A 144,179-nucleotide genomic window follows, 5' to 3' on the forward strand; every position below is an offset into this window, starting at 1 on the left:
TTCCGTCCTGGAAGTTGACTTCGGCGGTGAGAGGGTTTTTGGTGAGGGAGAGTATAAGTTGGGTGTCGTCGGCGTAGGAGATGATGTTGATGTTGTGTTTGCGGGCGATGGTGGCGAGGGGGCTCATGTAGATATTGAAGAGAGTTGGGCTGAGTGAGGAGCCTTGGCGTACGCCGCAGATGTTCTTGGTGGCCTCGGAGCGGAAGGGAGGGAGGCGGACTCTCTGGGTTCTGTCCGAGAGTAACAATGTGATCCAGTCCAGGGCCTTTCCTTGGATCCCAGTGTTGTAGAGGCGGGTTATTAGGGTGCAGTGGCAGACGGTGTCGAAGGCTGCCGAGAGGTCCCGGAGGATGAGAGCGGCTGTCTCTCCGTTGTCCATCAGGGTCCTGAAGTCATTGGTGGCTGCGATGAGGGCGGTCTCGGTGCTGTGGTTGGCTCGAAATCCGGACTGGGATGGGTCGAGCGAGCTGTTTTCTTCGAGGAATGCAGTCAGCTGTTTGTTGACGGTCTTCTCGATGACTTTGGCCGGGAAGGGGAGCAGAGAGATGGGGCGGAAGTTCTTGAGGTCTTTGGGGTCTGCTGTTGGTTTTTTCAGAAGAGCGTTGATTGCGTGTTTCCAGCTTCCATGGAAGGTGGCTGACGTGAATGAGCTGTTACTGACGTTCCGGAGTTGGGGTGCGATGGTGGTGTCGGCTTTGTTGTAGATTTGATGAAGGCATGGGTTGGAGGGGGAGCCGGAGTGGATGGTGTTCATGACGCGGGTGGTGTCTTCAGTGCTGATGTGGGTCCATGCGCTGAGGGTGGTGGTGGGGGTCGTTGGTTTGGTGGCTGGGGGCGGGGTCTGGGGTCCGAAGCTGTTGTGTATATCTGTGATCTTGCGGTGGAAGAATGTGGCGAGGGAGTTGCAGAGGTCTTACGACGGTGTGATGTCGTTGTTGCTGGCGCTGGGGTTGGAGAGCTCTTTGACGATGCTGAAGTGTTCCTTGCGGTTGTGGGAGCTGTTGTCCAGCCGCTCTTTGAACGATGTCCTTTTGGTGGTGCGGATCATCTGGTGGTATTCGCGGGTGGCGCTCTTGAGGGCTGTCAATGCATAAATGGATATTGCCATTAGCACGTCTGGGAATAACAACAGGTAAAACCCACTCTAATGATTCAATTTTTTCAATGATGTCTTCAGAGACTAAATTATCTAATACTTTCTGGACATCACCCCTGACAGTAATGGGAATATTTCTAGCTTTAAAAACTTTAGGGCAAGCAGCATTTTTAGAACAATTGTGTGAACAAAGTCATTCAGCTTACCAATCTTCTAATTGAAAACATTTGGAAATCTTTCAAGCATGTCTTGAGCAATAACATATCTATCAGCAAGATCCATAACAGGTTCAGGACTGTTGGGGTCTAAAATAATACCACGATTACCCTGGTCGTACCACCCCAATACGGAAGGACCCTTTTTTAAAACATAATTTACCAAGTGTTGCACTACTTTTGAACCTAAAAACGAATTTTCTGAAACCCAATAAGTCAATGTTCTCCCCAGAATACCCCTCAGGAGAAATGTCAGGATCTTACAAGTCAACACCTAGTTGTGGGGAAAATAAAGCATTCCAAACATTTTCGTTCACAATTGAATAGGGAGATCCAGAATCAGCATAGATTTGAATACTAATACCACCAATAGTCATGTCGTAAATAGGTTTCTTTTTGTTCGAAACACTCAACACATTCACAGTCTCTTTATCCTTGATATTGAGAACAAATCTTTCATTCACAGCGGAATTTCTTTCCTCATCACTGCATTCACCATCTTCAACACCCTTAACTTTAGATTTAGGTTTCCTATTGTAGACTTCTGTAAAATGCCCAACTAAACCACAAGAGGAATAATTTTGCTTAAGGGCAGGACAAAATTTGTTGTTGGCAAGATGCGAGGGACTGCCACACCTGTAACATTTAAAATTATCTTTAGCACGAGCATTATCTGTTCCTCTAGTGCTATCAGCCATAGAATCTGCTTTACTCAAATGTTTTACAGGACGAAAACTAGGGTTAACTTTACCAACAACATCAGCCTGTTTGGATGTGGATGTTCTCTGAATTACACTTTGGCGCTTCTACTGGACATTTCAGCTTTTCTAACTAAAGCTAGAATATGCTGTAGGTTAGAGTCTCTATTAACCCATAGCCTTTCTTGGATAGATGAATCCCTGATGTGCATGACAACGTTATCCCTAATTAAGTCTTCTTGAAGAGAACCAAACAGACAATCAAGTGACAAAGTTCGTAAAGCAGCAACATAGTCTTCAACACTTTTGTTGGGTTCTTGTTTTCTGTGTAAAAATTTGAATCTGGTAAAGCCTATACAAAATGTCTATCGAAATCAGCAATAGCACAATCAAAAACATTAGCATCCCCACCAATAGCTTTTGACATTTGACTGAAGGCTTTCAACCCTTCCGGACAGATACAATGCAGGACAATCCTTTTCTTTTGCTCCGGAGACATTTTTCCTTGGTCATCCAATGTGTCGATATAATTAATAAAGAAGGCCTTCCACTCAACCCATTTTATACATGGGCCACCTCCAGCCAAGCAAAACGACTGTGGAGGATTGAGAGAGTAATTTTGTGCACACATGGTGAAAATGAAGCAAAACGTAACTCCTTGAAAAGTTGTTAAATCAGAGAACAAGTGCACAATAAAGTTATAATAGAAGGCAAAATGCACTCTTTAAAAAGTAGCTAAAATTTGACTAACGAGTGCACAAAATTACTCTCTCAATCCTCCACAATGGAAAGGAAGCAGGCCGTGGCGACACTTAGAAGAAGTGAGGAATGGCTCGGATGGACAGCAGATCACCAGAAACGTGTGAAGATTCACAACACAAGATTGCGGAGTCCCAGGAAGCGGAGAAAATCACTGCCGTGATCAACAAACGAAAGACTTTCAGGACAGGAATCCAGACATCGAAATAGAAAATGCAGCAGGAAATCGAAGTATCCAGAACTGCGGGGTCCGTCGAGTGGTGTGGAAGCTCGTCGCCAACTTTGTAAAGTAGGAATCCTGACACTTTTGGAAGAAGCGTGAGATTCTTTATCTAAGAAAAAACACCCCAGAGAAGGAGCTGCTGTCCAGCTTCAGGTAAGGCAAGTAACTGACAAAACCCCCCAATATTCTAAATCAAATACACCTACGTAGAACAGCGCAGCTCGAGTCTGCCCACATAGTACAAGACAGCTCGAGCTGAATAGCCTACAACACTACGCTCTCTAAATTCATACACATGTTTTTTTTTAAACCTGGGCTCCTGCTTCCCACCCTCCGAGCCAGCCCCAGCCACTCCCGCCCTGCCCAGCCGGACTGACATGAAGTAGCAAAGGTGGGACTGCTACATCAGAGAATCTGGTATTCACTCTAGGGGCACTCAGTGAGAGCTGTACATAGTATAGGATTATACACAGGATAAAGCACACCCTGCCATGCATTATAATAATATAGTAAATCACAAAAGAGTAATAGGGCCATATGGAGGAGTGAAGCTGAAGGTCAAGACGCTTAATAAGGCCATGGAACTCTGAGGTAACTTGCAATATCCTTAAAATGTACAGCAGGGTCTATTCCATTCCGGTAACTACACAAAATATTGAGTTAAAAATATCGACTTCAAAATATAGAATGGACAAAATATCGAATGGACAGAATATAGTCATCAAAAATATCGAATTTAAGGTAAGTAATGTAATATCGATTTTTATAAATATAGACAGTCAAAATATCAAAGTATATAATATAGGTTATTAAAATATGTCGAATTTTTAATAATATCGAATTTTTGGAAGTGTTTTGTATGTTAGTATATGTGTGAAAAGTGTATATTGTTTTTGTAATTTATTTTAAGTAATTAATTTTATGTTATTTAATTTTTGCGTAATTTAATTCTGTAGCGGGTTGTGGGTTTATAGGGGAATAGGGTGGGAAGTAATTTAATTATATTAAATAAATTATTATTTTTAAAAATTATTAATTATTTTTAATTTAATTTTGCGTTTTAGTTATGTAGCAGGTTGTGGGTTTATAGGGGAATAGGGTGGGAAGTAATTTAATTGTAATTAATTCAATCTTCTTTATTTATTGGTATTTATTTTGAAAGATTTGTTAATTTTTTTTTATTGGTAATTAATTAATTTTTGATTGGTAATTAATTTTTATTAATTGATTAATTGATAATTATTTGAATTGTATTAATTTATTTTCCATCGCGGGTTGTGCAGCCCCTCTCAGCCAATCCTGGTGCTGCAGCAGCGCCAGGATTGACTGAGAGGGGCTGCCAGTCACGACCAGTGCCAAGGCGCCAAGGGGAGCAAAGATGGCGCGGACCCGGACCGGCGGTGAGAGGTAAGTTTTGCTTTTTTTTAATATTTAATTCCCCCCCGCGACTGACAATACCCGGTCGTGCTGCACCATGAATCACAGCAGTGTGCGAGCAGCAGGCCAGGTCACGGAGCTAGTGGCAGCCCGGCCTCCAGAGACATTAGAATATTCCCCGAACATGGTCGTGTCTGCGACAGGCATGCACGATTTACGGGAGTGGCACTCCTAAACCCTCACAAAATATGCAATGCAGTTGGTATTTGCGTAGCACGTGCCTTCTTTAAGCGCTGCCTCTCAGCCCTGCTGCCCCGGTAAAAGTGTGTTGTGTCGTTGTTCTGGGCTGTTTGGAATAAGTGTTGGAATACATCTACTTCCTGCCTTTGCAAATGTGTTGCCACGTGCCTCTGAGGGGCATATTTGTCAGACATATTTGTCAAACACCAGTGCCTCGATCAGCAACTCAATCAATCATATCATTTGTAAAGCGCGCTACACACCCGTGAGGGTCTCAAGGCGCTAGGGGGGGGGGCTGCTACTACTCGAAGAGACAGGTTTTGAGGAGTCTTCTGAAGGCCAGCAGGTCCTGAGTCTGTCGTAGGCCGGTGGGGAGAGTGTTCTAGGTCTTGGCGGCGAGGTAGGAGAAGGATCTGCCACCGGCGGTGGTTTTCCGGATGCGTGGAACTGTGGCGAGGTTGGAGGAGCGGAGGCTGTGGGTGGGGGTGTAGAAGCTGAGACAGTCATTGGGGTATGTTGGTCCGGTGCTGTGTAGGGCTTTGTGTGTGTGGATGAGGAGTTTGAAGGTGATCTGAATTGTAATGTGCTGTAGGGTTCCTGGAGTCGGCGTACCTCTTCCTGCACAGTGCAAGGAACCTTAAACATTAAAAAGATCTCCTTCTGTCAGCCTTTTCCTATTTTAACATATACATATTTACAATTATTTGGTCTATAAAAGCCATGAAACTACGGCCAAGATTTACTGACTTTTTCTCAATGCAGTGGTGTGTGAAAATCTGCCGAACTGCATTGAGCGAACATTTAAAAAATGTGCAACGCTGTGTTTTGGGGAAGTAGGGCAATTTTAGCGTGGTGCTACTTCTTAGCATTGTGCTATGCTATGGCATAAATATGAACCAGTGCTAAGCCTCAACCTATCATGAAATGTGCCGGGCTGGTGTGAACAGATAAATGCCCCAGCTTGATTAGATATGGAACTGGGGTGGAGTTTGGGCCGTGTGGCTGCCTTCATGTGGGCACCTGCGCTTGATTATTTGCACTGATGTCTGAAGAATATTCTTTTTATAATCAGCTTTATTTTTTGCACTGGGCATAATGGGAGAAAACAATTTCACAGCACATTGGCTAATCCTGTGCATGGTTGTAAATCGTTCCTCCTCGCATCACGATGGGGAGCATTTTCATTTTCTGTGTCAGGCAGTGTTGCGATTCTGGGGTTTCTAGAAGTGCAGCAGCTGTGTTAAAAGAAGATGAATTTTTAGTTTTCCACTGCCTCAGGAAGTTGTCAGGTTTCTTGCTTTCAGGAATGCATTACATTCAGAATGAAGCCTCTTTCTGTTTGGTAAAGTATAAATTAACAAAGGGTACACAATTAGTATCCTAAGTTTGCACGACCGCTGCAGAGTGAGATGCCTAGACTTGATTTTAATTTGTAGTGTCATTGGGTGACCAAAATTTACTTTAAATTGCTTGTGAGTCACGAATACATGTGCTGAATAATGAGGAATGTGACCCCTGCGCTGCACGGCCCGTGGGCATGCAAAATATTCTTCTGTTAAATCTTGAAATCCGCAAGCCATGGCGAATGCTATTACACAATGTTGCAAGAAGCAAGTCATTATTAACATGCATGCAGGCGCACAAAGCCCATAGGCTAACATTGAAACGGCTGCGTGTATTTGGTGGACTTGTGACTACGCTCCACATGCTCCACGTATCCATTGTAAATCACTCGAGAGTAACTCCCCACCGTTCCTATAGTCATATATTGGTATAGTCTAGTCTACTCTCAAACTACATGAACTTAACCGAACCATTTAGTTCTGTAATGGGATTGCTTTATTAACCTTCCTGCTTCCTCAAATTTGCTTGAAAATGCACCATTTGTCCACTCTTTTTAAAAAAAATTCTAGGGGGGGGAATTCCCCCGAACCCGCTGTAGGTTGTTCGGGCTCGCTCTCTACGCTGGCATGCCGCAGTGCAGTAAGACAATAATTTTCCGCCCCACCACTTTCAAATGTCACCAGCCACCACTGCATCAACGACGACGACACCATCAAGATCATGAACACCATCCACTCCGGATCTCCATCAGACCCATGCCCACACCACATCTTCAACAAAGCCAACACAGCCATCGCACCCCAGCCAGCATAGCCATCGCACCCCATCTCCGGAAAGTCATCAACACCTCCTTCGAGACAGAAACCTTCCCGGAGAGCTGGAAGCACGCTGAGATCAACGCCTTACTCAAAAAACCCAAGGCGGACCCCAAGCACCGCAAGAACTTCCGGCCCATCTTCCTGCTCCCGGCAAAGGTCATCGAGAAGACCGTCAACGAACAACTGACCCGATACCTCGAGGAGAACATCCTGGACCCTTCCCAGTCCGGGTTCCGCAACAACCACAGCACCAAGACTGCCCTCATCGCCGCCACCGATGACATCAAGTCCCAGCTGGATAACGGAGAAACGGCTGTGGTTCCGTGAATTCTGAACCCGTTTCATGAAGGTCGTCGTATCATGACGATTTTGATATCAGCGGACCGCAAATGACGAGTGCGGTATGTACGAGTGTTTTCGTTATAACCGACCAATGGAAACACTAAGTATTCATGGATTCCGTCCGAACCTTCGGGTTCCATTTTGTGTGCGGCAGCCATTTTGTGTGGTTGCCCTCACAAAGGCCGATGACTATGGCCGAACGAGTCTTTGGGACACGTACATCCTTAGCCGACTTCTTTGTGACCTGGACGAACTGACTCCTTGCCCGAGGCTGACCTCGTTGAGCCAGTTCCTCGTTAAGCAGCTGGTCAGATAGAGATCAAAGAACAGGACATTGTTGAGTTTATGGTACACGCACACACCCTTCTATCTTGCTTCTCATATGTTTCTGTTTCTTCCTTTATGGCTTAATCATTGATATGGGTTGAGGTCTTCATGATGGGTTTGTCCGGCCCGTTCGAACAGGAATGTTGGTTTTTGCTTGGTCATGTCTGGTGGGCTGGACAACGGAAAGTGGAACTATTGTTATGCGATATGTTTGAAATGTCACCTTACAATTGGTCCATTTGTATGTATCTGATGCTAGCCAGGAATGTTGCCTGAAGCATGATTTTTGGCATAAAAGACGATGTCTCGCTCCATCAATTTGTGCAGTCTCTAGCAAACCACCCGTGTTGTGATTCATAGATCTCTGTTCCTGGTTGCAGCCAATAAATGTGGTCTTTGACGTCATCGAGAAGTGTCCCGTGTCTCTGTTTGCCAAGGCAGGGGAATCCGAAGACATTGGGCGTTATCCCTGACGCCGCTGGGTTCTAAAACCTGGTTCTTCAGTTGGTGCCCAACATGGGGCGACTTCAGCGGTACCGGTCCAAGCCTGAAGATCGTGAGGAGCTTCGGGTGGAAATTCTGGAGGAAGGCCTGCCACTTCATCGACCCCTGTATGTCGTCGTGGTCCGAAAGTCTTTGCTGCGAGGTTCCCCGCTTTCTGACGGCTACAAAGGACTGCTGCCCTGACTGTCGCCCTGTCTTGGAGCCATTAGACGATTTGTAGAGCGAGACGATAGACAGGTCTTCTGGTGACGCCATCGACATTTCAGTTAAGTATGAGCGGAGCGTCTCCCAGTCCTTAGTTTTGTTTGGTATCCCTTCGGGATCGCTTTGATTTGGTACCTGCAGGCCTCAAAGCCGAGGGACTCGTGTATTCACAAGACTATCGTTTTGAGATTTCCCTTGAAGTTTGAAGCTAGACCAGTGAGCGAAGATGCCTGGTCTTAGCAGACTTGGAAAGATATTTTGTTGTGGTTGTTCTAGGGATTCCCGATTGGAGGATTCGTGTCCGGTTCCTCCAATTGGAACTCCGACCTATGAGCTCTACGTAAAACATGGAGTGGGCCTCTTCACGTATAATGAGGTATGGATCAAATATACCAGGAAAGACGGTGTCCTACAGTGGCCCCGTTATGGTAGCTTTGAAACTGAGATTTTAGACAATCTTGAAGGTAAATTGTTCAAGAAGAAAGCCCGGCCGGCGATGTTAGACTCTTTCCGCTTATGGCAAAAGGAAGCCAAACAGAAAGAAATTAAGTTAGCGAAGTGAAATAAATGAGAACGAGGTCTGTCGATGGTGCAAGCTGCTATACAGTTTAGGGATAATGAAGAAGAACAAGAAAGCGAACAGATGCTTAGGCAGCGTAAACTTGCAGTAGACAAGTGCTATCCAGTTTTGCCACCTCAACAGCAAGAAGGGAAGAAAGATCTTATGAAAGATCCTTTAATGTCGCATTTATTGAATTTGCCACACCCTTATGTGCAGAGTGCTACGGCACCTCCACAAGTTGTAGTTGCGCAACCTCCGGTTGCTTTGCCACCTGTGATTCCTCAACAGCCAGCTTCTTTTCCATTGGCTTCTACTCCTTTGGTGCAGCCTTCTCAAGGGCCGCCGACTTTGCTACCCCCTTCGTCTGCTATTCCTACACCTGTGTTGCCTGTTCCTTCTATTACTGTTCCAACGTTGGTTTCTTCTCATTCTGCTTTGTCTCCTGTTCTTTTGTCAACTTCTCCTTCTGCTCGACAGAGAATGACTGATGTTGTTGCTGGTCTCTTTTCTCCTCTGTTGGGTTCATTGGTTATATCTCCTGTTGTAGAGCGTAAGCAATTGCGTAGCCAGTTGCCTGGTCCTGATGAACGGACAGTGTTAGATCATTTAGCGCGTAAATGGGTTATGTATCCTTCGCGGTATGATCTTGAGGGTCTTATGGATGTTTTCCATCAATGGGAAGCACCGAAACAAAGATATGTTTTCGATGTGATGTGTTTTTTCCTTCGTGAACAATGGGAAGATGGTGAGGTAGGACAAACTCCGCATACGTTCTGAGTTTGCGAAAGGGACTATTGTGGGTCTTGAGGTTGAGAAAGCAGTTGCGACGTTGTTGTCGTTTAGGAGTGAATCTCCTTCTTAGCGATTGCTTGAGCCTGATTCTTCAGTTAGGAGAAAAGCACGACAATATCCGATGTGTGAGGTTCCTCCAGTGTGGAGACCTGGTGATGCAGCAGCTGTTCCAGCTATTCAGCCACACTTTCAGCGAGTTTGGGTACATGTTCCATGGAAGCGTGCCGAGGTTTTAGCTCTTAAGCAGACCTTGCCTGATCCGCGTAAGAATCCAGCAGGATATTATAAGGAGCTATCTCAAACTGCGGATTCATGTATCATGAATCTAGCTGATATAGACATGTTGTTTGGGAATGTTGTTCCACAGCCTATATGGGGAAAGATTCATCATACGGATCATGCACCGGAATTAGGTGATACTTGGGATAATCTTAGAGCTGCAGATGCTAGACAAGTAGGTGGTGCTAAGCCTGAGGATGTGATTACTGAACTTCCTGGTAGAATTATTGATTACATGAAGACTTTAATACCGGCTCTGCGTGTTAATTGGGACAAATTGTCCGCATGCAAGCAGAAGAAAGACGAGACTGTGTCCGACTTTTTCACGAGGTTCGAAGAGACATTTGTAGACCACAGTGGTTAGGAGATGAGTACAGAAGGTGGTCAACGGTTGTTCGTTGACAAATTTGTTCATAATTTGCTTCCAGAATTGTGCAATAGGTTGAAGGATTCTGAAAGTGCTTGGGCTGTTTCTACGTCAGCGCAGATTTTGGCTACTGCCCAGTACTATGAGAATAGGAATAAGGATGAGATAGAGAAAGCGGATAGGAAAACTAAGGAATTGAAGACTAAAGCTATTTTACAGAAAGCTTATCCGCCTGATAATAATCAGCGTGATTATCAGCAACCTCAGCAATATCAGAGAAACTCGCAAAGGTTCGAGTCTTCTCAACCGCGTTTTCCCGTAGGCCCTAATCAGTGTGCGTATTGCAAAGAAGAGGGTCATTTCAAGAGTAGTTGTCCGGTTTTGTTACAGCGCACAAATGGTGCTTCTGGTGTGAGAGGTCGAGGTATTCAGCAAGCTCCTAGAGGTAGAGGTCGTGGTCAGAACGTACGTTCTTTGCCTCCACAGAATTCTATGAATAGCTTTGATCAGCAGAATGGTGCGTCTGGTAGGACGCCACAGTATTATGTGGACGATTACTATGTTGAAGGTGAGAATGTGGATGGTAATGATTGCTAGGACAGCCATGGACAAAGAGAGGGAGTTGTTTCAGTTCCAGTAGATCAGAGTGGACCTTATGTTGAAGTGATTGCATCAGGTGTGTCAGAGCCTTTTCTGTTGGATACTGGTGCTGCGAAGAGTTCTATTATGCACTCTAAACTCCCTGGCGCGCCTTTGTCTGGCTTGACAAATGTTTCAGTAGGTTTTTCTGGCGCCCCAGTTTCGAATCCGATTTCTAGTCCATTGTCTATTTCTGTTGGACCTTGTGAATTTGAAGCACCCCTCATTCTGACGACAGGTTGTGGTGAGAAATTGTTGGGATTGGACTTGTTAAAGAGATTGTATGCGACGCTATATTGTTCTCCGTCAGGAGTACACCTTACCTTGGGTAAGAGAGTGATCTCTCCGATGTACTTGTCTAAAGATCGACTTCCACCTGAATTGTCTTCTCTCCCTGATTCTCTTTGGGCTACTGGTCCTAATGACGTGGGTCTCTTGGAGATTCCGCCATATGTTGAGACGTTGAAAGTGAATGCTAGATTACCACGCATTCCGCAATACCAAATTTCCAGTGATGGTGAAAGAGCACTTTTGGCAATCATCTATGACCTGATTGAGAAAGGTGTGATTGAGGAAACAAGAGGTAATGTGTACAATAGTCTGGTTTTGCCTGTTCTGAAAAGAACTGATTCTTCACAACCTCCTGTATATAGGTTTTTGATCGATCTTCGTGAGGTGAACAAGATTGTCGTTCCGCAATTCCCTGTTGTACCTGACATCACCGCTTTACTGACTTTGATCCACGGCTACAGCCACGTGGTTTTCGGTGATTGACTTGTGGTTCCGTGATTCTGAACCCGATTCATAAAAGTCGTTGTATCTAGACGATTTCGGTATCAGTGGACCGCAAATGACGAGTGCGGCATGTACGAGTGTTTTCGTCATAATCGATCAATGAGAACACTACGATTTCGTTTTGAACCCTCGGGTTCCATTTTGTGTGCAGCAGCCATTTTGTGTGGTTGCCCTCACATAGGCCGATGACTATGGCCGAACGAGTCTTTGGGACACGTACACCTTAGCTGACTCTTGTATGACCTTGCCGAACTGACTCCCTTGCCTGAGGCTGACCTCACTGAGCCAGTTCCTTGTTAAGCAGCTGGTTAGATAAAGATCAAAGAGTAGGACATTGCTTATTTTATGGTACATGCACACACCCTTCTATCTTGCTTCTTCATCTTTTTCTGTTCCTTCCTTTATGGCTTAATCATTGATGTGGGTTGAGGTTTTTATGATGGGTTTTGCTCGGCCCGTCCGAACAGGAATGTTGGGTTTTTGCTTGGTCATGTTTGGGGGCTGGACAACGGAAAGTGGGATTGTCATCATGCGATATGTTTGAAATGTCACTTGCTCATTGGTCAGTTTAATGCTCGCCTGGAATGTTGCCTAAGGCTTGATTTTTGGCATAAAGGACGATGCTCCGCTCCTAAAATTTGTGCAGTCTCTGGCGAACCACCCGTGTTGTGCTTCGTAGATCTCTGTTCCTGGTTGCAGCCAATAAATTTGGTCTTTGACGTCACCAAGAAGTGTCCCGTGTCTCTGTTTGCCGAGGCAGGGGAATCCGAAGACATCGGGCGTTATCCCTGGAGCCGCTGGGTACTAAAACCCGGTTCTTCAGTTAGCGCCCAACGTTGGGCGACTTCAGCGGTACCGGTCCAAGCCCGAAGATCGTGAGGAGCTTCGTGTGAAAATTCTGGAGGAAGGCCTGCCACATCATCGACCCCTGTATGTCGTCGTGGTCCGAAAGTCTTTGCTGCGAGGTTCCCCGCTTTCCGACGGCTACGAAGGACTGTTGCCCTGACTGTCGCCCTGTCTTGGAGCCCTTTAGATGATTTGTAGAGCGAGACAATAGACGGGTCTTCTGGTGACGCCATCGACATTTCAGTTAAGTATGAGTGGAGCGTCTCCCAGTCCTTAGTTTTGTTTGGGTATCCTTTGGTATAGCTTTGATTTGGTCCCTGCAGGCCCCAAAGCCGAGGGACTGGTGTATTCACGAGACTATCGTTTTGAGATTTCCCTTGAAGTTTGAAGCTAGACTAGTGAGCGAAGATGCCTGGTCTTAGCAGACTTGGAAAAATATTTTGTTGTGGTTGTACTAGGGATTTCCGATTGGAGGATTTGTGTCCGGTTCCTCCGATTGGAACTCCGACCTATGAACTTTATGTCAAACATGGAGTGGGCCCCATCACGTATAATGACATATGGGTAAAATATACGAGAAAAGACGGTGTCCTACAGTGGCCCCGTTATGGTAACTTTGAAACAGAGATTTTACACAATCTCGAAGTTAAACTGTTCAAGAAGAAAGCCCGGCCGGCGATGTTTGACTCTTTCCGCCTATGGCGAAAGGAAGCCAAACAGAAAGAAATTAAGTTAGCGAAGAAAAATAAAAGAGAACGAGGTATGTCGATAATGCAAGCTGCTATACAGTTTAAAGATAACGTAGAAGAACAAGAGAGTGAACAGTTGCACAGGCAACGTAAAATGGCGATTGATAAATGCTATCCGGCTTTACCTAAAATGCAAGATGAAAAGCAGGACCTTGAGAAAGATCCTTTGATGTCCCATCTGTTAAGTTCGCCGCCACCCTATGCGCAAAGTGCTACACCACCTCCGCAACCTTTAGTTGCGCAACCTCCGCAACCCCCGGTTGCTTTACCTCCTGTTATTGTACCACCGCCGCTCCTCTGCAGTTGGCTCCTATTCCTTTGGCGCAGCCTCCTCAAGGGCCGCCGACTTTGCTCCCAACTTTGCTTCCAGCCTCTACGACTTTGCCTCCTGTATTATCCACTCCTTCTGCTACATCTTCTCACCCTGTTTTTCCCCCTGTCCTTGTGTCGACTTCTCCTTCTGTTCGACAGAGAATGACAGATACCGTTACTAGTCTTTTGTCCCCTCTTTTTGGGTCACTAGGTATGACCCCTGTTTCAGAGAGTAAACAATTACGTAGTCATTTGCCTGGCTCCGAAGAGTGACAAGTGTTGGATGATTTAGCTCGTAAATGGGTTACTAATACTTCGAGGTATGATTTAGAGTCTGTTATGGATCTTTTCTGGCTATGGGAAGAACCAAAGCAGAGATATGTCTTTGGAATTATGTGTACTTTCCTTCGTGAAGAATGGGAAGATGGTGATTTGGGACAGACTCTGTCTGAGTTGTTCTGGGTACAGTCCGAGTTTGCGAAGGGAACTATAGTGGGTTCTGATGTTGATAGGGCAGTAGCGACACTGCTGTCGTTTAGGAGCGAGTCTCCTTCTCAGTCGTTATTTGAGCCTGATCCGTCTGTTAGGATGAAAGCGCGCCAATATCCAATGAGGGAGGTCCCTCCGGTGTGGAGAGACGCGGTAGCTGCTGGTGCGGGTAATAATCCACCAGCCGTGCCGGCTCATTTTCAGCGGGTTTGGGTACATGTTCCGTGGAAGCGAGCCGAAGTTTTGGCCCTTAAACAGACTCTACCTGATCCTCGTAAAAATCCTGCAGGGTACTACAAGGAGTTATCGCAGACTGCAGGTTCATGTATCATGAATCTAGCCGATATTGACATGTTGTTTGGGAATGTTGTTCCACAACCGTTATGGGTGAAGATTCGTCACGAGAATCATGCACATGAGTTAGGTGATACATGGGTTAATATTGCTGCTGCGGATGGTCGACAAGTTGGTGGTGCTAAACCTGAGCCCTTAATTTCAGAACTCCCAGGTAGAATTATTGATTACATGAAGACTTTAATGCCCGCTATGTGAGTAAATTGGCATAAATTGTCCGCGTATAAGCAGAAGAAAGATGAAAGTGTGTCTGACTTTTTCACTAGGTTTGAGGAAACCTTTATCGACCACAGTGGTCAAGACATGAGTACTGAAGGTGGGCAACGGTTGTTCGTCGATAAGTTTGTACATAATTTGCTTCCCGAGTTATGTACTAAGTTGAAGGATTCAGAGAGTTCTTGGGCAGTTTCGTCGTCGGCACAGATATTGGCTACTGCACAATATTACGAAAACAGGGACAAGGATGAGAGAGATAGAGCTGACAAGAAGACTAAAGATCTGAAAACGAAGGTTCTTTTGCAGCAAGCGTATCCGCCTCGTAGTAATCAGCGTGATTCCCAGCACCCTCAGCAATATCAGAGAAACTCGCAAAGGTTCGAGTCTTCTCAACAGCGTTTTCCCGTAGGCCCTAATCAGTGTACGTATTGTAAAGAGGAGGGCCATTTCAAGAGTAGTTGCCCGGTCTTGCTGCAGCGTAAGAATGGAGTTTCTGGTATGAGAGGTCGAGGTTTTCAACAAAATTCTAGAGGTAGGGGACGTGGTGCGTTCCCTCAGAATGCACGTTCCTTTCCACCACAGACTTCTATGAATTGTTTTGATCAGCAGAATGGTGCATCTGGTAGGACTACTTAGTATTATACTGATGACTACTACGTCGAAGGTGAGAATATGGACGGTAATGATTGCTAGGACAGCCATAGACAAAGAGAGGGAGTTATTTCAGTTCCAGTAGATCAGAGTGGACCTTACGTTGAAGTGATTGCATCAGGTGTGTCAGAGCCTTTTCTGTTGGATACTGGTGCTGCGAAGAGTTCTATCATACACTCTAAACTCCCTGGCGCACCTTTGTCTGGCTTAACGAATGTTTCAGTAGGTTTTTCTGGCGCCCCGGTTTCTAATCTGATTTCTAGTCCTTGGTCTATTTCTGTTGGACCTTGTGAATTTGAAGCACCCCTCATTTTGACGACAGGTTGTGGTGAGAATTTGTTGGGATTGGATTTGTTAAAGAGATTATATGCAACGTTATATTGTTCTCCTTCAGGAGTACAGCTTACATTGGGTAAGAGAGTGATCTCTCCTATGTACTTGTCTAAAGACCGACTTCCAGCTGAATTGTTGTCTCTTCCTGATTCTCTTTGGGCTACTAGTCCTAACAACGTGGGTCTTTTGGAGATTCCGCCGTATGTTGTGACGTTGAAAGCGAATGCTAGACTGCCTCGTATTCCACAATTTAGGATTTCCAGTGATGGTGAGCGAGCACTTTTAGCGATCATCTATGATCTGATTGAAAAAGGTGTGATCGAAGAAACGAGAGGTAATATGTGCAATAGTCCGGTTCTGCCTGTTCTGAAGAGAACTGATTCTTCACAACCCCCTGTATATAGGTTTGTGATCGATCTTCGTGAGGTGAACAAGATTATTGTTCCGCAATTTCCTGTTGTGCCTGATATCACCGCTTTACTGATTTGATCCCGGCTACAGCCACGTGGTTTTCGGTGATCGACTTGAAGAATGCTTTCTTCAGCATCCCGATTACCGAGGAGAGTTGGGATATTTTCGGCTTCTCTTTAGGAGGACGAAGTTTCCGCTTTAAGCGCGCTCCTCAAGGTTATTGTGAGAGTCCATCGATCTATAGCCAAGCTTTAAAGACGCAACTTGATTTGTTGGTTTTACCTGATGGTGCTGCTCTTATACAGTACGTTGACGATCTGTTAGTTGCTGCTGACAATGAAGAGCTTTGTAGAGAGGCTACTTTGTTGTTGTTACGCCATCTGTCTGATTTCCATCATAAGGTGTCTCTTTCGGAGTTGCAATATTGTCGACAAGAAGTGTCCCGTGTCTCTGTTTGCCGAGGCAGGGGAATCCGAAGACATCGGGCGTTATCCCTGGCGCTGCTGGGTTCTAAAACCCAGTTCTTCAGTCTAGGTCACCTCTTATCGAAGGAGGGAAGGAAACTGACCCCAGAAAGAATTCAAGCGATTGTGAAAATGAGTGTGCCTACGACACAGAGAGAAGTATGTGCTTTCCTAGGTATTACGTCGTATTGTAGACAGTGGATCCCTAATTTTTCGTTGTTAGCGAAACCTCTGATAACTCTTACTGTTAAGGATACTCCGAATCCTATTCCTTGGACTGACGAATGTCAGAAGAGCTTTTCAGAATTACGCAATGCGTTGTGTTCGGCTCCTGTGTTGGGTACTCCCGACTATAGTAAACCTTTCACATTGTATGTCCACGAGAGAGAGGGATGTGCATTGTGAGTTTTGACTCAACAATTCGGCGATAAGCAACGTCCATGTGCTTATTTTTCGTCGACTTTGGATCCAGTAGCTAGAGCATTACCGAGTTGTCTGAGAGCTACAGCAGCAGCGGCTGTTTCGATTCGACAGTCTGCTGGTTTGGTGATGGACAATACATTGATTGTGATGGTTCCACATGCAGTGGATACCTTGTTGAATCGTACCAAGACACAGCACTTAACTACTACTCGGTTGTCGGGTTACGAATTGACCTTGTTAGCGAGTCATGTGCATATTAAGAGATGCAACACGTTGAATCCAGCTACGTTGTTGCCGATTTCAGCTGACACAGATAACGATGAAAAACATGATTGTTTCCTTAGGACTGAGGAAGAAACAAAAGGGAGGATAGACCTTAGGGATACTCCTCTTCCAGAGTGTAATGGTATTTTGTGGGTTGATGGTTCGTGCTTTAAGCTTCCGAATGGTGATACGACTGCGGCATATGCTGTTACGACTTTGCATACGATACTTGAAGCTGCACGTATCCCACATAATTCAGCACAAGCAGCAGAGTTGATTGCATTAACGAGAGCGTGTGTGTTGGCGAAAGATAAACAAGTGACTGTGTACACTGACAGTCAGTATGCATTTGGTGTGGCTCATAGTTTTGGACGTTTGTGGAGAGAGCGTGGGTTCCTGACTTCGCATGGGACGAAAATCCAGCATGGTCAGTTGTTGAATGAACTTCTTGAATCACTTACTTTACCATTGCAAGTAGCGATTGTGAAATGCAGTGCGCATAAGAAAGTGACGGATGATGTTGGTCGTGGTAAATCGTTTGCAGATGAAGTCGCGAAAGAAACTGCGAGAAATGTGATGAGCCGAATGTATGTTGCAGGTCCGGCGAGATGGGTTCCAGATAGAAGTATGTGTGAAGATACGATTGAGAGTGTGAAATCCATCCAAGCTGAAGCTACAGAGAAAAAGTTGAATGAATGGAGAGAAAGCAAGGGTAGATTGGATTCGAATGGTTGTTGGATTGATTTATCAGAGCATCAAAGATGGTTGTTACCCGATGCGTATGTGCTTCCAGTGGTTACAATGGCTCATGGAATGGCTCATATCAGTACGAAAGGGATTTGTAAGTTGTTGGCTCCAGTATGGCAAAATGCTGGAATTCCTAAGTGTGCAGAGAATTTGGTCAAGAATTGTATGGTGTGTCTGATGAACAACCCTGGTAAGGGAACTCCAACTCCAGCTGGTCATTTTTCTCCTCCAACGTATCCGTTTGAGGCTTTGCAGCTAGATTTCATCCACATGGAGAGGTGCAACAACCTGAAATATGTGTTAGTGGTTGTTTGCTCTTTTTCTAGATGGGTGGAAGCTTACCCTTTGAAGGACAATACTGCCTTGTCCACAGCGAAAGCCCTTATCAAAGAGTTTTTCCCTATATTTGGATTGCCGAGAATGGTCTGGAGTGATAATGGGAGTGAATTTGTGGGTCAAGTGATGAAGAGAGTATGTGATGGATTAGGAATTCGGCAGAAATTTCACGCTGCAAATCACCCCCAATCAGCTGGTTTAGTCGAGTGCTATAATGGCACTCTTAAATTGAAGCTTGCCAAGATTCAGGCGAGCTCTGGCCTACAATGGCCCGATGCTTTGCCATTAGCCCTTCTGTCCACAAGAATGACTGTGCATTCATGAATGGGACTTAGTCCATATGAGGTCGTGTTTGGTCGCCCGGCAAATATTTGGGGAGTGCCGCGGCCGACAAAATTCAGTGAGATTGAACATCCTGTACTACTTGACTATTTGTACGAATTGACGGCTAAATTGCGTGTTTTGCACCAACAGGTTCACGATACACTGCCACAAGCATCTGAAGATCCAGGACATGCTATCAAACCTGGTTCCTGGGTCCTGATCAAGAATTTTCAGCGGACCAAGAACGATCAGCCCCGCTGGACAGGACCCTTCCTCGTTTTGTTGTCTACACGTTCAGCAGTACGAGTGCACGTTAAAAGGAACTGGATCCACGGTGTACACTGTAAGAGGGCCCCTTTGCCTCTGCCGTACGACCAGTGGGTCCAGAAAGGACTTCCTGACTCTGAGACTGAGACCGTGCCCCATTTTATGCTTTTAGCGATGCACGTTTGATTGGAACAAACTCTGAACAAGAAAGCGACAATCTCCTTCAAGAAGCCGTGCCTCCTTTGAATCGTTTGGACACTTCTGAACCTGAACTCTTGTTTCGTGAACAAACATTGCCTGGCAAAGATCGTTATAATTTGCGACCAAGATTCACAGGACTAATAAAGAAATACAATTTACTTTTTATGATTTTTACAGGTTAACTCTCCTCCGAGGAACTACTTTGATTTTTGTTTTTCGAACCGCCATCCGGGTTCAGCTGTAGGGTCGCGGTTGCCGAAGTCTTTGGAGTGCAGCCGAAGACGTTAGGTCGACGGTTCTGGTTGGTCTAAGGGAGTTGCCCTGGACCGACAGAAGCATTCCTTAGCATAGAACACCCTACCACCGCGAGCAGCAATTAGAGAGGATGGAGTTTTTCGAAATGGAGAGCCCTGTTAAGACAATAAGTTTTAAGAGAAAAATCTGTAAATTAATCACTCAGAAAAGATTTTTAATATTGTGTCTATTTATGCTACTTAGTTTAATGATGTTTTTAATTGGTTATGTGACATTCTCATTTCAAGTTACGTTCATGCCCACTGTGCAACCTATACCTCCTCCTACTGTTCCTTCTCATTCTTTTCACCCTCTGCCCGAACATGAAACTGTTAGGAGAATGGAATTTGCTAATAATTCTTTTGTTCAGCTTCTGCACCAACACCAACTAGTAGTAAACACAACTAATTGTTGGGTGTGTGGTCTTATGCCCCATACTACAGATAAGGGTATTCCGTACTTGGTCCTACCATTCAGCTACAATGGTTCTTTGTGGGCGTTTCAGACGATGTTCATATATGCCATTGAACCCTATCCCCCACGTTCCGCGAAAGGTAACTCGAGCAACAAAGCATTGGTAGTGGGAATCACAAATATGAGTAGAGACATTGACTCGTATAGAACTATTCCCAGAGATGAGTTACAGGCATACGCCAGATGGAACTTGACTGGATATGGAGTTAGTTTGAGCATTAGTCAGCGAGCGAAGAGATCCCCTCTGATTTGGATAGTGCCCCAGCAGGGTCATTATTGTCTGCAAGGCAATGGCAGGAATCCAAGAGCTCAGTTAGGGAAGAGTGTCTGTACTGAGACATACGTCTTCACGTCCCGAAATTCTCCGTTGTTTCTGGCAGCTAAGGGTACCTATTTTGTCTGCCATGATAGAGCCTACGAGAGTGGTTGAGTCCACCATAGTTGAAACTGCCGGTGCCCTTAGTAATTTGACTGCTGAGCTCCAGTCGGATCGCCTTATGACACTTCAGAACAGAGTTGCGTTAGATGTCATACTTGCAGATAGAGGTGGGGTTTGTAAACTAATCCAATCAAGCTGTTGTGTTTTCATCCCAGACAACGCTCCGACAGTCTTCCAAGCCATTTCCAAGCTACATAAAATCTCCGATTCTATACATATAGACAAGGGAGATTGGTCATTGATGGGATGGTTATGGGGATTGTTATCCATGTGGGGATGGAAGATTCTGATGATCATTGGGATGGTCTTAGCTATCCTTTTCCTGTTCTGTCTCTGCGTGCAGTGCGCTCCTGCTATATGTGGTCTTTGTGCTACTTCGTGTGCGAGGAGACCTGTCCAGAGAGAGTTGCTAAGTACTAGGATGATGCTACAGCAACATCTTGATGATCTGATGAATATAGACCTGGATTCAGACTGACGTGAGTTTAGGTTATTGCCTATGTAAGGGCAAAAGGAGGGGCTGTGGTTCCGTGATTCTGAACCCGATTCATAAAAGTCGTCGTATCTAGACGATTTCGGTATCACTGGACCGCAAATGACGAGTGCGGTATGCACGAGTGTTTTTGTCATAATCGATCAATGAAAACACTACGATTTCGTTTTGAACCCTCGGGTTCCATTTTGTGTGCTGCAGCCATTTTGTGTGGTTGCCCTCACATAGGCCGATGACTATGGCCGAACGAGTCTTTGGGACACGTACACCTTAGCTGACTCTTGTATGACCTGGCCGAACTGACTCCCTTGCCCGAGGCTGACCTCACTGAGCCAGTTCCTTGTTAAGCCGCTGGTTAGATAAAGATCAAAGAGTAGGACATTGCTTATTTTATGGTACACGCACACACCCTTCTATCTTGCTTCTTCATCTTTTTCTGTTCCTTCCTTTATGGCTTAATCATTGATGTGGGTTGAGGTTTTTATGGTGGGTTTTGCTCGGCCCGTCGGAACAGGAATGTTGGGTTTTTGCTTGGTCATGTTTGGGGGCTGGACAATGGAAAGTGGGATTGTCATCATGCGATATGTTTGAAATGTCACTTGCTCAATGGTCAGTTTAATGCTAGCCTGGAATGTGGCCTAAGGCTTGATTTTTGGCATAAAGGACGATGCTCCGCTCCTAGAATTTGTGCAGTCTCTGGCGAACCACCCGTGTTGTGCTTCGTAGATCTCTGTTCCTGGTTGCAGCCAATAAATGTGGTCTTTGACGTCACCAAGAAGGGTCCCTCGTCTCTGTTTGCCGAGGCAGGGGAATCCGAAGACATCGGGCGTTATCCCTGACGACGCTGGGTTCTAAAACCCGGTTCTTCAGACTTGAAGAATGCTTTCTTCAGCATCCCGATTGCCGTGGAGAGTAGAGATATCTTTGGTTTCTCTTTAGGAGGACGAAGCTTCCGGTTTAAGCGGGCTCCACAAGGCTATTGTGACAGTCCGTCAATCTATAGTCAATCTTTGAAGACACAACTTGACTTGCTTGTTTGCCTGATGGCGCTGCTTTGATTCAGTATGTTGACGATCTGTTAGTCGCCGCTGACAACGAAGAGATTTGTAAAGAGGCTACTTTGTCGTTGTTACGTCATCTGTCTGATTTCCACCATAAGGTTTCTCTTTCGAAGTTACAATATTGTCGACAAGAAGTTACCTACTTAGGTGTTCTGACCGACTTTTTCAGCCTTCCTGTGAGAGAAGATGATTGGAGGTGACTCCAGTCTATTATCATTCTAGTGCAAGGATTAGAACCATAGACAGGGCCTATTCACAGGGCACAGTAATGCATTTTCGTACCCTTTTCCTTAGATCGGGGCTTATAAACTTCTGTTAGGGGATAGATTCATTAGTACTAGTGATAATCCGTCCTTTTGCAAGAGTGTTAGTATACATTCTATGGAGTTATGCTTATTTCGGGCCTTGTAGGCCTCAAACGGGAGAGACTCCATCTTGCTTTCTGCCCCTGCAGCTTGAGATGCTTCTAGGTCAAGGGTAATGTTTTAGTTACGAAGTGTTGTTCGCTTGGAGAGAACCGGCTCAGGCTGGCCCTTATCGAAAGACTGTATTTTTCTCCATTCCGAAGACACAACATCAGGCCGGCCGGCTGGGAACGTGTCCTTGGTACGGGGAGGTACAAGAATTTGGTGGGCGGCAGGTTACTGGCCGTAACTTTCCATGAAGGGACAAGCTTCCATATTAGTGAAAGCATGAGGCAGTGAATCAGTCAGTCTGTAGGCGGCAGCTAGCCGTTAGCATCAATGCCATTAATTATTTCCAATGAATTTGGAAGGGCATGTTATTTGCATATTATCTATAGAATGTAAATAGGCAGGAATGTTTATATAAATTGTATTATAAACTAGGAATAATACATTGTTCACAGTGAGGTACATGATATAAATATGCGAGAGGCGAGAAGATCCGACATTCTTGAATAACCAGAACCCAGCCAAACGTTTTACAGTCTTATTTTCCTCCCATCCTCCACTCGTTTTGTTTCTCATATTTTCTTTCATCTTATTGTATTAATTATCGACCCGTTGAGCTTTTAATTAATCTGTTTATCTTATGAAAGGTGCTTTCAGCGCCAATACACCGAGCTTATACACCACTCCAAGATGGCGACTAACGCTATCTACACCTTTGCACAACTTTTGCAAACAGTCAACCACATGAAGCATGACTCTTTTCCTCAGCATTTCATCCAGCACAAGAACCATTAGGAGTCAGTAATTCAATATTGATACGGAAAGTAACCATTTCAGTAAAGGAAGGAATAGTCGCCTTTATTTTTTATGATCATTAAAACGCCGAGTCGGGACCTCCGTAGTCCGTTATCGATAGTTACGCGCTAGACGATTCTCGGAATAAAAGAAGGACTAGATGCCTTCACGTTAACATTCGAAAAGACGCCGAGACGGAAACACTGAGCACCTCGCTCCAGTAAGATCTTTCTTCCAATCATTAACAAAGCTTTGTTTTTTCCGCTTTGTGATTTGATCGCATCACACGCTGGCCAGCGTCTTAAAAATATATCGTCTTCACTTTATTGGCAGATCTTTTCCATTTCCTTCTCGAGCATTTGCTGAGTCCGATGTTCACCGAGTAGGACTCTCAGGTAAACATCGACATTTATAGTACTTTTACTCACCGCTATTGCTGCTATTTCGCAGCACTCATCAGTATCTCATTTATCCTCACACAGGCTCCTTGTTATAAAGTCAGCATACACAAGGTGAGCACTTATATATATACAGAAACTCTACAATTAATTCTGTTTTCAGGCTCTTGCAATATAAACATTCTGTACACCTTTTTGTCCCTTTTCTGTCCCCACAGACTATCACAAGCGCACAGGTAACTCTATACCTTATTCAGAGTTCTTTTATATATGACACCGGCTTCATTAATCTCACATGCTTAGATTCAGTCTTTTTTATCATGTAGATTACACCAACATTCAACCAGGAGAATTTTGCAATAGATATCACCCAGTTTGCGGTAAGAAGTATATATTATAGAGAGATTCTTCTTTTTTTCATGATAGTGCATCAATAGTAATAAGATTCCTTATTCTTTCTTTTTCATTTATACACAGACCCCTGACGAAGGGGCTCGCGCCCCGAAATGCATTGGGTGGACACTAAATGTATTGATATCACGATGTATGTTATATGCTTGAAGATAGCAATGTATATATTGACAAATGAACATGCGCTTTAACAAATGTAACATGAATATAAATGTTATGCTGATCTAAATTAATTTGTTGATGAAAATGAAATAAATGTACTAACGTCTAAATTCAAATTGAGTAGTGCGTACTGGTGTCCTGGTTCTCAACCAGGCCAAATTTACCATTAATTATTTCCAGGCAGACAGTCGCCATTTTGAAGTCCGAGAAAGACCAAGAAGCTGATACTCTCTTAGACAGATTAAAGTTATTTTAGTTGGAGCAGCTGGCGAGCTTTGACCTATAAGATCAGAGCATTCCAAGTGAAGCAGTTAGTCGAGAGAACGAATACCAGGGTGGCTGAAACTGAGTTATAAGATCGAAGCCGAGAAGTGAAGATGGTCCGTGATTGAGAGGAGAGAGGAGTAGCGCAGAACAGCCAGAGAGAAAGCAGCTAATGAAAGGAAGGTTCCAGTGACTTGGAGGGAAGCAGAGAAGACAGAGCATAGCGGCGCAGACGTGTACCCGTGACTGCAGAAGTGTGACCCTAAAGATGAGCCAAGGCACAGACGAGAAGGGAACCTAGATGACTGCCGAATCCAGACTTCACATTAATCAGGTGACGTCAGTCTTTTTCTTATAGTGTGCACATTCTAACCTTTCACTTTCCTTTGCAGGATATATGTTATAGTATAGTATTGTGTTATTATAATTATTGTAATAAAGTACCCCAGTTCTTAGTGAACCAGCATGTGCCTCGTATTCTTGTTCAATCAGGGTAACCTGTTCTTCTAGTCAGACATTGTTTTATGAACGGATGTAATTCCCGGTCAGGTAAGTAGTGACTGAGCAATGAGGGAGAGAGGGGCCCCTTGAGGAGTAGAATAGATTGTACATCATCTAATTCGGTAAACTGTTGTATGCTATAATATTGTAGTATCATATCCCTAGTAGCCAATTAAAGATTCCTTCCAAGGGTATTCATAGGAAAGTGATCGTCGTTGGTAAGCGGCGTTAATGAGAACACCAGGCGGGAAACTGGTGCTGATACCCGCAGGATTGCGGCTTGGGATGTAAGTAATGAGAACACCAGGGAGGATACTGGTGCCTAGATCCGCAGGATTGCGGCTCGGAATGTAAGTGAGAGAACACCAGGGAGGAGACTGGTGTCTAGACACGCAGGATTGCGGTTTGTCGGGCGGGCACTGACTGTGTTCAGTGTGTAATGGTAGCCAATCAGAACTGCCCTAGGGTAGACTAGTCTGGGCCCAAGTTGCCGCGAGACTAACTGGTGTGAGTGTGATATTGTAGAAAACCTATGCATGTATATTGCTAATTCCCTATCCTTAGGTACAAGGTATAGATACCTATTGTAAATACATCCTGAGGAGGGAGGTGATTACGTTCCGGCTGGGTTGGTGGTGCTCTGAGGAGCTGATCCTATCTGGTCCGAGAATCCGACCGTTACATTAGGTCACCTCTTATCGAAGGAGGGAAGGAAACTGACCCCAGAAAGAATTCAAGCCATTGTGAAAATGAGTGTGCCTACGACACAGAGAGAAGTACGTGCTTTCCTAGGTATTACGTCGTATTGTAGGCAATGGATCCCTAATTTTTCGTTGCTCGCGAAACCTTTGATAGCCCTTACTGTTAAGGATACTCCAAATCCTATTCCTTGGACTGACGAATGTCAGGAGAGCTTTTCAGAATTGCGCGATGCGTTGTGTTCGGCTCCTGTGTTGGGTACCCCGACTACAGCAAGCCTTTCACATTTTATGTTCACGAGAGAGAGGGATGTGCATTGTCAGTCTTGACTCAACTGTTTGGCGATAAGCAGCGTCCATGTGCTTATTTTTCGTCGACTTTGGATCCCGTAGCCAGAGCGTTGCCGAGTTGTTTGAGAGCTGCAGTGGCTGTTTCGATTCGACAGTCTGCTGGTTTGGTGATGGACAATACACTGATTGTGATGGTTCCACATGCAGTGGATACCTTGTTGAATCGTACCAAGACACAGCACTTAACTAGTGCTCGGTTGTCGGGTTACGAATTGACCTTGTTAGCGAGTCATGTGCATATAAAGAGATGCAATACGTTGAATCCAGCTACGTTGTTGCCGATTTCAGTTGAGACAGATGTTATTGAACAGCATGATTGCTTCCTTAGAACAGAGGAAGAAACGAAAGGGAGGATAGATCTTAGGGATACTCCTCTTTCAGAGTGTGATGGTACTTTATGGGTTGATGGTTCGTGCTTCAAGCTTCCGAATGGTGATACGACTGCGGCATATGCTGTTACGACTTTGCATACGGTTGTTTAAGCTGCACGTATCCCACATAACTCGGCGCAAGCAGCAGAATTGATTGCATTGACAAGAGCGTGTGTGTTGTCAAAAGGGAAACGAGTGACTGTGTATACCGATAGTCAGTATGCGTTTGGTGTGGCTCATAGTTTTGGACGTTTGTGGAAAGAGCGTGGGTTCCTGACTTCGCATGGGACTAAGATTCAGCATGGCCAGTTGGTGAATGAACTCCTTGAGTCACTTACTTTGCCGTTGCAAGTTGCGATTGCGAAATGCAGTGTGCATAAGAAAGTTACGGATGATGTTGGTCGTGGAAATGCGTTTGCAGATGAAGTCGCGAAAGAAACTGCAAGAAATGTGATGAGTCGAATGTAAGTTGCGAGTCCAGCGAGATGGGTTCCAGATGGAAGTATGTGTGAAGATACGATTGAGAGTGTGAAATCCATCCAAGCTGAAGCTACAGAGAAAGAGTTGAATGAATGGAGAAAGAGCAAGCGTAAATTGGATTCGAATGGTTGTTGGATTGATTTGTCAGAGCATCAGAGATGGTTGTTACCCGATGCGTATGTACTTCCAGTCGTTACAATGGCTCATGAAATGGTTCATATCAGTGTGAAAGGGATTTGTAAGTTGTTAGCTCCAGTATGGCAAAATGCTGGAATTCCTAAGTGTGCAGAGAATTTGGTCAAAAACTGTATGGTGTGTCTGATGTACAATCCTGGTAAGGGAACTCCAACCCCAGCTGGTCATTTTGCTCCTCCAACGTATCCGTTTGAGGCTTTGCAGCTAGATTTCATCCACATGGAGAGGTGCAACAACCTGAAATATGTGTTAGTGGTTGTTTGCTCTTTTTCTAAATGGGTAGAATCTACCCTTTGAAGGATAACACTGCCTTGTCCACAGCGAAAGCCCTTATTAAGGAATTTTTCCCTAGGTATGGTTTGCCGAGAATGATCTGGAGTGATAATGGAAGTGAGTTTGTGGGTCAAGTGATGAAGAGAGTATGTGATGGATTAGGTATTAGGCAGAAGTTCCACGCTGCAAATCATCCGCAATCAGCTGGTCTAGTGGAGTGCTATAATGGCACTCTCAAACTTAAATTGGCCAAGATACAAGCGAGCTCTGGTTTACAATGGCCAGATGCCTTGCCTCTAGCCCTTTTGTCTACTCGAATGACTGTGCATTCACGAATGGATTTGAGTCCATACAAGGTAGTTTTTGGTCGCCCGGAAAATATTTGGGGTGTGCCACGGCCGACGAAGTTTAGTGAAATAGAACATCCTGTGTTGCTTGACTACCTGTATGAATTGACGGCTAAATTGCGTGTTTTGCATCAACAGGTTCACGATACATTGCCACAAGCTTCTGAAGATCCAGGACATGCTATCGAACCTGGCACCTGGGTGCTAGTAAAGAACTTTCAGAGAACCAAGAACGAGCAGCCCAGGTGGAGCGGACCCTATCAAGTGCTTTTGGCTACCCGTTCCGCAGTACGTGTGCACGGTAAAAAGAATTGGATCCACAGTGTACATTGTAAGAGGGCTCCTTTGCCTCTGCCGTACGACCGGTGGGTCCAGAAAGGACTTCCTGATTCAGAGACTGAAACCGTGCCTCGTTTTCTGCCCTTCAACGATGCCCGTTTGATTGGTACGAACACTGAGCAAGAAAGTGATGATCTCCTTCAAGAAGCTGTGCCTCCTTTGAGCCATTTGACACTGTTGAACCTGATTTACTGTTTCGTGAACAGACATTGCCTGGCAATGAGTGTTATAATTTGCGACCGAGAGTCGCGGGACAAATAAAGAATTGAAGTTTTCTTTTTCTGATTTTTAAGGTTAACTCTCCTCCGAGGAACTACTTTGATTTTTGTTTTTTGAACCGCCATCCGGGTTCAGCTGTAGGGTCGCAGTGTCAAGTTTTTGGAGTGCAGCCGAAGACGTTAGGTCGACGGTTCTGGTTGGTCTAAGGGAGTTGCCCTGGACTGACAGAAGCATTCCTTAGCACAGAACACCCATCCACCGCGAGCAGCAATTAGAGAGGATGGAGTTCTTCGAGGTAGAGAGACCTGTTGAAAGAATAAGCTTCGAGAACAAAATCTGTAAATTAATGAGCAGAAAATGTTTTTTAATATTGTGTTTGTTTATATTGCTTAGCTTGATGATGTTTCTAATTGGATATGTGACATTCTCCTTTCAAGTGACGTTAATGCCCACTACGCAACCTACACCTCCTCCTACTGTTTCTTCTCATTCTTTTCACCCTTTGCCCGAACATGAAATCGTTAGAAGACTGGAATTTGCTAACAATTCCTTTGTTCAGCTTCTGCACCAACACCAGTTAGTAATGAATACGACAAATTGTTGGGTTTGTGGCCTAATGCCCCATACTACCGATAAAGGTATTCCCTGGGCATACAGAACAATGTTCAGCTATGCTCATGAAGCCTATCCCCTATGATCCGTGAAAGATAGTTCGAAGACTAGTGCTCTGGTCAAGGGTATAGTCGACATGATTAGAGGGATTACTTCCTATGAGACTATCCCGAGAGATGAGACATTAGCATACATTGGTTGGAACTTTACTGGATATGGAGTTAGTCTGAGTGTTAACCAGCGAGCGAAATGTTCTCCACCGATTTGGATAGTGCCCCATCGGGGTCATTATTGTCTGCAAGGATATGGCAAGACTCCGAGAGCTCAGTTAGGGAAGAGTGTCTGTACTGAGACTTATGTATTTGCGTCTCAGACTTCCCCAGCGTTCCTAGCAACTAAGGGTACCTATTTCATCTGTTACGGTAAAGCGTACACATGGTTGCCCCCTGACTTGTCGGGCACATGTTTTGTTTCTTTCTTGTTACCTCCCACTTTTACAGCTGCGGCAGATTACCATAAGTTAAGAGAGTTGCTAGAGGTGTCTTCAGGAAGGAAGATACTGCAGGACAAGAATTGGGAGATTTTCTGAAGGGTTTTCTGCCGTTCTGAGGACCTATGGCTAACAGTAGGAACATACGAAAGTTGACGAGAGTGGTTGAGTCCACCATAGTTGAAACTACCGGTGCCCTTAGTAACTTGACTGCTGAGCTCCAGTCGGATCGCCTTATGACACTTCAGAACAGAGTTGCACTTGATGTCATACTTGCAGATAGAGGTGGGGTGTGTAAACTGATTCAATTGAGCTGCTGCGTTTTCATTCCAGACAGCGCTCCATCAGTTTTCCAGGCCATTTCCCAATTACATAAGATCTCCGAGTCTGTACATATAGACAAGGGAGATTGGTCGTTGATGGGATGGTTTGGGGAATTGTTATCCACGTGGGGATGGAAGATTCTGATGGTCATTGGGATGGCCTTAGCTATCTTTTTCCTGTTCTGTCTCTGTGTACAGTGCGCTCCTGCTATATGTTGCCTTTGTGCTACTTCGTGTGTGAAGAGGCCTGTCCAGAGAGAGTTGCTAAGTACTAGGATGATGCTACAGCAACATCTTGATGATCTGATGAATATAGACCTGGATTCAGACTGACATGAGTTTAGGTTTATTGCCTATGTAAGGGCAAAAGGAGGGGCTGTGGTTCCGTGGATTCTGAACCTGTTTCATGAAGGTCGTCATATCATGACGATTTTGGTATCAGCGGACCGCAAATGACGAGTGCGGTATGTACAAGTGTTTTCGTTATAACCGACCAATGGGAACACTACGTATTCATGGATTCCGTCCGAACCTTCGGGTTCCATTTTGTGTGTGGCAGCCATTTTGTGTGGTTGCCCTCACATAGGCCGATGACTATGGCCGAACGAGTCTTTGGGACACGTACATCCTTAGCCGACTTCTTTGTGACCTGGACGAACGGACTCCTTGCCCGAGGCTGACCTTGTTGAGCCAATTCCTCGTTAAGCAGCTGGTCAGATAGAGATCAAAGAACAGGACATTGTTGAGTTTATGGTACACGCACACACCCTTCTATCTTGCTTCTCATCTCTTTCTGTTTCTTCTTTTAAGGCTTAATCATTGATATGGGTTGAGGTCTTTATGATGGGTTTGTCCGGCCTGTTCGAACAGGAATGTTGGTTTTTTCTTGGTCATGTCTGGTGGGCTGGAGAACGGAAAATGGGACTGTCGTTATGCGATATGTTTGAAATGTCACCTTACGATTGGTCCATTTGTATGTAAATGATGCTAGCCAGGAATGTTGCCTGAAGCATGATTTTTGGCATAAAAGACGATGTCTCGCTCCATGAATTTGTGCAGTCTCTAGCGAACCATCCGTGTTGTGCTTCGTAGATCTCTGTTCCTGGTTGCAGCCAATAAATTTGGTCTTTGACGTCATCGAGAAGTGTCCCGTGTCTCTGTTTGCCAAGGCAGGGGAATCCGAAGACATCGGGCGTTATCCCTGGCGACGCTGGGTTCCAAAACCTGGTTCTTCACGGCGGGCCTCATCCTCCTGGACCTGTCAGCCGCCTACGACATGGTCTGCCACCACACACTACGAACACGCCTCCACAACATCGGGATTCAAGAGAAGGCCCTGGACTGGACCACCTCCTTCCTCTCCGGCAGAACATAGAGCGTCCGCCTTTCCCCCTTCCGCTCCGAAGCCACTGAGATCATCTGCGGCGCACCCCAGGGCTCATCCCTCAGCCCAACACTGTTTAACATCTACATGGCACCGCTTGCCTACGTCGCCCGTCGGTACGACCTCAACATCATCTCCAACGCAGATGACACCCAGCCGATCCTCTCCCTAAACCAAGGACCCCCACACCGCCAAAACCAACCTTCACGAAGGAATGAAGGCCGTCGCTGAATGAACTCGGACAAGACGGAGGTCCTCATCCTCGAATCCACCTCTTCGGCCTGGGACGACTCCTGGTGGCCGACCGCACTGGGAACCGCCCTAATACCCACCGACCATGCACCCAACCTAAGGGTCATTCTCAACTCCACCCTCTCCATGACTAAACAGGTCAATGCCGTCTCCTCCTCCTGCTTCAACACCCTCCGCATGCTCCGCAGGATCTACAAGTGGATCCCCACTGAAACGAGAAGAACGGTCACCCAGGCCCACGTCAGCAGCAGGTTGGACTACGGAAACGCCCTCTATGCAGGAGCTCGGCCAAACTCCTGAGACGGCTCCAACGCATCCGGAATGCCTCGGCACGCCTGATCCTCGACATCCCTCGCCACAGCCACATCACACCCCACCTGAGAGACCTGCACTGACTCCCTGTCAACAAGAGGATAACCTTCAAGCTCCTCACCCACGCACGCAAGGCACTTCACAACACCGGACCAACGTACCTCAACAGACGACTCAGCTTCTACACCCCCACCGCCAGCTCCTCCGCTAACCTGACCTCGCCCTCACCACCGTCCCCCGCTTCCGAAGAGCGACCTCCGGCGGCAGATCGTTCTCCCACCTCGCGGCCAAGACCTGGAACTCCCTCCCCATCCACCTACGGCAGACCCAAGACCTGCTGACCTTTAGAAAACTCCTCAAGACCTGGCTCTTCGAGCAGTAGCAGCACCCCCCTAGCACCGTGAGACCCTCACGGGTGAGTAGCGCGCTTTACAAATGGTATGATTGATTGATTGATTGTGGTCACCTGCAGTCAGACCTAGCATTTGCACAGATTGCGCCTTGGGCGAAACCAAAGCTGGCGCCTCCTCCCAGCTGCCGTTTTGGATTGTCTGAGTGTTGGACAATGGGGGGGGGGGGCGGGAAGGTGAGTGGGCCGGAGTTAGGAGAGCTGGCAGAAAGAAAACATGTAAGGTGTAGACAGGAGTGCCGGAGCCTTCGGAAGTGGTGGTAAACACCCTTTTATTTAGCACCAAGACAGAGGGAGACTGCTGCAGACAGCTCCTGTGAGGCTGCGCCCCTCCGAGCGTTGCGCCCTAGGCGGGGGCTCACCTCGCCAATCCCAGTGGTCGGCCCTGCCCACCCCAGGCACACAGATGTACAGCAAAGAGGGGGGCAGTGCTCCCGGCTCAGACTCTCGGCTCTACGCAGACGCACAGACAGTGTTTCTCGTGTACAGCAAGGAGGGAGGACAGTGCTCCCGGCTCATCCTCAGACGCACAGTTTATGTCAGATGTACAGCGGGGAGGGAGGGCAGCGCTCCCGGCTCAGCCTCAGACGCACTGTCCGTGACAGAGGAACAGTAGGGGGGAGGGGCAGAGCTGCCGGATCAGAGACGCACAGTCTGCCCATGCGCAGATGCTCTGTAGGGGGGGGGTGCTCCGGCTCAGACACACAGTCTGTGCGAAGACGAAGCTCCCAGCTCGCCTCAGACACACAGTCTGCCCCTGCACACATGACGCGTCACGGCTGGAGGCTGGGATTGGCCGAGGCCTGGACTGGAGGAAGCAGGTGTTGGGGAACATCTGGACTAGTTGGGGCAGCAGAGCCCAGCACTCGAGTGTCCCACAGCGACCCAAGGACCAGAGCCAGCCGGCCGCTACTGCAGGCGGGGGGCACAGCGCCTAGAAGCCCTGCGGTCCCATACAGCGCTGCACGGACCTGCAGACCAGGACGGCAGGCTTTGGTCAGACCGAAGCCCCTGGACCCTAAACAGGTAGTGGGGGCGTGCCCCACCGGCACTACAGACGGGCACAAGTGTCGGAAGACACACTGCCCTATACCGACCAGAGCCTTCCAACCTCTGTAAGGGTCCATGGTGACGACCCGAGCGGGCACTAGAGCACCAGGACTTACCGGGCACTAAAGGACCAGGATTTACCGGGCACTAGTCCACCAGGACTTACCGGGCACTAAAGCACCAGGATTTACCGGGCACTAAAGGACCAGGATTTACCGGGCACTAATGCACCAGGACTTACCGGGCACTAAAGCACCAGGATTTACCGGGCACTAGTCCACCAGGACTTAGCGGGTACTAAAGCACCAGGACTTACCGGGCACTAAAGCACCCGATTTTACCGGGCACTAATGCACCAGGACTTATCGGGCACTAATCCACCAAGTTTACCGGGCACTAATGCACCAGAATGTACCTGGCTCTAATCCACCAGGACTTACCGGGCAGAGCAGGCACCAATGCACCAGGACTTACCGGGCACTAATGCACCAGGACATATTGGACTGAGCGGGTATTAATGCAACAAGACTTACCGGGCATTAATGCACCACGACCTACCGGACAGAGCGTGCCTTAATGCACCAGGACTGGCCGAGCAGTGCAGAGTGGACACTAATGCCCAAGGACCGTGCCGGTCAGAGCGGGCACTAATATACCGGGAGTGACCGGGCAGAGCACCAAAGGAGCGGGCCGGGCAGAGCTGGCACTAGTGCACCAAGACTCACCGGGCGGACACTAAGACGGGCAGAGCGGGCACTAATACACCAGGGCTGACCGGCCAGACCTCCTGAGGACCAGGGCAGTATCGGGGCAGGACGGCCGGCACCATGGAGAGGGTCACCAGAGCCCACGGCTGCTCCGGACTGGCACTGCTGCTGCTCCTCGCCCTGCCCCACACAGGTAAGGACTCGCCCCTTCTCGGCCCCATGAGCTTCATGTGACGCCACCCAGGATTCAGACGGGCTGGGGCAGAGCCAGGCAGTGTTGAGGGTTGAGGGAAAGGGGAAAGGGAGCCAGCTATATTGTAGCGCCTCTGAAAGGCTACACAGGGGCGCTAAATAACCCCGCCACGTATCTACTGTCCCTCTGAAGGCTGGGAGGGTCGGGGAAGAGTCAGACATGCTGGTCTGACATGCGAGAGACCCCACCCCCGCCCTTCCACCCTCCCTGGTTTCCCGGTAGGCAAGCTGGAGGGGAATCCCTGGCCTCGGGTTCCCCATCCAGGGCTCACACTTCCGGGCCCTTTATTTCCGCCCCCCTCTGTGAGTAGCAAACACGTCCTGTATCCACAGGGGACACACCTGCTGTTCACCCTCACCTTTATAACAAGAGCAAAGCATGGAATAAAAGGCAAACCTTTATTTCAAAGCTCGCTCCAGGCCTGTGAAGTGCGAATCCGCCTTGAGTATTCGGCGCCGCTCGCAGTCTCGCTCTTTATATCTGGCAGGTTTATGACTCACACAATGTGTTTCCTTGGGCACACTGATGCCATTTTTTAAATTAAATTATTTACATAGTTTTATTAAGTGCCGACCTGGCCTCACAGGCTTCGAAGCGCTGTGCACCTGTTGGATATAGCTATACATTACATTGTAAAGTCCTTCTTCTCCCCCACAGGATACTCTGAGTCATGTGTAGTGAAGCACTCACGTTTATTCAATTACAACAAATGTATATATGAGCTAAGGGCGCCGAGCGTCTAACTGCCTCAAGCTCCGGTCGCCAACTGCCGTTTCTATTCTTCGCGCCTTCTCTTTGTGCCTGGTGCGCATGCGCGCCTATCCGCTCTAGCCTACGGCGTTACGCGTCATCGCGTATGCGCCCGTAGACTAGAGCGCATACCACATATCTCCCCCCTTTAATGAAAACAAAGTTATAACATTTCCCCCTTAGATGAGTGTCCTCCAGCCGTGAACATTGTCTATGTGGGGCACCGGGGGTCGGCACCAAGCTAGTGTCCATCCATCACAAAGTCACTATAACGAGAGGGCACTACAATTGCCCTTCCGCTGCGGGTGTGTCTTACCGGCACGTTCTCTCTCGCCTCTGTCTCTTCTTGGGACACCCCAGCTTCTCTCACTTCTGTTCTCAGCTCTGCATTCGCTTGCACTCCTCCTCCGTCGGTCGGCCTGGCTCCCAGGACAATAGCTTCACTGTCCTCACCTGCACCTTCTCCTTGGTTGTCTATGCCGTGATCTGAATGGGTTGTAACCTCCGGCTGATCCATGTCTCTTCCGACTTCCTCGGCTTTGGGCCAGACTAATATTTTATTGACTCTGGCCATGCGCTCTTGTGACCAGACTCTGCCATCACTGAGGAGGGCCGCTCTGCCACGCACTTCCCTGACTTGTAGTGGCTGGCTGAATTTGCTTTCGCCCTTCTTTTGTAGAGTGGGGAGTTTGATCCTAACCCACTCCCCTTCTTCCAGCGCCGTTTCTTTCGTGCTACGTCGCTTGTCGTAGTGCGCTGCATAGATCTTCTGGGCCTTCTCTAGATTGTGCTGCACCACCGCTGGGGACCACTTGCTGGTGAGGGTCTTCTCCCTCCATGCTACGTTGTCCCGGGTGAAGGGGTGCCGTCCTCTTAGCACTTGGAACGGACTATACCCCACCACCGAGGGTGTTATCCGATAGGCCCATAGCATGTTCATTACTTCCACCTCCCAGTCTTTTCCTTGCGATATAGCTGCCTGGATGGAGCCCATGAGCACCCTGTTGAACCTTTCGACCTGGCCGTTGCAAGAGGGATGGTACACGGCAGTGTGTTTCCCTACTATTCCGTTTCTCTTCATGTATCTCCCCCACTTGTCCGACACAAACTGCGGTCCATTATCGCTGAGGATGGTTTTGGGTATTCCCTCTCTGAGGAGCACCGAGGTTAGAAACTTCAAGATCGTGTCCGTGTCCATTGACTCTTGTATGTCCACTTCTGGCCACTTGGAATACTTGTCTATTAACACACAGATGTACTTATTCACACCTCTACTGTCCAGGACGGGCCCCAGAATGTCTATGGCCACATCCTCCCATGGGCCCTGCGGGGTGTCGAACTTCCCCAGTGCTGGTCGGAGTGGGCGGAGCACCTTGTACGCTCCTTGGCATTGCCCGCACTCCCGCACTTGTCTCTCGATGTGGGCATCCATTCCTGGCCACCAGTACATCTGTTTGACCAACACCTTGGTTTTCACTATGCCCAGATGCCCCTCGTGAAGCAACTTCAGCAGTCGGGGTATTATTGTCACTGGGGGAACCACTCTCTCTCCTCTGTACAAGAATATCCCCGAGTCACTCAGGGATAATTCTTCTCTTATCTCATAAAAACGTCGGACCCCCTCCGTTAGCTTCTTCTTGTCCGGCCACCCCGACGTGAGATGTTTCCTTACTTCCTTCTTCTCCTCATCGAGCTCATAAGCCGCCTGCCATTCCTGCGCACTGATCGGTGTCTCGTGGTCCTCCATGCTGGCAACCATCTCCTCTGTGTCCGGTGCCTCTCCCGGCGCCTCTTCCATGGCTGATGCCCGGCTGAGGTAGTCAGCTACTTTGTTCTGCGTGCCAGGAAGATATTCTACATCGTACGTATAATCAAGCAGCTTCAGAGTCATTTTCGCTATTCTCGGGGTGGCAGTGTCATGGCCCGATGACGTCAACACTTTGATGAGTGGCTTGTGGTCCGTTTGGAGCTTGAATCTCGTGCCCCATAAGAACTGGCGAAACTTGTTCAACGCCCATGTGACTGCCAGCATCTCCTTTTCAATTACGCTGTACCTCTGTTCCGTCGGGGACAGCGCCCGGGATGCGAAGCTGATAGTTTCTTTGGTTCCATCCTCCCTTTCCTGCGCCAACACAGCCCCCAAGCCCTTGTCGCTCGCATCGGTTGTCACAATGGTCTTGCCCATGGGGACGTACCCTTGCAATGGGATGGCATGGCTGATACAGTCTTTAATGGACTCAAATTCGGACTGGGCCTCCCTGTCCCATTCGAATTTTGTGTTGTGCCTGATTAGTTCTCTCATCCTGTACGTTCTTGTGGCAAAATGTCTGACAAACTTACTGTAATACTCGGCCATTCCAAGGAATGACCGCACTTCCTCTTTAGTTGTTGGGGCCTTGGCGTCTTTTATCGCCTTCACATTTTGCTCCTTTGGCGAGATGCCATGCGTTCCTATCTCGTGCCCTAGGTAGGTCACTGAGCGAGACCCAATTCTGCACTTGCTCCATTCCGCCGTCATTCCTTTGCTTTGCAGCACTCCTAGCACTTGATGTAGTTTCTTGTCGTGCTCACCCTTGTCGGAGCCCATCACTAGGATGTCGTCTTGGAAATATTGCACTCCCGAGATGTCTTTAAACAACCTGTGCATCAACTTCTGGAAAACGGCCGCAGCGGATGCCAGGCCAAAGGGCATTCTCTTGAATTGGAAGCATCCAAAGGGCGTTATGAAGGCTGTGTACTTCCTGCTCGACGGGTGCAATTCTATCTGGTAGTATGCAGACGTGAGGTCTATGGTAGAAAAATGGTTGATGCCTTTTGTCCTTGCTAGCATCTCCTCTATCCTGGGGAGCGGGAACCTTTCCACGATGAGATTTTTGTTGAGCTCCCTCAGGTCCACGCAGAGCCTGACCTTTCCATTGGGCTTTTTAACTACCACCAAGGGCGATAGCCATTCCGCACTGTCCACTGGCTCGATGATATCTAGTTCTTCTAACTTCCGTAATTCCTGGCGCACCGCCTCACTCGTGGATATCGGTATGTTCCGGACCTTATGCACTACTGGTACTGCTCCCTCCTTAAGAACCATTTTATGCACGAACTTGTCTAGTTTTCCTACCGTGCCCTCGAAAACTTTGGGGTATGCTGCCTTCCAGTCTTCCTCCTTCGAGAGGGGCCATTCGTCCGTTAGTAAGATCTGTTCTTTCCCTCCGGGATTGAGTATGATGCCAAGATCACCTGCGTCTCTCCATCCGAGTACCGATGGGCCCTTCTCCGCTACATACATGGTGCACGTGGCCACCCGTCCTCTGAATTCGAACTCCAAGTCTCTGCATCCTACCAGTGGGATGGAATTTTCGGTGTACGAGATGGGTCTGATGTCCGGTGGCCACAGGTCGGGTCCTATGACTGGTGCGAAGTCCTCTTCCCATATCGACCTTTGCACGATGGTCCATGGGGACCCTGAATCCACGGCTACATGTACTTTGACGCCCCCGATGAGCATGTCGGTGCGGGGCTTATCCCTGCGCTTCCCGGATACATCCAGCACTTGATCCTCAATGCACAGCACCAGGTCATCCTCCTCTGGGTCTTCTTCTTCACTCACGTTGGCCGTGGCTGCGTCGATGCACTTGACCGTGGACTTCGACCCTTTCTTCCGACAGACCTTTTCGAAGTGACCAGTCAACCCACAGAATGAGCACCTGGCGCGAAACGCGGGGCAACGCCTGTCCTGGGCCGTGTGCGCTGCACTGCCACATCTGTAGCATGCGAATTTCGTCCCCTGGTTGGGGCGAGACATCTGCTTCCCAGACCCTCTTGTGTCCTTCCTCGGGTCTCCGTAGGCGCTTTTGGGCTTGCTGGATTGTGGTGCCTCGTCGATCTTGTTGATCATTTGTCTCGGCCCGCTTTCCCTTTTTGCCGCGTCTGCGCCTCTTTTCGACATTTCCGCCTTCTTGACCATCGCCACTACTTCTTTCAGGGTTGTCTCATTCATCGCCCATAGCTTGTCTTGGACTGCTCTGCTGGTGGTGTGCATTACAATTTGGTCTTTGATGTATTCATCCTGCAGGTTTCCGTACCTACACGTGATTGCAAGCCGGCGAAGAGCTGCTACATAGTCATCAATGGATTCTCCTGCCTCTTGTTTTCTCTGTTGGAAGTTATATCGGTCTATCGAGACGCAAACTGCTGGGCGGTAATGGCTGTCCAGGTCGTCCAATGCATTCACAAAGACATCCGTCTCCGCTGCACCCCTATCTTTGGGCACCAGGTTCTTAAACACCCTTACCCCTTCTGGGCCTAAGTTGTGGAGCAACAGTCTCTTCTTCCTTTCGGGTTTGTATTCTCCTTCACTCTCGTCTTCAAGAGCCTCAATGTAATTGAGGAAATATTCTTTCCAGTCTTCCCATTTTAATTGGGGTTCACCAGGTCTGGTTAGGAACGGGACGGGCGCCATTAGGGCTGACGCTTGATTCGCCATTCTGGCTTCGCCTCTAGGTCCTCCTTCCTGGGCCCTTTGGGTAGGCTCACCGGACGCTCCTGCGTTCTCTGCCGTGTCACCTTGGCCCCTTGGGCTACCTGGGGTATTGTCCCTCGTAGTGGGCGCTGTCAGTGCTGCCTTCCCCCCTTCCTCTAGCTTGGGGGTGTCTCCCTTGGTTGCCAGGTTGCTGCCTGGGGGCTCCTGGGGTCTTGGGTCGCACTAACCTGCCTTGGGAGGCTGGGGTTCTGTTCCTTGCCGTGCTGCTGCGCTGCTGCCACGCCCTTGCTCTTCCTTGTAGGACCTGTGCCTTGCTCTGGTTTATTCTTATTTTCTATTCCAGTACGCTGCACCTGGTAGAGTCCAGATCTCAGCCTCGTCGCCACTGTAAAGTCCTTCTTCTCCCCCACAGGATACTCTGAGTCATGTGTAGTGAAGCACTCACGTTTATTCAATTACAACAAATGTATATATGAGCTAAGGGCGCCGAGCGTCTAACTGCCTCAAGCTCCGGTCGCCAACTGCCGTTTCTATTCTTCGCGCCTTCTCTTTGTGCCTGGTGCGCATGCGCGCCTATCCGCTCTAGCCTACGGCGTTACGCGTCATCGCGTATGCGCCCGTAGACTAGAGCGCATACCACATACATCAAGAAAAATAAACTTTTGGGCGGATTTCCTCAAAGGGGAAGCGCGCTGCAGCGGCCTGGGCACCAGGGAGGGACCGAGGAGGGCGGTCATGAGGGCGGAGCTCAGTCTGCCAGGGGGGAAAAAAACAACATTTTTAGGTCTCGCCTGCGACAGCATGCACGGCTAGGGTGACCTACTGGCATGGGTGCAAATTCAGGAAGGTGAGTGTAAAAATTCAGGACAAAGGGGCAACATTCAGGACATAAATTCAGGACAAAACTTTGGGACAAAAGGAAAGCATTACAGACACGTCAGAAGAGGTCGAGCAATAGTATATAAGTAAGTAAATAAACAACCACATAAGTACAAGTCAAAATAAGTTTATATTAGGTTGAGACAATCGGGCACTTCACGGTTTTTCAGTATGGCCGCAGCTCGCTACCTTTGACGATTCAAAACTTGCATCTCACTCCAGCAGGTGCATTAGTCACCAGACAATGGTGAACCACACCTGAATATAAGTGAGGCCGCTTTTATTGTTGATTAAAAACTACTGGATATACAAGGAGCTTTGCAGTGCCAGCCCCCAGTAACAAAACTGTCCCTCCCCCCACTTTTCAGCCTCCCAGGGAAACTCCCGATGCCCGGTCCGGCCAGTCCTGCCTTGCTATCACCCTTCAATGGTGCTCCTCATCTTCACTTAGACCGTCTCTCATGTGTTTTTAATTTCTCTTATAGTGCTACTCATCCCAAGTATGTAGCGCAGAGTGTCGGAGTGCGTTACATCACACACATTATATAGAGACAATGACTTATATAAACGTGAAAGTCAATGTATAGGAAATGTTACTTAAGATAATGGGTGCTACAAGGTGTAATCATTCTTTTATCTTTTATTCAGTCTTTCATCATTCATTCTGTCCTTCCATCTAGGTGCCCATCCATACCCAAACATATTCAACCATTTGCAAACCTATCCATCATGTATCCTTCCATCCATCATTTCACTCATCCATCCCTCCATCCACCCTTTCACCCCATTCACCCTTCATCCATCTACCCTTTCACCCCATCCATCCGTACAGTCATCCATCCACTCTTCCACCAACCCAGCTATTCACTCATCCATCCAGCCATCTACCCTTTCACCCATCCAGACATCCTTTCACTTACTCATCCATCCTTTCACTCATCCTGACATCCGTTCTCCATCCATCCACCCTTTCAGTTCTTCACTCATCTATCTATCCTTTTGTCCATCTACCCCCTTTCACTCACTCATAAATCCTTACATCCACCTTTTCACTCATCCATCCATCCATCCATCCATCCTTTCACTTATCAATTCATCAATCCATCCATCCTTTCACACACCCATCCACCCATTCACTCACCCATTATCTACCCTTTCACGCATTCATCCATCCTTTCACGCACCCATCCACCCTTTTGCCCATCCATCTACCCTTCCACCCATACATCCATCTATTTACCTTTTCTCTCATCCATACTTCCACTAATTCACTCATCCATCCATCCTTTCTTTCATTATCTGCCCATTCCCCCTTTCATTCATCTATTCATCCTTTCAGTAATCCATCCAGCCATTCGCACATTCCTTCACTTATTTACTCACCCACCTTTTCACATTAGGAGTTGAGCCTTTGTCGGCAGAGTTGCAGACAGAAGAGGCCCATCAAGAACTTCACCTCACTGTAGTTCCTAAAGCGTGGGGTGGGGGAGGGTTCACTATGCCCCTGCACATAGGCAGTCTGAAAACGTAGAAGTCATAAGTGATGCATGATGCACAGTGCCAGGACGTGAGGTGACTTTTGGTGTTGTTTCCGGGGCTTTAAGTGGTGTAAAAAAACTGGGGTGTCTCTTCAAAGGGGGTGTTCTATGTAATTAAGGGCGTGGTTTAAAACAACTAGGATAAAAATCTGTGCTTAGCATAGTGTTCCGCCCGACTGGTATTATTTTGTTTTTGTCATTGCATCCAGATATATAATACTGCAAGTATCATTAGACCAACAACAAGCCAGGACTATTGGCTTTGTCAATGGTTGTTAGTTGCTTAAAATAAAAAAACAGCAACCATGGCCTTGTTGAATATAATATTGAAACTACTTAAGTTCTAAAATGATGAGACAGTGAAAGAACAATAACCTGTCATTTTTAACTTCTTTTACAGGCTTCTTTAACTGTTTTCTAACGTTGCAGCATGGGCGTTTTACCTTTTATCTAACAGAATGCCCTGCTGTACGCTGAGGCAGGAGGAGGCCACCACATGCTTTAACACCCCAGACTGCCCCCTTGTCTTTCTGTATGTGGCAATTACCCAGCACACAGAATGACAATGGGGGGGTGGGGCTGCTCTTGTGCTCAGAGGAGTGCGAGGTGCCCCATCGGTGGGGGGGGGAGGGGTGAAGGGGGGGGGGGGGGTGCGGCCTCTCACACGGGAGCAGTGCTGCTCCCTGTAATGGACATAATTACGGACAAAAGGCATCCGTAAAAGGGATCCTCACGGACATGAGGTCCAAAATACGGACTGTCCGTGAAATTCTTGATGGTTGGTCACCCTGTGCACAGCAAGAGATATTGGGCCAGATGTACGACCAGGACAATTTGTGACTCGCAAATTGCCATGTACAACAGTGTATGAGACACTGTTAACGATTCTCAATGGGGTCGCACATTGCATGCCTCATCAATATTCACGAGTCACTCGCAATTTGTGACTCCATTGGGAATGGCTGGGCCTCCCAGGTATGGTGGCCTCCTGGGCTCAGCAGACCTTCATGTCTGGGACTGCTTTTAAATAAAGCAGTTTTTTTTAAATGCAGCCCGTTAACGGGATGCATTTAAAAAAAAAAATGAAGAAAAAAAATATTTTTATTTCATTTTTTAAGGGCAGGCAGTGGTCTCTGGGTTCACTGCCTGCCCCTACAAAATATTTCCCCCTGCATTTCCAAAGGGGAAGAGGTCCCCAGGGGCCCCCTTCCAAATTGCGACTGCATTACCACCCACTTGAAGAGGGTGGTAAATTATGAGTGTTTTGTGACCGCAGTTACGGTTGCAAAACATTCACACATGGGGCTGAGAGTCGCAATTCGGAATGGACGCCCTTTGAACGCCCCTTCCGAATTGTGAGTCGCAAATCCTATTTAGCTAGTTCGCAAATAAATTGCAAATTGCTAAATAAGGTTTGTACATGGCCCTGTATGTTTTTGCATGCGCAAATGGGTCGCAAACCTGTTTGCACATGCAAAAGCGGGTTGTATATCTGGCTGTTAGATTTGGAGGTCTCTAGTTGGCACAGGTAGGTACTTGTGACAAATAGGGACCCTCTCCTCTAGTCAGGGAAAGGGGATTACACTCCTAAAATAACCCCTGCTCACCCTCTAGGTAGCGTGGCGAGAGCAGCCAAGGCTTTATTTTAGAGGCGTTGTAAGTTAAGCAATTGTGACCACAAACAGAAACCCAGTGGCAACACTACAAATGGACACCACACAGGTTTTATATAAAAAATAAGTAGACTTTATATAGAGTTACCACAAGACCATAACAACAAAAATACACGCTATGATTACTTTAAGATGGTAGTTTTAAGCTTAGTTCAGTTCAGTTCTTAGATGCGACACTCTGCGTCAATGTACCTTAGGTTGCGTTGCGCTTCCACGACAAGCAATGTCGCAGCGATGGGAAATGCGGCAAAGTTCAGATACAAATAAATAAAGACATGAAGATCTTCCAGATGCGGCACGCTTCTCGGGGATGCGAGGAGCTTCTCGGATCGATAAGTGGACTACAGCGGCGACATCCAAGATGCGACGGCAGCAGCTCCGACGGCGACGCTCTTCTCCCACGATGCGTGAAGCTTCCGCTCAAGGTGACAACCACAGCGGCGCCATCCAAGATGCGACGGCAGCAGCTCCAACGGCGGCGCGCTTCTCGGGGATGCGAGGTGCTCATGGTCAATGTAGCGCAATGCGACAGTTCCAGCGGCGGCACCCTCCTCTGGAGTTGCGACGGTAGGCACAGCCTCGTTGTGAGATTCTTCTCCTGATGCGGTGCAGTGCGACAACCACAGCGGCGACACCCTCCTTCTTCGGAGTTGCGACAGCAGCAGCAGCGACGGCGACACACTTCCTCTTCATTGAGGCACACTTCTCTCCGATACAGTGCAGTGCGACAGTTCCAGCGGCGACACCCTCCTTCTCTGGAGTTGGGACGGCAGGCACAGCGACGGCGACACGCTTCTTCTCGTTGAGTCGTGCTTCCAGCTCCTTGCGACACGCAGTTCCTCAGAAGGCCCAAACAGCAGCATGCACTTCCACAAGAACTCTGGGGAGCTGGGGGTTGAAGTCTGTTGTCCCTGAGACTTCAGCAGGAGGCAAGCTCTTTTCCAAGCCCTTGGAGATCCTTCAAAAGTTGAAAGCTAAGTACACAAAGTTCCTTTCTCCTTCCTTTGGCAGTAAGGCAACCACTGCAGGCCAATCCCCCGAGCAGCACTTCAGCTTGGGAATAGTCTCCCCACAGTTTCTTCAGGTTCCTCTCCTCAGTAAAGGTTTCTTCTTGTATTCCAAAAGTGATCTAATTTCATGGGAGCAGGGTCCCAATATTTATACACCAAAATTCTTTGTCCTCTGAAGGCAGAGGGGCCTTTGCCCAGTTCAAACTAGTCCTGAAGCACCCTGTTTACCAGACTTCTCCTTTCCTTTCACAGTGCAGGGCAGAAACATCAGACGCCCCACAGGAGGTGGAGCCAGCATTGTGGAAGGCAAGTACAGTCCTGGAGCACTTTGTTGACAGGACTCCTTCTCTTCTTTCAGTGTTCAGGGCAGAGACATCAGCCGTTCCCCAGGGGGTGGAGCCAGCGTTGTGGAAGGCGGGCATAGCCCTATTCAGAGTTCAGGTGCACTCCTCCCTCCCATCTAGATGCAGATCTCTCTATTCACCACTGGATGACTCAGCCTGTCTCCTGGAATTCCCCAGCCCTGTCACTCACAGAAACCAGACATAGGAATACACAACCTAGCAGAGGCAGGTTTGACTGGTTAGACAAGCAATTACCTACTTTCTAAAAGTGGTATTTGCAAACACAGAATATTAAAATAAACTTCACTAAAAGATGTATTTTATTATTCTGAGTCCAGACACACTAAACTCGAATTCCCACCATGTTCTCTGAGCCTGTTAGGATTATAAAATGTAACAATTCTAACAGCCCATTCTGGCCTATGGAGAACAGGTAGCCTTGCAATAGTAAAAAACGAAAATGGCTGTTATTCAATATTAGGACATGCCACACACACCAGGGCATGTCCTACCTTATACTTACAATGCACCCTGCCCTTGGGCCTACCATAGGGGTGACTGACATGAAGAAAAGGGAAGGTTTAGGGACTGGCAAGTGGGTGCACTTGCCCAGTCAGCATGGCAGTACAAGACTACACGCAGGCTCGGCAATGGCAGATCCTAGACACATTTTACAAGGCTGCTTCTGTGGGTGGCACAACCAGTGCTGCAGGCCCACCAGCAACATTTGGATTACACGCCCTGGCACACGCAGTGCACTAGACTAGGGTCTGACCAGTAAACCAAATAGCCAAACATGGACTCCCTAATCCATACATCAATTTAGAATAGGGAGCACTCGTACTGTGGCACTGGACAGCAGTGGCACAGTGCCCAAAGCATCTAACACCAGCAAAAATACATGAGGCAACAGCAAAAATGGAAGGGAGACCCACGCCAATGGTGCCAGGTCTAACACTGGCCCATTGTGTACAAGGGGCTTGCAGCCGCCCATTGCTTACCATTCGCTGGCTTCAGTGTCATTTTTATTTGCTGCCTTCTAATTGGCCAGCGCATGCTGGCTTCCCTTCCTCTTGTCATGGCTTAACACATTAATCTCCCCTGCTCCAAGAATTAAGAACAAAGCACTAACCTTGGATGTCAGAGATATTTACTCGTCTAATGGCTGAACTGCAGAGGGTTAAACTGGGAAATTGGGGTCAATCCCGTCCAAACTGAGTGATCCATCTCTAGTGCGTGTAATACAAAGTATGCCTCTCTATTTGCTTCGTTGGTGCAGCCGGTGAATTGGCACCAGAGTCCAGAAACTGGGGGGGGGGAGGGGTGGGGGGGGGGGGATCCACCAAAATCTGATTATTGCTGTATTTTACAATTCAGGCGGCTGCTAGTGGGCCCATTTCCTTCCTTGCACTAAGGTCCATGATACACTGGCTCCATCGTCGGAGCAGACGTTAATCTTTGATTCGATCTCAGCGGTGGATTTTATAGAAGGATGAATTCATTGTCTCCCCGGACAGGTTTGATGTCAGTATCTCACTCACTTTGAGAAGTGGTTGTTTCCTTCTTTATTTGGTATTTCCGCTTGCCTGTCCCTGTTAGGGGGGATTGTCCCTCTTCTTTGTTAGTAGTTGTATTTATGGGCCAGATGTAGGAAGGCTATTACCGGTCGGTAACGGCCGAAATCGGCCGTTACCGACCGGTAATAGGCTTTTCCTATGTAGGTGGTAAATTTACCAATTCGGTAAATAACGAATCAGTATTTACCAATTCGGTATTTACCGAATCATCATTTACCGATTTGGTATTTACCGAATCGGTAAATGAGATGTAGGAAGCACCTAAAAGAGTGCTTCTGTGCTTTAAGCATTCATTATTTACCAACAACTATTTGGTGGTGGTAAATAAGGAATACCTCTGTAAATGCAAATGTGTGCATTTACACCAGTGCCATGTGGCAGACACACATGCCCTTAGGGCATGTATGTGTGCCACATGTGCCCACCAGCACTAATCAGGGGTGCAACAGGGTGTCAAAGTGACACCCTGCCACCCATGACTCTTTCCCAATTTTACCGAAACGGTATTTACCGATTCGGTAATTGACATTCATTCATGAATGGCAATGAATGTCAATTACCGAATCGGTAAATACCGATTCGGTAATTACCGAATCTTAACGGGCCGAAGTTAAGGGGTCATCCGGCCTACTTTTGTTTGTATATACTGACTGGGGGCCGCCTGGAACCTCACATTTAAATGTAAATGCCACAGAGGGAAACAAAGGCACACAGCTTGCCTTCTCTTCACAGGTACTTAAGAGAGGCAGCTTTTGCCTTTGTTCTGTCCCTGTATACAAATGCAGACACTGAACGACTGTCAGATGGGTTCGTCTGTCCCAGTATTCGCCATCCGTGATGCAGGTTAGTAGCCTCCATCCCAGATGCGCGGTCCTTGGAGGTCAGCTCACCCACTGTGTGTTCTTTGCTGTATCCTAGCCTTGACTGACACTTGGCCAGTACCAGGTGAGGGATGGAGAAAAGAACAGATCAGGGAGTTTGGTTTATTTATTAGAGGCTGGAAGTAGCCTCCTTAGCCACTACGACAGTAGCCCTCTTGTTTGCCCGTCCTTCCCGGCTGCATTTTTTGTGTGCCTCAGTCTGTTGATGAGATGCATCGCGCCTGTACCGGTGTGGGATGAGAACCGAGCAGAACAGAGAGTTTGCGCTACTCGATTATTATTATTATTAAAGGGGTTTGTAAAGCGCCTGGTGACGCCTCCCGGCGTGTCCCCGCGCTGAGGAGAAAGAGTCAGAGTATGAGTGGGAGAGGAGCTAAGAGGCGAATAGGTAGGTTTTTAGCAGTTTTCTAAATGTGGACTCATTATTCGCTAATCGTATGTAGGTGGGAAGGGAGTTCCATTTGTTTGCTGCCAGCAAGCGGAAGGAGCGGCCTCCCATTCTTGCTTTTTTTATACGAGGGATCTTGAGCAGACCCATTCCCATGGAGCGAAGGGATCTGTTAGGCTCGTTGGGGAGGGCAAGGTCAGACAAGTAGGCTGGTGCTTTATGAGAGATAATTCTATAGCACCAAAGAAGTGCTTTAAATAGGATACTCTTCCTAATAGGCAGCCAATGGAGGGTAGCCAAGATAGGTTTAGAAGGTGCTCTTCTGGGAAGTCTCATCACTAACCGTGCTGCAGAATTTTGTAATACCTGCAGTCTCCTGATGTTCTTTTCCGAGGTTCCCAGAAGAAGCACGTTACCATAGTCAATGCGAGAGGTTATTAGTGCCTGATCAAAGCTGGAAGTAGCCATAGTCGCTATTAGCTGCTCCGATCTCATCTTGGCACATCTTTTACATACAAGGTCTCCTACTATTTATATATATGATGGGGAACCAATAACATCTTACACCTGAGGACCTGGAGGTCTGGGTTGAGCCCCTTTTCCCTCACATTACAGCACACATGCATACTCAGAAAAGGTTTTAAACAAGAATAATTCCCTCATACTTTCCTTGCGGAAGCAAACTTTTTGATGCAAATCTCTGTCTACCTTTTTTAGCAGATAGGGATTTGAGTCACAGACCATAGGTGGTTTCATGGGAATGCCCAAGTTCCACCCTTGGTACGCCCCCTTGAGGCTAAGTAAAGCATAGCACTACTTTGCATTACCATGGAGCTACTTTTCAGTGCAAAACATGTTAGCATTGGAAAGTAAATCCCTAAATTGAGGCTATGTGCTGGTTTTATCACTTTTGTGATGCAAACCTGGTGCAAAGTGTTGACACATTCGCCCCCTGTACTTTAGCACCTCTCTGGACAGGAAAGTACACGTTTTAATACATGATACTTATTCTGTGGAAATGTTCTACATGAAATACAAAGTCATTTGTTGTATGTATTCAGAGCTGGGACTTGCAGCGCACCCAGACTGATAACACGCGTAAGGTGCATGTTAAATAAAGGTCCTGCACGGGCAGGGCTTTCAGACAAGATTATACTGCGGATCCCTGTCCTTTCCCTTTACATCGCTAACATTGATATGCAATATTTGATATAGAGGGTAACCTTATATTAGTATTGATTTAATGCAGGATGTACATGTAAATTCTTACCCGACTACGGCTAGTACAAGCCGACAGCTGCAACGAGCCGCGACTGTGGTATAAGTGAGATCACGCGCCCCTGTTCAGGTCAGGCGCTTTTAATCCACTTCCTTGATTGGATAATACGGGAAATATTGATTGGGCAACAGCTGGAACTTGGAAGTAATCACATCACACACCTCCAAGGGGCGAAAAAAAAACAAGTATGTTTGTACTTTCAGAGACAAATGGCAAAATGAATTTCCAATCAATTTGAAATCTAGAAATGGGCCATGCAGTGCTTTTTGTGAACTTTGTGCATCACATTCCAGCATGACCCATTGTGGCAGGAATGATATATTAAAACATGTCAGTCCACCAAAACACAAAAAGAATGAACTGTCAGAAACATACTAGAAACAATGATAGAGTGGGTTGGAGGCCGGGCACCAGAGGATATTGATGGCAAGGTGATAAAAGCTGAAGGTTTGTTTCCTGGCTTCGTAATAGAACATAACATACCCCTGGCAGTCGATGACCACACCGGCTCGCTTTTCAGATGAATGTTTCCTGATTCAAAAATAGCTGCAGAATTCTCCTGTACAAGGACCAGATCCAGTCTCATTGTTAATGGAGCGGCTGCCCCGTGCAGTATTGATGAGGTAAAAAAGGCTCTGGAGAAGAAAGCGTGGTTTGGCCTAGCAACTGATGGAAGAAATGATGAAAATCACCTTATTGTAGTGCGCCGTGAAGATCCAAATATGGGGCACGTAGTTACCTCATTGCTTAACATGTCTTCTATTTTTTGCTTCTTATTAACATTTTGACGTTTCGCTTATTGTTTACATACAGTTTGACAGTCCTGTATGCCAATTTCTCGGGGGTCGGGAAGATATGTAGTGATAGTAAATATTATGGTAAATATGTAATATATTACCTTTTTTATTAAGTGAACTGATGTCTTGAATACTACTTTCGACTGCCTTACATGTGTAATGTTTTATTTTATTTTATGGATTGTAACATGTATTGTGCTTTTTCGGCAGTATGGCCGAAATAAAGTATTTTTGACTGACTGACTGACTGACAAATCAAAAACAGCGTGCCTGTGGATAATGAACAACGTGATAAGAGGAGCGGATGCATAATAAGTGTAGAGTACATGACATCATTCACGGAACAGTTTCACAACATGCATTATTTGGACTCTTTCACATTACGAAAGCAGACATGTCACAGTACTGTCGAATGATCAGATCTGATAAACATGTAAACTGCGTCACACTCAGCCTGTGTAAGCAATAAACGGTTGTGCAAGCCCGATTTCGTGACATGACTATTGGGATGAAAATTCCTGGCTCAGCAAGAGGGGGATGCTGTGTAAGGTCAGTTTGTGGAGCGGAAAACAACCTTTACAACGCAATCATTATATCGCACTACACTTACAACGCAATCATTACATCACAACATCCTTTACAAAGCATGTCTCTACAACGCGGGCATTACAACGCATACCATTACAACTCATGACACTACATCACATGTCACTCCAATGCAGGCATTACAACGCATGCCATTGGAGTTAGAATAGCAATTTTTAACCCCTACACTATCCAACACTTACCCTACTGTTGCACCCCCTGGAGTTGGAATATTAATTGTTACCCCTACACTATCCAACACTTACCCTACTGTTGCACCCCCCTGGGAGTTAGAATAGTAATTTTTACCTCTTTACTATCCAATACTTACCTTAAATGAATTGGTATGCGTGGTAATGTTATGCATTGTAAAGGTAGTATGCGATGTAATGGAATGCGTTGTAAATGTTTTTTTTAAAAATGCGATGTAGTGTCATATGATGTAATGGAATGCGTTGTAGTGGATGTTGCGATGTAAAAACTGAATGTAAGTGTATGCGTTGTAAATGTATGCATTGTAACATCATACATTCGTTATCAGACGTAAAAACGTAGTTGTAAAAACGATGCAACATATTCCTCTGATACCGCTAATTGCACAAATGGTAAGCTGAACAGTCTACTCAGCAAACTCAGGAGCGAACAAAAGGATGAAAAACAAAAGGTATATGATTCTGGGCGTCCATGGCATTTATGCCATTTGAGTGCACAAAAAGGCTTCAAAAGCTGTCTGTCAAAGTTGGTGTCAAGGTCCTAGACACATATTACCACTTTGAAAAAAATATGAAGCACAAAGGTTTACTCAGAATGTATATGCATTTTACTGAGACAGAAGTCAGTAAAGTGATTAACCATGTCAGTCCTAGGTAGATAAGTTTGGGAAAGCCTGCAGAGAGAACGCTAAAGCAGTGGGACTCACTGAAAACCTACTTTCTTTCAAACTTTGATGAGGCTGTTGAAGGAAATACGAAACAGGGAAGATCTGGTGAATGAGAACAGCAAAATTTGTAAAGCTTTTCAAAGTCCCAGTGACAAAACTTTATTTCATGTTTGTTCAGGCTGTGCTTCCAAGTTTTGATTATTGTAATATATTACTTCAAAGTGAGGCCCCAATGATGCACGTTTTCCCCTCTTCAGCATTGCATCTTTTCCACAGTTTGAAGGGGAATTAAAAAAACCTCAAGTTATGGCTACAACTGCAAATGTGCTGCACATTGATGTTGAAAATCCAGACAATCATTTGCCACTACATGAACTTTATGTTGGCCTAATGACCAAACAGGTGGTCAGGAAAGTGGATCTTCTGGGCTCATCGGAGTGCAACAAATTTCTAAACGAAGCAAAGTATTTTCACATAAATACTGCAAAATACCTGATGATGTCAAGGCCTGCATTAAAAGATGACACCCTCACACCTCTCACATTCTTGAACCCTGACACCAGACTTCATGCTACCTCTGAACAAATTGAAATTCTAGTATCTCGATTTCCAGATGCGATTAAATCGAAGAGTCAGAAAGACTTCATCAATAATTTCATCAATATCAATGCACGTCAGGCAATAATATATCAAACACTAAAATAATTGGTGAGGTTTAGGGCAGTCTATCTAAATTAAAAAAATGTGTTACTAATCTGCCTTTATTTCTAAACCTTGCAAATTGGCGAAGTTTCTTTTGTTATTGACACATAACAATGCCCAAAGTCAAAGTCAAAGTCAAAAGTTTTTATTTGTATAGGTACTCAACAGAGGACCACAAATTTACATTTTACAAAATTTTAAGAAGTAGTTACACATTTTAATCAATACAGTGTTAAAAAGGATTTAAGAAATTTGTAAAAGTTAAAACAAACAAATTCATTTGGTGGCTGTTTACATAAATCTATTAGTTCGCTCACTCGGGTAATTCTGCAAGATCGATAAATAGGGGCAAGGAATCTTGTCCGTGCAGTAATTACTTTCATGTTGGGACACACGAACAACAGGTGCTCTAGGGTTTGTTCTCCTCCTTCACACAGGGGACATATCGAAGAAGAACCCTCTGGCAGCCATCTTACTGTGTAAGTTAGAATGGGTAAGATGCCCAGTCTTAACAAGGTGATTGTCCTCCTTGCACCATGAGTCAGTGAAAACCCAATATATGGTTGATTTTGTTTATACTCCAAAGAATCTACGAAAGATTTGTATGTTGACAGTTTTTTACAGTGTTGGTGATCTAGTTCGTAGCTTAACTTTGGAGTGAAGCATTTTAGGAAAAGTTTCATTTGAGCGATTGCCCAGCCTTTTAGCATTTCCGGGGTAATCTCTGCCATTTGAAAAATAATTGTCATATTTTTTAAAAACGTCTGATTTTTAAATGCTCCCTCGAAGATTTCTTGTTTCAGCAAATGTCTTAATGTGCCCTCCTTTGCATGGAGAAGATTGTAGCTCCACCTGATTACGTTTGATACCGCCGTGGCATAGGAGCTGGTGATCGAAAATTCCATACGTAACGCTTGGACTGGTGTGGAGTCAGAAACTTTCATTATCCTTTTTAGGATTTTGCCCTCTTTGCGGTCCATATAGGTCCATTGTTGCATTGGAATGTATTCTGTTGCATATGATAATACAGGAGGAATTTTTGCCTTATATATTTTTATTAAAGAGGAGAAATGTTGATTCCCAGTTGTTTGGTATAGTCTTAGGAGGGCCTCAGTATGTACCTCTGACTTCCTCATTAAATTTTCTATATGTTTTCCATTTGTAGTATTCTTCGAGAGGATCCTGCCTAGATATGGATATTCGCTTACTGTTTCTATTTTCTCTCCTCCTAGACTCCAACTATATTTAACAGTAGATTTCTTCCTTGTAAAAACCACAATTTTTGTTTTTTTTAAATTAGGGATTAGGAAGTTTGTTTTTGAATAGTCATGAAGAATGTCCAGGGATTTTTGCAGACCATAGGGAGTGAGATCAAGCATCACGATATCATCGGCGTAGAGTAGTACTTGTATGCTTTGTTTAGCGATTTTAGGCGACAGATTTGAGCCTTGATGTAATTGTTTAGGTAAGTCGCTAAGATAGAGGGAGAATAGTAGTGGGGCCAGAAGACACCTTTGCTTTAGGCCGTTAGCTGTTTTTATCCTTTCTGTTAAGCCCTTTTCGCCTCCCATTTGGACCTGGCACCAAGTGTCGGTGTGAAGGTTCACTATGGTTTGGAGCAGTAAATCTGAAATGCCAAGATCCTTGAGTTTGTGCCAGAGAGTAGGTCGATCCACTCGATCGAACGCAGTCGAATAATCTACGAACACTGCGTATACCGCCTGAGATTTACCTGTTACGTATTTGTCTATTATTGTTTGTATTATAGCAATATTATCCGTAACTGAATGTTTTGGCCTGAAGCCAGATTGGAACATTGGAATTTTGTTCAGTGAAAAGGCCCAATCTTTCAATCTTTGTAAAACCTCTGCTGCAAAGATTTTTCCAGCAGCATCCATTAAGGCGATTTGCCGGTAATTTCCTGCGACTGTCTTACTTCCTTTTTTGTGTATTGGGATGATGGTACTTCCCTGCCAAGATATAGGCATTTGTCCAGTTTCAAAAATGTAATTAAATAATTTTGATAACAACTTACTCCATTCCCTTGGGTTTGCCTGGTAGATCTTTATTGGAATCTGGTCTGGGCCAGAAGCTCCTGTTTTCCTTGCTTTTCTTATGTTCCATTCCACTGAGATAGCTGTAACTCTTTGTATTTGTGGGTCAGCGTCTCCTTTATCTTGTTCTGAACTTTTCACCTCAAAGGTAATCGGGTTCGCTTTATATAGGTCTGTTAGATAAGTTTCCCAGTCCTTTGGTGTAACAGGTATCGCTTGTAGCTTCTTTTTCGTGCCGGTTAGTTTAGCTACAAGGGACCAGTATTTACGGGAATTCATATCTTTTGCAGCTTCTTGTATGTCCACCCAATTACGGTCTTGAATTTCTTTTTTTTATTTTTTGCTTTTCTCTTCTGAGTTTGTTTTTTAATTTATTTATTTATTTCTTAATTGACATTGAATGATTCAGATATTGTGCGCGTACCAGTCTGTTCAATGTTTTCTTAGTTATAGAATTTTGGGTATTTTGTGTGTTATTTTTATTACGGCTATTGTTTCCATAATTCACACCTTTAGGGGCACATTGCAGTTTGTTCAATAGAAGATTTTTTAGCTCATTAATAATGTGTTCAAAATTTTCTATTGGGTCATCCGAGATTGTTTTTTGTAAAAGATCATTCTGTTCAATCAGTGTCGATATTCTGTCCAGTGCTTTCGAACTCCAGAAGATTCTTCTTTGGGCACTATCTGCCACGACAGTACTTCTATGAAATATTAGCTGCCTGTTAGTAGCTGTTTGAGGCCTCCATTCAGAATTTAATATCAACAGAGCATGGTCGCTCTCTTGGCTTAGCTGTATTTTTAGGTGAGTAACAGTCTCCATTATATTCGTATTGCAAATAATATAGTCAATGATGGATGAGCTTCCATTACCCCGTCTGGTATTTGTTGCCGGAATGTCTCCTTCTATGTTTCCATTCAGAATTACGCCTCTTAGGGAAGGTAGTGTCGATAATAGTAATTTCCCTCTTTTGTCACATTTTGCACCCTGGGGAAATTGCGGGGCTGAGAAATCGGCAAATTCCTCTTCATAAAGTTGCATCCATTTACCAATTTCTGAATTTGAAATTTTTCCGTTTAGATCACCTGCTATTATGTATGGAATACATGATTGTTCTTCAACGATTTGTGTGATGGATTCCATGATTACTAGAAAAGTGTTATCATAGTTCTTGCCCGGAGGGGCATATACATTGAATAGCAGGAATGGCTGTTTAGTTGCTACATTATGAGTTTTTAAAAGGACCTTTAAACATTGCAGATATTGTGATTTGGTCTGGATAATTTCCTGGGCCCACATGTAATCCACCTTCAATAGAATGGCCAGACCACCCTTTGCGTGGCCCCGAATGGATGCTTTGGCTGGGTTGTCATATACATAGTAGTTATTTTGCGAAAATGTTTTTGTAGCCCAGGTTTCCTGTAGCATGAAGAGATCCGGATGGTTACTTATGGCTTCCGTCAATTTGGTCTTAGTAATTCCCGCTATATTCCATGATATTATTGTTAGACCATTGCTAAACAGATTGTCCCGAACATGATGTGGATTTGTTGCTGTTCAAGTTCTCAGATACCCAGGACCAAGATCTGATGCTTTCTCTATACTCCTTTCCCTTTAGGTCTTGTTGCCATACTAGCCTTTCGCCATTTTCCACTTTTACCTTCAGTGTGTCTTTCCCTGTATACTTGATTCCTGAGTATGTTGCTCGGGACACGTCAGTTTCTCCCAGAGGATTTTTGTATTGAGAGTTAGAGATTCTCCATATTTGTTCATCATATCTTGGGGGAAATCTGTTTTCGTTAGAATCCCTTCTTATGTAGACATCGTATCCGTGTTTGTGTAGTGTTTCCTTTTCACTGATTATGATGCCAGGTATAACATTTGACCAGAAGGTTACTGTAGCTATTTTATTATTATCTTGTTGTGGAAAGATTACTAGATCTATCTTGTTGCTATTCAAGGATTCTAAAGGTTTGATGTGGTGAAGTAGATTGATGATTCTTCTTCTATTTAGTGGTGCTTGGTCCATTGGAAAAAGTTCTTCAAGTTGTAGTGTTCTGGAGTATGGTGTTCTTGCTCCATGTTGGTTTTTTCCTTTGTTATTACTTTCGGTCATATTTTGGTGTTGTATTTCTTCAGGGACTTTATACAAGACAAAATCCTTTGCAGCCGGATCTAATGGTTTCAATTTCTCTTCTCTTGTATTTGAACTAGATTCCGTATTACCAGTAGTCCCGAGCTTAATAGGTTCCATTTCTTGTACTTCTTGTTTGTTATTGACAGATGTGGGCTTTTGGAATTTTAGCTTGCGATTTTTTTTCCTATGGATACGTCTTATTGTTTTTTTCCTCTTTCTTTTTCCTTCTACTTGCTCAGTATTTTTATGCATTTTTTCTCCTTTTTTGCTTTCTGGTGTATTATTAAAAGTGACTTTTTGGGTGTTTTCATCCATATCTACATCTTTTGGTGTATTCGATTTCATTACCTTTGTGAAAATTGGATATTGTTTATCATCAACGGATTTTTCTTTGAAAAGTTTTTTCAGGGAGAATATTGGTGTTTCATGTTGTCGTACTAGCTTCTCCTTTTTTTGTTTTGAAACTACTGATGTTTGCGTACCACAAACATTCTTTTCAATATCTCTTTTGCTGTTTTGGTAACTTGTATTGTTCCTTTGTTCATTGTCGTTGACCTTCAGTTGGTTTTTTTCCAATTCAGGGGGTTCTTTCCTTTTCTTTTTTTCCTCTACTAGATGCTTAAGGATTCCAATTTGAACATCCAGGGTTTGGTCTGAATTTTCTAATATATTACCTAGAAAGGAAAGGACCGACTCAAGTATTTCATGCAAGGAGAACAAGGCTTTTGACATAGGTGTAGCTATGTTAGCTGAGAAGTTGGTTTTTATGAGAAAAGGGTCTACAGATGATTCAAGTGTTTGAGGTTGTACTTGGTTTTTTTGTAAAGGGGGACTATTTGTTATTTTTAACTCAGGTTGGTTTTGTGTGATCTTGGAGTTGTTTGCACAAAGATCTTCCAGATGACAGGTATTTCCAGGGCCTTTTTTTGGCGTTGAGGATGTTAAGTGATTTTCCTCATGACCCTGGTTTTGAAAATTTTTAGAGTTATTAAAAGATTTTTGGATATTGTCAGAAACAATGTCACTCAAATTTAGGTTTGGATTTGACCCAAGTTTGGTGAGCGTACAGTCTTCTAACCCTGTATGCAGTAGTGAGTTGGGTATTTCTTCTGCCACGTGAAATTCTTTGTCAATTTCACCTTTAGATGTTAGAGTAGAGAAATATTCAGTGATGGCCGGGGTCCGTGTAATGCGACCTTGTTTTATTGATTTGTCTGATGATTTACGAACAGCGTCCTCCGTACCCATCCGTTTCATAAAGATAGTCCTGGATCGTAATTTTTTAAGCCCCATTTCTTTTTGTTACCACGATTTCTATTGGTATTTGCTTATTTCTAATCCCTCGTCGTTTTAGAACAAGGATTAGCTCCAGTAAGGGGAACAAGTCGGAAGAAAATTTGGCTTACCAAGAGCAGTTGCTTAGTAGGGTGGCCCGTCCCGTCCTAGTACGACCTCGGACGGCCTAAACGGCCCGCCCTTTGCCCGGGCTTATCCCCGCGCTTGGTCCCGCGCGCGTCCCGCGTCGCGGGGAGCGAGATGATTTTTATACGTTTCGTTGGGGGCGTGTCCGTGGGCGGTTCGCCTGGGGGAAGAGGAACCAGCTGATCTCAGCTAAGATTTCTGGTCCTCCCAGTCCCCCAGGCTAGGTGCGCTCGCAATTAACACCCTGGCCTCAACCCCTCTGACTCCAGCTGGGAGCGACAGGCAGAGCGTGCAGAGTGCAGCTCACGCTCACACCAGCGAGTCAGGGGGAGGCAGCGCCACGAGACGATGTTCAGTGAGCGTCAGCTTCAATCAGGCAGCACAAGTTGCAGACAGTGAGGGAGGATTCTTGGCACAGCAAGACAAAGTACAGCACCAGTTCCAAGCTCCGGTGAGTTCCAATGCTCACGTTTTAGAATAGTTAGAAAGATGTGTTCAGATTCAATGCACTGCCTAGGGATGTACATCGGAAAGGGGCATGCACCAACCTCTGTTTACTCCAAACTAACAGGAACAAGAAACACCTTCTCTGGAATCCAAGCTACAAATATGAATGTGTTGAAGTCGCAAAAAGCTGCCTGGTATCAGTGACAGCCACCAAAACCTCTCTTTTAGGCGGCAAAAAAGGCACATACACAGCCCTCACTAGAAGGTCTAAGAACTGTATCAAAATACTTTCAGTAAGGGCTTCTGCATCTTCCATGAAGCACACTTGAGCAAAGGTCTGGTCCACCAGGCACCTACCAGAAACTGGCTCCACACATGCGCCCATCGAGTCACCCAAGGAATATTCGGGAAGCACTAAGGAGGATCACGAAAGAAAAAGTGCCTGTGATGACTTGGCACTTCAGAAGTTTGTAATTGCGACAGGCACTTTCATCACCAGGAAACAAAGTGCCTGTCACTGCTTGGTGCTGACGAAGGATCACATTTTAATTTTCCCAACCTCAAGATCATGATTCTGACCTGGGTTCAAAGCCGGAGATACCAAAACACCCAAGCCTTGAAGGTACCGTGTGCAGAGCCCCTACCCACAAATAACTCTTACGGACACCGGGTAACCGGTAACGACAACCTCTCAACAGGCTCAGCTTCCAGCCTGATCCTCGCATGACTACTACTCTACTGTGGGGGAGCCGGTGACAGGAGACGGAGCCCGTAGGGCCACCAATTGTGAAGTTGCACTGGTGCTGTGATGTTACCCGAGAGAACCTGGGGTATTCTCAGATAATACTAACTCCCTGGTGTGTAATATGTACTACTGTATGTGTGTATCTACTACTGGCCTCTGCATTTTTAATATATGTGTTGTGAATAATGTAATTTTTTTTAAACTAAAAGCATTAGACTTAAAATTAGTTATTGAGTTCTGTTACATGTTAGCAGAGTTCTCAGTCACTGCCTCCACAAATAAGCCTGGGTCTGCTCAATGTCACTACCCTGAGAGCTGAGTGCTAAAGGGCTGTAATCAGTTTGGGGTCCAATAGTAAGGTAAAGCCGTAGGACATGTTACTGTTTGAGGCCAGTAATGCCTGGTTACCTTGGGAGTCCTGAAAGAGTTCCCACTCTCAATGTCGTTCTCCCTACCTCCTCGTCAGCTCTTGTTCTTTACCTCCCTACCTGCTTATCAACTCCTGTTGACTGTCTCCCTACCTCCACATCAGGTTTCGTTGTCTGTCCCCCTACCTCTTCATCAGCTCTTGTTGTCTGTCTCTCTACCCTCATCAGCTCTTGTTGTGTGTCTCCCTACCTCCTCGTCAGCTCCCATTGTCTGTCTCCCTACCTCCTCGTCAGCTCTCGCTCTCTGTCTCCCTACCTGCTCTTCAGCTCCCGTTGTCTGTCACCCTACCTCCACATCAAATCTTGTTGTCTGTCTCCCTCAATCAATCATTCATGAGTTGATAAAGCATGCTACTCACCTGTGAGGGTTTCAAAACACTGGGGGGGAGGGGGCAGCAGCTCCGGTTCAGTCGAAGAGCCAGGTCTTGAGGTTCTTCCTGAAGGTGAGCGGGATCAGGTTGGGTCTGATGTTAACTGGGAGCTGGTTCCAGGTCTTGGCAGCGATGTAGGAGAAGGTTCTTCCGCCTGCTCTGCTTCTGCAGATGTGGGGGGTTTCTGCCAGGGTGAGGTCGGCGGAACGGAGGTTCCTTTTGGGTACGTGGAAGGAGACTCTCTCATTGAAATATTTGGGCCCGATGTTGTGGAGGGATTTGTAGGCGTGGGTGAGAAGTTTGAAGGTTACTCTCTTCTCGACAGGGAGCCAGCGGAGGTTTCGTAGGTGTTGGGCCATGCCTAGGGGTCCCGAGGACTAGTTTGGCTGCGGCGTTCTGAATGATTTGGAGCTTGTGTAGAAGAGTTCTATTGATTCCAGCGTAGAGGGCGTTGCCATAGCCCAGTCTACTGCTTATGAGTGCGTAGGTGACTGTCTTTCTGCATTCAGGGGGTATTCATTTGAAGGTCTTTTGGAGGATGCAAAGGAAATTGAAACGGGTGGAGGCGACAGAGTTGATCTGGCAGGTCATGGTGAGGGTGGAGTCAAGGATGATGCAGAGGTTCCGTGCGTGGTCTGTGGAGGTGGGTGGGCTCCTGAGGGTGTCAGCTCCCGTTATCTGCCTCCCTACCTTCCCATCCGCTCTTGTTGTCTGTCTCTATACCACCTCGTCAGCTCCTGTTGTCTGTCTCCCTTCCTCCTCATCAGCTCCCGTTGTCTGTCTCTGTACCTCTTCATCGGCTCAAGTTGTCCGTCTCCCTACCTTCTCTTCAGCTCTACCCCATCAGCTCCTGTTGTCTGTCTCTCTACCCCATCAGCTCCCGTTGTCTGTCTCTCTACCTCCTTATCAGCTCCTGTTGTCTGTCTCTCTACCTCCTCATCAGCTCCTGTTGTCTGTCTCCCTAACTCCTCATCAGCTCCCGTTGTCTGTCTCTGTACCTCTTCATCGGCTCAAGTTGTCCGTCTCCCTACCTTCTCTTCAGCTCTACCCCATCAGCTCCTGTTGTCTGTCTCTCTACCCCATCAGCTCCCGTTGTTTGCCTCTCTACCTCCTTATCAGCTCCTGTTGTCTGTCTCTCTACCTCCTCATCAGCTCCCGTTGTCTGTCTCTCTACCTCCTTGTCAGTGCCTGTTGTCTGTCTCTCTACCTCCTCCTCATCTCCCGTTGTCTGTATCCCTACCTCCTTGTCAGCGCCTGTTGTCTGTCTCTCTACCTCCTCATCAGCTCCTGTTGTCTGTCTCCCTACCTCCTTATAAGCTCTTGTCTGTCTCTCTACCTCGTCAGATCTTGTCTGTCTCTCTACCTCCTCATCAGCTCCTGTTGTCTGTCTCCCTAACTCCTCATCAGCTCCCTTTATCTGTCTCTCTACCTCTTTGTCAGCGCCTGTTGTCTGTCTCTCTACCTCCTCATCATTTCCCGTTGTCTGTCTCTCTAACTCCTCATCAGCTCTTGTTGTCTGTCTCCCTACCTCCTCATCAGCTCCCATTGTCTGTCTCCATACCTCCTCATCAGCTGTCTCCATACCTCCTCATCAGCTCCTGTTGTCTGACTATCTACCTCCTCGTCAGCTCCTGTTGTCTCTCTCCCTACCTCCTCCTCAGCTCCCTTTGTCTGTCTCTCTACCTCCTCCTCAGCTCCCTTTGTCTGTCTCTCTACCCCCTCGTCAGCTCCCGTCTTCTGTCTCCCTACCTCCTCATCAGCTCCCGTAGTCTGTCTCCCTACCCCCTCGTCAGCTGCCATCATCTGTCTCTTTACCTCCTCATCACCTCCCACTGTCTGCCTCTGTACCTCCTCGTCAACTCTCATCTGTCTCCCTATCTCCTGTTGTCTGTCGCCCAACCTCCTCATCAGCTCTTGTTGTCTGTGACAAGTTGGCCTGATGTATGATGTCCACAGTTCTGTGGGCACCCTGTATCAGTCCAAACAATCCCTTATGGTGGTGGTTGTAAAGTAAACCTTATAGACAAGCTATCCTAGGGGTAGCATGGACTAAGCAGTCTTAGGCTAAACTCAAGAGGGCATGTGAAGCCAGCTGTTTTGCCATATGCAATCCTGTAATATCAAATGAAAGGACACCACACAAGTTATATATTATAAAAATATATGTATTTATTACTAGAATATTCCTCTGTACTCTTTATGAGTGCAGAGGCACAAGCGTTCAAACAAAAGCACAGTTAAACATTCAAAAGTTGCACAATTTTGGATAGGCCCGGTGGCCACTCAAACCGTATACTAAAATAGTGGTATAAGTACCACCTCTCGAACAATGGTAAGGCCTAGGGCATTGTGAATCGCTGGGACTACTCGGGACTAGCAGTGATGAAGTAGGGAGAGGCCCGCGGGACACGGGTGCAGTGCCTAATGCACACGCATGCACCAATGCAAAGTCAATGGCGCGTAAAAGTTAGAGTTACTGTTTTGGAAGTCTTCCGACTGGAATAGAATTACCCCACTTTAAACTAGGACACTAGAGGTGTAAACCACTACAGGAGCACCAGTGTTTGATTGTTACCTCATCCAAAGGAAGCGGGTGCAGAGGTGCCAAAGTGTGTCGGGTTCCGTCGTGGATATCTATGGAGCCTGGAGATGAAGATGCTGCAGGCGGCCAGGAGAGAAGAGTCCAGTTGGATCCAAGTGTGGATCGAAGATGTAGAGTACCTGAAAGCAGAGGGGACAGAGTTTGGGTCACTAGCCAGTGACCAGGATGGAACCAGGCGATGTTGGGCGCAATCAGGTGGTTGTCGTGAAGCTTGTCTCCGCTGCCATGTGGACTCTGGGGCATCAACGATGTCCAGGAGTAGATCACGAGCTGTCCCACGAAGGCTCTCGCTGTCGGCGGTGTCGGCTTCCGGATCGGAGTTAACAGGCCTTGGCAAATGCAACCCACGCAGGATTTGAAGATCGCTTCCTACTCGGACCAGCAAGGTCAGAGCGGTGGCTCCTTTTCAGGGGAGCGAGGGCCAGTCTAGAGCAACCAGACTAGCAGTGTAAATTTAAAGGTTCGCCGGTTCTGGGGCCACTAGCCAACGGGCAAGCGACCGGACCAACGCGTCGAGCAGGAAAATGCAAAAGGGCCCCACGCAGCACTCGATGAGTGTGGAGGGGAGATCTTTGATGCACAAGCTGCTCGGCGCTGGGGCTTCTCAAACCCCAATGCACAGCTTCGAGGGTGCCTCGGGAGCTGCACGGTCAGCACTTCGCAGTCTTTCAAGATGGCCGGCTCCGCACTTCACGTCGCCTCCACGGGTCTCAGATGCGCTGGGACTGTGGATCGGGCTGTTAGAAGTCAGGGAAGCTGGGTCTTGTCGATCTCTGTCGCTTGAGTTCTGGCAGGAACTGCAACAAAGCAAACTATTGGGCGCTGGATGGTGCCTGCTTGCACAGGGTGGTCGCTCCTTGACCACAAGGGAGATTCTTCAGTCTTCCACGTCGAGTGGAATGTCGAAGGGTCCAGAGTTCTGTATCAAAGTTTTGTTCAGGATAATCTAATGGTCCTGGGCACAGCTCCTACCTTTATTCCAAATCAAGGGGCTGGATTACCTGCTAGGTCCCTCCTATGGGTGGGACCCAGGAAGGGGGTGGTTACACCCCTTTCCCTTTGTCCAGTTTTGCGCCAGAGCTGGGACTGGAGTGTCCCAGCACCGGTTTGAACTGGACTATGCATGGGAAGCCGTGTGCTCCCCAGGCAGTGTCTAGTTTCATTCAACCCTCCCTGCTACAATCTACTATCTCCTGTCTGGGGTGGTGTAATACCTCCCTGTGACAAGATACCAACTGTCCAGGCCTCCCCTGCCGGAGTTTCGGTCAGCAGCAGGAGGCCAGACTTGTGTCTGTGGCAGCAGCATCCATTTTGTGATGCTGGGGCTCTGGTTAGATTTAACCGCGTTTAAGTAAAGTAACATGTCTTCTCCCTCTAGAAGGGTAGAATCCTACCCCCGTCGCCAGGACTGGCGAGGGGGTAGTATTCCAAAGCGTATGACACCTTACACGACATGTTTTGATAAAGCCAAACCAAAGTTAGCAAGTAACCGCGAGGATTATAATGCACTTAAGAGTATATGTTATGGCAATATCCCGGAACAGCTAAGGGAGTTGGTCCCGACAGCTGCAGACAAGCTCAGCTCATGCTAGAGCACCATCTCACATAAAACCAAGCACTCTGCCTCCAGGATTGATAAGGCCTGCCATAGGAGTGACTTATAGGTCTATATGTGTCCAGCTATAGGTTCAGATATGGGCATACTAAATCTAAGCAAGGGGTGATTACACGACCTTGCCCCAGCTGAGTGATCAGCCAGTTGTGTCAGTTTGAATAGCCAGCCAGGGGTGGCAAAATATATGCTGCAGCCCCTGGTAGGCCTTGGATACACCTATGCCCTGGGTACCTATAGTACACTGTACAGGGGCTGATAAGGTGACCCAATGTTCAATTGGGTATGTACCTAAAGTACATGGATGTGAATTTAGAGAGAGAGCAGGAGGCTGTGGGTCTGATTAGCAGGCTCACAGCCACATTATGTCGAAAACCAGTGAAGCAAAAATCTGGGGTGACCATCGGAAAGCAGACCCTACTCTCCTACATAATCCCCCCCCCCCCCAAATGCAGGGACATTAAACTTAACCTTGACCAGAGAAGTCTTCATGTTCTAAGTGGAAATACCTGGAGAGACCATCTGCATTTGTGAGTAGATTACCCAGGCAAATGCATGAACCAACTAGCACATGAAAAGTCACTCAATACATATTAAAAAAGATAATACACTATTGCATGTAAATATGAAAATACAAATTTAATAACATGATATTTCATAAAAACTGATACATATTTATACACAAAAGATAAAAAAAAGTTTACAGCATTTTGACATATGCAAATTTTCAATCAAGGCAGTAATTCATTAGTATAAAAGGTCAGATGGTTTCCTGTTATTTGTCAACGCGTTTCGACACTTATGTGCCTTCCTCAGGACTGTACCATCATACTGTAAAAGATTTTAAAAAAGATAATTTTACATTAGTGTTTTACTATGTACACGACAACTAGTGCAATAGTTTTCTATCATGCGCTAAAAGTTAGTCATCTTCAAAGTTGATGATGCCGCTTTAAACATTTTTACACTTTGATGGTGCTGCCATTTAGTTACATATGATACTGAAGACCGATAGACAAAAGAAACAGATGTACAGAGAGGACAGATATATGGCCTATTTTAGATAGAAAGTTACACAGAGTGTGGGTGTATGGTCCCTGTTCAGCCTATTGATGAGAGTACATCTGTTTCTTTTGTCTATCGGTCTTCAGTTCATAATAGTTAGGGTTGGAATTATACATACAATGTTGTTATAAGAATGAAATGAACTGTATGTTTTTCTTGAAATAATAACAAAACGTATTGAACAATTATCCAATGATTGTGTAAGGCAAATATTTTGTATCATATGTAACTAAATGGCAGCACCATCAAAGTGTAAAAATGTTTAAAGCGGCATCATCAACTTTGAAGATGACCAACTTTTAGCGCATGATAGAAAACTATTGCACTAGTTGTCGTGTACATAGTAAAACACTAATGTAAAATTATCTTTTTTAAAATCTTTTACAGTATGATGGTACAGTCCTGAGGAAGGCACATAAGTGTCGAAACGCGTTGACAAATAACAGGAAACCATCTGACCTTTTATACTAATGAATTACTAACTTGATTGAAAATTTGCATATGTCAAAATGCTGTAAACTTTTTTTATCTTTTGTGTATAAATATGTATCAGTTTTTATGAAATATCATGTTATTAAATTTGTATTTTCATATGTACATGCAATAGTGTATTATCTTTTTTAATATGTATTGAGTGACTTTTCATGTGCTAGTTGGTTCATGCATTTGCCTGGGTAATCTACTCACACTTGCTCTTTGCCCTGACCCAGGAAATCTATCCGTATCAGGGGGTCCTTGTTTGCTCTTCAAAAAAGAGACCATCTGCATTGCCATGGTCAGTCTGTGTTCCACTGTAAAGTCCATCCCCTGTAGGGAAATGTACCACCTGAGCAGTTTGGAATTCTCACCCTTCATCTGATTTAGCCACAAGAGGGGCTTATGGTCTGTCTGAATTAGGAAGTGAGTACCAAACAAGTATGGTCTCAACTTCTTCAGGGCCCAAACCACAGCAAAGGCCTCCCTCTCAATGGCTGACCAACTGTTCTCTCTAGGGGTCAGCCTTCTGCTTATGAAAGCAATGGGCTGGTCTTGACCATCTACATTAAGTTGTGAAAGCACAGCTCCCACCCCCAACTCAGAAGCATCTGTTTGGACAATGAACTGTTTGGAGTAGTCAGCCTTTTGACAGCTAACTGTCCACTGAACCTTTTTTGGCATCTTCTTGGACGTCGGATCATTTAATGGTGTCACAATGGACCCATAGTTCTTCACAAATTTCCTGTAATACCCAGCCAGGCCCAAGAAGGCTCTGACTTGTGTCTGGGTAGTTGGAGGAGCCCAGTCCTGTATGGTCTGGATCTTGCTCTCCAATGGTTGAACCTGACCCCCAATTGGTCCATACAAGGCCCAAAACCATGATTCCTCGAGCCGTCGGCACCCTCTGGGACATGCCTGCAGTCACCGGACACCATCCTTGCGGTGGCTGTGCGGCATGTCCACAAACGACAAGAACACTATCCATAGACATAGGCACAGATAGACCTTGGCAATTAAAACGGTTTACCAACTGTAACAGCTCCAACTTGGTCTATTTAATAACATGTCCCTGTAAACTAAATTACGTGGGGATGACCACCAGAAAGGTAAAGTCCAGAATTTCTGAACATAAAAGTTCTATCCGGTGCTGTAAACAAGCTACCAAACTGACAAACCATTTTCTGCAGGTGGGTCATCAGCCCACCGACATCATGTGGACAGTTTTGGACCAACCATGGATCCCACCGTCAGTTACTGACACGGCGAAATTTCTGTTCAAATGTGAACAAAAGTGGGTCTACCGCCTTCGCAGTGATGAACGTGGGCTGAATGATGCCATCCCGTGGATGTCCCTTTAGGCAGTAGGGGTGTCTTCGTAATGGACCTTAATTCCCTTGACAGAACAGAGCTTTCGGGAATGACACACCCCCACTTCTGTGAATACAGAAGATGACATCTGATGGGGTAACAATATTACCCACATAGTACGTAGGAGTGGCTTTAACACAAAGCGATGGCACCATGAAATTACGGTTGGTGTTCTTTGTGTAATTTTCTGCCCAATTGTCAAGTAGTGAGATGATCATACTGCTTTCCCGCTACTTGCTTTTTTGCTATTTGACTATGGATTCCTTTGAACTTGATAGAAGGATATTTATTTTCCATAATGCAAATTGCATTGTCAATGCGTAATTCCGCCTTTACATTGAACTATCATTAACATGATTTTTCAAACGTACAAAATATTGTTCACACAGCGCACTTATTATAAATACCGGTTCCCTGCAATTAACTTTAGACACAAGATAAACTAGCGAATAAAAACACGCTAATTTGGCGCGGCATCTCGGCATACTCTGTCTCGGGACAGAGAGCACTCGGGAACTACATTTCCCTACAGTACGAGCGCATGAAGCTGCGAGTAGGCGCATGATGTCATCACGCGCAGGGGGCGTCGGACATTGGTGCGCTCTGAATGCGGAAGCGAAAAAGGTTTATCTGCCTCGCCGGTGCACCGAGTCGGTTCCTCCCTACGACAGAGCTTAGAGGGACGACCGGTGCACCGACGGAGAGGTAAGACGGCGGGCAAATATGTGTACGAGTGAGATAGGCGATATTTTTACTCTTCACATGCAAAATTGTCTGCACTACACTCTGGCATTATAGTTAAGTGCGGATGCAAGCTTATACTTGTTGAAAGCAGGGATGACCTTAGATAGCGCTGTCATCAACTCATAACTACCATTCATTAACTGTGGCTTACTAACCAGGTGCTGTTCCACGGCGCTGGTAGGAATGTGATGCCTGATGTGGAGCATGCTAAAATCGATTAGTTTAGGATTACATTCAGATGTGGACACATCTCTTGATTTGTTGTTTATTTTTAGTGCGGTGCATCCATTTACCTGAGCTTGAGCCAGGTGAGGTGGAGTGGTTCCTTCTCATCAAGTGGGTGAGTGAACCGTAATTTACAAACTTGCTAAAATTGGTGATTTGTGACTAAGTTAGTCTGAGTGCTGGGCAAGAGTAGCCTATGTCTAGCACATAATAATGGCACGCTTAGTGCACGTTATTTTCGAAATGCAATCATGACTCTGTACCCTTATACTATATTTTCTCCCTTACCTCTAGGATGAGAGGATGTTGATACATACACTTTCAGGTGATATGGTTCTTGTTATTTATTATCATTTTCTCTAGCAGTAGCATTAATGGTCCTGAGGAAGCAGCAGGAGATCACTAGACTCCGGGTGTCTGCAGAAACATGTCGACCTTTCATCTTTAGTGGCTATTTGTTAAACCACTATTGCACTGTTTTTATTGATTTAGGAGTGTGAGGGTGTTTATTAAAGTGCTTTCCCGACCACTACCTAATTTTAGAGCATCTTTCTTTCACTTTCACAAACACACTTTTTCTTACGCACTGCTACCTTCTAGTTTCCATCTAGACACGCCTTTTCTGTTTCACATCTGTAAATACTGTTGTGGTTTTTTCCTGTGCCTGGTTTTAGTCATCTACCAGCAGAGGTTTTTTCAACCACTAATGTGACAGAAATTATGCACCAGAGATCCCAGATGATGAAGGGCGGTCTCGATGGTGGACTGATGGGAACTCGCATAGTTTAGTAACTATTTCCTGTATATTTGTATCTGGGTACTTTGATTGCTTGCTTTCTGACTCTCTGTTAACTTTAGGTTGGTGAACCTGACCCCCACCTACTAGGTGGCCTAGGTACACAACCTTGCTCTGCCCTATCTGGCACTTGGTAGCCTTGATAGTCAGGCCTGCCTTTTGCAGGGCCTCTAGAACTTTCTTCAGGTGGATCAGGTGATCCTCCCAGGTGGAGCTGAAGACAGCAATATCATCTAGATATGCTGCACAAAAGTCATCCAATCCAGCAAGGACTTGATTCACCAACCTTTGGAAAGTGGCAGGTGCATTCCTCAAACCAAAGGGCATTACCACAAATTGATAATGTCCACTGGGGGTTGAGAATGCTGTTTTGGCTTTAGACTCCTCATCTAACCTGATTTGCCAATAGCCAGCTGTCAAGTCAAATGTGCTCAGAAATTTGGCAGAAGCCAACTTATCTATGAGCTCATCTGCCCTTGGAATAGGATGAGCATCTGTCCTAGTGACAGCATTGAGACCACTATAGTCCACACAAAATCTCATTTCTCTCTTCCCATCTTTGGTATGAGGTTTTGGCACAAGGACTACTTGGCTGGCCCAGGGCTCTCTGATGGCTCAATTACTCCAAGTTCAAGCATTTTCTGCACCTCAGCCTTTATACAATCCCTGACATGGTCAGGTTGCCTGTAGATTTTATTCTTCACAGGCAGACTGTCACCAGTGTCCACCTCATGGGTGCACCAGTTAGTTTGACTGGGTGTAAGAGAAAACATATGTCTATGAGCCTGCAACACCTGTCTGCAGTCCCATTGCTATTGGTCAGTGAGGCTGCCTGCCAAGGCCACTCCATCCACTGAACCATCATCAGGGTTTTGGGATAACAGGTCTGGGAGAGGGTCGCTCTCTTCCTCCTGGTCCCCATCTGTAGCCATGAGTAAACCCATGTCTGCCCTGTCCACATATGGTTTCAATCTGTTTACATGGAGCACCCTATGGGGGCTCCTAGGGGTGTCAAGGTCCACCAAGTAGGTGACCTCTCCCTTTTTCTCCAGTATGGTGTGGGGTCCAGACCAGTTGTCTTGGAGAGCTGCTGGGGCCACTGGCTCCAACACCCACACCTTCTGCCCTGGCTGGTACTCAGTCAGAACAGCCTTTTGGTCATGCCAAGCTTTCTGTAATTCTTGGCTGGCCTCCAGGTTTTTGGTTGCCTTCTCCATGTATTCCGCCATCCTGGAGCGGAGACCAAGTACATAGTCCACAACATCAAGTTTAGGCTTTTTGAGAGGTAACTCCCATCCTTCCTTCACAAGACACAGTGATCCCCTTACAGGGTGGCCAAACAAAAGTTCAAAAGGGCTGTAGCCAACCCCCTTCTGTGGGACCTCTCTGTAAGCAAAGAGTAGGCAGGGTAAAAGGATGTCCCATCTTCGCCTGAGCTTTTCAGGTAACCCTTTTATCATTCCCTTTAGCGTCTTGTTGAACCTTTCAACAAGCCCATTGCACTGTGGATGGTAGGGTGTGGTAAACTTATAGTTCACTCCACACTCTTTCCACATTGCTTTCAAATATCCAGACATGAAGTTGGTACTAAGCATGGGCGGAAAATCCGTTCCGCTCGCGGATTTTGCGGATTTTCGGTAAATTCGCAATCCGCGAACGCTCGCGAATTTACCGAAAATCCGCAAATTCGCACGCAGCAAATTTTTTTTTCTTGGTGATACAATTTTGCGGCGTGCGGTGTAAGTTCGCAATTGCGAACATGTAGGTGCAACAATCTCGCACTCGCGAAATTACAAAAATTGCAATTCTGCACAAGAAATCTACTAGCAAGCAGCATAGACCTTCTGAAAATGATGATTTTTATCAGAATAACTCCTCAGGTTGACATTTGCCTGCACTTTTTTGGATTTGAGGCCTTTTGATTTTCTTTGGATAACTTTTGGAAGTGAAGTAGTGTGGCTCACTGGTTAGAGGCGGCAGACCCGAGAGCAGAGGACGGCCCGGGACCAGGGTTCGATTCCCGGCGCGGCAGGTTTCTGGACCAGGGTCAGCGGACTCGATAATTCTCTCGCCTCGGTGCCCACTCTGATCAGCGATCACACTCGGCAACTCTGGGCATTAGCTTGCCTCATCTTCACTAACGGCCCCACCAGACCGCCGGGGATGCCTGGTCTCACCCTGGAGATACCCATTAAGGAACCATCTCTCAGGGAAGCCAGGAAGGGTTTCGCAGCGGTCGAAGCGCCTTGGGACCCTACGGGTAAGTAGTGCGCTATATAAATGCCAATACATTTACATTTACATACATTTTGGATTAGAAATCAACTTTCTCATATAAGCTTGTTTTGGGCATTACAGTTGCTGTAATGCTGTTCTGCAGAAAAACGAGTTTTGCAAAAGTGAAAGCAGGTTCAAAAGTTCAAACTCATCATTAGTAACCATTCCCTGTAGTGCTTCCTGACAAGGGCCCCACCAGAGTTCAGTTGCTAGTTGCAACAATTGTATGACCCTGCTCTGACCCTCACAGCAGGCTCATAGAATAGCTACAAGTAGGCCACAAAGGTCCTGGAAAAAAAAATTGCACTGCAACAGAAAGCAAATTACAGATAAGGAAGCAGGTGCCAGACTGGAATTTTAAAACAGTGACACATTAATAAATCAACCCCAAATTAATTCATGTCAGTTGAAGCAGGCAGGTGTGCTTGCTTTTCCCCCCCATAATCTACAGTGATGATGAACAAGAGAGTGGCATTGATGTGCCAGAGGGTGGCATGGGTGAAACAGAGGGTGGCAGGGGTAAAACAGAGGGTGCTGGGAACCTGTGATGATGAACCAGACGTAGAAACAACATAATCGTGACCATTGCGAGCCGACATGTAAGTTCGCAATTGCGAACTGGTACAAAACCCTCGCGAACTGTCAGAAATCCTTGCGAACTGGCAGAAATCCTTGCGAACACACAAAAAAAATCCGCAATTTCGCGAGAATTCGCGGATTTAGCGGATTGCGAGTTCGCAAATTCGCAAAATTCGCGAACGCCAGATTCGCAAAATTCGCCCATGCTTAGTTGGTACCTCTGTCTGAAAGTACCTCCTTTGGAAAGCCCACTCTGGAGAATACTCCAAGTAGGGCCCTTGCCACAACAGGTGCTGTTGTGGTCCTCAGGGGAATTGCCTCTGCGTACCTGGTGGCATGATCCACTACCACCAGGATAAACCTGTGCCCAGATGCTGTTTGGGGATCCATTGGTCCAACAATGTCTATCCCAACTCTCTCAAAGGGAACCCCCACCACAGGTAGTGGTATCAGGGGGGCCTTTGTGGTGCCACCTGATTTGCCACTGGCTTGGCAGGTGTCACAGGAGCCACAAAACTCCTTGGTGTTCTCTGACATGTGAGGCCAGTGAAAGTGAGGGACAAGTCTCTCCCAAGTCTTGTTTTGGCCTAAGTGTCCTGCTAGGGGAATTTCATGGGCCAAGGTGAGAAGGAAGCCCCTAAATTGCAGAGGTATAACCAACCTCCTGGTAGCACCAGGCTTGGGGTCTCTAGCCTCTGAATAAAGGAGCCCATCATCCCAATACACTCTATGGGTACCTTGAGCATTCCCAGCAGCCTCAGCAGCAGCTTGCTGTCTGAGGGGTTCAAGAGAAGGGCAAGTTAACTGAGCCTGCCCCAGATCTGCCCTTGAGGGTCCCCCTGTCCCCAGAAACTCAACCTGATCAGGTTCAAGCTCTTCAGAGACAGTCTCCTCTTGGATCACAGAATCAGCCTCCTGTGAGGTCTGATCCTCACCCTTGGCCAAGTGGGAAGGCACTGCCTTAACCCTCTTGCTCTTCCTCTTGGGTTGTGGTTGGTCTATAGTTTCAAGATCCACCACAGGTTCAGGTAGGCACTTCTTGGCCTGGGACCTGGTTACAGCAAGGACATGTGCTGAGATACCTAGCATCTCTGCATGAGTCCTGTACTCCACTTCTGACCATAAAGAATTCTCTAGATCATTGCCCAAAAGACAATCAACTGGGAGGTCTGCACTCGCAACAACTTTCATGAGGCCATTTACCCCTCCCCAGGAGAAGTTAACAACAGCCACACTATGTGTAGTAGTGGCATTGCTAGCGTTGGTCACTAGGTAATTCTCACCTAGTACAATTTGTCCAGGGCCCACAAAGTTAGGTGTCACTATAGTGACACTGGCACATGTGTCCCCGTAGTCCTGACTCAGTTTCTCATTGATCAAAGGCATCTGCCTATAATTGGCCAAAGTATTGGGACTCATAGTAGTGGTCATGGCTATGTCCACATCATAGAGCAGAACTGCCTGAGTAGGGATTCCGACTAGGCCAGACTCCATCTCAGTACCCAGGGTTAACCCTACTATACCCTTTGGTTGTGTACTACCACTGCTGACTGTACTAGGGGGTGCAGGTGCCTTAGGGGCTGCAGTGGTAGGGACTGGATTTTTCTTAGTGCATTCCCTACCCCAGTGTGAAACTGATTTACAGGTATTGCACCAAGGTTTCTTGGGGCCATCATTCTTCTTCTTCTTGTTTCCATTCTGGGAACCACCCTCCTTATTAGAATTATTGTGGGGGCCTGAAGAAGATTTCTGGTCTTTTTCTTTCTTATCTCCACCCTTCTGGTCTGCCTTATTCTAATCAACACCTTGGTTCTGGTTTTTCTGCTTAACCCTGGTTCTGACCCATTTGTCTGCCTTCTTTCCCAATTCTTGGGGAGAGGTCAGATCTGAGTCAATCAGGTGTTGATGCAACAACTGGTTCTGGCAATTATTAAGGATCTGTTCTCTCATTATAAGATTGTACAATCCTGTATAGTCTGAAACTTTACTTCCCAGCAACCAACCTTCCAAAGCCTTAGTGGCACAATCAACAAAGTCAGTCCAGTCCTGAGTCTGAGCTTTTTGGGTATCTCTGAACAACAACCTGTATTGCTCAGTGGTTCAGCCAAACCCATCAATAAGAGCACTCTTCAGGACAGAGTAGTTTTTCGCATCCTCAGGTCTAACAGTGAGGAGCTTGTCTCTTCCTTTCTCAGAAAAGGAGAGCCATAAGATTGTAGCCCACTGGTCTTGAGGAACCTGCTGTACCATGCAGGTTCTCTCAAGAGCAGTCATCCATTTGTGGATGTCATCCCCATCTCTGTAGGGGGCCACAATCTTGCTCAGGTTTCTATGATCATAGGACCTGTCTTTATCTCTAGGGATAATGTTGCTGCCACCAGTGGAATCTAATCCGCTTAATTTTTGCTCCCTTGCTAAAGCAAGTTTAGCTTGGGCCAGGGCTACCTCTTCCTTCTCTATCTGGAGTTGGATAGCTCTCATCCTAGCCTCATGTTCTCTTCTCTGGGGGGAAGTCATTCCCCTTTGAGATCCCCTTGAGGCATTAGAATGATTAGAGTCCCTGGAGGGAGATCTAACCCTTCTATTGCCAGGGTTAAGTCTGCTATTGGGCCTGGACAGGTGGACACCTTCTCCATTCCCATGTAGGCTTAAGTTGGCCTGGTTCAAGATTCTAACTTGAATCTGGTCATCCCCCCTTTGGTCATCTGACTAATCTCCATCCTCATCCTCATCTACCTCTGCAGGTTCAACTTCTGGGACATCAATGTGATCAGGGGGGTTTCCCTCTCCTACCTTACTTGAAGGACCTGAAGCAGATTCCTTCTCAAGATCAGCTTTCTCTAAGATTGCTATGAGGCTAGGGATGGTGGGGTTGTGACCCCTTTTCAGCCCCCTTGAAGTGCATAGGGCACTCAAGTCCTTGTGGCTGAGTTTTCCATAACAGGATGGTGCCTTTGGAGGGTCACCCACAGGTAGAGAGCTTGATGCTTCACCTGTGCTAGGCATGACTAGTGAGGTGTAAGTGGTGGACTTACCTACACTAAGTGTTTTCCTACTGGAACCTTGCTAGTGGGTTGTAGTTAGGTGTGCTACTCCCTTTAGTCTACAACTACTAAGTTCAGTAGAACTTAAGTATGTTAAGCTTTTGTTTTATATGTATCTATAGTACTTAATGTGATCTTTCAAATGATATAAGATTACAATTGGTAAAACAACACCAAGCTCAAATCCCAACCGCTGCACACCAATGTGAGAAGTTGGCCTGATGTATGATGTCCACAGTTCTGTAGGCACCCTGTATCAGTCCAAACAATCCCTTATGGTGGTGGTTGTAAAGGATCCTACTGGAACTGCAATTGCGATAGGGAACTTTCCTAATGAAGTCCGTGTTACTCTGTCGCCATTATGTAGACAGATTGATTTAGTGTTTGGGTTGCCTGGTGTTAATCTCGGCGTACATGCGGCAGTAGCGGGGCGTCCGAGTGCCTGCTGCTTTGCTGCTCTTACGAAGACAGAGTAACACGGACTTCATTAGGAAAGTTCCCTCTCGCAATTGCAGTTCCAGTAGGATCCTCTTCAAAGTGATAGAGCGCTACTCGGACTGATATAACAACTACTTTTTAAAAATAACGAGTTCTTGTAGGACCCTCCCTGAATCCTTCCTGATTGAGCGCTACTGGGACCATGCTTATAACTGCGTTTTCAACATAATTTATAACGCTCCAAAATCAGCCACCTCCTTTTTTCTGAAATATTCAACTAAACCATAATACTATTTTCAGGAGGCTCTTCAGTCCTGATGATGATCTGAAACTCATACAGATCGAAAAGTCGTCGACCTACCCAAGGAAATACCCCCACTCCATTGTATATATTCATTTGGTTTTTTAGCCTTGTTGTTGTGTGAGAGTCCGTTTTTTCACTATGTTCACTCATGTCACGTTCTGCACCTTACCACTTATTTGAGCACCTGAAAAATGTTATAAGAATTGTATACAAAAAGAAAGAAAGAAAATAAAAAATATTTCGTATGAACCTTCTTCTCAAGCTCCCTAGCGTTAAGTGATTATTCGCTATAGTAGTATTATTATTCCTTGAGGACCTTATCAGGCCACCCTTGAACCATTGTTCTTTTAATAGTACATACCTACCCCAGGTTCGCTTTATGGGGTACCCTTGTTCTTCTAAAAACACTGTTTGCACAGGGTGGTCACTCCTTGACCACAAGGGAGATTCTTCAGTCTTCCACGTCGAGTGGAATGTCGAAGGGTCCAGAGTTCTGTATCAAAGTTTCGTTCAGGATAATCTAATGGTCCTGGGCACAGCTCCTACCTTTATTCCAAATCAAGGGGCTGGATTACCTGCTAGGTCCCTCCTATGGGTGGGACCGAGGAAGGGGGTGGTTACACCCCTTTCCCTTTGTCCAGTTTCGCGCCAGAGCTGGAACTGGAGTGTCCCAGCACCGGTTTCAACTGGACTATGCATGGGAAGCCGTGTGCTCCCAAGGCAGTGTCTAGTTTCATTCAACCCTCCCTGCTACAATCCACTATCTCCTGTCTGGGGTGGTGTAACACCTCCCTGTGACAGGATACCAATTGTCCAGGCCTCCCTTGCCGGAGTTTCGGTCAGCAGCAGAAGGCCAGACTTCTGTCTGTGGCAGCAGCATCCATTTTGTGATGCTGGGGCTCTGGTTAGATTTAACCGCGTTTAAGTAAAGTAACATGTCTTCTCCCTCTAGAAGGGTGGAATGCTACCCCCGTTGCCAGGACTGGCGAGGGGGTAGTATTCCAAAGCGTATGAAACCTTACACGACATGTTTTGATAAAGCCAAACCAAAGTTAGCAAGTAACCGCGAGGATTATAATGCACTTAAGAGTATATGGTATGGCAATATCCCAGAACAGCTAAGGGAGTTGGTCCCGACAGCTGCAGACAAGCTCAGCTCATGCTAGAGCACCATCTCACATAAAACCAAGCACTCTGCCTCCAGGATTGATAAGGCCTGCCATAGGAGTGACTTATAGGTGTATATGTGTCCAGCTATAGGTTCAGATATAGGTATACTATATCTAAGCAAGGGGTGATTACACGACCTTGCCCCAGCTGAGTGATCAGCCAGTTGTGTCAGTTTGGATAGCCAGCCAGGGGTGGCAAAAGATATGCTGCAGCCCCTGGTTGGCCTTGGATACACCTCTGCCCTGGGTACCTATAGTACACTGTACAGGGCTGATAAGGTGACCCAATGTCCAATTGGCTATGTACCTAAAGTACATGGATGTGAATTTAGAGAGAGAACAGCAGGCTGTGGGTCTGATTAGCAGGCCCCCAGCCACATTATGTCCAAAACCAGTGAAGCAAAAAGCAAAAATCTGGGGTGACCATAGGAAAGCAGACCCTACTCTCCTACATAGTCTGTCTCTCTACCTCATTATCAGCTCTCGTCTGTCTTCCTAACTCCACATCAGCTCCTGTTGTCTGTCTCCCCACCCCCTTATCAGCTTCCGTTGTCTGTCTCTCTATGCCCTTGTCAGCTCCCATCTTCTGTCTCCCTACCTCCTCATCTGCTCCCATTGTCTGTCTCCACACCTCCTCATCAGCTCCTGTTGGCTGTCGATCTACCTCCTCGTCACCTCCTGTTGTCTGTCTCTCTACCTCCTCATCAGCTCCCGTTGTTTGTCTCTCTACCTCGTCGTCATCTCCCATTGTCTGTGTCTCTACCCCCTTGTCAGTTCTCACTGTCTGTCTCCCTATCTCCTCATCAGCTCCCGTTTTCTGTCTCCCTATCTCCTCCTCAGCTCCCTTTGTCTGTCTCTCTACCCCCTCGTTAGCTTCCATCGTCTGTCTCTCTACCTACTCATCAGCTCCCAATGTCTGCCTCCCTACCCCCTCGTCAGCTCCCGTTGTCTGTCTCCCTTTCTCCTCATCAACTCCTGTTGTCGGTCTCCCTACCTCCTTGTCAGCTCCCGTTGTCTGTCTCTCTATATTCTCGTCAACTCTCATCTGTCTCCCTATCTCCTCATCAGCTCCTGTTGTCTGTCTCCCTACCTCCTTATAAGCTCTTGTCTGTCTCTCTACCTCATCAGCTCTTGTCTGTCTCTCTACCTCCTCATCAGCTCCCGTTGTCTGTCTCATCACCTCCGTATCAGCTTCTGTTGTCTGTCTCTCTAGCCCCTTGCCTGCTCCTGTTGTCTGTCTCCCTACCTCCTCATCAGATTTTGTTGTCTATCTCTCTACCTCCTCGTCAGCTCTCATCTTTCTCCCTACCTCCTCATCAGCTTCCATTGTTTGTCTCCCTACCTCCTCCTCAGCGTCCTTTGTCTGTCTCTCTACCCCCTCGTCAGCACCCGTCTTCTGTCTCCTTACCTCCTCATCAGCTCCCGTAGTCTGTCTCCCTATCTCCTCATCAGCTCCCTTTGTCTGTCTCCCTACCTCCTCGTCAGCTGCCATTGTCTGTTTCTCTACCTCCTCATCACCTTCCACTGTCTGCCTCCGTACCCCTTCATCAGCTCCCGTTGTCTGTCTCCCTATCTCCTCACCTGCTCCTGTTGTCTGTCTCTCTACCTCCTCTTCAACTCTCATCTGTCTCCCTATCTCCTCATCTTCTCCTGTTGTCTGTCTCTCTACCTCCTCTTCAACTCTCATCTGTCTCCCTATCTCCTCATCAGCTCCTGCTGTCTGTCTCTCCACCTCCTTATCAGCTTCCGTTGTCTGTCTCTCTTGGCCCTCGTCAGCTCCCATTTTTTGTCTCCCTACCTCCTCGTCAGCTCCCGTTGTCTGTCTCCCTACCTCCTCATCAGCTCTTGTTGTCTATCTCTCTACCTCCTCGTCAGCTCTCATCTTTCTCCCTACCTCTTCATCAGCTTCCGTTGTCTGTCTCCCTACGTCCTCATCAGCTCCCACTGTCTGTCTCTCTACCCCCTTGTCAGCTCCCGACGTCTGTCTCCCTACCTCCTCGTCAGCTCCCGTTGTCTGTCTCCCTACCTCCTCCTCAGCTTTTGTTGTCTGTCTCCTCACCTCCTCATCTGCTCTCGTTGTCTGTCTCCCTACCTTCTCATAAGATCCTGTTGTCTATCTCCCTACCTCCTCATCAGCTCTTGTTGTCTGTCTCTCTACCTCCTTATCAGCTCTCGTTGTCTGTCTCCCTACCTCCTCATCATCTCCCGTTGTTTGTCTCTCTACCTCGTCGTCATCTCCAATTGTCTGTCTCTCTACCCCCTCATCAGTTCTCACTGTCTGTGTCCCTATCTCCTCATCAGCTCCCGTTTTCTGTCTCCCTATCTCCTCTTCAGCTCCCTTTGTCTGTCTCCCTACCCCCTCGTTAGCTCCCGTCGTCTTTCTCTCTACCTCCTCATCAGCTCTCAATATCTGCCTCCCTACCTCCTCTTCAGCTCCCGTTGTCTGTCTCCCTTTCTCCTCATCAGCTCCCGTTGTCTGTTTCCCTACCTCCTTGTCAGCTCCTGTTGTCTGTCTCTCTACATCCTCGTCAAGTCTCATCTGTTTCCCTATCTCCTCATCAGCTCCTGTTGTCTGTCTCCCTACCTCTTTATAAGCTCTTGTCTGTGTCTCTACCTCGTCAGCTCTTGTCTGTCTCCCTACCTCCTCATCAGCTTCCAGTGTCTGTCTCCTCATCAGCTTCCAGTGTCTGTCCCCTCATCAGCTCCCGCTGTCTGTCTCTCTACTCCATTGTCAGCTCCCGACGTCTGTCTCTATACCTCCTTGTCAGCTCCCATTGTCTGTCTCCCTACCTACTCATCAGCTGTTGTTGTCGGTCTCTCTACCTCCTCATCAGCTCCCAATGTCTGCCTCCCTACCTCATCGTCAGCTCCCGTTGTCTGTCTCCCTTTCTCCTCATCAGCTCCCGTTGACTGTCTCCCTACCTCCTTGTCAGCTCCCGTTGTCTGTCTCTCTACATCCTCGTCAAGTCTCATCTGTCTCCCTATCTCCTCATCAGCTCCTATTGTCTGTCTCCCTACCTCCTTATAAGCTCTTGTCTGTCTCTCTACCTCGTCAGCTCTTGTCTGTCTCCCTACCTCCTCATCAGCTTCCAGTGTCTGTCTCCCTATCTCCTCATCAGCTCCCGCTGTCTGTCTCCCTACCCCATTGTCAGCTCATGACGTCTGTCTCCATACCTCCTTGTCAGCTCCCGTTATCTGTCTCACTACCTCCTCATCAGCTGTTGTTGTCTTTCTCTCTACCTCCTCGTCAGCTCCCATTGTCTGTCTCCTCACCTCCTCATCTGCTCTCTTTGTCTGTCTCCCTACCTTTTCATCAGATCCCGTTGTCTGTCTCCCTACCTCCTCATCAGCTCTTGTTGTCTGTCTCTCTACCTCCTCATGAGCTCTCGTTGTCTGTCTTCCTACCTCCTCATCAGCTCTCATTGACTGTCTCCATACCTCCTCATCAGCTCCTTTTGTCTGTCTCTCTACCTCCTCGTCAGCTCGTGTTGTCTATCTCTCTACCTCCTCATCAGCTCCCGTTCTTTGTCTCTCTACCTCCTCATCAGCTCCCAATGTCTGCCTCCCTACCCCCTTGTTAGCTCCTGTCGTCTGTCTCCCTTTCTCCTCATCAGTTCCCGTTGTCTGTCTCCCTACCTCCTCGTCAACTCTCATCTGTCTCCCTATCTCCATATCAGCTCCTGTTGTCTGTCTCCCTACCTACTTATCAGATCTTGTCTGTCTCTCGACCTCATCGTCAGCTCTCGTCCGTCTCCCTACCTCCTCATCAGCTCCTGTTGTCTGTCTCATCACCTCCTTATCAGCTTCCGTTGTCTGTCTCTCTAGCCCCTTGTCAGCTCCCGTTGTCTGTCTCCCTACCTCCTCATCTGCTCTTGTTGTCTGTCTCCCTACCTTTTCATCAGATCCCGTTGTCTATCTCCCTACTTCCTCATCAGCTCTTGTTGTCTGTCTATCTACCTCCTCATCAGCTCTCGTTGTCTGTCTCCCTACCTCCTCATCTGCTCCCATTGTCTGTCTCCATACCTCCTCATCAGCTCCTGTTGGCTGTCTCTCTACCTTCTCATCAGCTCCTGTTGTCTGTCTCTCTACCTCCTCATCAGCTCCCGTTGTTTGTCTCGCTACCTCGTCGTCATCTCCCATTGTCTGTCTCTCTACCCCCTTGTCAGTTCTCACTGTCTGTCTCCCCATCTCCTCATCAGCTCCCGTTTTCTATCTCCCTATCTCCTCCTCAGCTCCCTTTGTCTGTCTCCCTACCCCCTTGTTAGCTCCCATCGTCTGTCTCTCTACCTACTCATCTGCTCCCAATGTCTGCCTCCCTACCCCCTCGTCAGCTCCCGTTGTCTGTCTCCCTTTCTCCTCATCAACTCCCGTTGTCTGTCTCCCTACCTCCTTGTCAGCTCCCGTTGTCTGTCTCTCTACATCCTCGTCAACTCTTATTTGTCTCCCTATCTCCTCATCAGCTCCTGTTGTCTGTCTCCCTAGCTCCTTATAAGCTCTTGTCTGTCTCTCTACCTCGTCAGCTCTTGTCTGTCTCTCTACCTCCTCATCAGCTCCCATTGTCTGTTTCATCACCTCCTTATCAGCTTCTGTTGTCTGTCTCTCTAGCCCCTCGCCAGCTCCTGTTCTCCGTCTCCCTACCTCCTCATCAGATTTTGATGTCTATCTCTCTACCTCCTCGTCAGTTCTCATCTTTCTCCCTACCTCCTCATCAGCTTCCATTGTTTGTCTCCCTACCTCCTCTTCAGCTCCCTTTGTTTGTCTCTCTACCCCGTCGTCAGCTCCCGTCTTCTGTCTCCCTACCTCCTCATCAGCTCCCGTAGTCTGTCTCCCTACCTCCTCGTCAGCTGCCTTCATCTGTCTTTACCTCCTCATCACCTCCCACTGTCTGCCTCTGTAACCCCTCGTCAGCTCCCGTCGTCTGTCTCCCTATCTCCTCATCTGCTCCTGTTGTCAGTCTCTCTTCCTCCTCTTCAACTCTCATCTGTCTCCCTACCTCCTCATCAGCTCTTGTTGTCTGTCTCTCTACCTCATCGTCAGCTCTCGTCTGTCTCCCTACCTTCTCATCAGCTCCCGTTGTCTGTCTCCCCACCTCCTTATCAGCTTCCGTTGTCTGTCTCTCTATGCCCTCGTCAGCTCCCATCTTCTGTCTCCCTACCTCCTCGTCAGCTCCCATCTTCTGTCTCCCTACCTCCTCGTCAGCTCCCATTGTCTGTCTCCCTACCTCCTCATCAGCTCTTGTTGTCTATCTCTTTACCTCCACGTCAGCTCTCATCTTTCTCTCTACCTCCTCATCAGCTTCCGTTGTCTGTCTCCATACCTCCTTATCAGCTCTTGTCTGTCTCTCGACCTCATCGTCCGCTCTCGTCTGTCTGTCTCATCACCTCCTTATCAGCTTCCGTTGTCTGTCTCTCTAGACTCTAGTCATCTCCCGTTGTCTGTCTCCCTACCTCCTCATCAGCTCTTGTTGTCTATCTTACTACCTCCTCGTCAGCTCTCATCTTTCTCCCTACCTCCTCATCAGCTTCCGTGGTCTGTCTCCCTACCTCCTCATCAGCTCCCGCTGTCTGTCTCTCTACCCCTTGTCAGCACCTGATGTCTGTCTCCCTACCTCCTCGTCGGCTCCTGTTGTCTGTCTCCCTACCTCCTCATCAGCTGTTCTTTCTCTCTCTCTCTACCTCCTTGTCAGCTCCCATTGTCTATCTCCTCACCTCCTCATCTGCTCTTGTTGTCTTTCTACCTACCTTCTCATCAGATCCCATTGCCTGTCTCCCTACCTCCTCGTCCTTGTCAGCTCCCGTTGCCTGTCTCCCTACCTCCTCATCAGCTCCTGTTGTCTGTCTCCCTACCTCCTCATCAGCTCCCATTGTCTGTCTCCCTACCTCCACGCCTGCTCTCATCTGTCACCCTTTCTCCTCATCAGCTCCCGTTGTCTGTCTCCTTACCTTCTTGTCAGCTGTCGTCTGTCTCCCTACCTCCTCGTCAGCTTCCATTGTCTGTCTCCGTACCTCCTCATCAGCTCCCATTGTCTGTCTCCCTACCTCCTCGTCAGCTCCTGTTGTCTGTCTCTCTACCTCCTCGTCAGCTCTTGTTGTTTGTCTCTCTACCTCGTCGTCATCTCCCATTGTCTGTCTCTCTACCCCCTCGTCAGTTCTCACTGTCTGTCTCCCCACCTCCTCATCAGCTCCCATTGTCTGTCTCCTTACCTTGTTGTCAGCTCTTTTCTGTTTCCCTACCTCCTCACCAGCTCCCGTTGTCTGTCTCCCTACCTCCCCGTCAGCTCCTGTTGTCTGTCTCTCTACCTCCTCGTCAGCTCCTGTTGTCTGTCTCCCTACCTCCTCCTCAGCTCCCTTTGTCTGTCTCCCTACCCCCTCGTTAGCTCCCATCATCTGTCTCTCTAAATCCTGGTCTGCCTCCCTACCCGCTCGTCAGCTCCCGTCGTCTGCCTCCCTTTTTCCTCATCAGCTCCCGTTGTCTGTCTTCCTACCTCCTTGTCAGCTCTGTTGTCTGTCTCTCTACCTTCTTATCAGCTCTTGCCTGTCTCTCTACCTCATCGTCAGTTCTCGTCTGTCTCCCTACCTTCTCATCAGCTCCCGTTGTCTGTCTCATCACCTCCTTATCAGCTTCTGTTGTCTGTCTCTCTAGCCCCTCGTCAGCTCCCGTCGTCTGTCTTCCTACCTCCTCGTCAGCTCCCATTGTCTGTCTCCCTACCTCCTCATCAACTCTTGTTGTCTATCTCTCTACCTCCTCGTCAGCTCTCATCTTTCTCCCTACTTCCTCATGAGCTTCCGTTGTCTGTCTCCCTACCTTCTCATCAGCTCCCACTGTCTATCTCTCTACCCCTTGTCAGCTCCTGACATCTGTCTCATCTGCTCTCGTTGTCTGTCTCCCTACCTCCTCGTCCTTGTCAGCTCCCGTTGTCTGTCTCCCTACCTCCTCATCAGCTCCTGTTGTCTGTCTCCTTACTTTCTTGTCAGCTCTCGTCTGTCTCCCTACCTCCTCACCAGTTCCTGTTGTCTGTCTCCCTACCTCCTCATCAGCTCCCGTTGTCTGTCTCCCTACCTCCTCAATAGCTCCCGTTGTCTGTCTCTTTACCTCCTCATCAGCTCCTGTTGTTTGTCTTCCTACCTCCTCAATAGCTTCCGTTGTCTGTCTCCCTACCTTCTCATCAGCTCCCACTGTCTGTCTCTCTACCCCTTGTCAGCTCCTGACATCTGTCTCTCTACCTCCTCATCAGCTCCCGTTGTCTGTCTCCCTACCTCCTCATCAGCTCTCGTTGTCTGTCTCTCTACATCCACATCAGCTCCTGTTGTCTGTCTCTTTACTTCCACATCAGCTCTCGTTGTCTGTCTCCCTACCTCCTCATCAGCTCCCGTTGTCTGTCTCCCTACCTCCTCATCAGCTCTCGTTGTCTGTCTCTCTACCTCCACATCAGCTCCCGTTGTCTGTCTTCCTACCTCCTCATCAGTTCCCGTTGTCTGTCTCTCTACCTCCACATCAGCTCCTATTGTCTGTCTTCCTACCTCCTCATCAGTTCCCGTTGTCTGTCTCTCTACCTCCTCATCAGTACCCGTTGTCTGTCTCCCTACCTCCTCATCAGCTCCCGTTGTCTGTCTCTCTACCTCCACATCAGCTCCTATTGTCTGTCTTCCTACCTCCTCATCAGTTCCCGTTGTCTGTCTCTCTACCTCCTCATCAGTACCCGTTGTCTGTCTCCCTACCTCCTCATCAGCTCCCGTTGTCTGTCTCTCCACCTCCTCATCAGCTCCCGTTGTCTGTCTCTCTACCTCCACATCAGCTCCTATTGTCTGTCTTCCTACCTCCTCATCAGTTCCCGTTGTCTGTCTCTCTACCTCCTCATCAGTACCCGTTGTCTGTCTCCCTACCTCCTCATCAGCTCCCGTTGTCTGTCTCTCCACCTCTACATCAGCTCCCGTTGTCTGTCTCTCCACCTCTACATCAGCTCCCGTTGTCTGTCTCCTTACCTTCTCATCAGCTCCCGTTGTCTGTCTCTCCACCTCTACATCAGCTTCCGTTGTCTGTCTGACCCCAGTAGTTCCAGAGCCCTCCTGACCACTCCTCCCTTTCCATTACAGGTGATTCACAGGAGTTTTCATACGTGCTCTCCTGCCAGCCTGGGACCCCTCGGACACTGCTGTCCGCCACCTACTATGACGACGAGATGTTCCACTACAACTTCCAGACGCAGAGGACGGATGCCCGCCTGCCCGACTTCCAGAAGTGGGAGCCATACCCCTTCGACCTCTCTACTGTCCCCCACGAGGCTGAGCTGTGCCAGTCCATCCTGGCATACCTAGATAGGTCCCTGGCAGACATCATGCCACAGGCCACAGGTGAGCACAGAAGGAGGGCCAGGCTCTCATGGGGTCTGGAGACAAGGGTTGATGGTGTTAACTGGACACAAGGGGGAGGGGAAGCTTCCCAGTGCTGGAGAAGCTCCGTTGGTCCCGAATGGGAGGCCAAGGTTCTGCGGTGACAATGTTTGACCTTCAGCACTTTCTTCTATCACACAGTGCTTCTTCTGCTCTAAATGAACCCTCCAGTAATATATTCTAGATATCTACAAACAATACACTCGCTTTTATCCATCATGCATGTCCTCTTGCTAATTATAAATCCATGCACTTATTACCACAGTCCATTTTCAGTTCTCCCATTCTAGGAACTTTTCACATTGAATTAGCCAAGGCGTGGTTGAATGCTGGCATTAACTACTGGCGCGTGCAAAGAGTGATCAATGAAGGGGTGAACCCTCTATGTCTGGCAGTAGCCAAGACCTTTCGATGTTACTAAGATTATATGCATAACATAACACAAAGGGGCTTTCCGACACCTCTCTTCATCCATTGGTCTGTTCTTGTGTCACTCACACTTTGCGTCCGCCCACTAAGGCATACAGCATGGTGCAATGGGACAGCCTACTTCAGCCACCGGTAAACTTCACCTTGAGTGAAAGTATTTAGCCCTTTCACAGCACATCCGCACACAAGGTAGTTCTCTTCAGTGCCAGCGTTTTTGTTTTAATTTATAATTACTTTAGTATTGCCTTTGTGCTCAGAGCCTGATGTGATAGCACGATGCTTTCTACCAGATGGGAGCACGGAGCACAGTTCAGCTTTATCATTTCCTGTCCTCTGCCAAAAGCAGCGGCTGGCAACTAGGAAGAGTGGTGGGGCATGTAAATGGGGGGTGGTGGGTGCATGCATGCAAAGAGAATGGCGACTGTACATAAAAAGAATAAGCCTCTTACCTTGCTGGCTGAACGACGTCCGACGATCTCCCCGCTTCAGTTGTGTTGTACTTGTTTCTCCTCCAGGCTCCGCGGGCTGCAGCCACTCCCCATAACCAATCGTGCTGCTGCTCTCATGCTGGTAACCAGAGTGAGAGAAGCGCCAGCATTAGAGCTCGTGGCCTCTCTCAGCTCTCTCAAGGGCACTGGCGGCCTGTGCGTTAGAGAGGCATAAAATGTGCATGTCTCGCTGGCCATTGCAAGGCTGCCGGCCAAAGAGACATGCGCACTTTAAACCTAAGGGCAGCCCATCACTCCTGCCAGCTGCAGTAATGGCCCGTCCCGTTTGACAATCGGTTCTGAATGCGTTGGTGAAAAATAAAATGATATAGATTAACTTTATTACCATTTTATTTTTCATTTCTAGGGCTTTTCTGAGGGGCATATTTTTTAGCGGGACAACACTTCTCTGCTCTAATGGAGGAGCCGCCCCTGCTTTCCAATGATGTAAATTCCTTTTGAAGTGGCCTCTGTTTATCTGACTGCAATACAACCAGCTCACCTCAACTCTGAATATAACCTCATGAGTGTGCTCCGTTTTTGTAACCGTAGCTGTCTTTCTTTCTTTCTTTCTTTCTTTCTTTCTTTCTTTCTTTCTTTCTTTCTTTCTTTCTTTCTTCCTTCCTTTCTTTCTTCCTTCCTTTCTTCCTCCCTTTTTTTTCTTTCTTTCTTTCTTCCTTCCATTCTTCCTTCCTTTTTTCTCTTTCTTTCTTTCTTTCTTTCTTTCTTTCTTTCTTTCTTTCTTTCTTTCTTCCTTCCTTTCTTTCTTCCTTCCTTTCTTCCTCCCTTTTTTTTCTTTCTTTCTTTCTTCCTTCCATTCTTCCTTCCTTTTTTCTCTTTCTTTCTTTCTTTCTTTCTTTCTTTCTTTCCTTCTCTCTTTCTTTCTTTCTTTCTTTCTTTCTTTCTTTCTTTCTTTCTTTCTTTCTTTCTTTCTTTCTTCCTTCCATTCTTCCTTCCTTTTTTTTCTTTCTTTCTTTCTTCCTTTCTTTCTTCCTTCCTTTTTTCTCTTTCTTTCTTTCTTTCTTTCTTTCTTTCTTTCTTTCTTTCTTTCTTTCTTCCTTTTTTTCTTTCTTTCTTTCTTCCTTTCTTTCTTCCTTCCTTTTTTCTCTTTCTTTCTTTCTTTCTTTCTTTCTTTCTTTCTTTCTTTCTTTCTTTCTTTCTTTTTTCCTTCCTTTCTTCCTCCCTTTCTTTTCTTTCTTTCTTTCTTCCTTTCTTTCTTCCTTCCTTTTTTCTCTTTCTTTCTTTCTTTCTTTCTTTCTTTCTTTCTTTCTTTCTTTCTTTCTTTCTTTCTTTCTTTCTTCCATTCTTCCTTCCTTTTTTCCCTTTCTTTCTTTCTTTCTTTCTTTCTTTCTTTTTTCTTTTTTCTTTCTTTCTTTCTTTCTTTCTTTCTTTCTTTCTTTCTTTCTTTCTTTCTCTTTCTTTTTTTTTCTTCTCGCCCAAAGGTGAAGAAGCCTTGTGGGTACTCCCCCAGGTGCAGAAGTCCTATGTGTGAGTGATCTATCTCTGCAACCCTAACTGCTTGTCTTTCTGTCTTTCTTTCTGTCTTTGCTAGAAGTTTGTCGCTGTTGGCAGCAGTCTGCCTCTGTTGTAAGAAGTTTGCGGTTGTTGCCAGGCATTTGCAGTTGTTGCCAGAAGTTTGTAGCTGCTGTCAGTATTTGTGATTGTGCAGAAATTTGTGGCTGTTGCAAGAAGTTTGCAGATGTTGCAATTACTTTGTGGCTGTGGCCACATGTTTATGACTCATCCTAGAAGTTTGCAGCTATTGTCAGATGTTTGAGCTGTTGCTAGACATCTGCACCTGTTCAGAAAGGTCTGCAGCTGTTGTCAGAAGTTTGAGGTAGTTGCCAATATCCACAGCTTCTCGAGTCTACAGAGGAAATTCGAGAAGCTGTGGATAGAGGAGGACAGGCGGTTCTCGTCCTGTTGGATCTATCTGCGGCTTTCGACACGGTCCATCACGAAATATTGATGGACCGGTTTCGGAAGTTGATGTCAAAGGGTCTGCATGGAAGCTCATACAATCCTTCCTATCCAATAGATTGCAGACCGTTGTTCTTGATGGGATGGCCTCTTAACCTTTTATACTTCCATGTGGGGTGCCACAAGGTTCATCAATTAGTCCAACCTTATTTAATATTTACGTGGAACCACTGGCGGAAGTAATGGGATCCTTTGGTTTTCAGCTCACCTTCTACGCCAATGACACTCAGATTGTGTTATCGCTGACAGAGGGAGCTGAAAAGGAGACTGGGTCCCGTTTTCATGATTGTATGAGGGCAATATCAACCTGGATGTCTTCTAACTCCCTTAAGTTAAATTCCTCTAAGACAGAGGTCTTGAAATTTGGGAACAATCCCCTGGTGTGGACCCCAGAGTGGTGGCCTGAGGACCTTGGTAAATGGAAAGCTAAGAACTTGGGGGTCCTGGTGGACACTCGGCTCTCTAAGGAAGACCAGGTGACCATGGTGTCCTCAGCCTGCTCTAAGGTCCGAAGGGTAATTAGGAAAATCAAGGCTCTTCTTACTAAGAATAATCGGAGGACAGTAGTGACAGCTCTCATACTGTCACACCTGGACTATTGTAACTGCCTGTACCTCAATGCTCAAGAACAACACTTGAACAGACTTCAATTGGTCCAGAATGCAGCGGCAAGACTGCTGACTGAGACTTCCAAGTTTGTTTCCGGTAGAAGCGAATTGAAAAAACTACACTGGCTCCCAGTGAGACTCGGAACTCGCTTCAAAGCTCTTTGTACTGTCTTTAAAGCAGTAAACGGAATTGGTCGAGAGTTCCTTAGACGCAAGCTGCAATGGTACATTCCAGGCAGGAACCTAAGATCTTCAAGTGCTAAGCAAGTACAAGTGGCCTCTTTTAAAAAAAAAAACTGGGGAGGCCGAGGTTTTATTGTCTGTGCATCTAGAGCCTGGAATGACCTGCCGTTCATGCTTAGGAATGCCCCGGACCTTCTGTCTTTCCGTAAGGGTTTGAAAACTCTGCTCTTTTCTCAATAAAACTATTCTGGCAGTCAGCACCTAGCACCAGGACACCCTCGGGTAACGTGCACTCTACAAAAAATAAATAATATAACATAACAATAGTTTGCGGCTGCTTCCAGAAGTTTACAGATGTAGCTATTATTTTGTTACCAGTATTTTGACATTTTTGACACAAGTTTGCAGTTGTTGCCAGTAGTCTGCAGCTGTTGCCAGTAGTTTGCAGCTGTTGCCAGAAGATTGTGACTGTTGTCAGGAGTTTCCAACTGTTGCCTGAGTTTGCAGATGTTGCAGATGTTGCCAGACATTTATGGTTTTGCTAGAAACTTGCAGTTGTTGGCTGAAGGGTGCAGCGTTCTCAGAAGTTTGCGGCTGTTGCCAGAAGTTGTCAGCTGGTACCAGCAGTTTGTGACATTTGCCAGAAGTTTGCATCTGTTGCCAGAAGTTTGCAGCTGTTGCCATTACTGTGTTGCCAGTCTTTTTAAAGTTTTGACCAGAAGTTTCCAGTTGTTACCAACCTTACGTTTTCGGCTATTGACAGAAGTCTAAGGCTGTTGCCAATATTTTGCAGTTGTTACTAGTTATTACCAACCTTACGTTTTCAGCTATTGGCAGAAGTCTGAGGCTGTTACCAATATTTTGCAGTTGTTACCAGATGTTTGTGTCTGTTCCCAGTATTTTGAAGCTGTTGCCAGATGTCTGCGGCTGTTACTACAAGTTTGTGACTGTAGCCAGTAGACCGTGGCTGTTGCCAGTAGTCTGCAGCTGTTGCCCGTCGTCTGCAGATGAAGTTTGCAGCTGTTGCCAGACTTTTTTGGCTATTGTCAGTAGTCTGCGCCGGTTGTCAGTTTTGTGGCTTTTGCCAGAAGTTTGTGGCTGTTGCCAGAAGTTTGTGGCTGATGCCAGTAGTCTGCGGCTGTTGGCTCAAGTTTGTGGCTGATGCCAGTAGTCTGAGGCTGTTGGCTGAAGTTTGTGGCTGTTGCCAGTAGTCTGTGGCTGTGGCTTTTACTAGAAGTTTGTGGCTGTTGCCAGTAGTCTGTGGATGTTACTAGAAGTTTGTGGCTGTTGCCAGTAGTCTGTGGCCGTTGCAGTTTTGTGGCTGTTGCCAGAGGTTTGTGGCTGATGCCAGTAGTCTGTGGCTGTTGCCAGTAGTCTGCGGCTGTTGCAGTTTTGTGGCTGTTGCCAGAGGTTTGTGGCTGTTGCCAGAAGTTTGTGGCTGATGCCAGTAGTCTGTGACTGTTGCCAGTAGCCTGTGGCTGTTTCCAGACGCTTGAGGTTGTTTATAGAAGTTTGCGTTACTTGGCAGTAGACTGTGGCTGTTGCCAGTAGTCTGTAGCTGTTGCCTGTATTCTGCAGATTGCGTTTTTTGGCTGTTGCCAGAAGCTTGAGCTTGTTATCAGAAGTTTACGGCTGTTGGCAGTAGTCTGCGGCTGTTGCCAGAAGCTTGAGGTTGTTGACAGAAGTATGCGGCTGTTGGCAGTAGTCTGCGGCTGTTGCCAAAAGCTTGAGGTTGTTGACAGAAGTTTGTGGCTGTTGGCAGTAGTCTGTGGCTGTTCATAGACGTTTTTGGCTGTTGCCAGTAGTCTGCGGCTGTTGCCAGAAGCTTGAGGTTGTTGACAAAAGTTTGTGGCTGTTGGCAGTAGTCTGAGGCTGTTGCCAAAAGCTTGAGGTTGTGGACAGAAGTTTGTGACTGTTCGCAGTAGTCTGAGGCTGTTGCCAAAAGTTTGAGGTTGTTGACAGAAGTTTGTGGCTGTTGGCGGTAGTCTGAGGCTGTTGCCAAAAGCTTGAGGTTGTTGACAGAAGTTTGTGGCTGTTGGCAGCAGTCTGTGGCTGCTCCTAGAAGTTTTTGGCTGTTGCCAGTAGTCTGAGGCTGTTGCCAGAAGCATGACATTGTTGACAGAAGTTTGCGGCTGTAGGCAGTAGTCTGAGGCTGTTGCCAAAAGCTTGAGGTTGTTGAAAGAAGTTTGTGGCTGTTGGCAAGTAGTCTGAGGCTGTTGCCAGAAGCTTGAGGTTGCTGACAGAAGTTTGAGGCTGTTGGTAGTAGTCTGAGGCTGTTGCCAAAAGCTTGAGGTTGTTGACAGAAGTTTGCGGCTGTTGTAGTTTTGTGGCTGTTGCCAGAGGTTTGTGGCTGTTGCCTGAAGTTTGTGGCTGATGCCAGTAGTCTGTGGCTGTTGCCAGTAGTCTGTGGCTGTTTCTAGATGCTTGAGGTTGTTTATAGAAGTTTGCGTTACTTGGCAGTAGACTGTGGCTGTTGCCAGTAGTCTGTAGCTGTTGCCTGTATTCTGCAGATTAAGTTTTTTGGCTGTTGCCAGAAGTTTTTGGCTGTTGTCAGTAGTCTGTAGCTGTTGCCCGTAATCTGCAGATGAAGTTTTCAGCTGTTGCCAGAAGCTTGAGGTTGTTGCCAGAAGTTTTCGGCTATTGCCAGTAGTCTGCGGCTGTTGCCAGAAGCTTGAGGTTATTGACAGAAGTTTGCGGCTGTTGGCAGTAGTCTGCGGCTGTTGCCAAAAGCTTGAGGTTGTTGACAGAAGTTTGTGGCTGTTGGCAGCAGTCTGTGGCTGCTCCTAGAAGTTTTTGGCTGTTGCCAGTAGTCTGAGGCTGTTGCCTGAAGCATGAGGTTGTTGACAGAAGTTTGTGGCTGTTAGCAGTAGTCTGAGGCTGTTGCCAGAAGCATGAGGTTGTTGACAGAAGTTTGCGGCTGTTGGCAGTAGTCTGAGGCTGTTGCCTAAAGCTTGAGGTTGTTGACAGAAGTTTGTGGCTGTTGGCAGTAGTCTGAGGCTGTTGCCAAAAGCTTGAGGTTGTTGACAGACGTTTGTGGCTGTTGGCAGTAGTCTGAGGCTGTTGCCAAAAGCTTGAGGTTGTTGACAGAAGTTTGTGGCTGTTGGCAGTAGTCTGAGGCTGTTGCCAAAAGCTTGAGGTTGTTGACAGAAGTTTGTGGCTGTTGGCAGTAGTCTGAGGCTGTTGCAAAAAGCTTTGAGGTTGTGGACAGAAGTTTGTGGCTGTTGGCAGTAGTCTGAGGCTGTTGCCAAAAGTTTGAGGTTGTTGACAGAAGTTTGTGGCTGTTGGCGGTAGTCTGAGGCTGTTGCCAAAAGCTTGAGGCTGTTGACAGAATTTTGCGGCTGTTGGCAGTAGTCTGAGGCTGTTGCCAAAAGCTTGAGGTTGTTGAAAGAAGTTTGTGGCTGTTGGCAAGTAGTCTGCGGCTGTTGCCAGAAGCTTGAGGTTGTTGACAGAAGTTTGTGGCTGTTGGCAGCAGTCTGTGGCTGCTCCTAGAAGTTTTTGGCTGTTGCCAGTAGTCTGAGGCTGTTGCCAGAAGCATGAGGTTGTTGACAGAAGTTTGCGGCTGTTAGCAGTAGTCTGAGGCTGTTGCCAGAAGCATGAGGTTGTTGACAGAAGTTTGCGGCTGTTGGCAGTAGTCTGAGGCTGTTGCCAAAAGCTTGAGGTTGTTGAAAGAAGTTTGTGGCTGTTGGCAAGTAGTCTGCGGCTGTTGCCAGAAGCTTGAGGTTGTTGACAGACGTTTGAGGCTGTTGGTAGTAGTCTGAGGCTGTTGCCAAAAGCTTGAGGTTGTTGACAGACGTTTGCGGCTGTTGTAGTTTTGTGGCTGTTGCCAGAGGTTTGTGGCTGTTGCCTGAAGTTTGTGGCTGATGCAAGTAGTCTGTGGCTGTTGCCAGTAGTCTGTGGCTGTTTCTAGATGCTTGAGGTTGTTTATAGAAGTTTGCGTTACTTGGCAGTAGACTGTGGCTGTTGCCAGTAGTCTGTAGCTGTTGCCTGTATTCTGCAGATTAAGTTTTTTGGCTGTTGCCAGAAGTTTTTGGCTGTTGTCAGTAGTCTGTAGCTGTTGCCCGTAATCTGCAGATGAAGTTTTCAGCTGTTGCCAGAAGCTTGAGGTTGTTGCCAGAAGTTTTCGGCTGTTGCCAGTAGTCTGCGGCTGTTGCCTGAAGCTTGAGGTTATTGACAGAAGTTTGCGGCTGTTGGCAGTAGTCTGCGGCTGTTGCAAAAAAGCTTGAGGTTGTTGACAGAAGTTTGTGGCTGTTGGCAGTAGTCTGGGGCTGATGCCAAAAGCTTGAGGTTGTTGACAGATGTTTGTGGCTAGTAGCAGTAGTCTGAGGCTGTTGCCAAAAGCTTGATGTTGTTGACAGAAGTTTGTGGCTGTTGGCAGTAGTCTGTGGCTGTTCCTAGAAGTTTTTGGCTGTTGCCAGTAGTCTGAGGCTGTTGCCTGAAGCTTGAGGTTGTTGACAGAAGTTTGCGGCTGTTGGTAGTAGTCTGCGGCTGTTGCCAGAAGCTTGAGGTTGTTGACAGAAGTTTGCGGCTGTTGGCAGTAGTCTGAGGCTGTTGCCAAAAGCTTGAGGTTGTTGACAGAAGTTTGTGGCTGTTGGCAGTAGTCTGAGGCTTTTGCCAAAAGCTTAAGGTTGTTGACAGGCGTTTGTGGCTGTTGGCAGTAGTCTGAGGCTGTTGCCAAAAGCTTGAGGTTGTTGACAGAAGTTTGTGGCTGTTGGCGGTAGTCTGAGGCAGTTGCCAAAAGCTTGAGGTTGTTGACAGAAGTTTGTGGCTGTTGCCAGTAGTCTGTGGCTGCTCCTAGAAGTTTTTGGCTTTTGCCAGTAGTCTGAGGCTGTTGCCAGAAGCATGAGGGTGTTGCCAGAAGTTTGCGGCTGTTGGCAGTAGTCTGAGGCTGTTGCCAAAAGCTTGAGGTTGTTGAAAGAAGTTTGTGGCTGTTGGCAAGTTGTCTGCGGCTGTTGCCAGAAGCTTGAGGTTGTTGATAGAAGTTTGCGGCTGTTGGCAGTAGTCTGAGGCTGTTGCCAAAAGCTTGAGGTTGTTGGCAGAAGTTTTCGGCTGTTGGCAGTAGTCTGAGGCTGTTGCCAAAAGCTTGGGGTTGTTGAAAGGAGTTTGTGGCTGTTGGCAGTAGTCTGAGGCTGTTGGCAAAAGCTTGAGGTTGTTGACAGAAGTTTGTGGCTGTTGGCAGTAGTCTGAGGCTGATACCAAAAGCTTGAGGTTGTTGACAGATGTTTGTGGCTAGTAGCAGTAGTCTGAGGCAGTTGCCAAAAGCTTGAGGTTGTTGACAGAAGTTTGTGGCTGTTGGCAGCAGTCTGTGGCTGCTCCTAGAAGTTTTTGGCTGTTGCCAGTAGTCTGAGGCTGTTGCCAGAAGCATGACGTTGTTGACAGAAGTTTGCGGCTGTAGGCAGTAGTCTGAGGCTGTTGCCAAAAGCTTGAGGTTGTTGAAAGAAGTTTGTGGCTGTTGGCAAGTAGTCTGAGGCTGTTGCCAGAAGCTTGAGGTTGCTGACAGAAGTTTGAGGCTGTTGGTAGTAGTCTGAGGCTGTTGCCAAAAGCTTGAGGTTGTTGACAGAAGTTTGCGGCTGTTGTAGTTTTGTGGCTGTTGCCAGAGGTTTGTGGCTGTTGCCTGAAGTTTGTGGCTGATGCCAGTAGTCTGTGGCTGTTGCCAGTAGTCTGTGGCTGTTTCTAGATGCTTGAGGTTGTTTATAGAAGTTTGCGTTACTTGGCAGTAGACTGTGGCTGTTGCCAGTAGTCTGTAGCTGTTGCCTGTATTCTGCAGATTAAGTTTTTTGGCTGTTGCCAGAAGTTTTTGGCTGTTGTCAGTAGTCTGTAGCTAGAAGCTTGAGGTTGTTGACAGAAGTTTACGGCTGTTGGCAGTAGTCTGAGGCTGATGCCAAAAGCTAGAGGTTGTTGACAGAAGTTTGTGGCTGTTGGCAGTAGTCTGAGGCTGTTGCCAAAAGCTTGAGGTTGCTGACAGACGTTTGTGGCTGTTGGCAGTAGTCTGAGGCTATTGCCAGATGTTTGTGATTAATGATTATGATTTTGTTTTCAAATACCCTTGTTTCTGGTCTCCTCTCCTCTCACACAGGGACCCCTGTGCTTGACGTATTCACCCGCCACCCCCTGGAGTTTGGGAAACCCAACACCCTGATCTGCTTCATCAGCAACTTCTTCCCCCCGGTTCTGAACATCACATGGAAGCGGCGGGAGGTCCCAGTGACCAGTGGTGTCTGGACCACAGACTATTCTCCGACTATTGACGGGGGATTCTACGCGTTCTCATACCTGAACATCACTCCGATGCCCGATGACGTCTACTCCTGCAGCGTCACCCAGGCCAACGCGCAGTACTCCTCCGTCAAGAACTGGTGTAGGTGACAGGAGGGCGTGCTACACACAGGGGGGCACAGCTATCCATATCTCACATACTAGGGGCCAGATGGACTGATGTTCGTCAAATAATCAAGTACACTGGGACTTAGGTCTGTCGTGTTCCCAGGGGCACAGGGGCAGTGGCATGTTACATGCTGGGGGGTGCACAGGTGCAGAGGTGTGTTACATGCCGGGGGCACAGGGGCAGTGGCATGTTACATGCCGCCGGCACAGGGCAGAGGAGTGTTACATGCTGGGGGCACAGGGGCAGAGGTGTGTTACATGCCGGGGGCACAGGGGCAGAGATGTGTTAATGCCAGGGGCACAGGGGCAGTGGCATGTTACATGCCGGGGGCATAGGGCAGAGGAGTGTTACATGCCTGGGGCACAAGGGCAGAGACATGTTACATGCCGGGGGCACAGGGGCAGTGGCATGTTACATGCCGGGGGCACAGGGGCAGAGGCGGGCTACATGGGGGGAAAGAGGGCTGAGGCATGTTACATTCCAGGGGCACAATTGCATAGGTGTGTTATATACAAGGGACACAGGGACAAAGGTGTGTCACATACTGGGGCAGAGGGGAGAGGCGTGTTGCATACAAGGGGCACAGAGGCATAGGTGTGTTACATACAAGGGTCACAGAGACATAGGGGTGTTGCATACTGGGGCAGAGGGTAGAGGCGAGTTGCATGCTGGAGGCATAAGAGCAGAGGTGTGTTACATTCAGAGGCACTCATGGTATACTACATCCTTGTGGGCACAATAGCCTATGTCTGTACATACAATTGACACCCAGGCTCTGGTATGTCACATAAGGGGGGGGGGGGGCAGGGGTCTATGCCTGTCATACTCTGGTGGGCACAGGGGCCAGGGTCAGTTATATACTGACGGGATGATACCAGTTACATTTCAGGTAAATTTGGCACAGGTTGGTAATCAAGCCTGTACCGAGAAGAACAGACTGGGCAGTGCCACGGTGTTTGGGCAGCAGACTAGTATTACCTTTAGCAACAAGCGAGGATACCAGCTGGGCATTACTTTGTTCTTACACTAGTCGGGGGAACCTTGGGGGCACATATGGGACATTATGCCACTTACATACTGAGTTAGTGGGCACAGACTGGGCAATAAGGCTGGTTAATACTGGATGAGTGTGGCACCATGGTCACATCCTGGGTGAGTGGGCATACATCGATCAGTGCCATGTTCACATCCTGAATGAGGGCCATAGATCGGTGAGTGCCATGGTCAGATCCTGGATGAGTGGGGCATACACCAGTGCGTGCCATGTTTAGATCCTGGATGAGTAGGCATACATCGGTGAGAGCCATGGTCAGATCCTGGATGAGTGGCCAATAGATCAGTGAGTGCAATGGTCAGATCGAAGATGAGTGGGCATACATTGGTGAGTGCCATGGTCTCATCCTGGATGAGCGGGGCATACATTGGTGAGTGTCGTGGTCAGATCCTGGATGAGTGGGCATACATCGGTGAGTGCCATGGTCAGATCCTGGATGAGAGGGGCATACATCGGTGAGTTCCATGGTAAGTTCCTGGATGAGTGGGGCATACATCGGTGAGTGCCATGGTCAGATCCTGGATGAGTGGGGCATACATCGGTGAGTTCCATGGTAAGTTCCTGGATGAGTGGGGCATACATCGGTGAGTGCCGTGGTCAGATCCTGGATTAGTGGCCCATAGAGTGGTGAGCTCACTGGCCAGATCCTAGATGAGTGGGGCACACATTGGTGAGTGCCATGTTTAGATCCTGAATGAGTGATGCATACACCAGTGAGTGCCATGGTCCGATCTTGGATGAGTGGGCATACACCAGTGTGTGCCATGTTTAGATCCTGAATGAGTGGGGCATACACCAGTGAGTGCCATGGTCCGATCTTGGATGAGTGGGCATACACCAGTGGGTGCCATGTTTAGATCCTGAATGAGTGGGGCATACATAGGCTGTCCTGTTTTCAGTTTCTATTTTTGGTAAATTCTGGTGTTTTTTTTTCAGTGTTTTCAATATCTTAAAAAACAGTTGTTATCAGTGGTTACACACTTTCACGCCGCTAAAAACAACAGAAAAAGTGTTTTTCCGGTGTTTATGGAACGTTTTGCTTTTATCATTGCTTGCTTTCTGCACTGAAAGAACATGGTATATAGACAGTGTACGTATAGTGTATATGACGTCCAAAGAGATTTTTGCAAATTAATCTTATTGCAGTACACCATACAATACTTCTTCAGTGAGTCTTTGGTCATGTGCGCTCGTGCTTTGCTTCCCATGTAAACTTCTGTGAAAAGGCCTTCTCAGCATTCATAGCCCCTTGGGCTGAGAACCGTCAGCTAAGGGACACAGTTGGGATGACTCTTTCTTTGATGCCACATAAAGCACGAAATGATAAATATTTGTGTTTAGTGCCTGGGCATAAGAAAACAGTGCACCAGAATGGACTAAAAAGTCAATAGCATCCCTCATTAACTCTGAAGATTGTAAAGATGCTTTCAGCATACCATCTAACAAGTGGCAAGGATCTCCTACAGGGAATCACTTCAGCTCGAGTATCAATTTTGACAGGTAATCACACACATTTTTAATATACGTAGCTGAATCACTACAAATATAAACAATATCACTCCAATCTTTGTTGAACTTGGAAAGAACCTTTTTTGCAGAGCATAACAAGTGACACTGCGTTCCATGCTTTCCAAAAGTCTAGTGTCACGTTTTCACCACTATCCCAGATGCTTGGTAATATATATACTTGTCACTATACCTTGCCTTTAATGTTTAAAGCCTGAGGTGTTGGGAATTCACCTACTATCAATACTGACCCACTAGAAACTATGGTCTGATGTATTAAGGGTTTTTACCCATTCACTGTGGGTAAATGTGATGACACATATTAGGAAAGATTTTTATGAAACTAGCCATTTTACCTATTAGTGAAAGAATCAAATGCAGCCAATATATCAAATGTGAGTTTGATATGTCCTGATTCTCTACAGTTTATAAAATAATTAAACTAAACCTAAAACATGAAACTAAACCCTGCATCTTTAGACCAAAGGCCATAAAACTGAAAAAAGTAAAAGGAAGAAGAAACAATATTTTAGAGGCATCCCTAAAGAACAAAACTCAAGCAGAATAATGTTAGACAGTCTTTCTTACTGCTAGCTTGTATGACAAAGTTACATTTTATTGACCCCTTCAGTAAGAACAAAATGACTCTTTCACTTTCTTTTTCATTTCTTTGAATGGCATTTAGTTTGTGGTTGTGCAGGTGTTTTTTCAGTGTTTATATGTTTTCACCGGTGAGGGCTATTTTTCTTTCAGTGGGGTTTTATCAGTTATTATAGGTTTAAACCTAAAACCCCACAGCCTAGGCATACACCAGTGGGTGCCATGTTTAGATCCTGGATGAGTCGGGCATACACCAGTGGGTGCCATGTTTAGATCCTGAATGAGTGGGGCATACACCAGTGGGTGCCATGTTTAGATCCTGGATGAGTGGGGCATACACCAGTGGGTGCCATGTTTAGATCCTGGATGAGTGGGGCATACACTAGTGGGTGCCATGTTTAGATCCTGGATGAGTGGGGCATACACTAGTGGGTGCCATGTTTAGATCTTGGATGAGTGAGGCATACACCAGTGACTGCCATGGTCAGATCCTGGATGAGTGGGCATACATCAGTGGGTGCCATGTTTAGATCCTGGATGAGTGGGGCATACATTGGTGAGTGCCACGGTCAGATCCTGGATGAGTGGGCATACATCAGTGGGTGCCATGTTTAGATCCTGGACTAGTGGGGCATACATCGGTGAGTGCCATGGTCATATCCTGGATGAGTGGGGCATACATCGGTGAGTGCCATGGTTAGATCCTGGATGAGTGGGCATACACCAGTGAGTGCCATGGTCCGATCTTGGATGAGTGGGCATACACCAGTGGGTGCCATGTTGAGATCCTGGATGAGTGGGCATACATCAGTGGGTGCCATGTTTAGATCCTGGATGAGAGGGGCATACACTAGTGGGTGCCATGTTTAGATCTTGGATGAGTGGGGCATACACCAGTGGGTGCCATGTTTAGATCCTGGATGCGTGGGGCATACACCAGTGAGTGCCATGGACATATCCTGGATGAGTGGGGCATACACCAGTTGGTGCCATGTTTAGATCCTGGATGAGTGGGGCATACATTGGTGAGTGCCACGGTCAGATCCTGGATGAGTGGGCATACATCAGTGGGTGCCATGTTTAGATCCTGGATGAGTGGGGCATACATCGGTGAGTGCCATGGTCATATCCTGGATGAGTGGGCATACACCAGTGGGTGCCATGTTGAGATCCTGGATGAGTGGGCATACATCAGTGGGTGCCATGTTTAGATCCTGGATGAGAGGGGCATATATCGGTGAGTGCCATGGTCATATCCTGGATGAGTTGCCCATAGATCGGTGAGTGCACTGGCCAGATCCTGAATGAGTGGGTCACACATTGGTGAGTGCCATGACCACATCCTAGATGAGTGGGCATATACCAGTGGGTGCCATGTTTAGATCCTGGATGAGTGAGGCATACACCAGTGGGTACCATGTTTAGATCCTGGATGAGTCGGGCATACACCAGTGGGTGCCATGTTTAGATCCTGAATGAGTGGGGCATACACCAGTGAGTGCCATGTTTAGATCCTGGATGAGTGAGGCATACACCAGTGAGTGCCATGGACATATCCTGGATGAGTGGGGCATACACCAGTGGGTGCCATGTTTAGATCCTGGATGAGTGGGGCATACATTGGTGAGTACCATGGTTAGATCCTGGATGAGTGGGCATACATCGGTGAGTGCCATAGTCAGATCCAAATGAGTGGGCCTACAACAGTGCGTGCTATGTTTAGATCTTGGATGAGTGGGGCATACATCAGTGAGTGCCAAGGTCAGAGCCTAGATTAGTGGCCCATAGATCAGTGAGCGCACTGGGGCTATAGATTGGTGAGTACCATTTCCAGATACTGGATGAGTGGGCATACATTGGTCAGTGAATACACACTAGGGGGGCTCGAGGAGATTTAAGGACCTGCGTAGGCCACCTCGCCACTCGTAATATCAAAACACAAAAAAGGCCACAGGTCCAAGGAAGCGGTATGAAGGGCAACGAGATTCGATCAACCATGTACTTGAGGGGGATCCCTTTAAGGACAGTTCCCCTCACACACCAAAGGTGTCATGCTTCATCATAAGGGTGCCTCCTCACATTAGAAGACCTAGTCTCTTCGTGGGCTACAACCCCCTTGCTGCGCGGGAGGAGCACAGGGAGGTTTTTGATGTAAGTAGTGAGGGTTAGACTAAAACTCTTTGTGAGTGTGGTGTGCTTGGTATGATGTGCAGTGCTAAGGTGAACATGGTTAAAACTGGCTACAAGGTTAGCTATGTGGCAACTTTAATTGGCTACCTTGTGACAGGATTAAAAACAAATAGCTGAAAATACAGCTGCCATCATTATAGGCTTCTGAATTAGTGTATGACCAACATGTTTCGGCCTAGGAACCTGTCAAAGTGTCGTGGCCTTCATCAGGGTCGAGCATACAGCTACTGCAAAAGAGTGAGGTACATGCACATGTGAAAAATAGTAATACGCAGTATCGACGGTGTGTGATACTGAACCAGTGGTTCGGTTGTTTAATATGTCCACCGTTAGAACCTGTGGTGAGACAAAAAACAACATGCGCTGTTTACAATCAAGCAAGATCAATGGAGACTGTGCGTGAAAGACATATTTAAATCAAAGCACAGTGAATCCGCTCATTAGTCAAAACACTGGACAACATGTAACCACTTAGTTTGCATGTAAATGAATAAAGGGATGCGTGACTCACCATCTTTGGGTAAGGAATTTACTGCATCTTTCCTGGCCTACTTGCAAAAAGGTGCACACACCAATCCAACCTAACAGAAAAGGTGGTGGCGCTAGGGTAGAGAAGAGATAGTTCAAGAAGAAGATTATGTGCCTATAAGCATAAACACATTCAATAGGAACTTGAGATATAGAGAAAAAAGAGAGATGTGCCAAGCTGGTAAGCATATCAAATTGGCACAGTGTGTGCAAGAAACAGGTAATGCATATAGCCCAGTCACCTATGGTGATCGAGATGACGGAGTGTGGCCGCTTCTCACGATGATGATAACATGGTCAACAGTCTTGAAGCAGCGAAGGGTGTCGTGCTTGGCCAAATGACGACAGCCATGGCCATTGCAGGGCAACTGCTCCTGGTGAGGGGAGTGGAGGCATACCAGTCAGACCCACGTTCGGCCCAGGCACCGGAGTGCTGGTATAAGGGGATGTGGTAAAGGGTGGTAGCACTGTCCCACAATGAGCCAACACTAGTGTTGTTCAAGCAACTGGGCGGGCAAAAGTAGTGGCTTTACGAGGCCCGCTGGTAACGGCTCTAATAAAGTCCAGGCAGGGAAATGTGACATTGGTCAGTAGTGCCATGGCCAGATTCAGGATGAGTGGGCATACATCTGTGAGTGCCATGCTCAGATCCAGGAAGGATAGCCCATAGATCGGTGAGAGCCATGGTCAGATCCTGGATGAGTGGGGCTTACATTGGTGGGTGCCATGGTCAGATCCTGGATGAGTGGGCAAGCATCGATGAGTGCCATGGTCAGATCCTGGATGAGTGTGTCATACATTAGTAAGTGCCATGGTTAGATCCTGGATGAGAGAGGCATACATTGGTGAGGGCCATGACCAGATCCGGGATGAGTGGGGTATACATCAATGAGTGCCATTGGTCAGATCCAGGATGAGTGTGTCTTACATTGGTGAGTGCAAAGGTCAGGTCCTCGATAAGTGGGGCATACATTGGTGAGTGCCATGGTCAGATCCAGGATGAGTGTGGCATACATTGGTGAGTGCAAAGGTCAGGTCCTGGATAAGTGGGGCATACATTGGTGAGTGCCATGGTCAGAACCTGGATGAGTGGGGCATACATTGGTGAGTGCCATGGTCAGATCCTGGATGAGTGGGGTATACCTTGGTGGGTGCCATGGTCAGATCCTGGATGAGTGGGGCATACATCAGTGAGTGCCATGGTCAGATCCTGGATGAGTGGGGCATACATTGGTGAGTGCCATCCTCAGATTCTGGATGAGTGGGGCATACAACGGAGAGTGCCATGGTCAGATTCTGAATGAGTGGGGCATACATCGGTGAGTGCCATGGTCAGATCCTGGATGAGTAGGGCATACATCGGTGAGTGCCAAGATCAGATCCTGGATGAGTGGGGCATACATCGGTGAGTGCCATGGTCAGATCCTGGATGAGTGGGGCATACATCGGTGAGTGCCATGGTCAGATCCTGGATGAGTGGATCATACATCGGTGAGTGCCATGGACATATCCTGGATGAGTGGGCATACATCAGTGAGTGCTATGGTCAGATCCTGGATGAGTGGCCAATAGATCGTTGAGTGCCACGGTCAGTCAGATCCTGGATGAGCGGGGCATACATCGGTGAGTGCTGTAGTCAGATCCTGGAAGAGTGGGCATACACCAGTGGGTGCCATGTTGAGATCCTGGATGACTGGGGCATACATCAGTGAGTGCCGTGGTCAGATCCCGGATGAGTGGCCAATAGATCGGCGAATGCCACGGTCAGTCAGATCTTGGATGAGTGGGGCATATGTCAGTGAGTGCCATCTTCAGATTCTGGATGAGTGGAGCATACATCGGTGAGTGCCATCCTCAGATTTTGGATGAGTGGGGCATACATCGGTTACTGCCATGTTCAGATCCTGGAAGAGTGGGGCATACAACGGTGAGTGCCATGGTCAGTTCCTGGAAAAGTGGGGCATACATCGGTGAGTGCAATGGTCAGATCTTGGGTGAGTGGGGCATACACTGGTGAGTGCCATGGCCACATTCTGGATGAGTTGGCATACATCAGGCAGTGCCATGGTCAGATCCTGGATGAGTGGGACATACATCGGTGAGTGCCGTGGTCAGATCCTGGATGAGTGGGGCATACATCGGTGAGTGCCATGGTCAGATCCTGGAAGAGTGGGTCATAGATCGGTGAGTGCCGTGGTCAGATCCTGGATGAGTGGGCATACATTGGTGAGTGCTATGGTTAGATCCTGAATGAGTGGGGCAAACATTGTTGAGTGCCATCGTCAGGTTCTGGATGAGTGGGGCATACATTGGTGAGTGCCATGGTGAGATCTTGAGATCTTGGATGAGTGGGGCATACATCGGTGAGTGCCATGGTCTCATCCTGGATGAGCGGGGCATACATTGGTAAATGCCATGATTAGATCCTGAATGAGTTGTCAATAGATTGGTGACTGCCATGGTCAGTCAGATCCAGGATGAGTGTGGCATACATTGGTGAGTTCCAAGTTCAGATGCTGAATGAGTGGCCAATAGATCGGTGAGTGCCATGGTCAGATCCTGAATGAGTGGGGCATTCAGCGGTGAGTGCCATGGTCAGATCCTGGAGGAGTGGGGCATACATTGGTGAGTTCCAAGCTCAGATCCTGGATGAGTGGCAAATAGATCGGTGAATGCCATCATCAGATCCTGGATGAGTGGGGCATACATCGGTGAGTACCATGGTCAGATCCTGGATGAGTGGGGCATACATCGGTGAATACCACGGTCAGTCCGATCCTGGATGAGTGGGGCATACATCGGCGAGTACCACGGTCAGTCAGATCCTGGATGAGTGGGGCATACATCGGCGAGTACCACGGTCAGTCAGATCCTGGATGAGTGGGCATACATCAGTGAGTGCTGTGGTCAGATCCTGGATGAGTGGGGCATACATCAGTGAGTGCCATGGTCAGATCTTGGATGAGTGGGGCATACATCAGTGAGTGCCGTGGTCAGATCCTGGATGAGTGGCCAATAGATCGGTGAGTGCCACGGTCAGTCAGATCCTGGATGCTTGGGGCATACATCAGTGAGTGCTATGGTCAGATCCTGGATGAGTGGGGCATACATTGAAAAATGCCATGATCAGACCCTGGATGAGTGGGGCATACATTGGTGAGTGCCATGGTCAGATCCTGGATGAGTGGGGCATTGATCGGTCAGTGCCATGGTCCCATTCAGTATGTGTGCGGCACAGAGTGAGTAATAGTGCAGTCATGCACTGGATGAGTAGTGTGTAGAATGTGCGCAGTTAGTAGCATGTTATGCGCGTAGTAGTAAAGCGTGGTCTGTTAAACGCCTACCCTCCCTTTGCTGGGCAGTATCGCATGCTGCCCACAGCTGCCACTTCCCCTGGGACTCTGCTGCCCAGCACTGCTGTTCACTCTCTGCCTTCTCTTCACCCCATCTAGTGCCCAAGAACCCATTGCCCTCGTACCTGCTGGAGAATGCGCTCTGCGGCCTGGCGCTCAGCCTCGGAGTAGTGGGCATCGCTGTAGGCATCATCCTTCTGGTGAAGGGCAGGAAGCCCCGACAGACAGGTGAGGGCGCGTGGCCTGTGGTGAGTGAGGGATGGTAGTTGTTTGCCTAGCCCGATGGGTGCTGACCACATGCCTTGCTCAGGGGCCTCTGCATATCGTGGGCCCCCGAGGGATGAATCTGGTGAGTATCATTATTAAGAGAAATAGCAAGTCTGGAAAGGACTCACCTATTCAGCAAAGTGCCAAGAGCTAAGACAGGTACCCCTTCCCACCCAAAAATCCACCCAGATGGGTGGACACAGAGATACAGAAGCCACAAGTGGAGGGATTGCTTCAATGGGCACAGTCAACTCTCTTGTGTTGGTCAAGGTGAAGGCTAAAGATGAACGCCCTGGTAGGCCCTGTCAAAGCTCTGTCCATCCATCTTGCATAGCCTATGAAGGTTCCTTCCTCTGCACATTCAAGTTGAACTGTTACAAATGGATTCAGCTGGACCCGTTGCTAGGTGCCAGTTTTTGGACAACTACAAGCCTCTGAGATCTAAATCTAGTGGGGTCCAGTTGCTTCGCCCAACTGGTCATGGCTGTAAAATGTTCTGTTGGTGTAGCTGTGCGTCAGGGTTAGCTTGTGCCTCGTTTTTGCACTTTGCGTCTACAAGTGCATCTCTGACAACTCATGTCGCTAGTGAACCCTTCGTAAACCATTAGTACTGGGCAAACGAGCCACACCTATTCAGCAGGAGAGCTGTGAGGCAACAACCGAGGCACGCCCATTCAGAGGATAGTGGGCTGCGTGTACGATGTAGCTGGTGGTGCACGTTGGCACATGGAGTGGTCGCCATTGTCATCTACAGGAATCACTGACAGAATATCAACGACAAGAATATCGAAGACAAAAATATCGGATCTGAAATATCGATTTCCAGAATATCGAAGTCCTATCTAAAGAAAGGTAAGTACAGAAATTTCGAAAAAAATATTGTTAACAAAAATATTGATGTTAAAAATATACTTTTTTAATGTTTAAAAACATAATGTAAAATAAAGTAAATAATACATATAATTAAAAGAAACATGGTTAAAATTAATTTAAAATGTTTAAAATTATAACTAATATATAACATAAAACTACATTAAACATATATATGTACAAAATATATACTTAGTAACACTTATAAATAATAATTTTAATAACTTATACATTGTTTATTTTTATTTTATACAGCTTATATAGCGCATGGTTACACTAGCAAGTGTGTCCCTGTGCTATTGAACTGTTGCCGCTTCAGCTATAGTTTACATCCAGCCTAAGTAGAGTCTTCTAAGGTATGAGTCTTAGGATTGGGGAAGAGAATTGTTAAAAAACCTATACAATTTTACACCAATAGTATAAATATATATATATATATATATATATATATATATATATATATATATATATATATATATATATATATATGTGTGTGTGTGTGTGTATATATATATATATATATAAAATATATATAACAAATTTAAAAAATATATTTAAAAATAAAATATATATATATACACTGCATTAACTAAAACAGTAGAGAAAATATTGGATAGCGTAGGGGTTAAAATTACTATACCTACTCAAGAGAGTGCAACAGTAGGGAAAGCGTTGGATAGCGTAGGGGTAAAAATTACTATTCCCACTCCAGAGAGTGCAACAGTAGGGAAAGCGTTGGATAGCGTAGGGGTAAAAATTACTATTCCCACTCCAGAGAGTGCAACTGTAAAGAAACTGTGGATAGCGTAGGGGTAGAAATTACTATTCCCACTCCAGAGAGTGCAACAGTAGGGAAAACGTTGGATAGCGTAGGGGTAACATTTACTATTCCTACTCCAGAGAGTGCAACAGTAGGGAAAGTGTTGGACAGCAGAGGGTTAAAATTAACATACTTATCAATTAAGTAATTATTTATATTAAATTTGTTATAAATATTGAAAAATAAAAATGAATGATGACTTCATTATATTATGAGTATCTATTTATCAGGGAATGAAGAAATGTATGTACTGCCCGTTCAAGCTAAGTACAACAATGGAGAAGGATACAAAACAGGTGGCCCATGAATTGAAATGCTTACTTATTAATTGTAGGTCTTTGAATAAGCGTAACATAGAAATCATGACTGTATTTTAGAGAAGGATCCAGATATCCTGTTTCTTACAGAAATGTGGTTACATGAATCTCCATCACCGGATATCTTGCAGGCACTCCCATCTGAATATGGGATCCTTAGAGTGGATCGCAGTAAGAAGAAGGGAGGAGGCATAGCGATGATTTACAAACTGTCACAAAGTTGTACAATGCGGGAGGCAGACATAGACCACTGGGAAGCAGCCGCATTTACAATAAAGGTGAATGAGAAACAGACAATAAATGGCTTCTTGATATACGGACCTCCGGGGGCAGTGGCAGGTTTTAGTGAGAGCCTTGTGGAAAGATTAATCCAACCAGCCCTTCACTATAGCAACCTGGTAGTTTTGAGAGACCTAAGTTTACATTTTGACAACAAAGTGTGTGGGGAAGCACAAGCACTATGTCAGGAGCTTGGGGGGGCTACAATTAGAACTTGAGTCTACATATCCAACTCACCAACTAGGACACCTATTAGACCAAATTTTCTCAAATTGTCAAGGGTTATTAGTTAAACTTCCAATGGTGGTCCTATGGTCAGATCACTATCTCGTAGATTTTTCCATCCCTATAATAAGACCACTCACAAAAATGGACCTACAGCCGAAAAAGAGGCATAGGAAATGGGTAAAATTCAATGAGTGCAACTTTACCCTGGCTCTACTAGTGACCCACCCCTCCCTAGGCAAGGATAGTAATGAAGCAAGTCAAGGAGTAGATAAACGGATGACAGATGCACTGAATGTCGCTGCCCCATGGACCACTAGCACTCCACGTAGACTCACAAAGAGTGCGCCATGGTTTGACAAGGCATTACAGATGGCTAGAAAGACATGTAAACGGCTAGAACGAAAATGGAGGGAGGGCTTTTGAGACTCAGATAAGGTTAATTACCACAATCAATAAACAATATTAATTAATTAAGTATAAATACATTCCTTCCCACCCTATTCCCTAATAACCCCACAACCTGCTATAAAACTAAAGCGCAAAATTTACTTAAAAAATAATTAATAACTTTAAAAAATGTAATACATAAATTGAAAAATAAATACAATACTTAAACAAAAATATAGAATACATACATTTAAAATACATACAAAAATAAATAACCCTAATATAAACATTGATATTATTAACAACGATATTTTTACAAACGATATTACTGTCTTCGATATTAAATAACTCGATATTTCTTACCTTATTGTCGATATTCTGGTCCACGATATTCTTCCTTTCGATATTTTTGAACCTCGATATTAAAAACTCGATAGTACTGTAGGTCGGGAAAAAAAAATCGATATTATGTCTGTGCACCCATCTACAGACAGCCCATTCTCTATTGACATGGCCACTATATTTGCACAGACATACAGTTTTATTAATAAAACTAAACAGTGCACAAATGATAATGTGTGCAAATCAGGTTTCAGCAAATATTTGTTATTTGCACACCACCAAGTGATTTGTTTATATCCGATTAAAATCTTTGTTTTCATTGCACCTCAGAATTAGTAAAAAAAGTGCTTAAAGTGTGCTTTCCTCACTGTTCATTTATTTCTAAATGTTTGTACTGTTCATTTATAAGTATTTACATTTGATTGTGTGTTAGAAGAAAACGATATCCCACAGCCTTTCCTTTCATAGCAGCAAGATTTTCATATAGTTCACTTCACAAAATCCTCTCACTTAAGAGTAAGTTTGTCAGAAGACAGAGCCTGATATTTGACCACTGCGTTTAAACTCACAGCAACATTGACGAGGTCAAAACCAACTTTAAAGTCATCGTAAATGTTCGTTCACCTTTGAAAACTCCAGCATGGTTATTTTAGGGGTGCTGCAGCCCCCCTGCACCCTCACTTCTAGCACCTATCGGTGACTGGAATTTCTACTCGGGACAGAACCGTGGCAGCCTGGTCTGACTACTGTGCCCCGGTTTCCTGTCCAGCAGCTGTACAGGAAGGGCCGGGGTGAGAGCGGCAAACCTTACACACCAAGGGGCATATGTTGTAAGTCACTGTGGTGCCACGATAGGAGGTGTAAAGGTGACGCAAAGCCTAAGTCAGATCTATCAAGTCTCGCAAGGCCACCTTGCGAGACCCGAGGGGCTTGATAAATCTAGAGTAGCGCAGCGCAGCTCAAATCGCTGCGTTGTGTTACTCTGCCCCAGGGAGGCGTTCCATGCGTGGAGTGTGGTTCCCGTGCATCCATCCATCAGTGGCGGACCTGGGAATGCGCCACAATTATACGCCTTCTCATGGGAGGCGTGATGAGGAGAAATATATTTATTTCTCCTCGTTTTTCCCCTTTCTACGTGTGCGGCAACCTGCAGCTCATGTAGAAAGAGGAAAATGGGCCTCAGGATTGTTTTTGTGAAGGAAGGTGTCCCTTCCGGCATAGAAACAATGCTGCTTACAACGCAGGCACCCTTGCACCATGGTGCCTGCGTTGGCACTAGGCTGCAAAAAGAGCATCAGCGCATGAAACGGACAGGAATGCGCTGTATGATGTTAAATATGGCGCGTTCCTGCCCTTTCATGCAGTATGGCGCTGCAAGGCGGCTTGCTGCACTGCGCTGAGTGAAAGTTTGATGAATCTGCCCCTAAACCCTCAACGATGCCCGGGCAGCATAGACCAGACCGGCCTGCACCAGAGGCCACCTTTACGACAGCTTACGTCATACATAAGACAATTTTGTTTTCATTTAAGCACTATTTATAGATGAAGTTATTTTCCAAACTGTGGATTATTGCCTATAAATGCGGGTGACATTTAGCATCCATTAAAGAAATCTTGAGATAGTAAAGAAAAACTTAATTTAATAAAGTGTGTAGTATACACTAAGGGCCCCATTAGGATGGCGGGCGGATCGCCCCCGCCGGGCCGGTGGTAGCCAACCCCGGCCAGGCGGGGGCGATCCGCCCGACATTCATTCAGAAATGACCCCGCCATATTATAATGGCTGGGGGGTCCATGGCGGACGGAAAGACGGTCCTTCACTTTTCCGCCCGGGCGGAAAAGAGTTCTATATGGTGGCGGTGTCTAATAGACACCGCTAGCCATATTACAATGTGTCTTAACAGATGCCTTTTCCGCCACGAAAAAGCATGCGGAGTCTGCTTGGCGGGCCCGTTGCGGGCCCCCAAGGACTCCAGGGGTTTAGAGGGTCACATGGGGGGTACCTATGGTACCCCCCTAGCCCCCTGAACTTCCACGCACAACATGCCTCCCTGGCATTGTGGCGGGCGGTGCTGCCCAGCACCGCCCACCACAATGTTAGGGATGCAGGATGCGCCCGCCACTGTGGCAGGCGCATCATTATGGCACATACGGGACACCCGCCCTTATGGCGGGCGGTCCCTTTTTATGACAGGATGGCGGGCAGTCAAAGGGGGCACAGTAGGATGGCGGGCGGACATCCTGTCGTAAAAAGGGACCGCCCGCCATAAGGGCAGGGGTCCCTTATGTGCCATTAGGATGCGCCCGCCACAGTGGCGCATGGAACTGCCATGTGCACCCCCCCTCACCCCACCAGAGTCCTTGGGGGCCCGCAACGGGCCCCCCAAGCAGACTCTGCATGCCTTTGCCTTGCGGCAATGCCACCACGGAAAGGCATCTGTTAAGACACATTGTAATATAGCTGGCGGTGCCTATTAGACACGCCACCATATAGAACCCGTTTCCACCCGGTCGACATGTCGACCGGGCAGAAAAACGGTCTTTCCGTCCTCCGCGGACCCCACAGCCATTATAATAGGGCGGGGGTCATTTGTGCATGGATGGCGGTCGGATCGCCCCCGCCGGGCTGGCGTTGGCTACCGCCGGCCTGGTGGGGGCGAACCGCCCGCCATCCTAATGGGGCCCTAAGTGTTAAGGGAAAGAGAAAAGTTAAGAGTAAAATATAGTTAAGATGAAAGGACTGTGGTCAAAAAACAAGGAAGAAGGGGCAAAGTGAAGGCTCCTGCCCTAAATAAAAAATAATAGATGAAGACGAAGAGTACAGGTCAAAGGTTCATGGGAATAAACCTACATTGTTAAATTAAAAGAAGGGAGATTAATCTAAAAATGAAATTTCAATATTAGCCTCGAAATTCCTGAAAAAAGTATCTCAAACTTTAAGAAAAAATAGGTCAGAGTTTGAGTAATCATCCAAACTTAAATTTACAGTCACCACACACGCACCCACGCACCCACGCACGCACACACGCACACAGACACACTCTCCCTCTCTCTCTCTCTTAAATATCTTACAAATATCTGGGGTGGGTAATTAATATTGCAATCACACGTGCACTCAGTACCAGCCTCCCACACGCACACAGGCAGATAGATGCACGGTCTCACGCACTCGGTTGTGCACGGCCTGTTTCGCTTCCCTGATTATTACTCTCCTACATGAGTGGAACATTTCTATAGCGCCGGTGTCTGCCCAGAGAGTCAAGGCACGCTGGTGATGTATTTTAAGGTGGAGAGGTTGGCTTCAGTGCCGGCGTCACCAGGACTGCGTCTCATAGCGCTTCCTTGGGCCGTGACGCGTCTTCAAGCCGCTGCCTGCTCCGGGGCTCTTGCGTCTAATAGCGCTTCCTTGGGCCGAGACGCGTCTGCATGGTGTCGAGGTGCTGCCTGCTCCAGGGCTCATGCGTCTCATAGCGCTTCCTTGGGCTGAGACGCGTCTGCCTGGTGTCGAGGCGCTGCCTGCGCCAGGGCTCATGCGTCTCATCGCACTTCCTTGAGCCGTGATGCGTCTTCAAGCCGCTGCCTGCTCCAGGGTTCCTGCCTCGTTTTGGCGCTTGACTGCGAGGCGCGCGCGGGGCTCTCGTGCACAGACTGTAGTTTGTTGGACTCCCTCCACGGATGCATTGTGGGTGAATCACATGAGCTTGAGGCTGGGCCAGGAGCTGGCCTGAAGCCAAAGGAGAGACATCTGGTCCAGCAGAGGAGGCTCCAGGCTCTAAGAGGCGCAGCTGAGCTGGGAGTAGACAGTCCCAGGTGTCTCTGAAGGGAGCTCTTTGGAGGGGCCACATGGAGGATAAAAGGAGCGAGTGGTGAGATGAGATGACTCCTGGCCTTTTCCGTATTCCAGGGTCACTTTTCAAATGAGCTGTGTTAGGTTTGAGGTGCCTTATCTCTTTCTTGTTTTCAGTGAGTTTTAGTAAGCTTGAAAAATGGTGAGTTTTTAGTAAGCACAAGTCATTGGTGAGTTTCACGAAGCAATCACTATTGGTCAGTTTTAGGAGCTGGAGCAGTTGGTGAGTTTCAGGGGGCAGGGTCCATTGGTGAGTTTCAGGAAGCGGGGTCCATTGGTGAGTTTCAGGAAGCGGGGTCCATTGGTGAGTTTCAGGAAGCGGGGTCCATTGGTGAGTTTCAGGAAGCGGGGTCCATTGGTGAGTTTCAGGAAGCGGGGTCCATTGGTGAGTTTCAGGAAGCGGGGTCCATTGGTGAGTTTCAGGAAGCGGGGTCCATTGGTGAGTTTCAGGAAGCGGGGTCCATTGGTGAGTTTCAGGAAGCTGAGGCCATTGGTGAGTTTCAGGAAGCGGGGTCCATTGGTGAGTTTCAGGAAGCGGGGTCCATTGGTGAGTTTCAGGAAGCGGGGTCCATTGGTGAGTTTCAGGAAGCGGGGTCCATTAGTGAGTTTCAGGAAGCGGGGTCCATTGGTGAGTTTCAGGAAGCGGGGTCCATTGGTGAGTTTCAGGAAGCGGGGTCCATTGGTGAGTTTCAGGAAGCGGGGTCCATTAGTGACTTTCAGGAAGCGGGGTCCATTGGTGAGTTTCAGGGAGCGGGGTCCATTGGTGAGTTTCAGGAAGCGGGGTCCATTGGTGAGTTTCAGGAAGCGGGGTCCATTAGTGACTTTCAGGAAGCGGGGTTCATTGGTGAGTTTCAGGAAGCGGGGTCCATTGGTGAGTTTCAGGAAGCTGCGGTTATTGGTGACTTTCATGACTTTATGGCCATAGTTTAGTTTCAAGAGGGTTGGGCCATCAGTGAGTTTGAGGGCACAGGGGCAGTTGGTGAGTCTCATGAAGTTGGCGGCGTTGGTGAGTTTCAGTAAGCAGGGTCCATTGGTGGATTTCAAGAAGTGGGCCATTGGTGAGTTTCAGGAAGCTGAGGTCATTGGTGAGTTTCAGGAGGCTGAGGCCATTGGTGAGTTTCAGGAAGCTGAGGCCATTGGTGAGTTTCAGGAGGCTGAGGCCATTGGTGAGTTTCAGGAGGCTGAGGCCATTGGTGAGATTCAGGAAGCTGAGGTCATTGGTGAGTTTCAGGAGGCTGAGGCCATTGGTGAGTTTCAGGAGGCTGAGGCCATTGGTGAGTTTCAGGAAGCTGAGGTCATTGGTGAGTTTCAGGAGGCTGAGGCCATTGGTGAGTTTCAGGAAGCTGAGGCCATTGGTGAGTTTCAGGAGGCTGAGGCCATTGGTGAGTTTCAGGAGGCTGAGGCCATTGGTGAGTTTCAGGAAGCTGAGGTCATTGGTGAGTTTCAGGAGGCTGAGGCCATTGGTGAGTTTCAGGAGGCTGAGGCCATTGGTGAGTTTCAGGAAGCTGAGGTCATTGGTGAGTTTCAGGAGGCTGAGGCCATTGGTGAGTTTCAGGAAGCTGAGGCCATTGGTCAGTTTCGGGAAGCTAAGGCCATTGGTCATTTTCAGGAAGCTGAGGCCATTGGTAAGTTTCAGGAGGCTGAGGCCATTGGTGAATTTCAGGAAGCTGAGGCCATTGGTCAGTTTCGGGAAGCTGAGACCATTGGGGAGTTTCAGGAAGCTGAGGCCATTGGTCAGTTTCGGGAAGCTGAGGCCATTGGTCATTTTCAGGAAGCTGAGGCCATTGGTGAGTTTCAGAAAGCTGAGGCCATTGGTGAGTTTCAGGAAGCTGTGGCCATTAGTGAGTTTCAGGAAGCTGAGGGCATTGGTGGGTTTCAGGAGGCTGGGGCAGTTGGTGAGTTTCAGAAAGCTGAGGACAATGGTCAGTTTCATGAAGCTGAGGCCATTAGTCAGTTTCATGAAGCTGAGGCCATTAGTCAGTTTCGGGAAGCTGAGGCCATTGGTGAGTTTCAGGAAGCTGAGGCAATTGGTGAGTTTCAGGAAGCTGAGACCATTGGTCAGTTTCAGGAAGCTGAGGCCATTGGTGAGTTTCAGGAAGCTGAGGCCATTGGTCAGTTTCGGGAAGCTGAGGCCATTGGTGAGTTTCAGGAAGCTGAGGCAATTGGTGAGTTTCAGGAAGCTGAGACCATTGGTCAGTTTCAGGAAGCTGAGGCCATTGGTGAGTTTCAGGAAGCTGAGGCCATTGGTCAGTTTCGAGAAGCTGAGGCCATTGGTGAGTTTCAGGAATCTGAGGCCATTGGACAGTTTCAGGAGGCTGGGGCAGTTGGTGAGTTTCAGGAGACTGGAGCAGTTGGTGAGTTTCTGAAAGCTGAGGACAATGGTGAGTTTCAGGAAGCTGAGGCCATTGGTCAGTTTCGGGAAGCTGAGGCCATTGGTGAGTTTCAGGAAGCTGAGGCCATTGGTCAGTTTCAGGAGGCTGGGGCAGTTGGTGAGTTTCAGAAAACTGAGGACAATGGTGAGTTTCATGAAGCTGAGGCCATTTGTGAGTGTCAGGAAGCTGAGGCCATTGGTCAGTTTCGGGAAGCTGAGGCCATTGGTGAGTTTCGGGAAGCTAAGGCCATTGGTCAGTTTCAGGAGGCTGAGGACAATGGTGAGTTTCATGAAGCTGGGGCTACTGGTTTGTGTCAGCACAGTGGGCCTTTCAGATTTTGTGTTCTAGCAAAAGAGACGTCTGGGTGTTGGGCTCCTCTCCAGCCCCCTTTTTTAAGCCCAATAGGTGACAGGGTGCTTTGAAATGCTCTTCGGCTCCACCATAGTCCCAGCTCTAACCTCTTTTCTCTCTTGTGTGTCTTTTCTTCAGAATGACCCTGGACAGACAGATGGCCAGAAGAGGAAGAACCACTGTTGCTGCCTCCCACGCTGCTTCCCTCAACATCCACTCCTTTCATCCTGTGTTCTGGCTCTGCTCCTGGCCTCAGTGTCAAGGTCGGTCCAAGCACAGACCCGCGTCAAGGCAGGGGTGAAAGGTCAAGATACCCTAGAAACAAGCAGGGGCAGAAACACAACCACCCTCCAGCCCACCACCCACCACAGACCCAAGATGTGTTGGACTTTCCAGCCTCATCACCATTACCATCACCCCTTTCCTGCCAAGGAAGCATGTGTCATACAGTCAACATGGGTTAAACTCTTCAGGATCATGTGCTTTGTGCCCCCTCCTTCCTTGAGGACATGTAACAGAGAACTATCATGCAATGGACATGTGTGGCACACGTCAGGGATGTCACACCTTTGTGGACCATGAACCTCACACTGTCCTGTTAAGAGAACACGTAACAGAGAAATAACATTTGTTGAACCTTCAAGGGTAAGGAGCATCGCCCCCTAACATGTAACGAAGCATGCAGCGTACACAGCTGACAACTAGGCCTGGGCGGTAAATTCCGTTCCGCTCGTGGAATTTGCGGAATTTGAATAAATTCGCATTCTGCGGAGAACGCGGAATTGCAAAAAATTCCGTGATCCACAGCTTCACAGAAATTTTTGCTTGTTTGCGCTTTCAAAATGCGTGTTCGCAAGATATTTCTTCCCGAGCCCGCAAACAGTGTTCGCGAACAGGTAAAAAGCAAGGCAAACGGGCAGAACAAGCAATTCCACGTGTTCGCAGAACTTTTGGGTGTTTGAAGAGATTTTTTACAGTTTCGCTGGGCTTTGAGTAGCGCGACTACGCAAATTCAGACCACCCCCGCTGACAAGTACTGGAGCCTTCAAGGGTGTAAACACCAACGTCAAACTCAGAATGAGCATGTGTTGAGACTGCGCTGTCATAAGGTGTCAACATGTCAGCTGTGGTCTTTGGGAGACTCTGACCTCCAATGGCAACGCGTATCCCTCTGTCCCTGGGGTTTACAGACTTCGACCGGGAAGGCTGATCCATGCCTTATTTTTAGGATGACGTACTAAAGTATACAAAAAGTGATGGATGGAAGGCTTCAATTTATCGGAGCAACTGGTAATTACTCGGGCCGCATCCCAGTCCATCATTATTTTGCACACCATGCCACTTCGGTGTGGACCCAGCTATATGCAAATCAGTCTTGACCCTGCTCCAATCACAACAGTCCAGGACGAGCAGCCAAGCAGGTTCTCTCTGAAGCGACACAAGCAACCCAGGACCACTTTCACCCTTGTTAGGGGCTCAGCAGCTGGGTACAGCTTGCTTCCTGTAACACAGTGTGTACGGGACCCACGTCTGGGCAAACCTATCCCACTTAGGGTGACATACTAAAATATACAAAAAGTGATGGCTGGAATGCTTGAATTAACCGTAGGCACTGTTAGTTATTCGGGGCCCCACCCCAGTCCATTGCTATTTTGCACACCATGCCACATCAGTTTCAACCCAGCTATTTGCAAATCAGTCTTGATTCTGCTCTATTTTTAGTATTTCCAAGAAAGATACATTTACATACAAGTAATTTGAATATTTTACATAGTCATTATGGGGTGGGGTGCATCCGAATATTGTGTGCAGAAATATCCTCTGACACAAACATTGTTTCCTAGATTCAAAAATACTGTCCACTGGGCACAGATTTTCTATTTTTAACCCCCTAGGGGATCTTTTTGTAGACAACATTTAGGATGTCATATTTATGTCAGGTGATATTCTTACAACAATATTATGTTACTGGTTAGCCTGAAAACCTGGCCCTGCTGCACCTACAATGGACTCCCTTCTCTTAGTACACTTTAGGGAGCTAGTGGACATTGGGTCTGTGAGTTTGCATTTACCTTGAACCCTCAACCGTACGTCTGGTCATCAGCAGCTGGGATGATAGTAAAGCGCTGAGAATGAGTGAAGACCATGATGGAAGGGGACCATTGGGAGGACACATCCTGCAGGCCATTTTGGGGTGTTTGATGTGGACATAGGCTACACCCCTCCGCAGTGGATAGGCCGAGGGTGAGAACATGAGCCATTATCTGAGGAATGTCTCCTGAGAGGGACAAGTGCTCAGGTCCACAGATTGAAAGGGTTTGTAAAGATTGTGTTTCTGACCTGGACTGGAGTTTAAGGCTCAGATCCTTGAGCCTGAGGCTGGATTTAGACTTTGGTGGTTACGGAAAATCTTTGAATTGGTGACGGAATTGCTGAACATAGAGCATATTCTCCATACGGCAGTGTCGATGCGATGGTGGAAACTCCACCTGCATTATTTCCTCCTGATACGGATTCAGTGCACCCTCCACAAAGGATTATTTTCTGTTACACTAAACTCTAGACTAGGGTTTAGTCCCTACTCCACGCAGACATTGAGGGCACATTTTACGTTCCATAGCAGGGCAACCACGTGCGTAAATCACGTTAGCGCAACATTTTGCACTCAACTCTGAATACATGCGGTGCGCTAAAAAAACTACCCAGTGGCAGATGGTAAGAAAACTTTGAGGGGGTGGGGGTCCCACACACACACATACAAACTCACTTACCACCATGGAGACACGCGTACACACACCCGTTCACAACACTCACTCACAAATAAACATAGATTCATACATGCACACATGCACCAGTCAATCAAACACAACATTTACCTGCTGCAGCTCTCAAGGATGGAAGCCTTGGAGGTGCCAGGAGGGTTGGGACTGCAGCCTCCCCTCATTGGCTGACCTCCCTACCTCGTCACAGACTAGGATGGGGTCAGAGAAACTGCTGACCCCACCCACTCTATTAGGAGGTGTCAGTGAGAGACACTTCCCCAGGGCTCTTCAAGACTTAAAACTGAAGCGCACAGGTACGAGGCAATCACTGATGCGCCCCCTCGCCACGAGACAGAGGCCTCTAGACCTTTGCTGAGCTGATGAGGTCACACCCACAAGAGCTGTGACATCATCAGCTCAGAACAGTTCAGCTCAGGCATCCAGGCGCCTGCGCATTAAGCGCATGTCTAGCTCCCGGCTGCCTGCCCTGAAAGTAAGAGCATCTAAAAGGAACCTGATGGACACTCTTAATGTCTAAAAGGTGCAGAGGTGTGGCCCCTCTGCCCATAAGGATAGGCCTATGTGGAAAGAAAATACAAGCCAAATGCTGGTGGTAACTGAGGTTTTCTTGTGTTAAAACCTTTTCTTCAGTTGCAAAGCCTGAGATTCACAACATTACAGGCTTGTGACAGCACAAAAGGCAGGTCAGAATGTAGTCCTACTAATCCACTAAAATGATCCCTTCCTACCTTGTGATTTGCTACAGTTTGTATCAATATTCATCTAAAAGCCATTAGTCATATAACACCTGTCTAAAGGTCAAGGTAGCCATTTGTAAAGTGGCCCCTGGTCCAGCTTTCAACTTGACGTGAATATAGGCATTTGGGACTGAGCGAAGCAAGGACCCCGAAAAGCACATTACAAAAATGACATCCTTTGATTTCTTAAAAGGACAGGGCTGCTATAAAGAATTCTCTCAAAGTGAATAAAGTGATACCTGTCTGCTGACCCTCGCAGGCCGCCATCCCTGCATTCACAGTTGTTCACATGCAATCGCAAAACAAATCCCTTTTTGCACAGTAATGAGCTAAGAGCTATTTGATTCCTTGCGAATGGTGAATGTGCAAAAGCAGACACTGTGCAAAATGCTGACTGGTCTGCGAGCAGATTGTGGTTATGGTAGCACCTCTAGTTATTCCCCATTCCTCCACTGTAACTCTTAATCCAAAGTTAGAGCTGAGCGATAGGGGTATTGCCTCTGGATGTTACTTCCAGAGTTTACAGAGGATTATACATTCCGTACATACTGCGTTTCACAAGATCCATCATTTTCCCATGCCCATCCGCACTATGCCCGCTTTACCCTTAAACCCGCCTGTTGCTTTCTCAGGAACTTTGGCTCGAGCCAATAAACTTGTAGCAATGGCTGCTCCCTCCACCTGTGATTGGTGGAGAAGGCTGTGCAAGGCTTTTCAGCTACAGTTTGATCCCAGTAAATGCTGTTTCTTGTATCTCAATTTTTTAATGGAATTGTCTAAGTTAACCAAATAATGATTATCAATTAAATGCCTTCATGTAAACATAAAGTGCCAATGATTATACAAATTAATAATGGAGAAATAAAGAAAAATGTACCTGTGTGGCCTTAACCTTAGGAGAATAAACAATGTTTGTTACAATGGACTCACGCTTCTGATTTGTTAGCAACTGAAGCCAGTGTGTTATCAAACCCACCCCACTCCTGGGGGCCTGGAAAGTGATGCCCTAGTAAAGGGGTGAGTTTGAGTTTTAGCCCCTGTAAAGAGCTTCCCAGAGCTAGGCAACAGGGTGTAGCCTAACCCCCCTGCCCCCATGCAGAAGGTTGACCTGGGCCATATTAATGAAGAAGCAGGTTTTAAGTCTCTTCCTAAAAAGCAGATTCTCGTTTACGAAGAGCCTTTCCGTAGCCTTGGAACAAGAGCCGAGGAAGCCCGTCCCCCTTCCCTGATGCCCCAACTCTGGCGCTTGGGAGAGGTTCTGATGCTTCTGTCTCAGAGATCGACTTGGGACCGAACTGATGACTTTGGATTGTTTCGGTATGTGGAGCACACGCTGCTGTTTCCAACATATAGAGGCCTAGAAGAGATCGTACCGATGGTTGGTCAAATGTCCTCTGACGAGGACTCGAAGCCACAAGTAAGGACCAACGTTCTGAACTACGGGACATACTAATGGGAGTATCTGGGAAGACACAAATGTAAAGAACTTCTGTTGGCCAACCTTGAAGACAACCAAGCAGGCCTCTTTCCAATCCATAAATGGCTGACAAATATTGGCCTCATGTCATAATTACTTGTGGGCCAAGAGTGAGATCCTTGTAAAAGTGAAACACTAATTGTGAACATTATTTGAGGGTACTGGGGAGTGTCCTTGCTGGAAGCCCAAAGGGTGATCCCCATAATTCATCCTGGCCACCCATCATTCTTGTGTTGACTCTGTCAGTACTAGAAGAGCCTCCGGCCTTCCATCCTGCGGAACCTGCAGTGCGGTCTTTCAAGGAGGGTGTATATTTGTGGAGGACTCTTGGAAGCTCAGTACAATCTGGCTATCATTAATATTTGCAAAAACTGTGACATTCGAGGCTTGATGAGGCCAGCCAGAAGCATCTTATAAACATAGAATTAGACCGGACTGGATGATGAACTTGATGGGAACCCAAGAAGCCAACAAGGAACTGCACATGAGGTGTCCATGATCTGGTCTGGCTAGAGAAGGAGTAAGGCCATCGGGGAACTGGATGCAATGGACCGAAACGTGTATAAAACCAGTGAGGAAACTGTGAGGAGTTTGGGGCTTAAAGAGGTTTACAGAGACTCATTAAAAAGCCTCATGTGAGTGGGGAGACATGGAGGGACCAAAACTTTCACTGGCTGGGTGAAAAGGAAGGAGGTAAATGTTCCAGGTTAATGATAGAGCGCACCTTGGACTCTTGGCCTAAAGAGCGGCAACAGAATTGGCCAAAGTCTCCCATTGCAGATCCTACACTGAGGGCTACGGCTGCGGACCGATGGGCCACCAGCATGATGAACCAGAATGGAAGAGGGACACAGCAAACAGTAACAGCACTATGAACCGCAGCCCTGGACTATTCACCAGGGACCCACGCAAGAGTACAGACACAGGTAGTGGCTCAGGCATTTAGGGTCAAAGGTTAAGGGCACGATTGATGCCCAGCATCATTTCTTTTAATGGTGTTGAGGACTGAGAGACTCTTCCCTACAGGAGAAGGAACACCTGGTGTCCTGAGCCAGAGCCACCAAACAGCCAGACTGGGTCTGTACCACAGAAAGGGTGACTACCAAGGTCTGTGTCGTGGCCATCTTAAACAACATGCGGCGGGCACTGCCCGAGGCTGTGCGCCCCATTACAATGAATGTGCTGGCATCAGGGTGTGGCCACCCTGGGACCAACACAGTAGAAAAAGCCAGAGTGGTTGTTTGAAGCAGTCGCTCCACAGTGCAAGCAGCACCGCACCTGCCTGATCGGGGTAGATTTAGAGATTCCTAGGGTGTCTCCCAGAGATCCTGATGGCCTGTGGTATAGCACCCGGCAGAATTACAGAGTGAAGGGTGTTGAACCTATATAAAGGTCCAAGGGGGTTAGGCCCTGTGTAAACCAAACAATGTACCATAAGAAACCCACTGAACTATTTAAGCTTCAGCTAATTTTATGACAACAACCAATGCAACAGTGATGCGTTACGTATGTTTACTCACATATTTGTTGTCATTTAAAAACACAGTACAAATAGTCAACCAACTTTTCATCTGGAAGAGGGGCAACATGTCATGTCAATAGCAACTGTTCATCATAATCCTTCAAAGACTCACAACATTTGTGACAGTAAAAGGGAATTGTTGAAGTCTAGTGTGAAGTGATTCATGATAGGACATTATCTTACATCCAACAGATGGTGACGAGGGAGGCTGAGCAGTGCTTCCAAAACTAATGCACCTTTGTGAATAAAAAGAGTTTATTTATTAGGGGTAGATCATACCTGTACAAGGTAGAACAATTAAAATACAATTAAACTTAATTGGCACACTGTTGGAAGGTGGTTTGTAAGTAGGTGCAGGCAGGTACCTAGAGCTAATAATACCACTAGTAACAACTCCACAATCACTAAAAAGGCCCAGTAAGGTCTCAATAGCATAGTCCTTGCTCAACTCTTGGTAGCTTGGCTCACAAGCCGTCAGGCTTAACTTATGGGACAGGTGTGTAAAGCATTTAAAAATCCCAATACAGTAAATAAGTAGGACACAACACACAATTAAAATCCAACACTAATTGATAAAAATAGGAAATATTTTTTGTGATTTAAAATTAAGCCTGGGCAGTAAATTACGTTCCGTTTGCGGAATTTGGGTAATTTTGCGTTCCGCGGAGAACGCGAAATTGCCAAATATTCCGCAATCCGTGTCTTCGCGTAATTATTTGCTTGTTCGTGAGATATTTCTCCCCGAGCACGCAAACAGCGTTCACGAATAGTAAAAAAGCATTGCGAATGGGCCAAACAAGCAATTCCGCGTATTTGCAGTAAGCATGGGCGAATTTTGCGAATTCGCGATCCGCGAATTTGCGGATTTGTGAATTCACGATCCGCAAAATTCGCGAATTTGTGCGAATTTGCGGATTTTTGGTTATTTGCGTGTTCGTGGGGTTTTTTGCGTGTTCTCAGGGATTTTTGCGTCTTCGCGAGCCGCTTGCATACCGAAGTTACCCATGCAGTCGTTTATGGGAGAGGGAGAGAGAGAGATAGATAGATAGATAGATAGATAGATAGATAGATAGATAGATAGATAGATAGATAGATAGATAGATAGATAGATAGATAGAAAGAGAGAGAAAGAGAGGGAAAGAGAGAGGGAGAGAGAGAACGAGAGAAAGAAAGAGAGGCCGGATCTCTGAAGGGCCAGATTCCTGAGTTGCCCCTACAGAACATACAGCTTTTTATTTTTAGCAAAATGCATATGAAAATTGTGCTGTAAAGGTCTCTTTTAGTTTAACCCCTCCTGACAACTCAAAATGGATGTATTTGCCATCCTCTCCCTTCTTCCCGTTTTTTATATCTGTAAGTGCTTCCTGATGAGGTTTAATTCCTTGGACAGGTGCCTCGTTGCCTACTTGTAACTATTCTCTGACCCTGCTTCAAGGGTCAGAGAATAGTTGCAAGTAGGCAACGAGGCGCCAGGAAGCAATTAGCAGCAGGTGTCCAAGTTGAAGTTAATTTGTTTGTAACCCTTTTGTAAAAGGTTACAAAGAAATTAGGTTCAACTTTTGCACCTGCTGCTGTAACCCTTGCTTGCCTGAAAATTCGTCCCCGCTGATTCGCGGATTTTACCGCGATTTCGCGAGATTCGCGGATCGCGAAATCGCAGAAAATCCGCAAATTCGCCCGCGAAACGGATTTTACGCCCACCCTTAAATTGCAGAACTTTTGCGTGCTCGCGGATATTTTTTACCATTTTGCAGAGCTTTGCGCTGCGCGATTATGCAAATTCTGCCCACCCCTAATTAAAATGACACCAAAATGACAAAAATCCAAAGTAGGGAACTGGAGATAAGCCTTTCTAAAGATTAAATGTAAAAAATATGCTTTCTAGTACTTAAAAGCATAACGCGGCAACGGGGACATCTGGTCACGCTGGACTGGGACCAAGTCAAAGTTACAGGTCAACTGCGATGTAGTGTGGGTTCGATTCGAAAGGGTAGGCCAAAAATTTCCTTCGCACTTAGTCACTTTTCAAGTTCTTTTTCTCTCTATGTCGAGCGAGTCTTCTTGGGAGGCTGGCTTGCGGTTCGACGAGAGTGACTTGCTTCAACGCAATACCTCAGTGATTCCTGGAGGTCTTGGTTCTCATTGTCATGACAAAGAGCTCCAGAGCTTTCAGTGGGGCAAACCTGAAGTTCAGGCTGAGCTACGGTTGGACATTGCCAGATTGACTCTCGACGACAAGTCGGTCAACTTATGGAGCTTTTTCACAAAAGTTCTCCAAATGATTCCAAACTTCTGGATCTTCTTCCAGAAGGTCGTTTTGGGGTCTTGAAGGGTCTGCAACACCATCCAAGGCTCCAGAAGATCTGAGGTGTGCCTTGGAGAGTTGTAATTACAATCCCCACAATGCACCAGACCCAATCCTTAAAAGTCCACTGGACGCTGGTCAGCTGGGCTCTGCTTGGGGGAGTTGATGCAGGTGACTTCTTGAATTGTTAACCTTCAAAGAAAGGCAAAGTCCTTTTTTGTGAAGCCCAGAATGTGTCACAGGTGCAGTCCATCAGAGTGCAGTTCTTTTCTGCTGCAGATCAGGGATTCAGCAGGGCAGTCCTTCTCTTGATGTTTCGCAGTTGCTGGGCAGCTCTCCCATATTTATCCTGGTTTCTGGGCTGGCAAGGGGGATCTCTCGGATCAAATGGGTGTAGGGTGCCAACCTCTGTGTTGACCACTGTTTTTGAAAGTGTGGCATATTTTTGTCCCACAAAGCACTGTTCCACAAAAATCAAAATAAAGAAAACCTCTCCTGGAGGTTCAGGTCAGGCTAACCCAGCGCATCTCCTAATTAAATTAGAGGGGCTCCTATCTGGATGGGGGTGCAGAAAGTGGGGTGGGACTGGTCTTATCCTTACTATCCTTCTCCCTTTGAAGACCAATGTGGCTGCCCAGCCCCCGTCCTGTCCTGGCATCTGCTGCTGCTGCTGATCTCCTTTGTTTCAGCCCAGGCCACTTCACCTCTAATCAGAGCAACCAGGCTCAGCCTGTCAAAGGCTGGCCAAACAGAAGAGGCTGCTACGGGGCTGAATTTAGGTAACTCTAGGAAAGTAGTTCTAAAACTACTTTCCAGAAGTAGTTATAATAAATCAAACCTAGGCATGTTGCTGGATTTATTACAACTATTATGTTCATACCTTGAAGTATATATTAGTTCCTTCCTGTGAAAAGATAGACTTTATTAAAGTTAAGTAAAGCCTTCCCATGTGAGCCTATGGAGTTAATGTTCTACAATCGAGTAAATCTAAATTGGCAGATTTTCCCTCACCAGGGCATGTAAAACATCTTTTAAAATGTCCCTGCTTATTACAACAAGGCACCTTATCCTTGGGGCCCATAGGCACTGTTCCCAATAAGGCGCGCGCACAACTCTGTTCCCGTGAGCGCGTACTCCAGTGTGTGGAGCGAGCGCACACTCAGGACTGGATAAACGGGAGAATTCGCGCCACCACTATGAAAAGCGAGCGCTGTGAAAAACTGCCACTACCTGCGGTTTTGCCAGCGTGCCAGGAGTGCAGTTAAGGCTGGCTTGGGGCTTGCAGCACTTGCTGTATTTTGCAGTGCGGGGCAGATTGTGGGCTTTTGTTTAAGTATTTTTTGTTAATCACAGCTCCTTCATGAGCTGTGATTAACATGAATACTTAAACAAAAGCCCACCCTCTTCCCTGCACTGCACCTTACTAACAAAAGAGTAGAATAAGTTTAAAAACACAGCGTGTACTTCACGCTGTGTTTTTAAACTTGCTCTACTCTTTTGTTAGTAAAGCGAGGCTGCGAGAGAGACTGTGGGCTTTTGTTTAAGTATTTATGTTAATCACAGCTTGTGAAGGAGCTGTGATTAACATGAATACTTAAACAAAAGCCCACAGTCTTCCCCGCATGCCCATTACTAACAAAAGAGTAGAGCAAGTTTAAAACACAGCGTGCATAGCTGCCAAAGTTTCAAATTGCTATGTTGCATTTTCAACATTTTTGTGTAATTATGAGTGACATTTCAACGATATGAGTGATACTTTTTCAGAAGCAAAATCAAGCAATTGAGACTGAGGCGGGGTCATACATATCAGCAATTACATCCATCTGAGCAATAAGACACTCTAAGAAGATGTTAAGACTTATGGAAAGTACAAAAACCTAAAGCACCTCCTAAACTGATCGTACAGTTAAAAAGAAACCAGATCTGCATCCCTCTCATTGACATTGCACGTTGCACCAGACCACTACAAAAGAATGTTTTGCCAAATTTCAGCAAATTCAGTTCTTGTAGTATGGTCAGATTATCTGTTTTGAAAACCGGCGCAGTGTGCCTGCCACATGCTCACCTCGAGTGGAGAAAATAACATAATGACTGCAATACTGGGGGCTCACTTGAGAGCCCACATCATTGTTCGCTGGGGTACTAATGTAGCCGAGGTGCAGACTCCATTGCCCATATTTTTGTGTTTCGCTTTATTTTCTTCTGCTGTGACAAATGTAAACAAAAGCTTTACCTAATTAATGGCTTTCTTGACTGCTCTGACGCTTCCCTGATGACCTCGGAGAGGCCAAGGCAGGCCGCGGTGGTACGAGAGGCGGCATGCTCGTCACCTCAGCTACCCCGGTCGGACCTCTTGTAATAATCATCTGCTCCTGCCTCTGTCATGACTCAGACTGTAGGGCTCACCTCACCGTCCAGTGACCACCAGATCCAGAAGGCACCAACATAATGTCTGCGCTGTGACGGGCACAGAAAACTTTACCATCCATGCGCTCAGAGTTCTGGCTACACCGGTTGTAGCAATCACGTGATACACCAGGTCACGTGAACGCCGGTGTTCCGAGAGTCACTGTATCCCCGTGTGTGGCTGCACCCCCTACGTCACGGGGTGGAGAAGGGCAGAGAGCGCCCGCGGGGTCCTTGTGCCAACATTCAAGTTCAAGTTCAAGAATTTATATAGCGCACTACTCACCCAGAGGGTCTCAAGGCGCTTAGGGAGGGGGCTCATTATTTATCGAATAGCCAGGTTTTAAGTTCTTTTCTGAAGGGGATGTGGTTCTGTGTAAGGCGGAGGTGAGTGGGGAGTGAGTTCCAGGTCTTGGCCGCCAAGTAGGAGAAGGATCTACCTCCCATGGTGGATCTTTGGATACGCGGAACTGCGGCGAGGCCTTGATTGGAGGATCTTAGTTGGCGGGTGGGTGTGTAGAAGGATAGTCGAGTGTTGAGGCATTCGGGCCCTAGTTTGTAGAGGGCCTTGTGTGCGTGGGTGAGGAGACGGAATGTTATTCTCTTGTTGACGGGAAGCCAGTGGAGGTCTTTCAGGTGGCTGGTAATGTGATCTTGGAGAGGGATGTCCAAAATGAGTCTCGCTGATGTGTTTTGGATGCGTTGGAGTTTTTTCTGTAATTTGGCTGTAATTCCGGCGTAGAGGGTGTTTCCGTAGTCTAGTCGACTCGTAACCAGTGCGTGGGTGACAGTCTTTCTTGTCTCTGCGGGGATCCAATGGAAGATTTTTTTGAGCATACGAAGTACGTTGAAGCAGGAGGATGAAACGGCGTTGACCTGTTTGGTCATCGAGAGTGAGGAGTCTAGGATGAAGCCAAGGTTACGTGCGTGGTCTGTGGGTATGGGTGCTGAGCCCAGATCCGAAGGCCACCATGAGTCGTCCCAGGCAGAGGGGGATGATCCTAGGATGAGCACTTCCGTTTTGTCTGAGTTAAGTTTAAGGCGGCTGTTTTTCATCCATACGGCTACTTCTTTCATGCCTTCGTGAAGATTGGTTTTGGCGGTGTTGGGGTCTTTGGTGAGGGAAAGGATCAGCTGGGTGTCGTCGGCGTAGGAGATGATGTTAAGGTTGTGTTGACGCGCGATGGAAGCGAGTGGACTCATGTAAACGTTGAAGAGGGTGGGACTGAGCGATGATCCTTGTGGTACACCGCAGATGACTTCGGTGGCCTCCGATTTGAATGGGGGAAGTCGGACTCTCTGAGTTCTCCCAGCTAGGAACGAGATGATCCAGTCCAAGGCTTTTCCTTTTATGCCGATGTTGCTGAGACGTTGTATGAGGGTGCTGTGACAGACAGTGTCGAAGGCGGCAGAGAGGTCGAGTAGAATGAGGGCCACATCGTTGTCCAGTAGTGTTCGGATGTCGTCTGTTGCTGCGATGAGGGCGGTTTCGGTGCTGTGTTTGGCTCGAAAGCCGTACTGTGAGGGATCGAGGGAGTTGTTGGATTCGAGGAAGGCGGCGAGTTGGCTATTGACGGCTTTCTCAATGACTTTGGCCGGGAATGGGAGAAGGGATATGGGGCGGTAGTTTTTAAGTTCAGAGGGGTCTGCTGTGGGTTTCTTCAGGAGGGCGCTGACTTCGGCATGTTTCCAGCTTTCTGGGAAGGTAGCAGAGATGAAGGAGCAGTTGATGACATCACAGAGGTGCGATGATGGAGTCTGCTTTGTTGAAGATGTGGTGGGGACATGGGTCGGTTGGCGAGCCAGAGTGGATGGAATTCATTAGGCGGATGGTGTCTTCAGTGGTGATTGGGTTCCAGGTGCTGAGATTGTTAGAGGGCGGTTTAGGTTCTGAGGGGGGTGGAGAGGATTGTTCGCTGGAACTGTTTTCGAAGCTGTTATGTATGTCGGCATTTTTGTTGTAGAAGAAGGAGGATAACGAATCGCAGAGGTCTTGGGAGGGAGTGATGTCGTTTGAGGCTGCGGTGGGGTTGGTGAATTCTTTGACGATGTTGAATAGTTCCTTGCTGTTATGGGCGTTGTTGTTGAGTCGATTCTTGAATGCTGATTTCTTGGTGGATCGAATCAGCTGGTGGTGTTTGCGGGTGGCTGCCTTGAAGGTGGTCATGTTGTCGGTGGTTGGGTTTTTTCTCCATGTTTTCTCTAGAGTACGGCATATCTTTTTGGATTTCTTAAGGTCATCGTTGAACCAGGAGGCCTTTTTGCTGTCTTGTTTAGTGTGATGGTTTTTCAAGGGTGCTAATTCGTCAGCGCTGTGAGTGATCCATTGGTTGAATTTGATGGCAGCTTGGTTTGGGTCCGTTGAGAGGGCGGGTGGGTTTTGGTTGAGCGATGGGAGGAGTTGGTCGGTGGTGATTTTGTTCCATTTTCTTCGGGGGATAGGTTGTGGGGGGTTGTGGGTCGAGGTGGTTTTGTAGCTGAAGTGAACACAACTGTGGTCCTTCCAATGGAGAGCTGTGGTGCGGTCGAAGGAGATGTGTTTGCTGGAGGTGAAGATTGGGTCGAGCGAGGTCTCCTAGTAGAATGTAGTTCTCGGAGGCGAGGGCATGTGGACTGATGAAGTCAGTGATGTCTTCGCTGAATTGTTTATGGGTTCCTGGAGGCCTGTAGATGAGGGTGCCTCTGAGTGTGGTCCTAGGGTCGGTGTGGATCTGGAAGTGGAGGTGTTGTGGAGGTGTTCGGCGGTTGCAAGGTTATCGTCGGAGCGATCGTGATTTTGATGGTGTTCTTATGGACGATGGCGATGCCTCCTCCTGTTTGGACGGTGCAGTCTTTTCGGATGATCTTGTAATTGTCCGGTATGGCTATGGCGATGTCGGGTGTTGATGATGCGTTCATCCTTGTTTCAGTAAGGAAGGCGACGTCCGGTGATATAGTGTCGAGTAGATCCCAGAGTTCGGTGGCGTGTCTGTGGACCGAGCGGGTGTTCAGCAGGATGCACTTCAGGTGGTTAGAGTCGGAGCTGTGTTTGGGGTTAGTGGATGTGGTATGGGTCTTGATGCTGGTAAATTTGCAGGAGTGGCAGGCGAAGGGACCGTGGATACGTCCCGGGGCAGCTTCGTAGCATTGAGGTGTGCGTCCGGGGTTAAGGGCTAGGAGGGTGGCGGTGTCATACGTTATGCTGGAGGAGTGCGGTTTGCGGGGGCCAGGGGGTCTGGCCTGGGCGCGGTCCAGGTGCGGACGGGCGTAGACGGGCTTACCTTTGGCGCGCCTTTGGCGCGCTTGGGGCGCGTCCGCTGCGCGTGGACGCTGCGCGTAGGTGCATCTGTCATAAATGGAGAGAGGAGGTGGGCGGAGCGTGGGAGGGGCAGCGGGGAGGTGGTAGCGTGGGGGGAGGGATGGGCTGGAGGCACAACAAAATGGCAGCAACACAAACAATGCAAACACGACGATATTGGGGGTGAATAATGGCAAATACTGCCGTGGGCACAGTCAGGCAGCCTCAGGGAGCAATGCAGGCAATGCGAGCGGTGGAGCGCCAGGAATACACACAGGCACAGACAATAATTACAGCAATGCGAGGCGCAGGTAAGCACAGATTAAATTCAGGTACAGATTAAAGGCACAGGCATAGAATCGTTAAGGCAGCAGCGGGGAGAGCAGCGCCACGATACCAGGAGGTACAGGCACAGGATTGTTATGGCAGCAGCGGCGAGAGCAGCGCTACGATACCAGGAGATGCCAGGGGCCAGGGGGGAGCGACCGCTTCTGCCGAAGACAGGCTGGTCACAGTGATGAGCAGGACGGGACGTTCCTGATAGCCAGTGGGTGGGAGGGGCAGCAGGGAGGTGGTAGCGTGGGGGGAGGGACAGGCTGGAGGCACAACAAAATGGCAGCAACACAAACAATGCAAACACAACGATATTGGGGGTGAATAATGGCAAATACTGCCGTAGGCACAGTCAGGCAGCCTCAGGGAGCAATGCAGGCAATGCGAGCGGTGGAGCGCCAGGAATACACAAAGGCACAGACAATAATTACAGCAATGCGAGGCGCAGGTAAGGACAGATTAAATTCAGGTACAGATTAAAGGCACAGGCATAGAATCGTTAAGGCAGCAGCGGGGAGAGCAGCACTACGATACCAGGAGGCACAGGCACAGGATCGTTATGGCAGCAGCGGCGAGAGCAGCGCTACGATACCAGGAGATGCCAGGGGCCAGGGGGGAGCGACCGCTTCTGCCGAAGACAGGCTGGACATTGTTCACAGCCTCGAGCCGCCAGCAGCCCGAGGCGGTGTACGAGGCTGGAACAGTTCTAAATTCATTTTAATTAATGCCATGTTAATCACCATCTATAATGGAGATTTGATTACAGCAGGAAAGGGAGAGGGGTCTGAGAAGAAGTCCGAGTGAGGCCGATCAGATGGACTGATAGCAAGGAAAGGCTAAAGAATTGAGGACACTTACTGGGGATACGCTGAGAGCTGTCAGAAATTGAATTTGTTTAACACGTACATTTTAAATAAATATGTAGCAGCTTTAATGCGGGGCAATACCGGCCTGCAAGTGGGGGGTACGGAGATGGGCTGTGTACAGAGGTCGGCACAAGGACCCCGCGGGCGCTTTCTGCCCGAGACGCGAGCCATGTTCGAATAGAGCATGCGCAATGATGATAACACGGAATGATGGTGGGCGTGGTACTACGTCATCGGCCGTAATATGCGCATGCGTACGCATGCGCAAAACAGGGGGGGCCACTGCCTCACGGGGGGCAGCGGATTATGGAACACCGGCCCCAGCAGCTGTATTAACCATCAACGCTCTTTGCTGCAGGGAGCACAGCAATCAGCTACTAGTGGTCGGCACCACACTCCTGACCTGATATTACTGCGAGACACTCTGCCATAGCAGCATGCAGTCCCCGCTGCCTGCTCATTAGCAGTGTTTGGCCAGGGCGGCCATTTCGGTCCGCTTGTCTCTTCCTCTGCACCAGCGATGGTGTCAAGGCGGTGCTAGAAATGCGTGACCTTGCATTTTTATGCGGTGATGCATGAAAGACATACACAAACATGAAGGCCACGTGGGGGCACAAAAGATATACAATAATATCAAACATATAAAGTGATCACTGCTGAGGGTGTTTGCTCTAACGCCCTCTCTCACTCTGTTTACAAGTCATATGCAGGATTAGCAATTTAAGCCTAAGAGATTACCTCGCGGTGGTGAGCCCGAGCCAGTGGTAATTGGCGGGCCGTGGCCGCAACGATTAGTGCACTTCCGCTACAATGCATGGCCGCATTCTGGCTCAGCTGTCTATGCCTCCTCTGGGCTGTTGAGGAACCGGTCGGGTCCGGTCCCGGAATCACTTTACTGCAGTGCGAGCACAGAAGCTCTGCGCAGCTGCCATGATTGTAAGAGTACAAGAGCACTCGCTGCAATTCAAATCAACCGCCTGTGCCGGTGAGCTCTAATCTCATCAACATTTACGCGGCAGCCTTAATTAACAGATTGCAACTTCCGCCACTGAGGGCTCGATCTTCAGGTGGCAGATTCTCATCGGGCACTGATTCCTGTCGTAATTCTGCGCTGTCGGGTCATTCAAGTTTAACATTGTAGCAGTGCAGCAGCTAGAGCTGCAAGCTGCTGAGTCACATCCTAAGCCTTCCAGGAACAGTGCACATTGTGCGCAGCTACAGCTTTCACAGACACTAGGGTGCATTATTGACAACTGCGGAGGCGCTATATAATGTGTGACTATGCATTTCAGTGCGGTGATGCGGATTACCTCACTGAAATGCCATTTAGTCTAACGCCTGTTGTGTGATACTTGGCAGGGCTGGCAGAATTCCTTAACCTGAAAGGGAACTCCCCTGTGACTTGAGGTATCCTTGTGGTGTGTGGCAGGTGGTACTTTATTCCATATAGTGTTCCAATCTCAGGTATTCAGATTGGTAACGACTACATTCACGCAACTTCATCCAAAAGCAAGATAATAAAAAGTCAACAGAATAGTCTTAAAGTTTAGAAACCCATTTTAGAATTGTGTTTCTAAAGTTATAAATCCCTGAAAGTTGCTATGTCGTTGTTTTAAAAATAGCAACAACTTTGAGGTTTGCACTAAATACAACATAAATTGCCCTCAACTGTTGTGAGTGCAGTGTGTTTGAAAACATTCATGGAGATAGGGTAGTGAGCATGCGTTTTAGTGTAGAGTGCTAACATTTATAATATATTGGAAGATAGCGGTGCTCTAAAGAGGTATTTATTTTCTTTTAGTAAAAATGTGCCTATTTCCTGGCTGTGCCCTTCACCTTTTTGAACTTAAGATTTTGACACACTGCACCACTTCGGAGTTGTACTCCATACAGGGGTGACGCTATCAGTAGTGCAGCAAGTGCAGTTGCACCGGGTGCCAGTGATCTGAGATGTCCAGTGCACCCAAATTATGGCTGCACTTTACAGTCCAGCCAGTTGACTTTCCATCCCATTTACCTTGCTGGGGCAGAAACCATTGGCTTTTATAAACTGTTCCACAGTTCTTACCTTAAATCAGCCTTGTCATAGGTGCCTCTGGGTTTGGATGGGCGATATGCTCTTCCAGGGTCCAGGACTGCCACTGGTGTTTATCATTTATTATTTTCTTGATGCCGATGGCCTTCCTGCCCTGGCTTTGTAATATCTTCTGTAGGCTTTGCCACCTTTGACTGTGTGATCCTGAGTGCCAGGCTCAAGATATCGTTTTTTTTAGTACTGTCTCTGAAATTGAAAACATCCTGCCTGCGCCGACTGGAGCCTTTCAGTCCCTGTCTGTCCACACGACGCACCTGCTGAACTTCTTCCAAGAGCTGCAATGACGGACTGCCTGGCAATAGTAAACGTTGTTGTGTTTGCAAGCCACATGGCTGCATGCACGTGTACACTACTACTGACCTTTTGGTCCCGGGGAGGTAGCCAAGTCAGCCTGCGCTACACAACACAAACAAAAGACAGTCCAATAACCAGCCCGGTCCCAGCAAAGCATAACACACTCGCATTGACTGCTGTGCGCCACCTTACAACCTCACAAAATATTCGACTCTACAAAGCATTAAAGCAGGTAATACACTCAGCTTTTTAGTAAGCTGATTTGCATGACAATCTTTTTACATGCGATAATGTGACTTAAAATGTGTTAGTGTAATGCACACATTTGCCGCACACAGAGGAAAAAAATTAGAGGGAACATTGCCCATAGGGTATACCTTAGTGGTGACTTATATGGAAAAATAAATATGTTTAAGACTTTGGAAGTACTTTTAACTCCAAAGCGAATTTGAAATAGTTTCATTTTATAGCAGTCTGCATAGCAGGGCTCCTTTTAAAATGACAATAGGCACCACAGTACTGCACACTTCAGTGCAATAATTCCACTGGGTCCTCTAAACCCACATGTCCGTCCATATACTAGGGACTTACAGGTAGGTTGTCAGTAGGGGTGGGTGGAATTTGCGAAATTGCCTTTTGCAAAATTCTGCGAAACGTCAAAAATCTCCGCGAACACGCGGAATTTCACGTGCTCGCGGAGATTTCGAAGGCGGGGCTTCTTTCCGAGTTCAAATGATTCCATTTCCATGTTCCAACCTGGTTTCCCTGTTCTCAACTCGGGCACCTGCTTTATTTATGTCTGTAAGTGCTTCCTGTTGAGATTTAATTTTTGTGACGGGAGCACTGTGCCAGAAAGAATCCTTCCCTGCATATTTATCCGAGAAGACGCCACCGTTTCGTGGGATACCTCTACTCAACTGGAGTATTTTCTACTGGCTAATCAGTAAGTGCTACCTTGTTGGGTAAATGTATAGTGCTTTTCCTACACTACAGCTGCATAAAGGGCCAGAAGATGTGTCTCCAGTGACCATGTGTGTGTAACTTTGCCTTCGCCCCGAAAGGCGCCAGGGTCCCTTTGAGTGAACTGTCCATCATAGTGGGTAAAGTGCGGGAAGACGGTGCACACCGCTAGTGTGCGGGGAGGGGCCAAACGGACGGGGCTACTATGTGAGTTCACATGCCTCTTGTGTTTATAAAAGGTCAGAGACTGATCAGAGCAGCACATGAAGAGAAAGAAGCTACTGGTCACAGGAACTGCACGGGGATTGCGCTCATGAAAGTCAAGGATGCAAAGGCCTCGATCAAGCATCACAGCTAATTTTCGATGGTAGATATGGGGAGAAAGCACACCTGCCCAGCCTTGACAAAGCTCACAATTTTTTGGGGCTGATTAACGAGTTACTGAATTTGAGCTTCAACTCTGGAAGTGCTTCCTGTTGAGGTTTAATTTTTGTGACAGGAGCACTGTGCCAGAATGAATCCTGATAAGCATATTTATCCAAGTAGACACGACAGTTTTAACTTTTGTGCAATACAATTCCATTCTGCCACGGATCACGGAAATGTTGACATTTTCGCGTTCCGCATGGAACGCGAAAATGCTGAGATTTCGCAAGTTCCGCGAGCGGAACGGAATTTGCCGCCCACCCCTAGTTGTCAGTACCAATTGTAATTACTCCTAATTACTGTATGCCTTTTAAACAGAGTACTGGCACCGGGCCTGGTTAGTAGAGCCCAGGGCACAATCAGAGTCAGTAACCACCAGTATCAGTCAAAAGGTGGTGATCAGGGCAAAAAGGATGACTTTCTCACATGCACAAATCAAACAAATTAGGAAAAACAAACATGTACGTGGACCACTTACATGTTTATTGATCCCTCCTTGCTCGCCCACAACAATTTCTTTTCGCTGTTACTAATACGTCCTTATTATCTATGCTTTTAGATGCTACCAATATCATATTTGGTCCTGATGAGACCCGGTCATCTCATTTCCAGTTTGAAATGCTGTTGACAAAGTATAACTAACAAACACATTGATGGAGTTTTTTAAGGTTTATTGAATATCAATGTTGATTTCATGTGTTTGTTATGAGTAACACATATAGACTTGTATACTAGTAAAAAAATATATTTATACTCCTTCATTTGGTTTGTGGGGACACTGCACACTATTTAATTATAAGTAATGAATTTATTTTATCTCTATGGTCTGTCATAAATGCTGTTCTATAAATTACTGCAGTGGACTTATGAGTGATTGTGTTAAAACAGCATTAAGTGCATATGGCCGGTTATTTAATTGGATAACTTATTGTCAGAAAGTGAAACCTAGAAGTGCCACTGTTTCCCTTAAGCATTCCTTTTGATAGAGTTCTTGATACAGACAATCCTCGAAGATGGAGGGAACAAGAGAAACAAAAGGCGCCTATAACCCTTTTGCTCAATGTTAAGGACCCAGTTGTTGGTTGGAATCTGACCTCAGGCTGAGAACCATCTTGTTATCCACCACCAACCTTTGGTACCTGACCAACGCAGGCCCACCTTGGCCATAGTCAGGATGGCTAATTCTTTTAACCCCTTGGGCGCGGCCACGATTCTGCGCCTGTGCAGCACATTCCGATCGCGGGTGCGGTCATGACAGCGGGGAGCCGTCATCAGTACACGAGCACTGTGTGCCATGACTGCTCCCGGCCGTCATCAGCATGGAAGGGGTTAACTGTATTCCTGCGTCTGCCTCCGAAAGGAATGAAAGGAATAAGGCTTTCCTTGTTTTTCTGCAGAATGATCATATCCCTGTGACCTTGAAGACTGCCTAAAAGACTTTCTTCTAGAAGGATTTTGAAGCCTCATTTTTGAAAGATGAACAAACGATGAAGCTTGTCTTCCAAATCTGTGCCAAAAACCTTAGGTCTCTCCCTCAAAAGGCATTTTAAGGGCTGTAGCTGACTGGGCTGCGTCCGTGTTCCAGTCTTTCAAACATAGATCATGTCTCGCAGCCACCGAAGCACCACTTGCCAGAGCTGAAGAACAAATGGCATCAAGAGAAAGTTCTGAAAGCAGCTCCGCCTGCCGCTCCATAGGCTCCAATAGGTCTGAACACGCGGTGCCCTTCTGAACACTTTTAAAGAAAGTCTTGAAGTCTGTGATGATGGACTGAGCTGTGTATGCTCCATAAACTCCCGCTCTCATGGCCACATGAGCTGGAAAAAACCTCCTTCACAGAAGAACCAACCTTCCTGTCAGCAGGTTGAGAATAGTCTCTTCCGCCAATGAAGATCTACCTAGCAAACTAGTGACCGCTGAGTCTACATGAAGGCGTCTGCTTAAATGGTCTCCATGCTCCTTCAGAGAATAGAATTTGGACATGAACCCTGGTAAGGATTTTTTTTCTGGATCCTTTCATTGCTGTTTGATGACTTCCAAAACAAACTGGTGAATTGGAATACCAGCATTGATCGGCCTCTGGAATTGACGAAGCACCACTCCTGGGAAGGAGAAGGTCTTTCCATTGGATAAAAAACCCATATTCTATCTGATATGGGCCAATAACTTAGGTGAAAGTTCCTTAGAAATATTTTTCTCTTTTGGTTCTGGAAAAGAACTATCCGAATCGGAAGACAGATCAGAATCAGACAGAACATCTGAAACAGGCCTCCCTGTCATTCTAAAGGAGTCTTCCTGGAATTCTCTCAGTGTCCAGAGCAATTCTCTTAATCTTGTCCTCCTACAACTCATGCTCACCCGTGCACATCCTCTTGGGTGAAGGAGGGCAAGATGAGACAGCAGATAAATCAGAAGGAGCAGAATGAGGAGATAAATGTCTCCTTTTAGCGATAGGTTTCACTTAATTCTTGAACCCTGAAGGCATGACCTTAAACTGGTACTGGCCCTCTGACCCCCTAAACAAATTCTTCTCCTTGTAAATAAGGTTCTGATCAGAGAAAGCATCACCCAACCGGTCCACCAGTTCATCAGCTTAGGAAATCGGATATTGTCATATGGATACTTCGTTACATATATTGCGTTAAGTTAGCATGAGTGTATTACATGTTTAAACAGCCGTTTTTCCTTCGGCTTCAGTTTTGCACACGACACCTACTTGTTGTTGTCGCTTTCACCCTAGAAGCGGTGAGGTGGTTTATTTGGAATAATATGTTATTTCTATGCTATCAGCTTTGCCTGGTACACTTGGTACAACTGTCTGCACACTGAGAGCTGAACAGTCTAAGATTAACCTAACACAAGGTTGCTGGAAGGCCTGATCCTCGCACCACATTAGACATAACACAAATAATGTTGATGCCAACATTTTGGGCTCTACGCGGGTTTAAGATAGAGTTACACGGAATGAACGTACACACTTGGTGCTGCGCATGAAGAGAGCTGGTAGCTGTTGATGTGATCTACTCCTACTGACATTTAGAGGTATGGGGCCGCCCTGCTAAAGCCCGAATGAGACCTTCTTATATATAAAATAATATACTAAATAGGGTGCGCGAAATATAGGTGATATAGATTTCTATAGATTTTGCATTATAACATGCTATCACCATTTGCTTACTATGGATTAGTGACTATGCTGCTGACTCTGATTTTTATAATCTGCATTTTGGTATTATACAAGATACTGCGTTTGAGAACTTTGCATTGAATAATAAATATTTCAAACTTGCACTTGTGTTCTTTGACTCTCAGTTTTGGTTTGAAATGATTATATAACGAAAGAGTGTTCATGTGTTCCACGATTCCTGAGGTATTCTAAAGTTCATGTTCTGGTTTGTCTAAGACATGGATCGTTCCATAATGAGCCATGAGACACTGTAGCTAGCTAGGTAAGGGGATTTCTGATACTGAGATGAGTTTTGGATCATCCTAACTCACTGAGGTTCTAGATCTCTATGCACAGTTCTGTGAGAGAACGGAAACCCTGCTACATGGCGCCCGTACGTTGTTGGCCTTAAAACATGACACTCGAGTAGTATATCATTCAAACCTTGACACCTTCATTCCCGTTTCCGGTAAACGGTGGTGTCGGAAAAACCTACCTATTTTTTAAATGGGTCTTTTCAAGCTTGAATTCTTCTAAAAACGGTTTCTTTGAATTACTACCCAGTTGTGCTACAAAGTGTTCTTTGTCTTTTTTCTCTTCCTGTGCTACCATGGCCGTGGACATACCGCAGCATAGCCGCGTCGCGGTTCGCGACCACTTGCGGGCATATAATGTCCCTGTGGAAGGCTTGGCTGTGGTTCTAGTGGTGAGTGCGGAACATGCATCCCGTACGAATTGTTTTATTCCTGGGTGACATTTCCGGAAGTGGACGCTAATTCGGGTGTCTTCCATTCATACACTGCCTCGGCTGTACCGGCGGCTTATGCCCCGTACAGGGCACTGGAAGTACCTATCGATGCTTGGCAGCACGGAGTTTGGTTTGGTGGCGCCCTACCCCATTCTTTAACGGCTCCGAGGTTAGGTCCTTTGTCCATTCCGGGCACAAATTGGCCCGCTTTGGGTGGATTTACTCCTCACCCTAATCGCGCTACTTGCAGTGTAGCTGAGCTGCGGCCTCTTCATGAAGTCGCGGTTGGAGTGATTAGGGCGCTTGTTCATTACATTGGTCGTAATGTTCATGGCGCAGCCCCCGCAGGTGCGCAGCTTCGAGCGGAACAGGCTGGTTTGAAAATCAGTCCTGTCTTGGTGAATTCCGTTATGGGCAAGAAGCCCCAGGATAAGGATGATTTTCCTTACTGGCTTGCCGAGAAATTCGACCAGCTGGAGGCTGTGTTTCCTAATACGACTCCGGGTGAAAAACACCGGATTCTTACGCTTAGTTTACCGAAAGATTTAGCCCCTGAACTTGCTGACTGTGAAACTTGGGGTAAGACTTTTGCAGCGGTTTACTCGAGGTGCTATGGCACCCCGTCTGTGTCAAACCTTTCTGCGGTCCTTAAACGTGTTCAGGATGATCACGGACCGGAGTCAGCGGTTGAATTAGGTATGCGCCTGAGCGGCTCGTTTGAGACAGTTTGCGGTCTTATCCTTGCGAATGTCAAGGGGGATGCAGTGAACTTTCAGGTGGCCAATGCTCTGGCGTTAATTCCCGATGCCGAGAAACCCCGTCAGCTGGCAAGAATTATTGTGGCGGCTTATAAAATGGTTGGCCGCACTTCTAAGGGTTTAAAGGCTTTTTCTGAAAAAGAGAAGAAGCAGCCCCAGGGACAGTCTTTGGAAACGGGTGGACAACCCAAGTCCAAAAAACAAAATTGGCCTAAAAAGCAGAATCAGGGTAAGCAACAACAACAGCAGACACAGGTTTCTAGTCCTACGCCTTCGCAGCCTGCGCAGTCAGATCGAGTTTATGATTTGCGCGATCGCGCGACGATTAAATCGCCTGAGAGATTTCAGGCTTCTGACCAACGCTCTCCTCGTTCCTTTCAGGACTCATCGGCTCCGTCAACCGGTGGTGGAGGGGGCGGCAGGGGCAGGGGTGGCCAGCAAGGACGTGGCCAGCCCGCACGCGAAGTGAAGGGGATCAGCGGGACGACTCTACGCCAAAGAGACCACAGTTTGCCAAGAAGAAAGTCGCAGCCTTAATGGCGCATCGATATGCCCCAGATAGTGAGAACGCGGCTTCGGAATCTGACGTGGGCTCTGACCTTGCTGGACAGCGCGGCAGAGATTACCATAGTGAGAGAGGCCCTCCGTCCACTGTTGAAGGTGACAGCGACTGAAACTTTTATTGTGATTGAAACGGCTGATACACATGTTGCTCCCCCTGAAAGACTTTTTGAAATTGTCCTGTTAATTGAAGGTGACATGCAGCGAACTGTAAAAGGGGTATTTTGGGAAAATCTTTCGGATACGTATGACATTTTGCTTTCGGAGGCTGACTGGCCCCCACCTTTTGTTCTCGCAGCTCCGCGAGGGGAGGAAGTGATCCTCCCCAGTTTCGCGCACACTGTATCGAGAGTGAAAGCGCTGCATTTTGCAGAAGAGTGGGCTCTGGCGCTTGCGCCGGCTGTGTACCGAAATCAGTGTGGCTGGGATAAATTGTCCCCTAGCCATGAGATTCCTTTACGGTCACAGCCGCAGCCACAACCCCAGTATCCCATACGGCGTGAAGCTAAAGCTTCGGTCGCGGCTATCCTTGAACAATTGGAATATCAAGGTGTAATTGAAACGTGTGTGTCACCAATGAATAATCCCCTTTTTACTGTTAACAAGCCGGACGGCTCATATCGTCTGGTTTTGGATTACCGGCATTTGAACTCGCATTGCCGTAACTGTGCAGTACAGAATACTCATGGCTCTGCCCTAGTGAATAGTCTTGAGCGTAAACGGTTCAAAACCACGCTTGACATTTCCAATGGTTTTTATGCACATAGATTAGATGGTCTAAGTTCCCAACGGACCAGTTTTACGTGCGGCGGCGTACAAAAAATGTTTAAACGGCTCCCAATGGGATATAAGAATAGTCCTGGAGTGTTTTCCGCCCGCATAGTCTCTCTATTGGAGAGCTTCGATCCAGTTGCATGTTCGTATGTGGATGACATTTATCTCACAGACGACGAACTTTGGGTGCATCTGTGTCGAGTAAATAGCATAATTTGTAACTTTGCAGACATGGGTTACAAGTTTAACTTTGCAAAATCACACATTGCGGAGTACACAGTGTTGTTTCTGGGTTATGAACTTAACCACGAAGGAAAGGGGTTGGCTCCTCACTTCCTGGAGAAATGCGCGCAGTTGCGCTCTCCGACAACGCTGAAAAAATTACAGTCTTTACTGGGTTTTTTAAATTTCGGAAGGACATACATTCCGGAATATGCCCAGCGTATCAAGCCTTTATATGCCTTGGTACAACCATCTTTTTCCAAATCATGCTGGCTGCCTGAGCATTCAGCAATTCTGCAGTCTTTGCAGGCTGATTTGCTCGCTTCTGACTACTTACAGACTCGTGATAACCAGACCAACCTGGTGATAAGAATTATCCCTGGGACGGTGGGTTTCACGTACCTGACTTTTAATGAAGGGGATACTGTACCTATTGCTTACAAGTCACACTTGTACACTTCGGCTGAACTGCGTTTTTCCACTGTGGAGAAAGTTTTAACGGCTGTGCAGATGGCAATTCTTAAGGAACGTGCCCTGTCGCAGGGGAAGCGCATGTTGGTTGTTACCCCGTGTCCTGCCTTGGAGGCGGTCACGAAAGCCAGTGTACCGAATTCTAAAGCTTTGCACCCTCGGTGGATTCAGTGGGCTACATCCTTGACATCCCAGGATGTCACGTTTATTTTTGACGCCGCTTTACGGTCGCAGGAGTATTTACAGTATGAATTTGTTCATCCTGCTCCTTTAGCAATGCGGCCGTTGGAGGATTTCCATTGTATCATTTACACTGATGGTTCGGCGCAGGTTGCGCATGGCTCTAAACATGCCTACGTTTCCGCTTGCGCCATTGTAGTCGGTGCCATGGTGAACGATGAGTTCAAGTCCAGTGTTGTGCACACGCAAACACTAGGGGACTGCACCGCACAATTAGCAGAGCTTCGTGCTCTTATGCTCGCGTTGGAGTACGCTGATCCTTGTGTGACTACTTTAATCGTAAGTGATTCTTACTACTGTGTCCAGTCTTACAATGAGAACTTGTTCTTTTGGATTCAGAATGATTTTCGTGATTCCAAAGGTGGCACAATAAAACATAAAATGATCTGGGTCCGAGTGGCGGAACTTAAAGAGAAACTGCCGCTCGTGTTTGTGATTCATACTCTCGGCCACCAGCGCGTGGGGGTCCACGCTGTTGGTAATTCGCTTGCTGATGAGGCAGCGAAGTCTGCGGTATCGAAATACTTGGTTGCAGCAGTCACGAGGTCCAAAAGCAAAATAGATGATGACATCTTGGCGGCTGTTGCTGCCACGGAGAAGGGAGGTAAATATCCTGCGGGGTTCCCTTCGAAGTACACATACCACTTAAGTCCCGATAAGGTTCCTTATGTGAAAATTCCTGAAGTTGGAGAGCGTCTAGTTCCCAACTCGGATCGCAGAGCTTCTCTGATTACAGCGGCTCATGAAGGTGTGGCGTCTGCGCATGCGGGCGTCTCGGCCACTGTAACTCAGCTACAACAGAGGTTCTGGTGGCGGGGACTGTACAAACAGACGCGCGAATATGTCCTTATGTGTGACATTTGTCAGCAGATCAAGCCTTCTACTGCTGCGCGTCCGCCTCAGACACAGTTGTACATCTCTAATAAACCGCTTGGTTGCGTTTATTTGGATCACTGCGGTCCTTTTTCTTCTGATACTGCGTATAAATACATCTTAGTAGCAGTTGACTCATGCACACGCTTTGTGTGGGTATGGCCGCATCGAAGCGCTGATTCGCGAACTGTCATTAAGGATTTGCGTGTCTTTGTGGGAATCTTTGCTTGTGGTGCTTTCCATTCGGACCAGGGTCCGGCTTTCGCCTCTAAGGCGTATAAGGATGCTATGGTTTCATTGGGAGTACAGGTGAAGTTTTCAAGTCCCTACAGGCCTGAGGGCAATTCTGTAGTAGAAAGAATGAACCGCGACTTAAAGCAATCTTTGACAGCCCGTGTTATAGGCACTGGTAGAAACTGGCTGACCCACCTCTATGGCGTGCAGCGTGCGCTTAATAATCTCCCTAGAAGGTCTCTGGGTGGGCGGACCCCGTACGAAATGCTCTTTGGTATCAAGATGTACGTCCCTGACCTCGATGGTGCAGACTGCCAGGCCCAGGCCGCGGCCTTTGACGTAGATGAACATTGCAATGTTTTACAGGATCTACAAAAGACCAGAGACAGTCTTGCAAAGGAACACTTGCCCTCCACGTCGGATGATGCGTTGCAGATCCCGGTAGTTGGCTGGCTACCCCAAGTTGGAGAACTGGTTCGAGAGAAGATCGATAACAAGAAAGAGTTTGGTCCCTCGTATCGAGCACCGGTTCGAGTTCTTGGAGTGAAGGGCACAAGAACAGTCATTTTACCACCACTTCCAGGTCGTAAAGAAAACAGATTTATTTCTATTGACAATGTCAAGACACACAGGGTGGCCGATTCTTCATAGCATGACACCGGCTGTATCCTGTCCTTCCATGGTGAGGCACTCTGTGCTGGCTATTACATCTGGTGCAGATCAGGAGGTGTCCCTCGAGATGCCTGCTATGTCCAGTCCTTTATTAAATACTATTCCTGTTACTAACATTGATGAGCTGACCTATGCAGATCCTGCTGATTTATCTATGTCCGATTTACAAGCTCGTTTGGCTAACCAGTCCAGATTCTCTTTTGACTCTGTTTCGGAACTTTCAAAGAAACCATCGACTATTGCAAAATATGCCACGTTGTTTAAAAAACATTTTCTGATTCCACCTTGGACATACATTTGGCTGATACTATTTTCATTTTATCTTTTTATGTCAATTGGTTTTGTGTTTTATTTTTTCCGCCTGATCGATGGCCATTATGTGAAAGAAAGAACAGGAATTCGGTACCTTAATGGAACATTGGCCCCTCTTTCCTCCTCACATTCAGCACAAAGACTGAAAAGAGACTTAAATACAGTAGAGATTACTGCTTGGCCTGTCCTTGATGGGATTGTGTGGGATGCGGTTAAGTTTCAGATACATGGCCCCACAGAAGTTATTAATGTTCCTAATGTGCTTAGAGTAAACATGGGAGATGTGATTAAGCAAGATATTCGTTCTGATGATTGGGATCTTCAGGCCGTAGAAGCATTGTTCTCTGATTTGAAATATTATGCGGCCTTTGATGCTGAGGATTTGTACTTGGATTCTGTTAATTATGGTGATTTGTTTTGCTATCAACATTATGGAAATCATTTCTTACACAAAACGAGTTCCGGGAGGGTTCCGGTGAACTACACACAGTGGGAACATTGTCCTGCGCCTTTGCAAGGGAGCTCGAGTACATTTCTGGGAAAATACTTATATTTTACCGATTTTAATCAATCAAATCCTGAGTCGTTTTATTTTAAAGTGAAACAGAAATTCATGTCCAAAGTCAGACTTACCGATACAAAATTGCTGTATTCAAAGTCCTTTCTTGACAGGTTAGCTGTAGATGGCTATGAGTTATGGAAGGAAGCTATTGACCTTAAATCGGTTTGGGGTACCAAAGATTGGCAGGTACAAGGCACTGAGGCTTTGCATCGTGCATGTCTCATCCCGAATCACATGTTGTTTTTAAATTCTACTATTTCCCAGACAACATGTTTTGGATTGGCTACATCTAAAAAATTAAATGCACCAACCATCCCTGATTTGGAAGAATATTCAGGTTGGAATAATTTCACTACATTGTCCATAAGTGAGATGCGAGACCTTTTGCACAATTCCTCCTTTAATATTTCCAGTTTTGATCCAGAGGGGTGGCTTTTGTGGCAAAGAAGCTCTGATTCTTGCCAACGTCGTTTTTTGGGTTTGTCTGAAGGTTTTAAACACATCAGGCCGGATCCACGTTTTGAAACAGATCACACGGTTACTACTTATTCAGTAGGCAAATTGTGTCAGAACTGGTTACAACATTCCACTTTGGCTGCAGTTAAACTGCATCTGTCACGTTTGAATGAGAATATAGAACTGAATGATTTTATAAAAGGCCCGGCTAGGGGTAGATCTAAACGCTTTCTTTATGCTGTATACAATGAAATTTGGAAATTTTCACAAGTAGAGGCAGCTAAACGCCTGAGGGCTATTGATCAAGCAAATTTGGAAAAAGTGCTTGCAGTGGTCGATAACAGTATTAACATGCTTTCTTCCAGGATTTACACATTGGATAATATTGTTTCTTCTGTTGTTGATATTGTACATGATGAAGTGTCCACGTTATACCATGGTCAAAATCAATTGCGTTCTGTAATGCAGTTTGCCTGGACCCTACAGACACTTAAGGCTGGTCGAGTTCCCTGGACCTCATTGAACGTTTCATCCCTTTTTGCCCCTTTTAATCTGACTGAAAAACAGCGCATGCTTTCAATGCGTGATGCTTCATTTTCTATGTTACATATTGAAAAGCTAGAATCCTTACCTTTCTCTGTTGCTGAAACCACTACTGCCACGTGGCTTATTCATGGATTAATTACATTACCATTTCCCTTATATAAATTTACTAACTGTATGCGGTATATTGCTATAGGACGTTATGAACCACTAGGCAATGCATTTCTACATGAGGCATGGTCATTACCATACACATATAGATGTCTGAAGGATGGAAAAGAAGTGAATCTTAATGGTGAGGAATGCACACAGTCACCTGACCATTCATTAATATGCAGACACATTCAGTTACACGGTTCTTGTAATCAGGACCGCCCAAATTTAGCATGTGTTTTAAAAGGCACGCCAGTTCCAGCAGTGGTTCCCACATTTACATTATTGACTAATGGTAGTTATTTGCTTTTAAACAACGAGTTATGTTGTGGGTTATTAATTGGTGTGGCTTATGTGGTAACTGTATCAGAGCGTGTGG

The 144,179-nt window shown here is 47.0% G+C and overlaps 1 protein-coding gene and 1 pseudogene across 1 annotated transcript; one reads left to right on the top strand and one right to left on the bottom strand.

Annotated features, from left to right (window-relative positions):
• Nucleotides 1-32,538: 32,538 nt before the first annotated feature.
• On the top strand, nt 32,539-118,015 carry LOC147709982 (HLA class II histocompatibility antigen, DM alpha chain). Its single transcript, XM_086920672.1, has 7 exons — nt 32,539-33,097; nt 33,306-33,383; nt 33,465-33,678; nt 83,897-84,154; nt 93,955-94,236; nt 103,594-103,722; nt 113,713-118,015. The coding sequence occupies exons 3-7, from the start codon at nt 33,606-33,608 to the stop codon at nt 113,715-113,717; spliced, it is 747 nt and encodes a 248-aa protein (XP_086776798.1). The 5' UTR covers nt 32,539-33,097; nt 33,306-33,383; nt 33,465-33,605; the 3' UTR covers nt 113,718-118,015.
• LOC147709983 (uncharacterized) lies at nt 71,448-73,365 on the bottom strand (annotated as a pseudogene).
• Nucleotides 118,016-144,179: the final 26,164 nt, after the last annotated feature.

This window comes from Lissotriton vulgaris, chromosome 5 (genome assembly GCF_964263255.1).
Source record: "Lissotriton vulgaris chromosome 5, aLisVul1.2, whole genome shotgun sequence".
Lineage (NCBI taxonomy): Eukaryota > Metazoa > Chordata > Amphibia > Caudata > Salamandridae > Lissotriton > Lissotriton vulgaris.

Excerpts from the sequence above, each read along its gene's own strand:
- LOC147709982 (XM_086920672.1), top strand. The coding sequence starts at position 33,606 with ATGGAGAGGGTCACCAGAGCCCACGGCTGCTCCGGACTGGCACTGCTG. Across the intron at positions 33,679-83,896 it reads CCTCGCCCTGCCCCACACAG|GTGATTCACAGGAGTTTTCA; the intron begins GTAAGGACTCGC and ends TTTCCATTACAG. Across the intron at positions 84,155-93,954 it reads CATCATGCCACAGGCCACAG|GGACCCCTGTGCTTGACGTA; the intron begins GTGAGCACAGAA and ends CCTCTCACACAG.